General features: G+C 34.3%; 11 protein-coding genes and 1 non-coding gene across 15 annotated transcripts in view; 6 read left to right on the top strand and 6 right to left on the bottom strand.

Annotated features, from left to right (window-relative positions):
* The first annotated feature begins 634 nt into the window (after positions 1–634).
* LOC130802727 (uncharacterized) lies at positions 635–9900 on the top strand. Of its 2 annotated transcripts, none has more exons than XM_057666771.1 (11): positions 635–998; positions 1464–1717; positions 1807–1890; positions 2281–2414; positions 6331–6428; positions 7021–7109; positions 7191–7287; positions 7869–8014; positions 8093–8163; positions 9179–9293; positions 9388–9900. In XM_057666771.1, the coding sequence occupies exons 2-11, from the start codon at positions 1478–1480 to the stop codon at positions 9553–9555; spliced, it is 1242 nt and encodes a 413-aa protein (XP_057522754.1). In that variant the 5' UTR covers positions 635–998; positions 1464–1477; the 3' UTR covers positions 9556–9900. The 2 variants fall into 2 exon arrangements, with proteins under 2 accessions (XP_057522754.1, XP_057522753.1); XM_057666770.1 differs by having other exon boundaries at positions 7866–8014.
* Positions 9901–14279: 4379 nt separating this feature from the next.
* On the top strand, positions 14280–21174 carry LOC130802756 (uncharacterized). Its single transcript, XM_057666813.1, has 7 exons — positions 14280–14475; positions 14911–15404; positions 15734–15885; positions 16363–16449; positions 16830–17086; positions 19029–19249; positions 20371–21174. The coding sequence occupies exons 2-7, from the start codon at positions 15054–15056 to the stop codon at positions 20725–20727; spliced, it is 1425 nt and encodes a 474-aa protein (XP_057522796.1). The 5' UTR covers positions 14280–14475; positions 14911–15053; the 3' UTR covers positions 20728–21174.
* A 12829-nt stretch (positions 21175–34003) lies between these two features.
* On the top strand, positions 34004–37738 carry LOC130802933 (uncharacterized). The gene has a single exon (XM_057667057.1). It carries the CDS (start codon positions 36692–36694, stop codon positions 37469–37471), a length of 780 nt encoding a protein of 259 aa, XP_057523040.1. The 5' UTR covers positions 34004–36691; the 3' UTR covers positions 37472–37738.
* A 12003-nt stretch (positions 37739–49741) lies between these two features.
* LOC130803329 (uncharacterized) lies at positions 49742–54615 on the top strand. The gene is made up of 4 exons (XM_057667531.1): positions 49742–52266; positions 52335–53204; positions 53305–53392; positions 53470–54615. The coding sequence occupies exon 1, from the start codon at positions 49889–49891 to the stop codon at positions 50645–50647; it is 759 nt and encodes a 252-aa protein (XP_057523514.1). The 5' UTR covers positions 49742–49888; the 3' UTR covers positions 50648–52266; positions 52335–53204; positions 53305–53392; positions 53470–54615.
* LOC130802636 (uncharacterized) lies at positions 50654–51388 on the top strand. Its single transcript, XM_057666645.1, has 2 exons — positions 50654–50977; positions 51167–51388. The coding sequence occupies exons 1-2, from the start codon at positions 50654–50656 to the stop codon at positions 51386–51388; spliced, it is 546 nt and encodes a 181-aa protein (XP_057522628.1).
* A 939-nt stretch (positions 54616–55554) lies between the features above and the next one.
* LOC130803259 (dolichyl-diphosphooligosaccharide--protein glycosyltransferase subunit 4A-like) lies at positions 55555–59079 on the bottom strand. The gene is made up of 2 exons (XM_057667460.1): positions 58922–59079; positions 55555–56302 (listed from the first exon to the last, which is right to left on the bottom strand). Exon 2 carries the CDS (start codon positions 56300–56302, stop codon positions 56189–56191), a length of 114 nt encoding a protein of 37 aa, XP_057523443.1. The 5' UTR covers positions 58922–59079; the 3' UTR covers positions 55555–56188.
* TRNAR-CCG (transfer RNA arginine (anticodon CCG)) lies at positions 58501–58573 on the bottom strand. The gene has a single exon. It is a non-coding gene; the product is annotated as a tRNA-Arg (tRNA).
* A 4996-nt stretch (positions 59080–64075) lies between the features above and the next one.
* Positions 64076–72736, top strand: LOC130803323 (26S proteasome non-ATPase regulatory subunit 12 homolog A-like). Its single transcript, XM_057667524.1, has 12 exons — positions 64076–64337; positions 64424–64470; positions 65220–65414; positions 66803–66910; positions 66997–67101; positions 67189–67245; positions 67370–67563; positions 68887–68986; positions 69067–69179; positions 69278–69431; positions 69511–69588; positions 72149–72736. The coding sequence occupies exons 2-12, from the start codon at positions 64465–64467 to the stop codon at positions 72365–72367; spliced, it is 1329 nt and encodes a 442-aa protein (XP_057523507.1). The 5' UTR covers positions 64076–64337; positions 64424–64464; the 3' UTR covers positions 72368–72736.
* A 205-nt stretch (positions 72737–72941) lies between these two features.
* LOC130803322 (uncharacterized) lies at positions 72942–92410 on the bottom strand. 2 transcript variants are annotated; one of them, XM_057667523.1, is made up of 16 exons: positions 92114–92410; positions 91720–91980; positions 88792–88889; positions 83175–83337; positions 82976–83086; positions 81338–82267; positions 81107–81259; positions 80928–81027; positions 80736–80830; positions 77792–77980; positions 76344–76400; positions 76189–76260; positions 75937–76035; positions 74507–74638; positions 74235–74408; positions 72942–73483 (listed from the first exon to the last, which is right to left on the bottom strand). In XM_057667523.1, exons 1-16 carry the CDS (start codon positions 92222–92224, stop codon positions 73319–73321), a joined length of 2910 nt encoding a protein of 969 aa, XP_057523506.1. In that variant the 5' UTR covers positions 92225–92410; the 3' UTR covers positions 72942–73318. The 2 variants fall into 2 exon arrangements, 1 of the variants encoding a protein (XP_057523506.1); XR_009039865.1 differs by lacking the exon at positions 72942–73483 and having other exon boundaries at positions 74269–74408; positions 75998–76035.
* An 8149-nt stretch (positions 92411–100559) lies between these two features.
* LOC130802635 (uncharacterized) lies at positions 100560–101480 on the bottom strand. The gene has a single exon (XM_057666644.1). It carries the CDS (start codon positions 101478–101480, stop codon positions 100560–100562), a length of 921 nt encoding a protein of 306 aa, XP_057522627.1.
* Positions 101481–102801: 1321 nt separating this feature from the next.
* LOC130802682 (methionine--tRNA ligase, chloroplastic/mitochondrial) lies at positions 102802–115804 on the bottom strand. Its single transcript, XM_057666696.1, has 12 exons — positions 115425–115804; positions 114546–114689; positions 114292–114441; positions 112766–112933; positions 111466–111590; positions 110160–110253; positions 108295–108393; positions 107478–107658; positions 107273–107388; positions 105926–106081; positions 103208–103336; positions 102802–103113 (listed from the first exon to the last, which is right to left on the bottom strand). The coding sequence occupies exons 1-12, from the start codon at positions 115689–115691 to the stop codon at positions 102958–102960; spliced, it is 1785 nt and encodes a 594-aa protein (XP_057522679.1). The 5' UTR covers positions 115692–115804; the 3' UTR covers positions 102802–102957.
* A 9225-nt stretch (positions 115805–125029) lies between these two features.
* LOC130803330 (uncharacterized) overlaps positions 125030–144179 on the bottom strand; it is a 22073-nt gene continuing 2923 nt past the window's right edge. Inside the window, exons 2-18 of one of the 2 annotated variants that reach the window (XM_057667533.1) lie at positions 140792–140871; positions 139300–139350; positions 137640–138155; positions 136665–136923; positions 135495–135556; positions 133437–133616; positions 132630–132681; positions 132261–132542; positions 132028–132138; positions 131025–131216; positions 130240–130515; positions 129075–129632; positions 127966–128441; positions 127823–127883; positions 127659–127727; positions 127043–127522; positions 125030–125610 (exon numbers count right to left, since the gene is read on the bottom strand). In XM_057667533.1, the coding sequence (XP_057523516.1) occupies positions 127436–127522; positions 127659–127727; positions 127823–127883; positions 127966–128441; positions 129075–129632; positions 130240–130515; positions 131025–131216; positions 132028–132138; positions 132261–132542; positions 132630–132681; positions 133437–133616; positions 135495–135556; positions 136665–136923; positions 137640–138155; positions 139300–139350; positions 140792–140871 (3312 nt within the window). In that variant the 3' untranslated portion in view covers positions 125030–125610; positions 127043–127435. Of the gene's footprint in view, positions 125611–127042; positions 127523–127658; positions 127728–127822; positions 127884–127965; positions 128442–129074; positions 129693–130239; positions 130516–131024; positions 131217–132027; positions 132139–132260; positions 132543–132629; positions 132682–133436; positions 133617–135494; positions 135557–136664; positions 136924–137639; positions 138156–139299; positions 139351–140791; positions 140872–144179 lie in introns of both variants that reach the window. The other variant, XM_057667532.1, reaches the window with a different exon arrangement.

The following is a 144179-nucleotide window of genomic DNA, read 5'->3' as shown; positions in this document are numbered from 1 at the left end:
TTCATTAGTTTCATCCACAAATTCAAAGTTCACCCAAACACCTGATGTAAGTCTACGTTGTCGTTTAAAATTCTTGCCAGTTATATGAATCGTTTTGTTACCTTTGTTTTAAAGATCCTTCTTATTCATTGTGTCACTACTTTTAACCTCCACCAGATCTTCTTCTGAGTCAACTTGAACATGTTCAGATTCAATGATATCAATTACCTAAGAAATACAATAAATAGTTTAAACTTCTAAACAAAACAGTTCTGAATTTATTCTGAATTTACTAACATAACAGATTATGACAAAACAGATTCAATGGTATTTTTACTAATACAAATAATCAAATATACAATATGACAAAACAAATATACAATGGTATCCATCTTTTTGCCATAAACACGAACATAACAGATTATTTTTACTCTTCTGTTTCTTATCTTTTTTATTTCACTTTTTTTGTCAATCACTTTTTTATTCTCATTTCTCATTTGTAATTGAAATATAAGGACGTATAGAAAAATAAGACAATTTAGGATCATGAAATCAGTTGACCCATTTAATTAACCCATTTAATTAACTGGGTCAAAAATCTCAACCCAAATTCGCTAATTTCAAATCGGTTTCAGATCAGGTTAGCAGGTCGGATTAGCTTTTATCAGCCCGTGAGTCTCTCGCTCTATGTTTTTAGAATTACAAAACCAAAACCCAGATATCGGTAACCACACACGACCGGAGGACCCACACCACTTCACCACCCACTCCTCGCCGGCATCTCTTAACAGTCGCTACTCATTGCTGGAACGCCCCTGGACTTCGCTGTTCGCCAGTTCGCAAATCCCTAAATCGCTGAAACCTAGTTCGAAAATCCCTAAATCGCAAGGCCACTTCTGCCTGCTGCTACCGTGAAGTCAAGGCCACTAGTTATCGTTTGATTGGAATCTGGGTATCGAGTCGCCGGCCTTTCTCGCTGAGACGCTGACTTGTTGGACTGATAAACTAATTCTTTTTTGGTAAGCCTTATTTGCTGTTATTCTTTTTTTTTTTCGCTTAAGGCCTGAAATGTTTTAGCTAGTTAAGTAATAATTAAACTAATTCACATGTTTCAACCTTAAAGGACTTGTTTTTATCTGTCGTGAAATTACCAATTGATGTTGATTTGCTAACTAATAAATCAGTGTAACGATGTTGAGTTTTGCTATCAATTGTTGTAGTTGACTGATTGTACGTTTGATTCATTGGCTTTGATTTCGTGTTAGTATGCATTTAAGGGTTTGTCTTGGTTTGGGTGGTTTTATTGATGATTTGAAGGCTCAAGTTGTGTGAGTTGAGTATCGTGTTTTGGCTTCATTTTGTGGCCTGGTTTTGAGTAATTTTCTAGGGAAATGGAAATATAGTTCGTGTTTCTTCTAATAAACCCAATGCTTTAGAAGTGATTTTTTAGCTTATATTCATATTCTTGAATTTTTCCTTTGTAGACATTGAAGGCAAAATGCATATAAAAGAGTTGGAAATCGATACAGATGGTGTACCCATTCAAGATTTGAAAACCCCAAGAATACCAGCTCTTTATGGGGAAGTTGAAGGCCTATGTATTGATGATGAAATTAATGATTTAGATGAGGGTGATGATGAAGAACAAGTCCCTGTAACATTGGGTTTTGCTGAAAAGCCTAAACATAGCTGGTTGCTTAACCGTCAATTGTTCCCTAGCAAGGCTGGTGGAGTTCCGGTGTGCCTTGATCTTTCAAGAATGTTTATCAATTGATTTTTTTTTACTGTTGTGCTTATTCTGATGTTAATATATGTCCTTGTTCGCAGGCTTGGCTGGATCCTGTGAATTTACCAACAGGAAAGGCTAGTCTATGTGATATTTGCAGGGAACCTTTGCAGTTCTTACTTCAGGTTTCTGTCTTACATTATCTGTGTGAAATGTGGTGCTAGAAGTTGTGTTTTCTTTATAGGTTTGATAAATTGCGCCCGCATTCTGCTCAAATCGTCCTTTCTAATTAATAATAAATGTATATTTGCGTAGTCCTGCTTCAAACGTTGTAAGAGAAAATTTTGTGTCCTATTTCAAAGTGCAAGGGATTGTATGGCACAATTCCCCTCTGAGCTTGTTCGCACTGCTAGATGTTGATCTGAGCATGTTGTGCTACTTTTATTCTACTTTTATTTACAAGCACAATTGCATGTAGTTTTTCCCCGCTAAAATTTTTCCTAGATTTGTTTATTCCTATATTGTCAATTGATATATTTTTCTGAATCCTATTTTCTTATTATGGATGGACACAGGTTTATGCTCCTATCAATGAGAAGGAATCGACATTTCATCGAACTTTATTTGCATTTATCTGCCCTTCCATGACCTGTCTTCTCAGAGATCAACATGAGCAATGGAAACGTGGACCACAAAAGCCATCTCGGAGGTATGTCTTGATTTGTCATTAAATTGTTGACATCTCTTCTGCATAGCTGATTTTCCCCCTAGACCAAACATTTTGTTCATGCGCAATGGGGCAAGTGATCTTTTCTTTTTTTTTTTTTTGAAAAAAATTGAGGTTTAGCCTACAGATTCTATTACAAGGAAACATGATTCTCAAAAACTATGTTATCCACTGTTATGATGATGAATTTATTAAAAACTTAGTGATAGAATTGATGTTCTTCTTTACCGTTGAAGTCCCTGTCTAAAGTTCTATTGGACGTGATCTGTCATTTTAGCATCCTTTGGTCGTTATTACAGTCGTGGTCGAAATAGCATTAATATGTTTTATTATTTATTAGTTTCTTAATGATTCTAAGTTTATGAATGGTATATTGCTGCCGAACGATTCCATTCGGTCCATAATCTTCCATATTCTAAATCAGCTTTGTTACTAAATTTTCTCCTAGGCTCCAACTAATCACCTAAACACAAAAGCTACCAAATGCTCTCTGTTTATTGCATGAGATTGTATCTAAAGAGAGCCAAGAAGAATCTGAGCATTAAACCCGAAACCCCTTAATGACCCTGTCATCTTCAACCTATATTCAATCCGTTTTTTTCTTAGTCATCTATATATTTTATCGTGAAGGTGAAAATGTTGTCTTAGTTGATTTAGTCTATGAGTAGAAAGGATGTTGTTAATACTCATGGAGTTTGTAACAGATCAGCCGGATCCGTTACCGAAATTGGATAAAATGGACACTTCGAGTCTACCCACTAAGGACTAATTCTTATTATTCACTATTCAAAAGCAAATCATTTATTACAAGGGTGGCTCTTTATATAGCCTAAGCCCCAAGAGACAACTAAAAAATAACAACTAATCTAATTGGCACAATACAAAGACTAATAATATTGAAAAGACGATAATGCCCTTGGACCCTTTACCCAAGTCATTACATTATCGACTGCCTGAAGTTCCACCTTGTCCTCAAGGTCGATAAAAATTAGCTTTGTGTCCAGTAGGTTGTCCTTGAACGTGAGCCATTCACCATTATTGTATTCAGTTCCAACTCCAACATTTTGAGATCGAAAATTTTGAAGAGATGGGTTAAAGGAGTGAGTGGGCCGATAAAAAAAATGAAGTTGAGGTATGTTTAAATGGGCTGGAAGTCTTGCAATTTCTTGAGCTTAAGAGTTGGGTCATTCTCACCATAAATTGAAGGAGTGAAAAATAATCCCAACCCAAATCTGTCTTGATGATGTCGACAATGATGATGTCAGCAGTGATATCATCATCTTGGAACACTAAATGACCCTTCATATCTCTTGGCTGAATTCCCTATATTTTTTTAAATTCCATTACTCACCTTCCGTTTCAGGACTATCAAAACAATCTTCCTTCCTCCCCAATTTCTTCCACTCGCTGCTAGCCGGCCTCCACGATCTCCAGGTGAACCCTCCATTTCCGGCATCGTCTGCGTCCTCCCGTCGCCGGAAAATCTTCCTCGTTTCCCGGCTGCCTCCTCTGTACCCCACTTTCTCTCTCCTTTAATTAGCTCATTCTCTTCAAAACCTAGAAACGTAAGGAAGGCCATCGTACTCTCACGTCGCCCGCCGTCTTCTTTTTCTTCTACCCTCTTCATGCCGCCGGCGAATTCCCCATGATTTTCTGTGTAGTTAAGCCCCTTACACCCGCCTTTGCATTCGCCTCCCTTCCCTTCTCTCTTCTTTCTCTCCCCCAAATCCACAGTGTCTACCCTCGCCATTGATTTCATCGCCTTCCAGCGACTTCCGTCCAACTTCCCAGAACCACTACCTGATCTGACTATCTTCCCGTTTTCAGCCATCGAGTTCTCCACCTCATCAGCAAAGATCGACCCTCCATTCAAACTTGGGTTTTGTTGTCGACTCAGATCTAAGATCTTTCCCCTATTGAATTTTGTGGACTTACCTGGATTTAGTTTCAAGATTATTAGGATAGACAAACAATTCTCCTTTTTCTTGCGTTTCTTCCATGGTACCCATTTATTCACACCTTTCCCCGGACTTCCCCACACGGGCCTCCGCTCGCGACCATGAGTCTTTTCTTTGTTTCTTTTTTGAGCCTTCTTTCTGTTTACCCTTCCTTCCTTGGTATGATTCCCCATGATTTTTGTTTTTTTCTTTATTTTATTTTTTTCCAAATAGCTTATGTCTTCCTTTTTGTTTTTGACATTTTCTTTATGTTTCTTTCCTATTTTGCTTAACTTCACCTCTTCCTTTTCCACCACCTTTGGGTACTCTTCTTGGCATTTCTCTTTATGGACTGTTATGTGTTCCTCACATATATCCTTAATTTCTCCTTTAAATTTCAAATATGTTTTACCTTCAATCTCTTCATTAAACCCTGAACTTCACAAATGGTGTTTTCTTCAATACAGGAAACATGGTCTTTGTAGTCTTGAAACATCTCGACCAATTCTTTCATATCTTCAAAGTTTTCCCGCATTTGTTTGCGTAACGCTATAGTCAACTGGTTATATTGTTTCAACAACTTCAAGTAGTCTATCTCCCATACTATGCCGTCACCGGCGATTTTTCTGTCACTGGAATTGTACCGCTCTGATACCATTGTAACGGATCAGCCGGACTCGTTACCGATAAAATGGACACTTTGAGTCCGCCCACTAACTCCCAACGGACCAATTCTTATTATTCACTATTCAAAAGCCAATCATTTATTACAAGGGCGACTCTTTATATAGCCTAAGCCCCAAGAGACAACTAAAAAATAACTAATCTAATTGACACAAACAAAGACTAATAATAGTGAAAAGATGATAATGCCCTTGGACCCTTTACCCAAGTCATTACAGAGTTCTAGAAGAATATGCTTCTTTTTTCTTGGTAATATTACCAGTTAGTGACTTTAGGAGGTAATGAAACAACTTATGTGGGTATTTCTCTTTTTGTATGAGAGCATAATGATTATGACTTATGATTGAACTCACCTACCACTAGAAAATATGGTTGTTGATGCCTATGATCTTTCATGAGGTATATGATGGATCCCATGTAGATGAATTAATAAAGGAGATAAATACCGGTGTCATTGTAGATTTGATTTTGAATTAAGAATTCTCTCTCGTCTTTGATTGCTTATGTTGTCTAGTAGTAGAAGTTAGAAGGAACAATAGAAGTTTGATGCAATGAAACAATGAATCTCTTGCATGAACCTAATACTCAATTTGGCAAGTTGGGTGCTGCCTCCTCTAAGGATATCTTGTTGAAAGGAGAAAAATTTACACAACACCCGAAGTTGCGTGGGAGTTTACACGGCACTCAAAGCTGTGTGGTATATCTTGTGTACTATTTTTTCTGTGTTCTTGAATTGTTCTTAATGAGAGGCTGGAGGCATTACAGCTTCATAGTTCATACGCTTGACTAAAAACCGTTCTATGAAATCTTTTCATTTCGATACTAGTAACAGACAAATATTCTTAACTCTTCAACGACCACTGATTAAACACATTCCCTATTGCATCTCTTCAATAACACCGACGTTTCCTTCTTCTCGAGAGTTAAACTTAAAAGTAACATATGCTCGGTGAAAGCTACTTCTTTGAATGATTTTCAAAGTCAATAGCTTGCTTCTGATTTATGGAACTTCTGTCACTTTTATGTTAAAACTGTCTCTTGGCATCTACAATCACCTTCAGTAGTCACTGACTCGTTACCTCCCATCTTAGAACCACTGTGTACAACAAGCAGGGTTTCTTATTAATTTATTATTCACCTTTAGAATTTTCAAAACTATAACATTAACTTTTTAATTATATACTTTTATACTGTGTTATTTTGTTTCATTATAATTTTTTCATGAACGTTTCACCATTGACCTCTAATGCTTGGACAACTGTAATTTTTGTTTCTAGTGTGAAGGTCTTCCGCTATCAACTTCCACACACTAATACGTTTTACTCAAGTGAGCCGCCAAGATATGATGGTACTGCCAGACCTTTGAGCGTTGGAGGTATCTTGCTATATCAGTTTTTCTTAACAAAACTCTTTTTGTGGTTGTACAGTGTTGCTTATGGCTCCTGTAATGCTCCAAATACTAGATGCATTGATTTGAGGAGGTGACTAGAGTGAGCCTAAGTCTATATCACTGAATATCTATATAAATATTTTAAATTTTTAGTAAACCATGTTGAAGCAGTGAAGTACCTGATTTGAAGTAGTGTAGTAGTTTTTTTATGTACTTTTTTTGATTGATTGCTTGTGATTTACCTCTAAATGATTATAAGGTTAGGCTTTGATTTTTATGGTTTTCTATCTAATTAGGATGACATTTTTCATGAATAAAGGCTTGTTCTCCCAATACCAAATTATTTACGTGGTTGTTTTAGTTCTTCTCCAATAAGCTTATTTATGTTCAGGATTTCTCATCAGTCAACCTCAGTATTTTTCATTGCCTAGTAAGTTCAAATAAGTTAAGCTTAGTTCTAATAAAATTGCAGAGAACACTATCAAGAGTTTATCTCTAACATGTTAGTGGAATAATGTTTCATGTTACTCTATTTCAAGTTTGTTTAGTGGCCTGTCATTGTGAATTTTTTTTTCAGTTCCACTTTGTGCTTGGTGTGGCACATGGAAGGGAGATAAATTATGTAGTGGCTGCAAAAGTGCCCGTTACTGCTCAGAGAAACATCAGGCAATGGAAGCTTTATCTCTTGTGAAATTGCGTGACGTTTGAAGCTAACCATTTCTAACAATGTCCTTTAAAAAATTGTAGGTATTACATTGGCGTGCAAATCATAAACTGAAATGTCAACAGTCAAGTCTCCTCTTCAAGTCATCTAATGATGTCTCTCCAAGTGAGATCTTTGAAGGTTTGTCTTATATGTGATATCATATTGTTCATTAGCATAATAGGCTTTATCTAGTTTGATATGAGTCCATTTTGTTTTGTACAACCTCTTTGTAACAAATTCTGAAGTTGCCATTCCATATAGTGCTGTTCTAATATGTAATTTAAATTGATGCCGCGAAAGCCGTTATTCAACCATATTAGCTCCGCCATTATTAAGTTTATGATCTATTTTTTAAACTGAATAAGATTCTGAATATTTTGAGCTCATTGCTTAATAGATGTATGAAATCTCAATTTATGATGATAAAATGGATGTTTCCTATAATTTCGTGACCAATACTGAAGTCGCAATAGGGTTATAGGTTTTGGTCCTTGATAATGTGTAGTTTCTTCACAGTTTCTTGATCAATAAGATAGAATATTGGGGTGGATTGTTTGGGATTTGGGAGCTCCAACCTATTCCCTTCATCCCAATAGTCGAGTCTATTAAAAAATGGCTTCTGAATTAGGGTTAAAATCCCTGTAATTGTGAGTTTTATCTAAATATAATTATTTTGCTGAATGAGTCTGTTTACATTTATTCTGTTTACTGAACAGTAGCAAGCAAAACCCTCTGGCCTGAGTTTGAGATCATAAATGAGGATGAAAGTGAATATTCAATTACTGATACCGATGAACATTCCGAGTCATTAATTACAAGGCAACAAATCGATGAATCAGTCAACTCAATCATGGAAAATTTTGAGGTCTGAGTTCATGTGTATGCTTTCAACTCATTCATAGGTGCTTGTTTCCTGGAATCATTTTTTATGGTTTCTAAACAGGGTGATGATGATCGACAGAGCTGGGCAACATTTCAAGAGCACATTGCCAAAGCCCCTGAGCAAATTTTGAGGTAATCAAACATCCATGGTTATTTCCAGTGTTTCTACTTCTGAATACATTTGAGTGTTTTGCCATACTTGATTCTTTTGATTTTGAACAATAATTGTAGTCTCAAGTTAGAAATTAAGTTTGTCTGAAAATTCTGCTAGTTTTTTGTAGGTCATTGTAGATTGTGATAGTGTAACTTCTCTTGGAAGGGTATTTAGGAAAGTATGATGTAAAACTATCCTTTACAAGAACTTTTTTTTTTCTCAAAAACTCCTGTTTACTTTTTTCCCAAAGAACTATCTTTTAGTTTTTTTCTCGAAAAACTACCTTTTACAACAAGTTCCTTTTCAAATAGTACCAGACGCTCTTCATTATGTTTGACTGTTTATTTGGTGATTGAGAATAACTGTCGCACAGGATTGTAGGTGGGATAGAGCTGTCAGTTCAGGTGTGCAAATCAGGTCTGATCTTGGCGATTGGCTCGTTCCAGTTACCATATTCTTAAATTTTGTTTCGGTTGGGTTTTAGGTCAGGCTGGCTTGGTTTTTGTGAGCAATTTGAGGGGGGAAAGTGTTAGGGAGGCTTGTAGGTGGTGTTTGAACCTTTGGTTTCTGTGAACTGTTGGGAGTACAACTTTTGTGTAAAAACTTGTGAGGCTTATCTTAATCAAAATTAGATTAGTCTTAAAGTACGGCAATTGCAGGGATTCACTGAAAGTTTTATGCTCAAGGGTATTTTGGTATGCAATTAACGATTTTTTTTTTTTTTTCATAATAATTTTTAGCAAGTTTTGGGTTAATTCTTCAGTCATACGTAGTTTTTTCTTTTCAACTGATACGAAAAGGTTTGTCTGTTAAATCTCTTATGGTAGGTTGACTTTAATGTATGTTTTTTATGTCATCCTCTTGCAAGTTTCACTACATATACTTGTATAGCTGACTGATACTAGCATTTTCTATCATCATACTTTTGAGAGTTTTTCCTTTTGTTTCCGGTGACAATTCTTACAAATTTAAATTTTCATTTGGCCAAAATAGATATTCAAGAGACGAAAAGGCCAAACCATTGTGGCCTACATCAAGTGGCCGACCATCCAAAGCCGATATACCCAATTGCTCATCTTGTAATGGTCCAGTGAAATTTGAGTTTCAGGTGTGTCAGATTCAATCCTAACTAGCTAGTCTATTATGTTTTCTACTATTATGTAATTCTTTTGACAAAATGGAAAGTGTTTTCATGTTATTAGATCTTGCCTCAACTGCTTTACTACTTTGATGTGGAAAATGATGTGAACTCACTCGACTGGGCAACAATCGTGGTGTACACTTGTGTAGACTCGTGCGAAGGAAGCTTGCCGTGCAAAGAAGAGTTTGTTTGGGTTCAACTTAACTCGCAGTCTTCCGTAGGCACTTGATTATCGAAGTTCATCTGCATATGCTCATCGGTACCTGTTTTAAACAATTTTGTCTCGTCTACTATTGTTAAGTTATTTGGACTGATTCTTAGGTGTATTTGAATCGAGTCTAAAAAAGAATTTTGGAGTGGGTTTAATCAAAAAGTGTACCAGTTTGGAATGAGTCATAAATTTTGTTAGTTTGAGTTGTGTAATAGATTTTGTTAGGGATAGATGGGTGTCTTAGACGATGACTACCTAAGTAACTTATGTAGGTGTCATGATCTCATCTATTAATTAATATGTTTATCAATTTGTATTGCTTAATTTGTTGAATATATTATATTTCCACGTGTTTCAGTCAAATGTTATATTTGATTTTGTACATTTGCTCATAAAAAATTTAATCTTTAAAAATTCTAATTGTGTATAATTAAAAATTATAAAAAGTTAATGTTAATTAAATTTATATTGAGGTGAATCAAGCTGATATTAAAATATAAAGTAAAATTGATTGATGAATCGTCTTTAAAAAATAAGGCATTTGATTGGAAATATGTGCCAAGAACTAGATTTAAATTGGTGATCGGAGGGTTTCAATACTTTGCTCTATCAATTGAGCTAGGGATATTCTGGTGTGGTCAAAGATTTATAATTTTTTGGCTTTGCATTAAAATGGACTAAAGTGAAATACCTAATTATATCATTTGTAATTTTTATCTATGTGAAGTTGCACATGATATTTTGCTACTACAGTCATAACTTGGTTGACGTTCATGATAATCATTTTACCCTATGTGGATAAACTTGCATGAAAATAATTTAGTGAAAGGAATACCGTAAAAGTATATATTGAAGATAATTTGACAATTTACCTGCATATGAGTATATTTTTCTGATACGAAACAGAAAACATCAGGCAATATTAGTCTTAAGAAAATCACAATAAAGGAACAAATTAAGATTAGACATTAGCAATTGGTCTTCTGAGTGACAATCTCTTAGTGAGACTAATTCTCTAACGGCCCGTTTGGTTGATGGTAATGAAGTAATAGAAATGAAATGTTGTAATGGCAATAGTAATGAAGGAATGGATATGAGAATTGATAATGAAGATTCTTTTGTTTGGTGTGCATGATTAAAGAATGGTAATGGAAGATAATATTCCATTAATTGCATTTGGTTGTTAGTAATAAAAAATGGTAATGACTCTTAGTTTCATTATTGTATATTTGTATCTAAAAGCATTATTGTATCTAAATTATTTTATCTAATGATTCTTTTTTTAATAATAATAATTTTTTAGATAATTACATACATTACCCTTTTTTTCTTCATTATTTTTTTCTTCAGCTTGAAACAATATTACCTTATTTTATTACCACAGTAATACTTCATTACCATTACAGCCTAATACCAGGTTGTTTGATGGTAATAAAAATGGCCTTTTTTGCTAATTTCATTACCTTATTTTATTACCATCCATTACTATTGAAGGCATCCAAACAACCAAATTTTTTATTACTTAATTTTATTATCATTACCGCCCTCTAATACTATGTACCAAACAAGGGTAAGAGTTCAGCCCAATAATTTATTATAGTTTTATTTTAAGAAAAAAATAAAATATGGTTCTAAGGATTCAAAAAAGTAAACCAAAGCTAAAACATAACTTGACTTCCTTAAATAAATCAATTGAATTTCTCAATAAATCAGCTCTAATTTTAAAGTGTTCGCGCAAATATATCATCAAAAACATCATATTTTTAATTGAAAACTCAAAACATCAAAGAAAATAAATAACATAATATGGAAGAATTAGTTGATAAAATATCTACTTTGAATACAAAAACACCTATTTTGAGTCTTAAATAAACACTTTCATACTTGAAAAAGAACTGAAGTATTTGTATTAAAAAAAACATACTTTGGATCTTAAAGTACTAACTTTGAGTTTTTACATATGTTAGGATTTATAACACATACTAAAATTAATTCATTGATAAAAAAAATCATATGATATCTAGAGAAGAGTCAACAATAAGCAAATATAGAAAATTTGAAAAAAATAAGACTTTTTAATAACTTTATTCAAAAAAAGCTTCGTTTTAAATTTTTTCTCAAAATAAGCGTCTTTGGCTCCAAAGTTAGGTTTGGTGTATACTCACTGTTACTAACAACGGATTAAAAAAAATTGTCAAAAATTTAGTCAAGGGTATAGTGGTTGTTACTAACAGCGACTTAAAACCAAACCCATAACTTTCCATTTCTTTATTTCATATCCCAAATAGTTTTCTTCCTTAAGTCCTCAATAATAAGGCTACAAATTAATGCAGCAACAATTAACACTAAATTTAACCATTGCAAAATTGTAAAGAATTCAGTTTACCTTTCTTAAATTCCTCTAAATCTTCCTCAAATGGATCATCTTCTTCAATCTCCTCACTTCAATCTCCAACTGCAAATATGTGTTAGTAACTTCAAATGGATATCTTCTTCAATCTAAAATTATATTTGATTACAAAATCAGATAAATATTGATTTGTGAAATCTGTTTTGAATACCCTTTATATTTCAACAAGCATCATCCAGGATTATCATGTGGCATTACAAAAGACTAAAGCAAAGCAGCTCTTAAAACAACTTGCAGTTGGAGATTAAAGTGAGGAGATTGAAGAAGATGAACCATTTGAGGAAGATTTAGAGGAATTTAAGAAAGGTAAATTGAACTCTTTTACAATTTTGCAATGGTTAAGTTTAGTGTTAATTGTTGCTGCATTAATTTGTAGTCTTGTTATTGAGGATTTAAGAAAGAAAGCTATTTGGGATATGAAATTATGGAAATGGGAAGTAATGGGTTTGGTTTTAAGTCGCTGTTAGTAACAGTGACTTTACCCTTGACTAAATTTTTGACCATCTCTTTTAATTCGCTGATAGTAACAGCGACTTTACCCTTGACTAAATTTTTGACCATTTTTTTTAATTTGCTGTTAGTAACAGTGAGTATACACCAAGCCTAACTTTGGAGCCAAACACGGTTATTTTGGAAAAAAAGTTTAAATGAAGTTTATTTTTTTAATAAAGTTATAAAAAAGTCTTTTTTTTTTTCAATCCCTCAGCAAATATGTACTACCTTAAATTCTTTATAATTATCTCCTTTTCTTATTTAGTCAGTTCATCTTAATTGTCCTATTTTCATTTAAGTCATAGATTTTTTTTTTCAAATTGTCCTCATAAACTATTTATAATTACAAAAAATATCTTAATTCTTGTGCTCAATTCAAAGGAGACAATTATAGTGAATTGGAGGAAGTAAAATTTAAGATCAAATAATAATCCTAAATTAATAAAACCTCTATCATTGTAAATGATATCTGACACTTTTCCTTACTCTCATTTGCACACAATTTTCAATGAGACTACAAGAGAGTCTTTCATTCTAATGTAGTTCTCATACATTTGAATCAAATACAATTTTTGTGGATGGAAAATTGTTATATTCCTTAACACCACAAAGATCTTTTCTAATAATCAACTTTTACATAAAATTAAAATCATGATTTCAATCTCTCATATGCAAAGACATAAAAATCCAATAAATTAATAAAATAACTCATTAAATAGGTACAACTATTCTATAAAGAGATTATAAAATTTTTATTTTGAAAAAATAAAAATATTAGAATTAAGTAATTAAAGGACTAACCATCAGCCAAAAGGGTGATAGTACCTTAGTAGCTTCTATACAAGCAAAGAAAATTTAAGTTTGAGATTATAGAATAAAGGGGAGAAAGAAGAGGAAGAGGAGGTGGCGGCTATGATAGTACCTACTTTTAAGAACTTGTATGACACTTATTTTGAATCTTAAAGTCACCCACTTAGGATCTTAAAAGCACCTATTTTGGATTTTAAATTCCATAATTTGTTCGTACAACACCTACTTAGACTCTTAAAAAACCTACTTTCGATTTTAATACCCCAATATCTATTTATGTTATTAACTTTTAAGACACGTTATTTGAATCTCTAAATATTACAATGTCTATTTTATAACTTAATAAAAGTTAATACACCTATTTAGAATTTATAAAATATCTACTTTGAACATAAAACTTAAATTATTTTAAAAACATCTACGTTAAATCTTAAAATATATACTTTATCTCGAAATAGCAATTTGATTTTTGAATTTTTTAAAATACCATATACTTACAAGTTTACAACATCCGCTTTATTTATTGAAAATTACTTGAAACAAAAATTTTATTGAGTGATACCCCATTTAATGATAACAACAAACTAGATAATGGAAACTAATGGGTACTCTCCCTTATGCTCACCATCATTAAATTTGCCATACTTTTTATTTTTAGTTTGATTAATAAATATATTTTATTTTTATTTTTAGATATAATGATATTGCTTTTATCATTTATATTTTATCTTATATTTTTAAATACTCCTCCATCTAGAAACATTATAGAAAACTTTTTAATATGTGTGTCCAGAGGTGTTTATTCAGATCATTGGATTGATTTCAGGTTAGATGTTTCGGGTCGATTTAAATTTATATTTTGTGTCCAGATTATTTTCACATAATTATAAATTATTTTTAAAGTCGGGTCAAATCATATTCAATTATAAAATCTGATAAATTATAAATTATCGAGTTTATTTTGAAGACAATATGTTAACCTAAAGAGGACTACTCTAATTTATTACAGTTCTCGAGACAATGAACACAACAATTGGTTTGGTCGTTGGCGTTGGCGCGTTGGCACGCGAAACAAGCCTCAAGACGCACGTGCCGTATTCAACTCTTCTCGCTCCTTCTCCATTTCTCTCTTTCAACATTCAACACAGCATTCTCCATTTTCACAAATTTCTCTTTTTTAATTCTTCTAATAATTTCTAATCATTTCTTGTTGTCGTGTGATTCTGGTTAGTTTTTATTCCCATTCATTGCTTAATTACTACTATTATTCTCTTAATTCCTTTCTTTCTCATTAATTCTCTTTATTATACATACTTTTCTTTAATTTCCCCCAATTTTACTCTTTTTTCTTATATTTGTTGTATCAATTCATGTATGTTATCTTCGTGTATTTTCTTTTTATAAAAATGTTGAGAAATCAGTTGAAATATTTGATTTGTCATTATGATGAATCTTTTTATCCAATTTTGATGGATTTGTCCTTATATGACATTCTTTAAGTCAATACTTTTCTGATTTCCCTTTCCCACTATTTGGGAGCTGATTGTTAAATTATGTACTTATTAGGGATTGAATTGCTGCTTGGTTTCTATTAATAGAAAGAGTTATGTTCTCTTCTCAGTTCTCACATTTGTTGTTGTTCCTTGTCTTGTTTGTGGCAGTTTCTGCTCAATAATTTTACATTTCCATCAGGGTTTGAGTTTATGATTCGCACCTGCCTTGGTAATGAGTATTTCATTAAGGGCACTTATGCACTATCGCTATCTTTTTAGTAATTTTACCTCTTGAGGGGGCGAGTGTGTTAATGGCAGATTCTTTGCGTGTTCCTGATGATAGCAAGGAGCTCAAGGGTGTTATAGTTAGTGGAAAAAATCAGCCAAATAAATGTTTAGTTGCTTCTATGCCGAAACGATTTCCCATCAAAGCTTTGAAACGCATTGTTGATGTGGAACAAAGCATATGGGGTAGAGGTACTATCTCTGAAGTTGGTCTTTTTATGCTGAAAGTAGCTGTTTTAGAAGCCGTAAGGAGGTTCTCAAAGGCTTACTGTCCATTCTTCTGGAGCAGTCTCCAGGCTTTGCAGTTTATTTGTTTACCCCCATTTAAGTGGATTCAGAAATGGGGCTTTTTTAGAGGCTTGATTAATTTCATGCAGGTTGGTCCTCTACTTTTATAATGCCTGTGCATACATTCTTGATTCGTGTTTTTTTTGGGTATATAGCTTGGCATTAGTTTATGTTTTACAAAAAATGGCAATAGCCAATCTTAGAAGTATATGATCTTAATTTCTTTTTTCTTAGATAGAAGGGAATTTGTGAGGAATAATAGTAAACAAAACAAAGGAGTAGTAATAACTGAATGTCAGAGGGAGAAGACAGTGGAATGAGCTCTATTCAAAGAACATCTTTTCAGGCTATAGTTGCTTTTTGTTCTTAAATTTTGATTTTGGTTTTGTTTTTGTACAAACATGTTGCTTGGTTATAGGCGTTGTCTAGACCACTTTTACTTATATCGGTTGGGACGTCTCTTTCAAATCGATCTGATGATGTTGAAGAAAATTCAGAAACTTCTTCTGCTTCTCAGCTAAGGACTGATCCACAACCCGACACCTCAGCTAACATAACATCAGTATCAAGGTGATCACTATAGAAGTTATTCTCGAATCATTTCTGATGCATGTTTTTGATTTTTGTCAAATATGTGATTATGTACTTTATGTTCCTCTCTTTGCACAGCACCACACATCTCAATGGTCCTCAATGAGACTACTTTGTTGTATTTTGATAATATCTAGGGATCAGCTCTAGGTCATAAGTTTCTGTTGCTGCAAGAAGCAACGATCAAATGATCAAAACTAGAACATTTATATGGAATTGAGATTCATCATCCGAACCAAACTATCTACCTTTATATGCCATGTTGATGTGTCTGTCTCTTGACTATCCACAGGATATGCAATTTTAGTCTGTGATGTAATCTAAGTGTTGATTTGTAGGAGTAACGCTTTGTAGTTTTTGATTTTCCAAGGCCTTGCCTAAGGAAGGATGTACGCTGGTATTTTTGTTGAATGACAAACTCATTACATTCTTGATTTTCTTTTGTGGACCTGGCAGTGAAGGGACTGAAATTCGAACCCCAGAAACGTGGATGTTGCAACTGTTTGGTGAGCTAGAGAAGGAGGGAATTGTTCTACCAGAGAGGTATTCCATAATTATATTGGCTTTGTTCACGATTCTTTATGGCTTGGTAGCTATTCTTGGCTTAATTCAGATAACTGGTTATGCCTTGGAGCACACTATGAGCTGTTCGGGTTTGGTCACTATTCGCCATGAGTTTACTTTTTGAGTATATATTCTCTTGTTTTTTAGCTGTTTCTAATTTAAATTATCCTTGAAGAAGAATGTGAATTTCCAAAATCTATCTGTATTTGGTTTTTCCACAGGGGTATGATATTCTGTTCTAGTCATTCTGAAGTTCGTCTTGGTTTTAAGCTCTCATTTCCTTGTCTTTTTATAAAAGCTATTTAGACGTGGCATATTTTACATTAATGTTTAACGCATTCAATATCACCTTTCTGCAGGATTACTGATGATGATCTTCGTAGATTTTATCATGTTACAAATGGTGAATTTTCAAGTTTCTTATCTTCAGTCAAGAGAACAATTAAATGGAGACAAAGTTTTAGGTTTATGTCAGTGCAAGAGCTTGAGGACTGGTCAGAAATGGTGTTTTGGCATGGATTTGATGCAAAGCGGCGCCCATGCTTAATCATTCGGGTCCAATCTGCTTGCTTCAATACAGTTTCTGAGGAGAAATCTCGGTTACCTGAAGTAGTTGGTAAGTGTTCAAAATACTATGATGAATATTATTGTGTGAGGAAAAAATGTTTTCTTTCTATCATTGAAGTCACATTTGCTGAGTTCTGTTCATAATTGAGAATCTACTTTGACGTGAAGGAAACTTTTCTTAATTGAGATGGATTGTTATTAAAGCAAAATTTTCCTTCCTTATTTCCTTCTAAGTTATTATGACAGGTTTAAATTGTTTTTTCGTTGTGTGTGTGTGATTTATTCTTTGACTGGTTGATAAACATGAGAAGTGAGGCTTTTGGCTATTGTTTTTACGAAAACTTAATGACCTTTGCATTACTTTTTCTTCTAAGGGGCTTAATGACCTTAAACATCTTTCGTAACAAATTGTTTATGCCAAAGCCAACAAAATCAGGTTTATAGAAAGAGCGTAACGGTTGTTTATGAAAGCTTTCCGACCAATGGTCGATATTCAATAGAAATACTCCACTAAACTAACCTGAAACCATAGCTGTTGAAAAATGAGGAATCTTCAGGCTAGTTTATAATCTTGAAGAAGTCCAAAGGTTTGACGTCTTCTATACTCTCCTATAGACAACAGCGGCATAGTTGCTTAATTGATTCCTTCCAACGTATTTGATTAATAATCGAACTGATGGTGTGAGGGAGATGAGGATGTGTTTAATAGTGGATTTTGTTTGCTGTTAAATTTTTGAGGAAAGGGATGGGTTTACCGGTGGTCAGTGTTCAGGGGAGCTATTGAAATTTTGAGGGGGGAGGGGGTGGGGGTGAGGGAGATGGTGGTGTGGGTTCAGGGGAAGGGATACAACAAGTACTCAACAGGCTGATGAAGAAAAGAATCACAGTTGTGGTCCTTGTGGTGGCACAAAGGCTATATGAATGATATAGAATAGTAAGATTGTAGAACAGGGGACTCATTCATGTCTTGTATAGAATAAAAATGATGCTTACTGTTATTATTACTTCTTAGTTGCCACACCCACCACAACAATGACACTCATTACTTAGTAGGAGGAAGTTACTTTTATAATGCTCTTTGGCTTGAGATTTTTGTCAAGGGATTGTTTGAGGGCATATCATTCTTTCGTTTACTTCTATTTTATTTGTTTTGGTGGAGGACAGTATTGTTTCTGATCAGGGAAGTGTATAGATTTTACATTTTCTTTTTACATTTCTAATATTGCGTAATGGGGGTGGCGGGGGAGAAACTTTTTAGGTTTTTTTGAATAAAAAATAAAAATCAACTATATTGAGACATGTTCTTTTCTTTTTTTTTTTTGGAATCACCTTCTACAGTACGCCAATGAAACTAGCAAGTCCTATAGGATAAAAAGTGGTGCAAAGGTAGGATCTTCAAAGATAGTGAAAGGTGGAACCTTTGAAAGATGAACCAACCTTTAGAATTAAATTTTCCTCGTTTCTTAAGGAAAGTTTTCCTTCCTTTTTATCCTCCAGCCATTAGTGAAGTGAGACTTTTGGCAAAATATTGAGTCTCTAAGTGTAAAAGTCAAATATGCATAGTTGACATATAAAATAGGCTCAATTTATGTTATGGAAGTCCAAATTTAAAATCTATCTTTTTAAATATTGTTAAAATTGTAATTTAAGACAGTGCACTTGTTTCCCATGTTTTAAGAATTGTATTTTCGAGACTTAACTGCAGACCTGTATTGCAGTCATATCTAAGCCAAAATTTGTAGCCTATAGGTTGCAACTTCAAATGTATTCATGATGCCTATTTCTGCTGAGATTATCTCCTGTAACGCTGGCCTATTTTTAGTTTATATGGAAAAATTTATAGCCTATATACTACAAATGTTTTGATTTTTTTTTCTAGAACATCCAAAATTGTTCTGAATTGATACCTGCCATACACCAACATACTTTTTTTTCTTTTTTTATTTCTTGCTAATTTGTGAAATCAGATTACCAACTCTTTTTTTGAATAGTTTCTCAGATAGAGTATGGGATTCTCCATCTAGTCAAGGCAGAAGATCCATTAGTCACAGTGCTAATGGACTGTGAAGGATTGAGCCCATTTGGTTTTCCTTTGCACTCAATGAGATCCTGTGCGATCCTTTTGCAAGACCATTACCCAAATCGCCTTGCTGCTTTATATGTTGTACGATTGCCTTCCATTGCTCGTGTGATTGCGCGAACTCTATTTCAGGTGAGTTGTTCAGGTTGCATTCAATGGTTTATTTCCTCTCGCCTGGTTGATGTATATATGGTTGTGGTTTTATACCACACTTTGTAGTTTATTAAAATCTATATTTGTTCTAGGTAAGAAAACCTTTCTGCATTTAGGTGTAACTCACAAAATTCTAGGATATTGAGGGAATATGTATTCGTAAAATCTTCTTCCGGTGTATACTGATCTTCTTTGAGGATTCTGAGAGAGGGGAGAGAACAACTTTATATTTTTGTGCTATTATAAAATAAGCGTCTTCTATTTTGATGGGGCCAAAGATTCATAGTTCTCTGGTTTTGGATTTTAATGGAATATATTAAAATGACTCATTATATCATGTGACTTTTGTATATATGTAAAGTTGTGGTGGTGTTTGCTTCCAAAGGTCAATGAAAACAATCTATTTGTTATCACTAACAAGGGTAAGGTTGTGTATATCCGTCCCACAAACCCCCATAGATGGGAGCCATTTTAATGGCATCGGGGTCAAAAAATGTTGTTTAAAAATGAAAACATTTGCTATTTATGTGATTGGAAAATTAAGCAGTACGAGTCCTGAGATTTAAGTGAAAAACTTAATTCTCAACTCATTACTCCACATTGACATATAAAGAAAAGATCAAAAAACTACACTTATATTAAATACTTATCCAACATGCTAATGTATTTTCGATTTAATGACAAGTTAAAGTTGCAACCAAATGAGATATGGGGATCACCGATTACCTCATACCTTCCGCTTCTAGATCTTAGATCAGAAGGGCATTGACCTATGTACATTTTTAACGAAAGATTTTGCTGAAGCTCGCCCTTTGCCGTTGCAAGAGTGAGTTGTATTCGGCATATGCTTCTTTTTTATGCTGTCCTATGAGGGATCTTTGTTTACTGCATTGGGTACTTCGATTATTTGGACTGTCTGTCTTGAAAACTGATAATTATAGCATCTGTTTGTATAAGGTAGACCAAAAATTAATGCTCTTGTATTTGGGCTTAGTATCGAGCAGTAACTTCGCTCGGAATCATATGTCGATCTGTAGTTTAGTCCCAGCTTGCTACCATGTCCCCATGATAAGAAAACTTCTGTATTGTGCTCTTACCAGGTGTTGAGACCCGGAACCAGGCGAAAACTTCAGATTTTGGGGGAGGATTACAAAGAGGTTTTGACAGAGCTTCTTGAAACTCTTCCACCTTTCCTTGGTGGCGACTGCTCATGTCCAAAATGTTTAAAAATCATCGGTAAAGCAAACAATATGGTTGGTCCTAGTATAGAATATGAGGTCGAGAATGTTCGGTCTTCACATTCTGGTTACCCGAATGATGAATTTGAATTCATCAAGTGTGATAGGGTATTGAAAAGCATTGTCATCGGCCTTCTCGTGCTGCTATTGTGCATTGTTTACAATTTTCGGTTTAGGAGCCCAGAAGTTATTCAGTTGTACAGAAGAGATGGTTGGTAGTACACCTGTTTTTGAAGTTTTGTTGATGAACACAAGTAAAATAATAAAATCTTGTTATATGTACAAATTGCTGCCTAAATAAAATAGATGCAAGTTTCAGGCCATACGTTATTTTTGGCTTCTATTGAAATGGGCACTTGTTTTTTGATCTTGTGAATATGCTTAGCCGTTTCTATACTAAAGGGGTAGGTAGGATATGCCTCTGGTACCCTTGAATATTCTCCAATATGAATTTGATCTTTAATCAGAAAAATAAATACTCTCTAATAATTGAATCAAAGAGAAAGTGAGTTTTTTTAGTGAATAATGGTAATAAATAAAAAGAGAGAATAAATTGGGTGGATAAATAAATGAAGAGTTAAAATGTATAAGATTAAAAAAAAAAAAAAAAAGTGGTAGGCTGTTGTTCAAAAATAAATGATGCAAATTAAATACGACGAACTGAAATGATAAATGACGCATATTGAGCGGGAGAGAGGGAGTATATATCAAGAACAATATCATTGTCTTAATCATAAAATGTTGCTATCATCATCATCCTAATGAGTCTAGTATACATGGCATATGAGGTCACTACAAAGGAAAAACCTACAATATAAACAACATACACAAAACCTATGAATTGTAACACTTACGATTTTAACATCCTTGTTTATCGTTTTAAACTAAGATTATTAAAAATTTATCAACAAATTTGGCGTTTGACATTTCGTTAATACTTAAAAGATTTTACTTAAGATTTAAACTATTAGATTGAATAAATGCTTATTTGGTATGAATTATTTTCGGGGAAGCCATATAATGTATATTTATAAAGCTACGAAAGTGAACAAAAATAAAATAAAGCTAATGTAGTACAGTATAAAACTAAATTTAAGTTTTAATTGAAAAATAAATAAAGTAGTATTCTTTAAATATTAAGGTTAATTTTTAGTATATCTTTTTCCCTTGTATAATAGTAGTAGTAGTAATAGTAGTAGTAATTATCTTAATAATAGTAAGTATTACTAATGATGTTAATAATATATAAAAACGAAAAAAAAAAGAAAAAAAATTAAAAAAAATAATAAAAGTTGGATAAGGTTAAAAAATAAAAAAAGAAACAAAACAGAATGTGAATTGTCATTCACGTGAATAAGGGACACTAACCTTCTCATATCCTCTTCATTTTTAACCATTTCATTTTCATTATATCTCATCTTAGTATATAAGAAGATGAATGATTTCTGGTTTAAACGATTTTTGGTTTAACATCAAGTTTTGGGGTTTATTGTTTCAGTGTTGTTATTTCATCTGTAATGGTCATAATATATATACATGAGTTCTAAAGTAACTGTAAAAAGCTACTCCTAAACTGCTCCTCATTAACTGCCACATTGCCACACTAATTGCTATACTAGTAAACCGCCATACAAGTAACTGAAATACATAGTCTAACACTTCCCTCAAGTTGGGTCGTAGGATCACCAACACCCAACTTGCATAAAACTTCTTCAAAGAACTGAGTTCCAACTGCTTTCTTAAGGATGTCTACTAGCTAATCTTTTGACTTTACATGAGGAAGCTTGATTACTTGGGCTTCTAATTTCTCCTTTATGAAATGTCTGTCGACTTCTACATGTTTTGTGCGATTATGTTGAACTGGGTTTTCTGAAATGTTGATAGCCGCTTGATTATCACAGTATAGCTCACAACTCCTCGTAGGGGTGAACCCCAGTTCAGTTAGTAACTTTCTCAGCCATAGAACTTTTGTGATTCCCTTTGCTACACCTCTGAATTCAGCTTCTGCACTAGACATAGCAACCACCTTTTGTTTCTTGCTCCTCCACGTGACTAGATTTCCTCCTACTAGCGTAAAGTAGCCTGACGTTGACTTCCTATCATCTCTGTCTCCTGCCCAGTCTGCGTCTGTATATGCCACAAGACCAAGGTGACCATTTTTCTGATATAAGACTCCCTTTCCAGGGCATCCTTTGAGATACTTGAGAATCCTATAAACTGCGTCCATATGTTGAACTTGTGGTCTGTGCATGAATCGGTTGACTACTCCTACTGCATATGCAATATCAGGCCTTGTGTGGGCTAAGTAGATTAATTTCCCTACCATGCGTTGATACTGCATTCGATCAGCCAATTTCCTTCCTTCAATCATCTGTAGTCTATGGTTCATCATCATTGGTGTCTCGACAGGCTTGCAATCCAGCATCCCTGTTTCAGTTAACAGGTCTAAAACATACTTCTTCTGGGATATGAAAATTTCTTTGTTTGATCTGAGAACTTCAATCCCTAGAAAGTATTTTAGTCTACCAAGGTCTTTCATCTCAAATTCTTGGAATTGTTTTTCCTTTATATTGACTATTTCCTCTCTGTCATCCCCGGTAATGATCATGTCATCGACATATATTATCAGACATGTTATTCTCCTTCCTCTTCGTCTGAGAAACAAGGTGTGATCCGAGTTACTTTGACTGTAACCGAATCTCTTCATCGCAGAGATGAATCATCCAAACCATGCACTAGGAGACTGTTTCAACCCATACAAAGCTTTCCTCAATCTGCACCCCTCATTTTCTGAGAACCCTAATTTAAATCCTGGTGGAGCTTCCATGTAGACTTCCTCCTGTAATTCTCCATGAAGAAGGCATTTTTAACGTCAAATTGGTGAAGGGGCCAATCTAAGTTTGCTGCAATACTGAACAGCACTCGAATTGTGTCAAGTTTAGCAACTAAGGAGAAGGTTTCTGAGTAGTCAACTCCATACGTCTGAGTGTACTCTTTCGTCACCAGTCGAGCTTTGTACCTTCCAATCGTGCCATCTGACTTGTACTTGATCGTGAACACCCATCTACATCCGACGACCTTCTTTTCATTCGGTAAGACGCATTCTTCCCATGTGCCACTCTTATTAAGAGCGTTAATCTCTTCCTCCACAGCCTTTCTCCAATGTGCAGACATTAGGGCTTCTTCGACTGTGGTTGGGCTCTTGGTTGTATCTAAAGTTACCTTAAATGCTAAGGCACTCTGTGAAAAATTTCCTGATCCGGACGACTTCTCAATAGGATATCTCGAACGTTGTGCTTCATACTCAGGATCATATCTTCTTGGAGGAACCCCTCGAGTGGAGCGAGGAGGTAACATATATGACGTATCATGACCCCTTGTTTCAACTGTATCTGTGGCAATTTCCTCAGTCAAAGTATCAACTATCACATTATCACTGTTAGTGCTTGCTGAAATACTGTTATCAAGAGCTGTATGACTTACCTGATGGTCAGACAGGATCGGTAGTGGTAGAGGAGTGGACAAAATATCTTGGTGAGGTGACTCTGTAGCATTGTCAACTTGATTTTTTGGGTCAAGGTTGGGCAACCACGGACTAACGAGCCAACTGAGATCGTCGTCGTCATGATACTTCTCCCCCTGACGGCGAAGATGGTGATAGTAGTACTCATGCTCGATGAACTCGCAATCCATGGTGGTATAGACTTTTCTAGTCGAGGGATCATAGCACCGATAACCCTTTTGATTGCGACCATATCCAATAAGAACACATTTCACTGCTCTCGGTTCAAATTTGTTTCGTACCCTTGCTGGACAATGAACGAATACTGTGCACCCAAATATACGAGGAGGTAGAATATGCGTAGAGGGTATACTCTTAGTGGGAAGTCTATTGGTAAGGTAATTGGCAGTAGCGATGGCTTCCGGCCAAAGCTGAGTGGGAACACGAGAGTCAAGCATAATAGCACGGGTCATCTCAAGAAGTGTACGATTTTTCCGTTATGCCACTCCGTTTTGTTGGGGTGTGTTAGGGCAAGATGTTTGATGTATGAGGCCTTTTTGTTTAAAGAATAGGTCCATGTCAGAATTGATATATTCTCCACCATTGTCAGTTCGAAGCATGCATGGTTGGGTTTGAAATTGGGTACAAATCATATTATAGAACTCAACAAACACATGAAAGACTTCAGATTTCTGTCTAAGGAAATAAATCCAACTCATACGGGTACAATCATCAATAAATGTAACAAAGTACGAAAAACCATGTAGTCCTACGACTGGAGCAGGGCCCCATACATCAGAATGAACAAGCATAAAGGGCATATCAACTTTATTCAAGCTATTAGAATACGAATGTTTGTGACTCTTTGCAAGAATACATGTTTCATACTTAAACTCAGGTTTTAACCCTATTAAATTAGGAAAAAGTTTTTCTAGATACCCTACAGAAGGATGTCCCAGACGTCGATGCCATAGTTGTCTTTCCTCTGGCCCGCGAACAAGTGTCGCTTTGCCTTTTGGAGTCTCCTCTTCCAAGTAATACAGTCCATCTCTCTCAATACCACGCCCAATAATTTTTTCAGTCTAAGCATCCTGCACAATACAACAATCGGGTTTCATGAGAACCGTACAATCAAGATCTCTCGTAAGTTGACTCACCGACAATAATTTATGTGACAAGTCAGGTACAAATAGACAATTTTTTAAAGTGAGGTTTTTTGTGAAAGAAATAGTTCCGGCTCCGCTCACTTTAATCCCTTCCCCATTCGCGGTTTTAATGATGTCTTTCCTAGGTTTATCATGAGTCAAAAAATCATTCGGGTCAAATGACATTGTATCAGTAGCACCGCAATCAAAGATCCAACCCCCTTTAAAATAAGATGAAGTATTAGAAAAGGACAAAATGTTTAAGGGTGGGAGCAAGGAGTCAGAGTCACGTGACCCCCTTCCCCTATTTAAAGGCTCTTTGAGCCTTCCTTCCTCACCCCCCCCCCCCCCCTTTAACCCTACTGCGTCGTTTGAGGTTCCTTCTTTCTTGCTTCTGGTACCTTCCTCTACTGGTACGTTCATGGCTTCTCTGGTTTCGCCTTGTTTCTCCCCTTCATCTTCATCCATGGATGCATGTCTCTCTATACTCCATCCCATTGCTACATTTCCGGTCCGGTGCTAATCGGAAAAACGTGCCAGTTTCTTTTCCCCTTTTTTCTTGGTGTCTGACCACCACTCCGGGTACCCTACGAGTTTAAAACATTCGTTTTTTTTATGCCTTGTACCTCCACTGTGGGTACATTTTAGGTGAGTTTTGTCATGCTCCCGCCGGTAAGTCCTTCCTTTGGCCGTAAAAACTCCACCGGGGCCCGGTGATTCCAAATTCATTTTCATGATTCCACGCCTCAATACCTCTCTCCTTATACTTGCATATGCTTCCTCCACCGTTGGGAGTGGATCTAACAGTAAGAGGTCTCGCCTATCTTTGTCAAATGTTTGATGAATTCCTGCTAAAAACTGGTACAATCGATTTTTTTTTAATTAATTGATTATAAATGATGATATCGTCTGGATCTTTCATTGGGTTTGATTGCCTCCTGTCAATTTCTTTCCATATCATGAGTAACTTGATGTAATATGTCTCAATTGATTCTGTTCCTTGCTGGATTTTGTTGGCTTTGACTGTTAAATCGAATATTTGCAGGCCGTCTCTCCCACTATTGTAAAGTATCTCAATCCCTTGCCACAATGCTTTGGCTGTTGGGAAATCAAGATACTGGTTCACTAGATCAGAATCTATATTCTCCAAAATCCATGAGATAACAATCAAATCACGTTTGGTCCATTGGTTGTACGCTGGGTTGTTTGTGGATGGTGGGTCGTCAATGATGTGACTGAGACGATCTTGTCCACTAATGGCTAAGTGCATCAGCCTGGACCATTTTGTGCTGTTTTGGTTTGTTAATTTCTCTGATATTGTGAGAGTGTGGGTGCTAGTCGTGTTTTCTGTAGGTAGTGTGTTGGTGTTTAACTGTTTGAACAGTTGCAACAACTGCCCCATTGTGACTGGTTGATCTGGTGCAACAACAGTCCTTGATTCATCTGCCATTTCTGGGTTATTTTCGCGTTAAAGGTAGGTTAATTGGTATGTGATGAAGCTGCAAAAAGGACTTACAATCGTTGCTGCTCTGATACCATGATTTCTGGTTTAAACGATTTCTGGTTTAACATCAAGTTTTGGGGTTTATTGTTTCTGTGTTGTTATTTCATCTGTAATGGTCATAACATATATACATGAGCTCTACAGTAACTGTAAAAAACCGCTCCTAAACTGCTCCTCATTAACTGCCATATTGCCACACTAACTGCTATACTAGTAAACCGTCATACATATACAAGTAAGACGTAGTGTAACAATATGAAAACAAAAACAAAGAAATCAAAAAGAACCCAGAACAACTGATATACAACAAGACTCACAATTCACCGCCAAAATTCGAAGCACCCTCTAAGGTATCTCCTCCCTTTCACCATCAGAATCATCCACCAGTCGCAGAGCCACAATCACCATCAGCTTCCAGTCGGCCAACGGTGCACCTACGAGCAGCGTGCCTCGAGCGAACTAACCCACTCAGCCTCGTGGATCAATAAATATGAACATCATTTGTTCTTTCCATTTTCACCTCCATAGCTTCCTTCCATGTCCTCCAAATTGAAGGTACACTCCCACTCAAATAAATTTAATTGCTTAATTCAAATTCTTGATAAGTAAAATTTTATGTTTTATTTTTGAATCAAGTAGAAATTTTAGAATTAGGTTAAGTAGTAATTGTTGGATTTTAATTGATTAGATTGAAGATGAAGACATGAATTTAATTAGTAATTGGTGAATTGAATTTAAAGTAGTGAAATTGATAGTTGAGGTACACACTCATCAAAATGAAATCAATTGTTTAATTTGTTGGAAATACTTCACATGTGAGACAAGATCCCACATCGATAAAATAGTGGGTTGTTGACTTGCATATATAGTGGGTGAGCTAATCTTCCTACTACCATATGGTTTTGGGAAACAATGAATCTCACCGAGTGTATGTGCAAGCCAACGCTCTTGACTCGTGGATTTGTAGGCTCGAGTCCACGGGTCTCCCGTGTCCACACGAGTGGGCCGCAGTGAAAATCATGTGACGAATTGTCACAACCTAATTTAATATGGTATCAGAGCCGAAGGTGGTTCCTGGTATGATGTGGCTCACATGTGAGGGGGAGTGTTGGAAATACTTCACATGTGAAACAAGATCCCACATCGATAAAATAGTGGGTTGTTGACTTGCATATATAGTGGGTGAGCTAATTTTCCTACTACCATATGGTTTTGGGAAACAATGAATCTCACCGAGTGTATGTGCAAGTCAACAACCCACTATTTTATCGATGTGGGATCTTGTCTCACATGTGAAGTATTTCCAACATAATTAATTATATTTTAATTTATTTAATGTTGTGTCTTTAAAAAAAATTGTTAATTCAGAGAAGACTTGATGATTATTGTGGTGTTCAATCTATGAACTGAATTGTGATGAAATAGTTTTGAATGGAAATATTGGATGATGAATTCTTGATATGTTTGAAATGATAAAATTTTCCCTTAGCAATTACCATGTAATATCGAATGATACTATTTTCGGAATAATATTAAAAGGTTAGTTTTGAATTCAGGAGTTGAAAATGAAATTGGATGGTAAGATAGTGTTGATGAGATAATGAAAATGAGGATTAATATTGCATGTTGATGACCTTATGGCATGATTATGGTAGCTAGCCCGATGGAAAAGAAAGTTTGTTCCATTCTATAGATTTTTGATTTTAAAATTTTGAAAAGAAATGTTTTAGCAAAGAAGATGAAAAAGTATTTGATTTATAGAAACAGAAAAAGAAAAAAATTATTTTATATGGTATTGATAAAGTGTGTTTGCAAAAGAAAATGATTTGTCGGATATAATTAATGTGTTCTACCATCATGTGTAGTTAGGTTATTGTATGGAATCTAACGCAGACTGTTTGGCTGCATGTAAATGAAGTTTAGAATCAGGGCAGAGAGCAATTCTGTGTAAATACAGTTATAACGTTTCCTTTTCACCATAGTTTTATGTACTAAAATTAAGTATATAAATATGTACTCAACATAAGCTATGAGGTTTTGTTCTTTGAACTTGTCCTGGTGAGGGATAGATTTTGAGATCAACGAAGTAGCTGAAAGCATAAAGATTAGTAATCAACAAAGTAGTTTCATCCAGTCATATAAAAGAATGTAAGTAAAACAAATCTGTATTTAAAATTATTTTAGTTGGTTTTTATTATTGGAGAAAAGATTCCACCCTACGAGGTGATGTGATTTTGGAGTGTTTGGTGCCTGTGCCATTGGCTGATTGATATTTTAAATTGTTGGTTTTAAACTTGCAGGGTGACTTTAAGTCGAAGAAAATTTTTTAATTTATCCGATTTACAAATAGAATTCTGTCGGATTTTCTGTAAAATTCATATGTCCTAAATTGTTTCAAATGATTTTTATAATGTGATTTCTTTACATCTTTGAAAGTTTGTATACTCTGATATTTAAATTCTTTGATAGATGTCTAGTGGATAATATTATCAGTTGAGTGATTGATTATATTATCAACGTAAAAGCCCGATATAAGTGTTAAGCTTCCACGCTAGTTTAAATTGATCTTTATTAATCAGCAAATTAGTTTCGGGTTGTTACACAAACACATAAAAAACATATAGACAAAACTAACCAAATTACAGCAGACAAAAACGACTAAGTCAAAAAAAAAAAAGACTCAGGTACACATATCTTGTGTCTTCAACTACTTCTTCTCCAAGTCCAAGTTTAATTCTCAGATATAAAACTAAGTCAGGAATTTGATTAGCAAATTATGAAAGACTTGAAATATGTTTGAAATGGATAGGAATTCAAATAAGTTTGAATAGTCTTGAAATTTGTTTAAGTTATTAAGTCAGGTGATCATATTCTTAAGGGAAGAATTATTCAAACTATTTTGAATTTGCACTGAGTCGTTAAAAAATACTAACTGCTCTAATAAGAAGACATACAACTTTCACAATAACTCTTTCAATCTACAAGCTTGTGAAATTACTGAAAGAGAATACATTATCTTTTTTAATTAGTAGTTTAAATTTCTTGTTTTTAGATCGAATCGTAATTCTGTAAGTCTACATTTTATTATTCTTCACGTTTTAGAGTTACAAATCAAGTCACTATAAAGTTACCAATATTAGACCCACCTCTTAACATTGTTTTGAGGTTTAGCTTAGTGAAGGTTTAACTTAAATTGTCGGAGTTTAATGTCGCTAATTCTATTGGGTCAAATTGTATCAATGTGTAAGATAATTTTGTGTGTTTAGACCTATATTAGTCTGGATTCATGTGACTAATCTAGTTGGACTATATAGTAGTCATAATCCTTTATTTAAATATACACAAATTCTAGTGAGAGACCATCTCTAATTTGGCCGATCCAAAAAGGAAAATATAAAGTAAGTTTCTCGATAGGCATTAAGAATATTATAAGTAGTCATTTAGAATATTGTAAGTATCTAAGTACTTACTTGGTGGGCATTAAGTATATCGTAAGTAGGCATCACGAATATAATAAGTAGACTAGTAGGCTAAGTTTCTCGATAGGCACTAAGAATATTGTAAGTAGGCATTTTAAGTACTTTTTTAGTGGGCATTATGTATATTGTAATTAGGCATTAAAAATAAAGTAAGTAGGTATTAAATATACGGTAAGTGGACATTAAGGTTTAATGGGTTGAGCCTGAGAGACATCTCTTAAAGAGATGAACTCTCAGGAGACCGGCTGTTAAATATAATGGTTATATTAAATTGTGTAACCCCTAATTTTATGAATAATTGTAGAGTTTAATGAGATTCTTAAACAAGATAAAAAGCATGGCTTTATAGTTGTATTAAATAGCCTTGACCAAGTATCTTTATGAATAGTAACATCTAATTGGTGGAACGATTAACACTTCAAATAACTCATTCTATTTGTTATAATCCCTCCTATTTACCTTAAGAGCCTCATTTGACTTTTCACGGATTTTAAAGAGAGTTAAAAGTGGGACCCTAAGGATAGGAAAGAGAGTAGTATTATGGGTTTTTAATGTAAGGGAGGAAAATTAATATGGGTAATAGAGGGTATAATTGAAAATAAGATAAAGCTACTAAGGGCATAAAAGTCAAAAACCCATACCAAAAATAGAAATGGAATAATTAAGGTGACTTAACCATAAAAGAAAATGGGACACATAAACTGAATAGGAGAGAGTATAAAATTATAGTCGAGAAGTTGATTCGTGGCCTAATTCCATATAGAGAAAGGAAAATACATATTCACATTTCATTTTGGTCCTTTTTGTGAACGTTTCACATATAATGTATATGTGATATTTTCATTGCTTTTCAATTTTTAAGAGTAAGAAAAATTATATACGTGGTGTTAACAAATTATAAGTGAGGTCAAATACAATAGTTATATTTATACAAAATTAGTTTAAGAAGTGTTCTTTAACGACGTAGTATACGAAGTCTTATACTAGTGGATTCACGCTATAAAGTATATTATTATATTTTAACTAGTGGGTTCATGCTAAAAAGGTATATTATTTGTCTTATTATTTATTTGTTTCATTTCATGTCAATAATTGGATAGTAGAAAGGGTCTAGGTTTCCACATGTTAAAAGTTTACAGTACTAGAACTCTACGGCTAAGGCTCCCGCCTCCAGTAGCAGCTTAGTTCCCCGAGCCAAATTGCAACAGCGTCAATGCACCAAGAGCATAGCAGCCCCTGCCTAGCTCAACGAAACAAGGTAGCATCCGCGAAGGCAACACAACAAAACCTTGAAGCCAAAACACCATATAGCAACAATATCGAACAAGGAACGACCATAAATTATTTATTGGCATTGAAATAATAGAATTTTGTTGTGATAGTGTCTATCTATTTCACCCATTTCAATTACAATTCCACCTCGTTGACACCATTATGGTTATATCAAGATGCCTACAATGCATAGGGCTGTAAATGTGGTCAGAAACCTGTTTTACCGACTTGTTACCGACCGATACCGAACCCGTTTTTGACCGAATACAAGTGACCAGATACCGACCGCTAACGAACCCGAATGGTGACCGAAACCGTTTCCGACCTGTTTTACACATACCGAAACCGACCGGTACCGAACCTGTTTTAAACCGAAAACCGTTTTCGACCTGTTTTTATCATACCGTGACCGACCGATACCGAACCTGTTTTCAGACCGAAACCTGTTTTCGACCCGCTTAATACCCGTTTTTAACCGACCGTTTTTGACCGAATCTATATTGTACCGAACCTGTATTATACCGAACCTAGAACCTGTTTTGTACCGAACCTAGAACCTGTTTTGTACCGAACCTGTTTTGTACCGAACCTGTTTTGGACCGAACTTATCTACATAATTCTTCTAAGTTGTCAAAATATAATAAAATTTTATATAAAATAATTAAATTAAACTTAATTATATTATTTCTATATGATAAAAATTAAATTAAATATAAATTTTTATAAAATAAATATATAAATTATAAGTTAATATATATTAACTCAGTAATTTAGTAAAGCCTTTTTCTTTTCTAAAAAATTAAGTATAAATTTTACAAAACTCAGAAATTGCAAAATTGCATAAACATAGTTCATACTTTGCAACCAATATAAGTACCAAGTTCAGGTTAATTTGCTGACTAATTAATACTGTATTAAAATCAACATATAACAATATAAACCAATACAAAATATTAACCTATGAAATTGATAAACCACTTTCATTTCATTTAATAGTTTAAACGAAATTTAAAATAGATCCATTACATTTTTTCCCTACCAATAATATAAACATCAATAATCCTAACTACACAAAAAGTCTTTTCCAAATTTTAGTTATGCATAAGAAATTGCAAAAGTATAACTCATTTCATCACTTTTCTTTAATTTTCTCAGAAGTATAACTCATTTCATCACTTTCATCTTCTTCCTCCTCTTCCATCACCACCTTAGATCTCCTGCTCCTAGTCCTCAATGCGACACCGCCTTTCAATAATCTGTAAGGAACTGCTCCACCAAACTTAGTGTACCTTAAGATCATATAAAAGTAATAACTTTCAGATACTGAGTATTATGATTAAGAGCATGAGATGGAAAAACGACAGAAAGTTATAATAAATAAAATAAAAAAAATATAAATTAATTATAAAATATAAATTGGGCGCTCAGATATGATAATTTGGTAAAAAACCCAATTACAAGAAAAAAATCTTCATAGAGCACTACACTTACCTGAAGCATTATCATCATGATCAGTGTTATTTTCCTGAATAACACTTAATATCTCCTTAAAAACGACTTTAAAAACATCAAGAAGATAAACAGTACATTTGAACATGAACATTCATCATACAAAATACCTGATTTTATTTGCCAACATGAACATGAATCTAGCAACTGATTTAGCAAATTAACCCAAACATTCATCATACGAACAAAAAAATAGAAAACAACCCACCTATGACATGTCTCCAAAGCAAAGCACGCTTAAATCCCAACAATTATACAATTATACAGATATCTCCAAAGCAAACAAACTAATTACAACAATTATACAGATGACACACTTAAATCCCAAAATGATGATAAACCCAATCACAATTTCCACGTAAAGCACGCTATAACCACCTATGACATGTCCAACAGCTTAATGAATGAAATTCAAAACAACAAAAATAATAATAAAACTCAATCAAGATCAAAACTTGCAAACAATTAATTAAAAAAATAAAATTTCAATTCCAATTATAACCATATAATCAACACAAAATCAATCAACTCAGGATAGAAAATTATCCGAAAATGCAGCATTTAACAATGAAATTATCCGAAAATGACAAAAAATTGTAGGAAAAAAAAAACAGGATAGAAAATCAATACTTGAATGAAAACAATTATAAAATTTGAATCTTACAGTGAAATGAGGGGAAAACTGCAGCTCCGTCCGAAGAAACAAAACCCTAACAACAAAATCTGAATAAAATGAAATCTCCATCAAAATCAAAAACTGAAATCAATAACAAAAACAAGAACATGAAACCAAGTATGAAAACAAGAATAAGAAATCAAAAATCAAAATAAAAAGTAACCAAAATAAAACCGAATGATACTAAAAAAAAAAAGCACAAAAACGCTAATAAAAAGTAACAAGAACAAGAATGAAGAATGAAGAACTAAATTAAAACAAAAACGAAGAATGAAAGCCAGAAAGAAAGCACAAAAACAAGACAAGAATGAAGAACGAAGAACTAAATGAAAGTCAAAAAAATTCACAAGAACGCAAATAAAATCAAATGAAGATTAAGAACAAAGATTAAGCACCGCATTTTATATCTTTAGACCGAACCGAACAAAGATTAAGTATTGCAAAATTAAGAACAAAAAAACTCCCTTAAGAACCGAACAAAGATTGAGACCGAATAACTGATTTTTGGACCAAGATTAAGAACACGAAAACGAAACAAAGATTAAGAACAAAAAAACTGGAAGACTAAATCGAACAAAGATTAAACACGAAAACCAAAGATTAAACACAAAAAACAAAGATTAAATACAAAAAACCCTAAATCTAACCCTAAACGAACACATTAAACCCATAAAATTAAACACAAAAACAAATCGAACAAAAAAAAAGTGGAACAAGACTAAATCGAACACGAAAACGAAACAAAGATTAAGAACAAAAAAACTGGAAGACTAAATCGAACAAAGATTAAACACGAAAACCAAAGATTAAACACAAAAAACAAAGATTAAATACAAAAAACCCTAAATCTAACCCTAAACGAACACATTAAACCCATAAAATTAAACACAAAAACAAATCGAACAAAAAAAAAATGGAAGAAGACTTACTTGGACGGTTGGACCGGCTGGAGAGGAGTGGCGGTGGGCCGGTGGCGAACTGGCTGGAGAGGAGCGGCAGGGATTAGGCGCGGGATTTAGAGAGAGAATGAAAAAAAGGGAAGGGGTTAGGGGACGGCGCTGCTGAGTATCAGAGAATTAGGATTAAGGGTTTTTAGGTTTTTAGGGAGAGAATCAGAGAAGGCGCGGAGCAATTAGCGAAATACACTTGGGCTTATCAACGGTTTAGATTAGATCCCTTGATCTAACGGTTCATATTAGTTTTTTTTTTTTTTTTTAAATATATTAGAGTATGTTTAATCAATGGTTTAGATTAATTGATTTCAAAATGAAGGGTTATGATTTATCATGCCTTTTGCCAAGTTGACAATCCATGTATTGAGGTTGTGCACCAATGGGATAATCTTATGTGTTTTTTTTTTTTTTTTACAACTAAATTTTTTTTTAAAATATGAGTAATTCATTGATTTAATGGTTTCTAAATAAACTTCTTAATTTTAATAAATAAACCTCTTTCTTTCTTATTTCTAAAATATATATATATATACTTCTAATTATGCAACTATTATTTTATTTGCCAAAAAAAAAACAATGTTATAATGTTATTGGTATTTATATAATTCTATATTGAAATTGAAAAGTCTATAAATTACACCCAAAAAGATAATCGTTAGAATAATTCACGAGTTGATTTATCAAATAGAAATAATTAACATGATATGATCAAATATATTAATTAATTATAATCGATTTATCAAGTTGAAAAATTAGACTTATGATCAAATAAATTAATTAACTTAAATCGAGTTGATTAGTTTTCGAAAACCTCATTTAAAATCAAACATATCAACGTAGATGGATTTACATGTTAACTTGTCATGATTGACTTAGATAGGACGAAATAGAATGAAAAACCAATCAATTAACTTAGATCGCTGGCAGCTAGATTGATTAGATAGATTGATCACATTAGCTTAAAATAACACACCCATGGGCTAACAAGGGTCAAGTCGATCAATTAACATGTTATGATCTATTAATTAACTTAGACGGAGTTGAATAGTTGAATTTGATGTCATAAAACTCATAACCTAACGACATCTATAAAACTTGATGTGAGGTTCCACCTTCTATATATCATTCCCATCATGGATAAACGCATGATCAATGACATTATGAGGCAACACGATGCGATTTTTTACCAAATTGGAACAGAATAATTGGAACATAATTGAACTGAATTAAATCATGGTTTAAATGAATTGAACTGAACTGATATCAACCAAATTAACCGGAATATCGGTTTAACTGAATTGAACCGAACCGATACCAACCAAAACTGAACTGAACAGAACTGAATCCCGGTTCAACTAAATTGAACTGAACCGATACCGACCAAAACCGACCGATTGTGACCGACCGATTCAGACCCGCATATCGATTGTGACCGACCGATTACCGATTTTGACCGCCCGGTTATGATCTGTATACCGATTACGACCTGCAAAAAACCGTTTTTGACCGACCGAATGTGACCTGTTTCCGGTAATGACCGGACCGATAAATACCGGACCCATACCGACCGACACCCGCCAAGGAAAAAAACCGGATTCGACCGGATACCGAATAAACCGACCGATACCGACCAGTACCGAAAGACTTATACGACCTGCTTTTGACCGACCGTTTTTTACCGAACCTGTTTTTGACCGACCTGTTTCCGACCTTTTAACCCGTTTTTACAGCCCTAACAATGCAGCAAAATAACGATATTATATTTTTATGGAATATTTGATATTTTATAATTTAAATTTTTTCTATTGTCTTTAAATAAACTATGGCAATATTATTAAATATCAAATAAAATTTCAATTGATCATATTTTACATTATATATGAAAAAACATATACCAAATAGTTGCTACATGAACAGTAGCAACTATTAAAATAAGAGGAAGTATTAAGAATACTCATCCTTTACTTGCTCAAGAAAGATTGGTAACACAAACTTGCATTATCAAACGAGACAATCATTTTCCCTCCCCCATCATCCATTTTATTCCTTTCCCCCTTCCTTTGATCTTTCACAATTCCTATACATATCTTACTTGTCTCAACTTCTTTGATCCTCATTTTCTTTGCCAACAAAATCATCAACTATGCCTATAATGAACCGTCCTCGAGTCGTGATCGAAGAAATCCGAAGAACACGAACTTACAGATTCTTTTGGTGCCGAAATTGTGATCGGACTGTAAGGGTTGCATCTAATAACCCTTCGCACAATTCATTATGCCCAATTTGTTACCAATTTTTATGGCAAGAACTCCATGTTTCAAGACCTAATTCTTCTAATTCCTCGCCTTCAACCGCTCAATTGTTAGACACTATGGCTCAATTCATCAACCCACGCGAATCGATCATTCCAAGGCCTGTATCACCTCACGAAAATGCAGTAAATCAAGTGCGATCGTCTGATCGAATTACTGAAAATCAGACGGATGAGAATACAACAAACTCAATAATGCCAATAGTCCGCGTAACATCTGATACATTCGGCAGTGATTCAGACTCAACCTGTCCAGTATGTAAAGAAGATTTCGCGATAAATGAAGAAATTAGAAAGTTGAATTGCAGCCATTATTACCATTCAGATTGTATCATACCTTGGTTGCGAATCAATAATACTTGCCCTGTGTGTCGTTATCAGCTCCCAATAAATCGATCTTCAAATGATCATCATGATCATAATAATAATGATTTAGGAACTGATGTTTTTCGAGGTGTAAATTATGGTCGAAATCGTTATTATGATGATGTTGATTATGATTTTCGATTAGAAGATGTGTTTAATTTGAGTTGGCCGAGTTGGGCTGAGTTATTGTCGTTGTTATGGCCTTTTCGGTTGAGCTCTTTGCTTGATTGGAGCTTGCCAGATTAGTTGTAATGTAAATTAATGGTGATCAGGAATAAAACAATGTAATAATGGTTTTTTCATGATTGTTTTATTAATAAAATGTAGGTATCGTATAAATTTTATTTTTATGAAACTTAGGATTGATAAATTAGTAAATAACTTAAAGATAAATTAGTAAATAACTTAGGACTGATAAACTACCGGAAAAATTCGGACAAGCTCGTATTTGGTTTAGGGCAGGCGGGACGAAGGCCCAGGGCCCTATATTTTAAAATTTATATTGCTTGAAGTCTTTAAATTTAAACATTAAAAACAATTAAAAATAAATATAAATATAAGAAATATACGATAGTGCTATAGTGGGAATGAATATTGATAGCAGGACAATAAATATTTGATACATGCAATAAATCATGAATATTTAAATGACTCTTTCTTCCAAAACTAAATGGAAACTTTTACATTTTCTAATTTCTATAGTAATTTCAAGAAAAAATGCCAAAACATTTAAATTCTCTTTACAATTTCAAGAAAAAAAGGAGAAACTTCCATATTTGAGTGTTTTATTTTAGTGATTAAAAAATTGTTGCACCATTTCCCTAAATAATATGAATGGGATAATTATTTCTCATTTACATTGAAGGGAAACTTAATTCCTTGGGTACTTTCCACGTAGGACATCCAACCAAATTATTTTTTTTCCTTTTTTTAGATAACCGCTATCTTAAAAAACAGTTTATGGTAAAGTGTACAGGTAAAACGCTAAACGAAGTGGTGGTTTTCAATTGAAGCAAAAAAAATTAATTGAACCTAAAACCGCCATATAAAATGACGGTTTACTTATAATATGTAAAAAATATATTATAAATAAACCGCCACTTCATATGGCGGTTTTATTGTGGTATATTAGGCAGAAGGTCAGCGGCACACATTCACGCACGCACAACACTCCTCTCCTTCCTCCTCTTGTGTCGATTAACCCTAAAAAAACAAATTTTACCTGTTGGACCTCTTGAGTTTTGATGATGACTACACTTTAGCAAATATGTGTTTAGAGATTTTGTGCAGGTCGATATCCGATTAATTGTGATCGTTGATAGTACCTATGGCTTAGTTCATGGGAATATACATGTCAAAAGGTTTCAAGAGATGCTAGAAGAGTATATCACGTGGGATGTAAAATGGAGACAAGAAGTCTACTGTTCCCAGGTTTGATGTTCTAGCAAGTTGGAATTTGGAGACAGCGCAGTGTTCCCAAACTGAAGTCAATTTGCGTTAGCTAATAAATTCTATCTTTTATTTTTTTAGTTAATGTATTTAAATTAATTGGTTGCATTAGTTTATTAAAGTTAATTGGCAAAAAGAATTTCTAAAATTCCTTACGTGGTGGTTTCAAGATTAATTCCTTATTTTTAGGAGATAAACTTGGATCTACTAAAAAGTAGGAACAGCAGTTAGGTCTTAATTATTTTTGGATTTTCTGAAAAATAATAAAATTAATCTTTTCCTAAAAATAGTAAAAATAACCATTTTCTAAGAATTAGTCAAAAGATAACAGTTTTTAGAATTAGTCAAAAGATAACCGTTTTACTAAACCGTTTTCTAAATATAGCATGAAGTTCCAGCCATTAATTTGGGGAACAGGAATTACTACTGAAGAAACTGCTACTTTAGGGAACAGCGGTTATCAGGGAACAGCGGTTATCAGGAAATAGCGGTTACTGATTGCCTTAACCGTTTGTTTGATTTATTCAAAGGCTGAAGTATTAACCGTTTTGTGATTCATTCAGCATCATTCATTGATCCATGACTAAGGATAATGGGTTGGAATATTTTTCTATTTTTAGAAATTTATTTTATTATAAATAAGCTAACTAGCTCGGTTTTTTAGATGGTGAATTAACGCATGCTTTAAGAGAAAAATAATTTTTGTGCGTTTGATTTTGAAATTCTACAAGTAATATTTTGTGCTTTTAAATTGCCAATTAATTCATAATATTTACTTGTGCAACTCTTTGATTTATTTTAGAGAATTTCTATCCTTTTTGTAAGGGATTTTGAGAGTTTATGTAATTAGACTCGGGTGAGTCTAAGGGGGAAGTTAGATAGCTTTTAGTGAAGCTAGAGAGGATTAGCTTATTGTAAAGCTAAGTTTGTTGCTTTGAGTAAAGCAATTAGAGAGTGAAGAGTTGGCCTAGTTGTTTCGCTTCGAGTGAAGTAAGGTGTTTATTGTAATTGTAACTAATTGCCTTAAACATAGTGAAGTTGTTAGAAATCCCAAGTGGTCGTGGTTTTTCCTTTTGTTTAGGCCCAAAAGGTTTCCACGTAAAATCGTGCGTCTCTTTTATTATTTTGCTCTTAGTTTAAGCTTTATTTATTTTGAATAATTCCGCAAAAACAGGGCACAATCGCTTAAACTTGCAACAACAACAATTCACCCCCCCCTCTTGTTGCTGTTCCCGTTCCTAATTGAATCAACAATTGGTATCAGAGCCCTGTTCCCAGAAGATCAGGAAACCCTGAGGGCAGATTCTGGTGTTCCCGAAAAATGTCAATTATGAACGAGCGAATGGAAGAAGGGTATTCAACTCAAAGACCGCCAATGTTCGATGGAAAATTCTATACATACTGGAAGAATAGGATGGAGATCTTCATCAAAGCGGAGAACTGTCAAGTGTGGAGAGTCATTGAAATCGGAGATTTTGAGGTAACCATTACTAACTCCAACAATGAAGTAGTTCCCAAACCAATAACGGAATATGAAAAAGAAGATTTTCAGAAAATGGAATTAAATGCTCTTGCTATAAAATTACTTCATTGTGGTCTTGGACCAAACGAGCATAATAGAATAATGGGGTGCAAATCCGCTAAGCAAATTTGGGACCTGCTTGCTGTTACCCATGAGGGAACAAGTGAAGTCAAACGGTCCAAAATTGATTTGTTAATGTCTAAATACGAGAGATTTGTTATGGAGCCAAGAGAAAGTATCCAAGAGATGTTCACTAGGTTCACCAACATAACAAATGAGCTTGTTTCTCTTGGAAGAATAATTCCCACTGATGAAAAAGTAAGGAAGATTCTAAGGAGCCTTCCTCAAGATGAGCGCTGGAGGGCCAAGGTTACTGCTATACAAGAGTCCAAAGATTTTACTAAGTTCAATCTAGAGGAGCTGGCTGGTTCCCTAATGACGTATGAATTGCATTTGGGAACAGCAGACAGTTCCAGGAACAAGGGACTGGCTCTGGCAGCGGGGGAATAGGACGAATCAGAATGTGATGAAGAAGAGGCTGCTTTGTTGGTACGAAAATTCAAGAAGTTCTTCAGGAACAGCAGGTATGCAAATCAAAGAAACAACAAAGAAAGAAGAACAAAAAATCTTGAATGCCACAAATGTGGAAGTACCGAACACTTCATCAAGGATTGCCCAACATGGAAGAATGAAAAGGGCAAGGGAAAGGCAAGAGATTCAAGAAGACCGTTGAACAAAGAAAATTTTAACAAGACTGACTTTCGTAAGGCCGTGATTGCTGCATGGGGAGAAACTGAAAGTGAGAATGAAACTATTGTTCCCGAAGAAGAGGAGACAGCTAACCTATGTCTCATGGCTACACATAAAGGCAAGGAGAAGCAGGTAAATATTTCTAATTCATTTTCTGACCATTCATTCAATCCAAGTAAAAATGAATTAAAAGAGTTGTTAAAAGAGACACAAGTTAAACTTAAAAATTGCAATGATAAGTGTCTCAAGTTAGAAAAGGAACTTAAGGTAAGCAAAGACCATGTCTCATACATAAACACCTTTAGACATGATGTCCAAAACAGATTTTTCGGTTTGTTGGACCAAAATATAATCCTAAAGGAAAATATGGAGAGACTTAAGAAGGAAAATGTTATTCTTAACATTGAGCTATCGCAATACAAATTATTAGGCTTAAATGAGGAATTGATAGATGCATCTACCAAAGATTTATGCAATGATTTTCAATATTTAAAAATGAATTCGGAATCCAACCGTAACAACAATGACAATCTTGAATTAAATTCAAGAGAAAAAGGGAAAATCAAAATAACTCCCAAATGGATTCTAGATGCTAAAAGTAAGAAATCACAAGGCCTAAAATATTTTAAGAATAATAAAAGTAAGAAAGCTTACGTTGATCTTCCTAGAGACAGGTACTGTACCTTTTGTGGAAAAGCTGGCCATCTAAAGGAACAGTGCACCAAAAGGGAACAGTATACTGTCTCTAACAGAAACTATGTCGATAACATTCAAATTGATAAATATGATTCATGTAAGATCGACAAGGAACCCAAGAAAGTCTGGGTTCCTATAATTAACAATTAATTATCTTACAGGTCCAAGTGAGGGGGAACAGCTCATGGTATCTCGACAGTGGGTGTTCCAAGCATATGACGGGTGACAAATCTAAATTTCTCTCACTTGAAGCCTATGATGGGGGAACAGTAACCTTCGGTGACAATATGAAGGGTGAGATAATCGCCAAAGGAAAGGTTGGAAGGTCATGTTCCCACGCCATTGATAATGTATTTTTAGTCGAGAATTTGAAACACAACTTACTCAGCATTTCTCAATTTTGTGATAAGGGTAACTCTGTAAACTTTACTTCTGAAAAGTGCATTATTTCTAGGAATGACACTGGAGACATCATTCTTGAGGGAAACAGAAAAGGGAACACTTATGTAGTGGACCTGGACACTGTTCCCAAAGCTAGTCTAACGTGTCTAAGTGTTATAGAAGATGACCCACTTCTTTGGCATAAGCGTCTAGGTCATGCTAGTTATTCATTGATTAATACATTAAGATCTAAAGACCTAGTTAGAGGACTACCATCTATAAAATTCCTTAAGGATGAAATATGTGATCCTTGTGCCAAAGGAAAACAAGTAAGGTCATCTTTTAAACCAAAGAATGTTGTGACCACCTCAAAAACGCTTGAATTATTACACATGGATTTGTGTGGACCTATGAGAATACAAAGCCGTAGTGGCAAGAGATATGTGTTTGTTATTGTTGATGATTATAGTAGATTTACATGGACTTTATTTCTAGTTAGTAAAGATGAAGCCTTTAATGAGTTTGTTTCTTTCGCTAACAAAATACAAAAATCTACCAATAATCAAATTGTTCACATAAGGTCAGATCATGGTAAAGAATTTGAAAATTCAAGCTTTATGAGTTATTGCAATGAACATGGAATAAGTCACAATTTTTCCGCCCCTAGAACACCACAACAAAATGGTGTTGTAGAAAGGAAAAATAGAACTTTAGAAGAAATGGCTAGAACTATGTTAATTGCTAGTGGTTTACCTAGAAATTTTTGGGCCGAGGCTGTTAATACTGCATGTTATATTTTAAATAGAGTATTGATAAGACCAATCACTTTTAAGACACCCTATGAACTGTTTAAAGGTGTTAAACCAAATATTGCCTATTTTCGTGTGTTTGGATGCAAATGTTTTGTACATGTTAATGGAAAACGGAATATAGGTAAATTTGATGAAAGAAGTGATGAAGCAGTATTTCTTGGCTACTCATCTCAAAGTAAGGCATATAGAGTCTATAACAAAAGAACAATCGGTGTGGAAGAATCCGTTCACATAATTTTCGATGAAACTAACTTTTTGTCAAGTGAACAGGATACAAATAATTTTAAGATAGGTCTTGCAAATCTAGAGGAAGATGATGAAGAATTGAAAGTGCATGATCAAGAAACAGCTGGTGAACAGCCGGTTCCAGCAGAAGCAGAAAGTACTGATCAAGTTCAGGAACTGCCAGAACATCAGGAACAGCAGACTGTTCCCAATCCAGCTGTTCCCACAGATGAGCAGAACAATCCAGTAGCTGAACAGAATGTTAATCAAGCTGATGAACCAGAACATGCTACTGTTCCCACAAGAGATTTTGTGCCAAAACCTTGGAGATATCAAAAATACCATCCTCTTGATTTGATTATAAGTGATTTGAATAAAGGAACACAAACTCGATCTCAAATGAGAAATTTTTGTGCACATTTTGCGTTCCTATCATCACTTGAACCCAAAAATCACGAAGAAGCTCTAAAGGATTCGGAATGGGTCATAGCCATGCAAGATGAATTGAACGAATTTGAAAGGAACAAAGTATGGCATTTAGAACCCAAACCAAAACACAAGAAAGTAATTGGTTTGAAGTGGGTATTTCGGAACAAACTAGATGAGCATGGAATAATTGTAAGAAACAAAGCAAGGCTCGTGGTCAAAGGGTACAATCAATAAGAAGGTATTGATTATACTGAGACATTTGCTCCAGTAGCAAGGTTAGAAGCTATTAGAATTTTAATTTCTTTTGCTGCATTTATGAACTTTAAATTATATCAAATGGATGTGAAATGTGCTTTCTTGAATGGTTTTCTTGATGAAGAAGTTTTTGTTGAACAACCGCCTGGCTTTGAGAATACCTCGTGTCTTGATCATGTCTATAAGCTTGATAAAGCTCTTTATGGGTTGAAACAAGCTCCAAGGCAATGGTATGAAAGACTATCAAAGTTTTTGATCCAAAATGACTTTATTAGAGGTAAAATTGATAAAACCTTATTCTTTAAGAATAAAGGTTCCAATATATTAGTTGTTCAAATATATGTTGATGATATTATTTTTGGTGCCACAAATGAATTGCTATGTAAAGAATTTGCTAACCTTATGAGCACTGAATTTGAAATGAGCATGATGGGAGAATTAAATTTCTTTCTTGGTTTGCAAATTAAACAAACTGCTAATGGTATCTTTATTCATCAACAAAAATATATAAAAGAACTTCTTAAGAAATATGGCTTGAATAACGCTAAAACCAACCATACACCCATGGCTACTAATGTAAGATTAGATGAAGATACAAATGGAACAAATATTGACCAAACTATGTATAGAGGCATGATTGGATCTTTATTATATCTAACTGCTAGTAGACCTGATATTTCATTTAGTGTTGGTTTATGTGCGAGATTTCAATCTAACCCTAAAGAATCACATCTCACTGCAGTAAAACGTATTTTGAGATATCTAAAGGGAACAGATGATTTATCATTATTTTATCCTAAAAGTGATGTCTTTGATTTGAAAGGCTTTAGTGATGCAGATTATGCAGGAGATCTTGTTAATAGAAAAAGCACGTCAGGTATGGTACAATTTCTTGGCTCATGTTTAGTTTCGTGGAGTTCCAAGAAACAAAACACTGTTGCATTATCAACTGCTGAAGCTGAGTACGTAGCAGCAGCAGCTTGCTGTTCCCAAATGATATGGATAAAGCAGCAGCTAAGAGACTTTGGTATTAAGTATGCATGTGTTCCTATTTATTGCGATAATACCAGTGCCATATGCATATCCAAAGATCCAGTGCATCACTCACGAGTAAAGCACATCCATATTAGGCATCATTTTCTTAAGGATAATGTTGAAAATAAAAATATTATTGTTAAGCATGTAAACACTAACGAGCAAATAGCAGATATCATGACCAAACCGCTTCCAAGGGAACAGCATGAGAAAATGAGATTGGAACTTTGCATGATCAAGCTGCATTAAAGGAAGTGTCATATATGATTCTTAGAGGCAAAATAAAAATTGAAAATGATCAATCAACCACAATAAACTTGATTGAAAGATCAATTATCGAAAGGATCAGGTACGCATTTTTTAAAGGTATATACTTTGAATGTTCTTATGATTGCATGATTATTTTGATCAAACGGTAGTAGCATAATATTATCATTTTCTTATTATAAATATATAATAAAAATAAATAAAATAAAAATAAAAAAAATTTTTTCCAGCAATTTTTTTTAGGAAGTAGGAGTTGAATCATCGAATTCATCTGTCTCCATTTCGTGTCTCTGTGTCAAAATGCATAAATAAGGAAAATGGAACATTTAAAACCTATAAAAGTAACCGTCACCTCTCACATAAATAAACCCACTCCCTCACGTTACATCTTTCACTTCATAATCATTACCCTTTTCCTTTCACTCAACCCTAAACCGTCATTCTCTCCATTACTCTTTCTTTTCTCTCTCAAAACATCCATGAAGACCAAGAATCGAATCCTAAAATGAAGCAACCTGTACCTCTTCAAGTCATCTACCCACCTTCTCACACTCCTAAGCCTGAGTCTTCATCAAAAGAACAGGAGGGAACCCCCATCTCCCCGGAAACTCATGCAGGCCGTAAGAGAACAAGAGGATCCAAGACACCTCTAACACGTTCTGTCAAGAAAATCAAGGTAACCCACTACTTGAACGCTGAGGAACTATCTAAAGAAATGTCAGTTGGCTTTGGCCTTGACAAAGAGTGGTATGAGACTACAAACTTTCCTCAATTTCACAAAATTCTACAAACTCAACATTGGGAATCACTCATGGGCGATTACTGCTGCAATCCCATTTACCCAGAAATTATGCGTGAGTTCATCTCTAATTTTTCTATTCATGATGGAGTTTGTTCTAGTTCAATTAAAGAAATTGAAATTGAATTTGATAGTTTGATGTTAGGAGAGTGGCTAGGAGTACCAGCCACTGGCTTTGATGTTTACTATGTTGGGTCAAAAATTGCGTTTTCTGGAATTGATGAGCAAGATGTTTGGAGATGTTTAGGCGTTAGGCAAAAGAGAGGTAAAGTGAGTCACAATGTTTTGTCTCCCTTACACAAGTTACTCTACAACATTGCTCGAAGGTTTATTTTACCACGAAATTCAAAATGTAGTAAGGTAAGTCTTCGAGATGCCACTTTGATTTACTGTATGGTGAACAATATAAAGATTAATTTTCCTTCCTTGATGATTTCGCATTTAAATGATTGTATAGCCAAAAGATGTATGGTAGGCTATGGTGGTTTGTTGTCCTGGATTTTCTCCAAATTTGATGTTCCACTTGGTGATTATAATTTTCCAATGGGTCCCAGTAACATGATAGGTGCAAAATGTTTGAGCAATTTGCGCCTTCAATTAAATGAGGAAGGGATCCTTGAAAATGCTGTGGAACAGGTTGAGATTGATTCTGATGATGAGGAACAGGAGGAAGAGGAGAAGGAGAAGGAAAAACAGGAGGAAGAAGGGAAGGAAAAGGAGGAACAGGAAGAACAGGAGAAAGAAGTTGAAAAGGAGGAACAGGAGAAAGAAGGAGCTGGAGTTAAGGAACAGGAGGTTGTTCCTTCTGATAAGGAGGAAGAAGACAAGGGGATGGGACCTGAAGTTACTCTTGATGATGACTCTAGGGCTGAACCCAGTCATTTTCCCTCACCAAAGCCAACCACTCCACCATCCCATCATTTCCCATCACCACCACCATCACCAACACCAAGATCACCACCACCTGTTCACCCTTTTCAAAAACAAAGCTTTGATCAGACAACCATTCCTACTGCTCCTTTATACTCTATTCTCCTTAAGCTTGATGATTTGCAGGATCGCTTCTTCAAATTTCAAGATGAAATTCGTGTTTCCTTAGCCTCATTAGCTGACCAGATGAATCAAATGGAGGCTCGTCTTGGTGCTAAATTGGACACCGTGGAGGTGGAAACAGAATATATTGATGAAGATGCTCCTGCTTCCTAGTTCTCCTTTAATATCTTTTATGTTTCATTGCTACTATCTCTGTCACCAAACAATTTCTTTGTCTTTAGTACCAGCTGGGGTACATATCTTAAACATTGTTAACTTTGTTGAACCTTTTTACATATGCTACTAACTGTTAGGTTTGATTAGTCATTGCTTATCATGCTTGCATTCATTGTTATTGCTTTTTAATTTGTGCATCCTTATTCTCTCTTTGACTATAACTATATGTTTAGTGCTGTGGTTTGATTGCTTATCTTCTTTTTGAATGATGTCAAAAGGGGGAATATTTGGCACAAACTTAAATAATGCTTGAGCATGTTTGAGATCTAGTTAAATCTATTTTGTTTTTCTTATGGATTAAGGTGCTGGTTTGTTTTTCTGATGTTTGTGTTGCTAGTTGTTAGTTGTTACTCATTGACACTGAAACTAGGTTTCTCATTGCATTAAGGTTTAAGATACTGATTTCTGGTTTTGTTTAGTTGTTTCTAATTTTTTTTGGTTTGGTTTATGCTGAGTTCTTTTAGCTCTGATTATGGATGATTATGGATTAAATCTACATTTTTCTCATTGTTTGATTTTATGCTGAAATAATATAAAGTTGTTGTTTTGATTATTTCTAGAGTAACTGGTATCATGATATTTAGTTAAGAAGAGTTGTTTTGATCTCTAACATACTCTTCAACATTGGTTTACTCTATTTTGTTTTTAAGTTTGTTTGAAAAGTTTGTCATCATCAAAAAGGGGGAATTTGTTGGACCTCTTGAGTTTTGATGATGACTACACTTTAGCAAATATGTGTTTAGAGATTTTGTGCAGATCGATATCCGATTAATTGTGATCGTTGATAGTACCTATGGCTTAGTTCATGGGAATATACATGTCAAAAGGTTTCAAGAGATGCTAGAAGAGTATATCACGTGGGATGTAAAATGGAGACAAGAAGTCTACTGTTCCCAGGTTTGATGTTCTAGCAAGTTGGAATTTGGAGACAGCGCAGTGTTCCCAAACTGAAGTCAATTTGCGTTAGCTAATAAATTCTATCATTTATTTTTTTAGTTAATGTATTTAAATTAATTGGTTGCATTAGTTTATTAAAGTTAATTGGCAAAAAGAATTTCTAAAATTCCTTACGTGGTGGTTTCAAGATTAATTCCTTATTTTTAGGAGATAAACTTGGATCTACTAAAAAGTAGGAACAGCAGTTAGGTCTTAATTATTTTTGGATTTTCTGAAAAATAATAAAATTAATCTTTTCCTAAAAATAGTAAAAATAACCATTTTCTAAGAATTAGTCAAAAGATAACAGTTTTTAGAATTAGTCAAAAGATAACCGTTTTACTAAACCGTTTTCTAAATATAGCATGAAGTTCCAGCCATTAATTTGGGGAACAGGAATTACTACTGAAGAAACTGCTACTTTAGGGAACAGCGGTTATCAGGGAACAGCGGTTATCAGGAAATAGCGGTTACTGATTGCCTTAACCGTTTGTTTGATTTATTCAAAGGCTGAAGTATTAACCGTTTTGTGATTCATTCAGCATCATTCATTGATCCATGACTAAGGATAATGGGTTGGAATATTTTTCTATTTTTAGAAATTTATTTTATTATAAATAAGCTAACTAGCTCGGTTTTTTAGATGGTGAATTAACGCATGCTTTAAGAGAAAAATAATTTTTGTGCGTTTGATTTTGAAATTCTACAAGTAATATTTTGTGCTTTTAAATTGCCAATTAATTCATAATATTTACTTGTGCAACTCTTTGATTTATTTTAGAGAATTTCTATCCTTTTTGTAAGGGATTTTGAGAGTTTATGTAATTAGACTCGGGTGAGTCTAAGGGGGAAGTTAGATAGCTTTTAGTGAAGCTAGAGAGGATTAGCTTATTGTAAAGCTAAGTTTGTTGCTTTGAGTAAAGCAATTAGAGAGTGAAGAGTTGGCCTAGTTGTTTCGCTTCGAGTGAAGTAAGGTGTTTATTGTAATTGTAACTAATTGCCTTAAACATAGTGAAGTTGTTAGAAATCCCAAGTGGTCGTGGTTTTTCCTTTTGTTTAGGCCCAAAAGGTTTCCACGTAAAATCGTGCGTCTCTTTTATTATTTTGCTCTTAGTTTAAGCTTTATTTATTTTGAATAATTCCGCAAAAACAGGGCACAATCGCTTAAACTTGCAACAACAACAATTCACCCCCCCCCCCTCTTGTTGCTGTTCCCGTTCCTAATTGAATCAACATTACCGTTAATTACTCATATACTCATTCAATTATTTCAAATCATCTACATTCAATTCTTTCTTCTTGAATCTTGATTACTTCTTTATTTCATCTACAATTAGGTAAATAATGAACCTTAATTCATCCTTCTTTTTTTCAATTTTGTAATTTGATGATTATTATTATGATTGTTGTTGTATTGGCTTGTGATGAATTAATTAGTTGTAGCATTATCTAATTTCATATGTTAAGCTTAGATTTTACACCAATAAAGTTGAATTTGATTATTTATTTTGTATGCATATAAGGTGTTTGGTGAAATGCATGAACGAAGAATTCATCAATTTGTTAACTTAATATAATGTGATACATGTTTATGTTATTACTTTTTTTATACTTGAATTGAATAATATTATTAGTCTTGTTGTAATTCATGTAAGTTAATTAATGTTATTCATTGATAATTCATTTATTCATGCTTGTATACGAAAAAGTGTGTGTGGCATCATATTAGTAACATGCTTGTGTATGCAGAAATGGATTATCCTGTTATAGTGTATTAGGGTGGGGAAATTACTCATAAGGAGCTTGATGTGGTGTATAATGGTGGATTGAATTCAGTTATGTTTATCCATCGTCAACATACGACTTTTGAGGTGTTTCTTACCATAGTGTATGATGTTATTGGTTGTGATCGTAACTCTTATGAATTAAAAATGGAGATGAAATATTCTGTGACGGAAAAAAATGTGTTATTTCCAGTTATGAATGATGAAAGCATAAGTGCTCTTGCTTATGCGGCCTCCCAAGCCCTTCGAACGGCAATAAAGGTGTGTATTGAATTGGTTCTAAAGTTAGGTAATGCGAGAGAAGTCATGTGTAGCATGAAACTTCCAGAATCGGGTCCTAGTGTACGCCATGACACATTTACAGAAATGTTAACTAACCCAAGTTACGTGAATGAGCATATAGATGAATTTACTTCTCCAACTCATTTGCATAGCCAGAATGCCAATGAGGTTGACTCCTTAAATCAGGAGGATGAGCACATTGATTCTGATCCAGAAGAAGATGATGAAAAACGAGAAGCTTTAGATGCAACGATTAGGGATAGTGCTCCATTTCAAGACTGGCTTCGATTCGATGAGGTTGATCAAAGATTAATTGATGCACGGATGACCTACAATAATGACAACTCAATGACAGAAAATGGTGACTTTAGGGTAGGGCAAGAGTTTAATTCCTTAGATCACCTTAAGAAGATTGTTAAACCATGCGCAATATCTAACAGTAGAAACTTCCGAGTAAATGAGTCAGAGCCTACTAAGTATGTTATACAATGTATTAATGCAGAGGAAAAAAGCTGTGAATGGAGGATGTGAGCAATCATGACCGCCACTGGTGCATTTAAGATTGTGCGTTATAAGGAACATAAACAAGATTGTTCAGGGCATTATAGTGATGATCATCCACTCTTGACTTCTGATTTTGTTGCTGATCTCATCGTAGATATGATAAGAGTAGATCCAGCTTTCAAAGTGAAGTTAGTTGTTAATTTTGTTAATACAAAATACGGCTTTGTTATAACATATAAGAGAGCTTGGTTAGCCAAAAATAAGGCAATAAATAAAGTCTTTGGGGATTGGGATAAGTCGTTTGAGGAGCTTCCAAGGTACTTGCAGGCGTTAATGCAATTGAATAGAGATACAGTGGTACATTGAGAAGTCAAACCAACAATGGATCCTACCAAAGTTATTTTTCATAGAGTTTTTTGGGCTTTTGGACCATCAATAAAAGGTTTTCTCCATTGTCGACCCCTTATCTCTATAAATGGAACACATTTATACGGAAAGTATAAAGGCGCACTTATGATAGCTATGGTGATAGATGCAAACTGTTAGTTGTTCCCACACGCCTTCGCCATTGTGGAGGGAGAAAGTAATGAGACATGGAATTTCTTTTTGGATTGTATACGGCAATATGTTACTAAACGAGATGGGTTATGTGTCATATCTGATCGTCACAAGGGAATCTTGCATGCTATGAACAGGGTTGGAAAAGGTTGGGAAGAGCCATATGCATTCCATCGGTTTTGTAAACGACATCTTGCCTCAAACGTGTAGAAGAAGTTCAAGAACATTGCAGTCCAAAACCTTTTTTGAAAAGCTTCCGAACAAACAAAAATTCAGAAATATAATTTCTATATGGAACGCCTTAAAGAGTATAATGAGGATGCATATAAGTACCTAGTCGATGGTTCTATTCTTGAGCGCCAATGGACATTACTTCATGATGGTGGCCGTTGATATGGAGTGAAAACTACAAACATTTTTGAAGCGTTCAATGCTGTAATGAAGGGGGCCAGGTGTCTCCTAATCACTTCATTAGTTAGGATGACATTTTATCGGGTTAACAAATACTTTGCAAAAATGAGGGATTTGGGGGAGAAATAGGTTAGAAAATGGGCATGTCTATGCTAAAAAACCCATTGATATTATTGATAAGAACATTGAGAAAGCACACTTCTATGATGTTAGGATATATGACACAGTACGTGGGATATTTGAAGTTACCACTGGTCGTGGCAATAGGGTAGCAGGGAAAGGTGGGAAATGTTACATGGTTGACTTCACAGCTACCTCATGCTCTTGCCAAAAACCCACTATATTCAAGTTACCATACTCACATGTTCTTGCAGTATGTTGAGCTCGTAACCTTTCATATGATGCGTTTGTGGACTCGTTTCGTACTACAGAGTACGTAGCCACATATAAGATGACCTTTATGTTGTTCCAGACATGTTTACATGCGCTCCTTGGACTGGTCCCACAGTAATTCCGGATCCTTCAACTAAAAGTGAGAAGGGATGTCCGCAATCAACACGCTTGAGGAACGAAATGGATGCATCGTTGACGTGCCATCGGAACACATGTGGCATTTGTGGAGGTAGCGGTCATAATAGGAAAACATGCCATCATAGGGATAGTCAGACCTCAACTAGGTACATTTTTACCTTGTATGCAACTTTGACATTTTGTTGAATCTTATGGTTATTTGTATATGTAATAGGTGTAATGAAGATGCTGAGCCCATTTGATCCATCAGTACTTACGCTCCAGGCGACTCATCGGAGCATAAGTGCATGGGAGGGGTCAACTTCCCAGTTGGTGACTCGTCAGCACTACCAGGCGAGCATAAGGGATTGGCAGGTTGATGAGAGAGTGTTAGAGTTAGTTGATCTAGCTGGTTTTATTTATATACATCGTTTGTTGGGTGGAGGTTTGGAGCTCGATTGAGCTCTAATCACTGCATTAGTTGAGAGATGGCAACAAGAGACTCACACCTTCCATCTTAGTGTTGGGGAGGTGAGTATTACTTTACAGGACACTGCAGTTGTACTTGGACTGCCCATTGATGGACATGCAGTTATTGGTCATGGAGAGGGAAAGCGGGAAGCCTTGGTTTTGGAGTTGTTGGGGGTACTTCCAGAAAACCCTCAAGACCCTGCAGAGACGAAGATCATCATTGGATCTTTATTGAAGCTCACTAGGCTTCAAGATCGCTTCCGTGTGCTGGGGCCAGATACAGATGATGCTACTATTGAGAGGCATGCCCGCGCATACATTTTGTATTTGTTTGGTTGAATCTTGTTCCCAGACAAAAGCAAGGACTCCGTACAGTTGATCTACCTCCCTTTACTGCGAGACTTATGACCCGTAGCAGAGTACAGTTGGGAGAGTGCGACCCTCACATACTTGTATCGTAATCTTTGTAGGGCATCCTGCAAGGGTGCTAAGGACATAGCGGGGTACCTGTTACTCTTATAGATATGGTCGTGGGAGCATATACATATAGAGAGGCCACTAATTCGGATGGTTCGACCCCAATTTGATGAGGTAGATGATTTAGAGTCGGTCTTGGGTTCACAGCATCAGCGTGGTAGGGATCCTTTAGTAGTGAGTTAATAATCTTCATGTCTTTGTTTGATTCAAATTGGATAATTTCAAGCAACGTTCTCATAGAATCCATTTGTTCACAGCTAGCTTCGAGTACATCTTTCCTGGTCACACTCTCCACATACTCTAGTCTACTACCGAGACTCCCTCGATTGACAAAGGGACGATCAGGTGATGTAGTGTTTAATAATTTTGTTACTTTTGAATCAATTGTGTAATATTACTAAGCTTATTGATTTCTTTGACAGATAACATGGCAGCCATACACGGTGGCTAAGATGGAGGTTTTGCCTGACATATGTAGAGATAGCCATATAATATGGCGTTCTCGCTGTCCCCTAATTTGCTTTCACATTGTGGAGTTCCATCTTTCGGATCGTGTCATGCGCCAGTTTGGTTTGGAGCAGCCTATTCTAGATGCTTGTGACACCCAGGCTACACTACATGCCATTGATCGGAGGACTGTCGACAAGAACTTCCTGGTTCGACATCGATCGCACGTAGATGCATGGAATGATCGAGAAAGCATGATCGTGCAAGGAGAGAACTACACAGATCGGAGCTTTGGTATGTACGTAGTGTGGTATAGGCAGATCACGATATTGCGCATCACGAACCCAATATTTGCACAGCCAGCATCGGACTATCTACCCACTGCTAGAATATTGGTAAGCTTTCTTTCAACGTTCAAAAATATTAATTAGTACATGTAATTCTTATAAAAAATTATTATTCATATGCAGGTTGAGCGTATAAGATCGGTTCTTGTACAGTGTAGTGATGCAACACAAGGGGCCTCTGTGTTGCCTGTTGATGTAGGGGTATCACCTATGTACTTAGACCTTGGGCTCCATTAACATGTGGTTGACGAAGGTCTTAAGTCAGAAGGGGTATGATTACCTAATTCCCACCCGTCCCACTGCTATTGATAATGACATGTTGCACACTTCTTCTACTAGAGGTTCTGGTCATAGAGGTAGTTCTTCACGAGGTTCCAGTTGAGGTTCATCTAGAGGATCTGGTCATTCATCTAGTCGAGGTCGACCTTTGGAATCTCCGTCATCATCTATTGGTGCTATGTCGCCATTTGTTTCCCCAGGGCCTGTGTCCACTCCTTCACATCCATCGCCTCTTAACCGGATCTTGACATATCAGCGTGCTAGTCAGCGACGAGCACCTGCTCTTGATTTCATCACAGAGGCTGATGAGTCCACACCAACCTCTACGGCCGATGCACGCAGCAAACGAGGTCGGGGAGTCTACATTACTTGACTTGGGATGTCTATTGAACTTATGTATCATTTTGGATGGTTGTTTAGATTATGTATATATAAGCATTCTTTTTGTAATTAATGTGGAATCTTCTTAAACAATGATGAATGTGGTGTTTTAAGTATTGGAGTTGGTTGTTAGTTGCTTTGTTATTGAATATGGAGGTTCGGTTATTTTAATGTAGGTTATGAGGATTCGATGAACAAAAGCTTGTATAAATAAAAAAAAAATACTCCCGACAAAACCGCCAAATGAAGTGGCGGTTCACTTAAGTCAAAACCGCCATCTTAAGGGGTGGTTCAGTACAAAGCACAAGCAAGTTCCCCTTAAACCAAACCGCCATGTAAAGTGGCGGTTTTATTTTCACACAAAATTTTAAAAAAAGCTGCTTAGTAAACCGCTGCTTCATATAGCGTTTTAGTTTTCACATATAAACCGCTGCCTTATATGGCGATTTTACTTCATTGTAGTTTTTTTGTTTTTTTTTAAAAGAAAAAAAAAACCGTCCTACGTGGACGGTATCATGGGAATAAACTTTAGCTGCTTTATTACCACCTAGCAAACGACCAATTATAGTTAAAAGTATATGTCAAAGAAAAGAATATTATTTGAGTTTTAGATTGTATTGTATTGAGTAATAATTCATTTGAACTTTGAAATTTGGTTTAGTTTGGACATTATGAATTTTGAAGTACTTAGTATATCAAACTTTTAGCATTTATTTGAGTCTTGAGATTTAATTGTTATATCTTTAATACTTGGTTGAATCAATTTGACTTTATGGTTTGATATATGGTTTCTTTTAGTGTAATATAATTTGGTTTTATTTGATTTAGTAAAATGTTTATTTGGATTTGAAATGAATAATAAACAAAATTAAGATCATCATAAACTCAATCACTTAAAAATATGGTTTGGGTGATGAAAATTAACAGATATTTCATATCGGTATTCCCTTTAAAGAGAAGACCAGAAGAATATGATTAACTTTACCAAAATAAGTAAAAGCCTCACCAAAATTAAGATTAATTTGATTTATTCAGTTTAAAACAAAACCAAAAACAGAAATCTGCACACTCTTAGCAGTTAACATCTTTATACGTGCCTAAAATTAGCTCTAGTCAAATGAATGGTATATTATGTTTTTGAAAATTTGAAAAACTAAACGTTTTTTAATAAAAAAAAATAAAAAAAATGTGGGAATTATATTCCAAAGTGCACGTTTTCACATCCGAACATGTGGTAAGGAGTAACAAAGGACCATTTAAAATTCAGCTACTCTTGTAAGAGACCGTTTTTTAAAGAGACAATCACAAAACATGAAACTCACATTCTTATTTCCTCTTTAAGTTGTATTAATTGGACATTTAGACTATTTAACCCATATATGTAAACTTTTTCTCGGAGAAATTGTCTCTCAAATATGTGTTTAAAATTAGCTCAACCATTGAAGGAAAAGACTATTTAGTTCTACATGAAAAAAGTATCAGAAATAGCATCACTATCTATTAGTATCTCTGTAAAAATAAAAAAAAATAAAAAAATAAAAAAAATAAAAAAAAAAACTCCTATGAGAGGTTACTGCGTCAAAATACGATCACGCAGTAGCAGTACATTATCATTAGAATCTATAATAACAGATCATACTTGCATTTGGTAAAGAAAAAGAAACGCCTCTAAAAATTACATATTTCTTCAGTTGCCTTCATATCTAGGGTCACCAACTACGTAATGGTAAGCAATGACAAGCAGGAACATGCCTATTCCAACAGCATTCGCGAAAAATCCCAGAGTTTGATCGTCAATCATCTGCAGTTCAGTGAAGGCAATACCAATCGAAGCTTAGACCCTATATTCGAACAAAGTCCCACTAACGGCCCGTTTGGTTAGTGGTAGTAAATGATGGTAAAAGGAATGAATAGTGTAAAATTTCATCAAAAGTTCCATTTCATTCCCATAGCGATGAAACTTTGATCATAATATTTTTTTTTACAAATTTCCATTACCACCTAATATAACCTCTCCCATTAGTAATGCATTAACATGAATCTTATGAAGAAAATGAAATGATTAAACATGGTCATCAAGATAGCCAACAGATTTTTCAACCAAAATTACACTAGTTTTCATTGTCATTACCGCCATTTAATACACATACCAAATGGACCGTAAGTGTATGTAGCTGAATTTATCAGAATCTCGGTACTTATACCATGCAATTTCACTACTCCCATAATAAAAGAATTATAAAATGGCATGCTATTTTACATATAAAGACGCCCCGAAGACTAGAAACTGCTTAACAAGCAAGGCACAATCATAATGCTGGTCTCTTTCAAGTTCCAACCATGAAGTTAGGTTTCCATTTAAATCTTTGGTTTCTAATAGGTAACTTTCTCAGCTTCTCCGCGGTTCACCCCTAGCCTTTGGGGATGTATAATGACGCCCCGAAGACTAGATACTGCTCAGTAAACAACGCACAATTATAATGCTGGTCTCTTTCAAGTTCCGACCCTTGAGGTTAGGTTTCCATTTAACTCTTTAGTTTCTAATGGATTATCTTCTCAACTTCTCCGCTGTTCAACCCTAGGTTTGGGGAAATGTAGATCAATAGTCTTCGTAGCTAGTGTAATGCAACTAACTAAACCCCCAATGTAATCTGAAACATGTGAATTGGAAAGGACATGTGGTGAACTTTTGGACTAATATAACAAACTAAGGCAGCTAATTGAACCCTCATAGGCTCATAGACATTTCTAACAGGAAATACGGTATCACTGCTCTCAACTCTTCGAAAAATAAAGACATCAGATTTTAAGAATGAATATGAAAATATTGGTAGACTAGAGGTATCACTACTGCTAGTGGTTAGTGAAAGCCTAGAAGAAACACTGAACTTTTACCCAATTATCTCCAAGTATAACACTTTGAAATTTGGACAGAAATGATCAGAGAGAAAAGAGAGGAAAAGAAAGAAATTCATCATCCTTCCTATGGTAATAATTGATTTGAGCTAAGAGGAAAATGATTAGAAAGAACTCATAAAAAATGCGTGTACATAAAACACATTGCAAGGTTCAGTGCTTGCCGATGTAAAATATGCCCTTTCTAAATTGCACATCATCCAATTTGAGTGTGAATGAGAAAATCAAACAGAAATTGGTCAGATCTTGATTGGAGTTCAGCGAACCTTGTTAGCATAGCTTTTCTTGCTTTATGGACTCTGTCTTCTGTCCGAATCTTCTCACCACATTTGTTCATTGTAAAAGATCCCTCGTAAGCTTTCATTGGTTTACTTAACATGTTGTTTGGATTGTAAAATATGAAGGGAAGGGAGCAAATGCAATCAATATATTGTTAAACAACAATGGAAAATGTAATGCAACCTCTTGTTTACCCTCTCTTCCCTCCAAGTCCTTCTATACTACCAATGATAAACATCATATGAGCTCCTCTCCTTCCCTTCTCTCCAAACATTTACCAAATAATCTTAATGGGGCACTCCACCCAATGAATCTCCATCTACAATTGAACACTAAAACTAAAAGGTATTCTACAAAAATACAATATGCAACATCCTAATCAATCCTCACCCTCACCTTAAAAGTTTGAACGGCGTCTTAATGGAGTACAAATAGAGTAACTGTATTCGTATTATTCTGTTAATGCATCAGCCATCAAGCATGAGCTTTACTCACAGTTTACCACATGAAAATCATAAAAGTTACATTTCTATTCCACCCATATCTACATCAAAGAACAAAAGCTTATAATTACTTCAAATTCACCCAAAAGTAATCAGCATTCTAAACAAAAAGCCCCCTTAACTGTCAAAAGCCACCCATAACAAACGCTTCTCCTGTGTACAAGGAATATACTCATCTACTACTCTATAGTCTATACCATTATCACAAAAATACAATGCTTAATAAACAGTGATTAATTAACAAACCCATACAAACTAACTATCTCTCTTTCAAAACTGAATAAAAAAGAGAAAAAGAAGACGATCACAGTGGGATTCGAACCCACGACCTTTAGATTCGGAATCTAACGCGATATCCACTCCGCTATGCGATCCCTTTATTAGAATTGTCATTATATTCACATTCAATTTTCTTATACCTGTCTCACTATATCGCAATCACCGATTCCTATGCATCGCGACAATCGCAAAAAACTACAAAACCGACCTTGAAAGTGACAATCTGACTAGCTTCCAAAACCCTAAATCAATGAAACCCATCTCCAATACATTCTGACAAAAGAAATTAATTCATGGACAATCAAATTTTAAAAGCAGTTAACAAATAAACTGGAAAATTATAGATCTATAAACTTCAAAAAGTTATTAATTACTTACATTGTAAAAAAAAAAAAAAAAAAAAAAAAAAAAAAAGATGGCGGATCGATAGATCGAATTCGTACCTTGGAGTGTTCAATCAGAGAGAAATCAGCAAAAAAAAAAAAAAATCTAAATTCGAAAGTACCAATGACAGAGAAAAAGAGTGGAGACAGAATGTGGAAAATAAAAATGGTGAAAGACTTAAAAAGACCAAAGGTACATATACATCCTCGTTTAGTGGGTTGGTAATTTTTTGTGAAATAAAAATGGTTAAGACTAGACCTCGGGTTTTGTCGGGTCGGGTCCCGGGTTCATTTTCGGGTCGGATCGAATTTTCTCAGGTCTAGTTAAGACTTAAAAAGGATTTTAATCATTGACGTTTTCCAACAAAACAATATACATATTGAGCATCACTCCTTGTTTATTTATTGTATGCCTAATTACGATTCTCTACTTTTCATATTTCTCCCAACTTTGGCTAAATTGGTGTGAGTTTCAATACTCTTTTTGTGAGAGTAGATGCTTTCTTAACCTTGGGCCCACCAAGTTTTATATTTTGTCGCCACCTTTTTTTTTATCGAGTTTGCCTCCTATTTTTCATGAATTTCTAATTTTACTTTATACATTTTAAAAATTCTCTAAACTCATTTATCTTTCTAAATCTCAAAAAGTATACAATTGCTTAAGGTGGACGCAACATATGAATTTCCATTTTAATTTATTTCATTTGATGTAAACGCAACAAAGACACAAATCTAAAATGTCCATACATTATTTTCATATATATTTAATGTAAGTGCATTGTGAACAAATTTAAAATCTCGATCGAGTACTTTCAATTTGATTAAAAGAATTTTTTCGTTTTTAGGGTAGACACAAATCTATAATGGCATTCGATTTAATTTTAGTTTTTTTATGGTAAATGACCAAATTGTGCAAAATGTCAGACTCAACGTCAAATTAGGTTCGGTCACACAAAATGTTTGACTTGACTATTTTTTTACTTTTTCATTATATTCAAAAGAGAAATGACCAAGTTGCGCAGAATGTGTGAGTGGACCTAGGTCAAGTCTCACAAATTGTGCGACTTGACCTATGGTGAGTTGCTCATTTTGTGCGACTTGGCTGTTTTTCTTTTTTAATTAATTTTTTATAATTAATTTGAAATTAAATCGATCGATATTGAAATTTGGGTGAATATTGCACTTATGTTGATTAAAACTAAATTAAGTTCATTTTTTATTTAAAATAAATCAAAATCAAACGATCGATTTTGGAGTTGTCAACAAAGTGCTTACATTGATTTAAGTAAAACTAATCTATTATTATTCTTTTTATAAATGAATCGAAATTAAATCGATTGACATTTAAGATTTGTGTCTACGTTGTGCTCTCGTTAATTAAAACGAAATTAATATATTTTAATTCAATTAAATAATTAAATAAATCTATTGACATGTTAATTTTGCGTTTTTTTTGCATTTTTTTAATCAAAATTAATCAAAACGGAAATCTGTTTTCATACCATACGCTTTTTTTGAATGGAACCTAATAATTCATTGATAAAAATGTCATCCCACATCTACAATAGAGTAACAATCAAATAAATACATAACAATTTTAATCAAACAAATTTCTATATAGAAAAAGTCACGATCATTATAAATAAGATTTATCATTGAAGCATTTTCTTTATCACTTCGTTGTTTGATGCAACCTCCACCGAGGGGGTCTTTAGATCTGATGTTGCTTTAAAATAGTGACAAATTTGATACGATTCACTGTTTTAGTAGAATTAACACCCGTAGTGACGTTATATATCTTTTTACCATTAAATCGATAACAAGACTCCAAACTCTCACCAAAGACTTTAAAAGTTAAAATCAATATACGGGTAGATCGAATTCAATAAATGGATAGAAAAACTTCATATTATAGAGAGAATGAATTTTATTTGTAAATAAAAATAAAAATAAAAAAACAAAAAATAAAGAGATTAGGGGCTTACCATCAACCATAAAGTTGATAGTAGCCGAAGATTAACAATGGAGGCTAGGGTTTTTTTTGAGAAAAAAGAATGAGAGAGAAGAGAGGCTAGGGTTTTCAAAATGGCTCTATACAATTTCTCATACCATAAGCATTGATTTTGTGAGATATTGTCAATGAACTAACTCAACCAAAAGCTTAAGCTTTTGGTAACAACCCGACTTACCGTTGACTGGGTAAACAGGGTCATCACTGGGTTCGTTTCCCAAGAAACTGAAATCACACTTCCAAAACTCAAGCAAAGAGGTCACAAGCTCTTCAACGTGACTAACTCAGCTAAATCCCAAAACCAACATCTAACTAATACCCAAGATAATCATACAATTCTCTACAAGTCCAATATAACCAGCACAGCCAAAACAAATATACATTTATCCAAAAAAAAAAACTAATACAAAACTACAAATTCCTAAGTGCTCAGCTCAATATACATCCTAGGAACGCTATTCAAGCACCACTAACCCATCGTTCCCGACCGGTTCCGATCTGTGATCAAACTAGAAGATGGAAACAACATGGAATCAGATTAAACTGAATGAGAAGTAACAATCAAAACAACAAAACACAGTAATTCAAATCATAGGATTAAAAGCAACATCAGTTTCCTAGATCTATGTGAGCACAGGGAGTCTAGTTGAGAGGAACATCCATAGCTCTAAGGCTATGTCACTCTCGGGTGAAGCTAGTCAATATCTTAATGACAATTCGCTTCAAACGGGGAGCAGGGAACAATGTTCCTCAACTCCGTCAATGACCAGCTCGCAAGCCCGATCCATTGACCATATCATAATATCAGCATAAACATTCACAACAACATTTGTCTCAACAATTTCCAATTCAAAGAGCTTTAGTAAAAAGTTTATTTTCAAGAAAGTAGTCTGATCAGACCCTCTAAGGGACTGCTACTACTCACCAAAGACGACGCTTCAAAGAGCCGTGATCGATTCGCAGCTATCAACTAGAAAGAGCGTGCAGAGAAATCGTTTCCTGAAGAATAACAAGATCATAACGTCACTCAAGAGCGTTCGATATAACTTTACTAACACATAACTTATTACATCTCCTCCTATGACTATAGATAAAACTAAGGTCATATTTTAGAATTCCTATTTATCTTAACAGTACATGTTCTAATCCTCAATACATTATAATAAAGTTAAGTTCATAACCATATCTAGATTTTTCAACATTCTAGATTTACCACATCCATAATCCTCCATTAATTCATCTAATTAACACCAATCTAAACATTTAACTCCTCAATCAACAAGATTCAAAAGAAACATCCAAGAATACTAAACTAATGAAAATTAAATCATTAGAGTAGTCTTCTACTAAAATTATAATCCACAATAAGTTCTCATCTTCACATTGATCTATATTTATCAATAACAAATATTTCTTAACCAATCTTAAATATCCATATCCAATCTTAAATCTCCATATCCATTAATCTGATCTCAACCCACAAGTCCATCTAATTCAATACTAAACATCAAACATTCCAGCAATACTCCAAGAATCTAGCAATACTCAACACATTTTCCATGAATTTCCAATTTAATGACTCATCTACTAATTCATACACATTCTAAGATTCAACAACATTTGGGTTTAACACATGAATGAAAGATTATGCAAGGGAAAGTATATGAATAAGAGTATAATTATTAAGGAAAAACAAGGAAGAAATCAAGAAGAACTACCTTTTGTTTGCAGCAGCAAGAAACGAAAAATATTCAGGTTCAAAGCTTTATTTTCGGCTTGAATTTGATGTTTAATCAACAGGACCAAAACTCACTGATTCCTTCCCCAAATCGGCAGAATTCAAGTCAATGAAGGAAGATTTCGAATGATTCTATACTCTTTATGGTTCGAATTCAGAGGAAAATGAACAAGAAAAATCAATTAGCCATAATTTACACAAAACAATCAAGAATGTAGAAGTATAGATAATCTATCTTGAAAATCACGAAGGGAAGAACAAGGACTTACTGATTTTGCATGCAGGTCCTTCGAAGATCAGAGGGAAGAAGAACGAGTCGTGCCCTCGCAGCCATTGACGTTTTCTTCAAAGAAATTTCGAGAAATAAGGGTTTAAAGATTCAAAGAGGAATGTCGTGAAGGGAAGGAGATCAACTATTAGTTGAAGAATTTCAGTGTAAATCCGCCATTTTCCAAAGGGTATGGCGGCGAGAGAGAAGGAGGAAGGTGTTCTTGCTGGTTCATACGAAAGGGAAAAGAGGAGAAAAATGGTTGCCTGGTTTTCTTGAGTTCCTCGCGTGAGAAAGAAGAAGGAAGGGTTTGGTTTTTTTTTTTTTTTTTTTTTTTTTTTTTTTTTTTTAATTTAATTTAATTTTTTTTAAGAAAAGGAAAAGAAAAGAAGAAGTTAAATTTAGAATATTGTATGTCACGTTTATGTAAGGTCATTCTCGCACAGATAATTTTATTAAAATTACTCGTCTTAAAATATTAATTTTCCCGAATGTTACACTTATGGTTGAGTTAGTTCCTTAACATGGTATTAGAGCCGATGGTACGATCAAAATTAAAAAATGGTAGGTCCGAAAAAAATGACGTTCCTACCCTAATTGATTACTCCTACATGCGAACTTGACGGGGGTTCGCATGTGAGGGGGGTATTGGGATGAGTTATCCCATATCGACAAATTGAAAACGGTGTGCATGCTTTATAAGCTATTGGAGACCTTCTTCCCATTGCCATATGGTTTTGTGATGTTATATATCTCATTGGCTTATGAAGTGTGTGCACCTCGCGTCTACTCGTTAATATGTTGTCATTCAAAATAAGTCCAGCATATTAACGGGGAGACACGAGGTGCACACACTTCATAAGCCAATGAGATATATAACATCCCAAAACCATATGACAATGGGAGGAAGGTATCTAATAGCTTATAAAACGTACACAATTTGTTGATGTGGGATAACTCATCCCAACAGATATAGAGAGAAAAAATGAATTAAGAGAGTTTTCAAAGAAAGAAGAGTAGAAATAAAAGTTTTTGAATAAAAAGATGGCAACACAATAAAAACAAATTTTTTTATGGTATTATTCGCCTTTGACGTGTTCATTTAGTACATCAAATCGATTTTGAGTATCCATATTGATTTGTACATAATTATTACTCCATTTTAATTTTAGGTGAAATCAAATTCGATTACAGATTCAGATAAAGATCAAATCATCGAGTGTCATTCGCCTGCAATTTCAACTTAGATTTCAATTGGTCAAACTCACAAACCATTGAAGGTCGAATGAATATTGATCTCCTTGATTTTGCTTTCCTTTTAAAGAAATAAGTAAACCTGTTTCGCAAGGCACCCAACATTCTACTAAATTTCTTGACTGAAATCTTTTTCTCACCATTTCAGCCGTCGCTTTGTCTCTCATCTTTGCTTCTCTCTTCCTTATTGTATTCTTCAGTAACTGTATGTATTTTTCCCCTTGTCGATTTTCTGTTTCTATTTCATTTTCTTCTGTTCTTATCACTTCAATTACTGTTTTGCTTTTCCAGTTTTCCGGTAAACCCTTATTCTCGCAACTATCCAATCGACAATGGCGGTGAGCTTTGCTAGACCTTTTATCTCTTTTTTATTGTTTGTAATTTCGATTTTGTTCGTTGCAACAATAATTTCAACTATATTTTTGTTTGGATCTAGATGTAATAGTATTCCACGAAGAAAACTTATATTTCCAATAGACTTTGAATTTGTCAATTATTGTTTATTTGTTTAGCGAGTTTTTAAACTGAGGAAGGGGCAGTTGATTCAGAATTTTTCCAATACCAAGTTCTTCCCACTTTCGATTTTTAAAATTATTTAGAATTCAGTTAGGGTTTCAGATTTGAGGTATTGATTATAATGCTGCACCTTACCAGAGTAGGATTTATGTTTGTTTTGGTATTTTTAAATTTAGGGTGCTGTTTGTTTTTTCTTTGTTAATATTACAAGCGAAGCTCATTTCAAATTGGGTAGGATCCGTTGGAACCCTTTTAAGATAAGGAATGATTTTCCGGAAATAATCACAAAACATTTTCTATTGTATGCTAATATTATGAAAAGCACTTGGGGCTGATGCCATTTTTGTAATTATTACCACAGTATTAAGATGACAAAAATGAGTTTTTGGATCTGTAAAACACCCCATCTCTGCATATATTGTCTTGGTAGCATTTTAAGTGGCTGGCTTGTAATTATTGTTGTCAAAAGACAGATAATGTTAAAGTCATCATGGTGCTAGAAACAAGTTATTTTTTTACTTATTACACTTTACTCCTCCCTCATTGTGCTGTTTGCGTCTTTGTTATACAGGAGAATCATGGTACCCTGGAATCACAGATAGACACATTATTGAATGTAGAAAAGCAGATGAGACTTGCTGGAGATGTTGCTGGAACTAGAAAGGCTGCTTGTGATATTCTCCGGTTATGTTTTGAGGCTTCTGCCTGGAAGACCTTGAATGACCAGATCATTCTTCTATCAAAGCGTCGAGGTCAACTCAAACAGGTTTACAGTGATAGCTGTTTTTTTTAAATAGTTTTGAAAGTACCTAGTGTGCACTCAAAAGACATAATTGATATCTATTTGAATGCAAAAGCTCTATATTCTGATATAATGTATCTAATCTTCTTGTGTATGCTGATACTAGATTCATAAAGATGAATATCTTATGGGCATAGTATTGTTCTTTAGTTTGCTTAACCATGCTTTTACTAGTACAAATATGATGGCTCATGGAATTCATCTCCAAATATTATGAGCTTCACAATGTGTGTTTTACTATCTTATTACTTATATTCCTGTGTCATTCATGGGGTAGAGTGGTGCCATTCTATCTCGTGGGCCACCATTGCTAGTGTTCGTTTTGTGAAATATAACCTTTCGTTATATCTTTGAGAACTAGCACCTATTACTTAATTTTTTGGGCCAATTAATTTATCTTCAAAAATCATATTTAAGAAAAGAAACATGTTAAAACTTTCTTGTAGGCTTCTGTCCTTCATAACCCCCTTTTCCCTCATTTAAGGCAGCTACAGGCTACAACCCTCATACACCCTAATTCTTTTACATATCTCACATTTCCTTTTTCCTTCTCAATTTCACTTCTCTATATTCCTCTCATCTATTTAACTGCCTGTGCATCATAATAAATTTCTGTCGCTGTGGTTCTTTCTTTTTGCTTTTCTTCTCTCTTTTGTCATCACAGTGTTAGGAAATCAAAGTGTAAGTATCAGCACACAACAGACCATTGATCTTATTGCTATTGAGAAATGTCTGAAAGTGGCAATATTGATGACAAAAGGTGATTAATTTATGCTTTATAATGGACATCCAATGTTCGCCAAAAACTTCCTATTGCTTTTATAATGCTTCAGGAAAAGTTGTTTTTGGACACATTAATGTGTTGTCTTGAAAAAAGTAAAATTAAAGTTGCGTCAACAAAAATATATGATGTGATTTGACAAAATATGCGGTTAGATATTTTGTTCTACCACAATTTCTTGAATTTTGTTTTGATTTTTGATTATGTCTTGAGTTGCTGTTGATATTTTACGTCTCGTGTCTTATAATTGGTCATTGAAAAATTAGTGGCATGACTTTTTGTCACTTTTCTCGGATCAAATTGTGTGTTTAAATCCCTACTATGCAAAATATTAGTTTTGTTATTTGTTTAAATGGGTGTGGCTTCTTGTTATCGAGGTTATTTTATCATTTGTGCCAAGTAGTTTACTTGAATATACATAACCTGTCATGTAAAGGGCTCACCAGATGCAGGAATATAGAGCTGAACAATATAGTTTTTTGCATTTCCATCTTCTTAGTTGTCTACCACATAATGTATCAATCATCATCTCTTCATTTGACTTCTAACAGAAATTCCCTTTTGTTCACAGGCTGTGACAGCGATGGTGCAGCAAGCCATGCAGTACATTGATCAAACACCTGATCTTGACACTCGTATAGAGCTCATTAAAACACTGAATAGTGTATCAGCTGGGAAGGTAATCTGATACTCTGGAACTGAGCTGGTCCATGGTCAGACTTCTTTTATGGTATATGTTTTTATATAATTGCCTATTCGCTGCAGATATATGTTGAAATAGAAAGGGCACGCTTGATCAAGAAACTAGCTAAGATTAAGGAAGACCAAGGGCTTATTGATGAAGCTGCGGAGCTGATGCAAGAAATAGCTGTAAGTATGGTTACTAACATCATGTCATTCCTTTCATGTTGAAATTTTCATTTTCATGACTACTCACTCTGTTCGGTAACTCTGCAGGTTGAAACCTTTGGTGCAATGGCAAAAACTGAAAAGATAGCATTTATTCTCGAGCAAGTATGTTCTGCTTTTTCCTAGTGTAGTTGGTTTCTTGATCTATTTCCATGGCTGTATTTGTAAGTTTTTCCGTTGGAAAATTTGCAGTTAGGGGCTGATTTGATGAATTTACTTGATTTTGTAGGTTCGCCTTTGTTTAGACCGTCAAGACTATGTTCGGGCTCAAATTCTCTCAAGAAAAATCAGTCCCAGGGTTTTTGTTATTGATCCATCAAAAGAAAAGAAACCTAAAGAGGGTGATGCTGTAGTAGAAGAGGCTCCTGCTGATATTCCATCATTGCCAGAATTGACGCGCATCTATTATGAATTGATGATTCGGTGAGTCAGAAACTATCATCTTACATTTTCTCTGTTTTGTTCTTGGTATAGTATCTATGCACAAAATTTAACAGAGTCAATTTTAGTACTCCACAAAGATATTTTATTTTCCTTTCAGAAGTAAGATAAAAATTATTTTATTTGCTCAAGTTTTAGTATCTATCTGTTTAATTTGCTTTATTTTAAGAAATATTCTTACTTTTAACTCTTGAGTCTTGACTTCTTGCTTGGTAAATTCATGCATGCTTAGTTACTACTGCCCAAATTACCTATATATTTTCGTGGCTGATAGAACATGGACTACGGAGAGTGAAAAAAGCAGGAAAACAATAGTGTTGTTGAAACCAAAGTTAAAGGTTAAGGGGTTAAAAGCAAGGAGTGTTTATTGATTACACTTTTCCCTTTGCTCTTCCCTTATTCTCTTTCCATTATTATCTTATCAGCATATGACTCCTTCATGATCTCATCCCCGCATATGTTGCTGCTCTTTCTTTTTGACCGTAGAAACTAGCTCAACAGCTCTGCAACAATCCACCTATATGCAAGCCACGACCATCATCACCTTCCATTTGAAGAATCAAGTATTTAAGATTCATTGTCAACTAAAATGTTTTTCTACAATTTTACTCTGCAATCTTCATAGTGTTAGTCGACTGCATAGAATATCATCGACTTGTTGTCCACTAGGTAATTAATGGCACAGGTAGCAATGTAGGCCTTAGGTGGTATAAAAAATGTTGAACTGAGTATGGGGGATGTGCTGAGGTGGTAGTTAGTTGTGGAGTTATGAGTGATTAACTGAGATTTGGACGATTTGTGGAAAAGGAGATGAAGATAGTTAGTTAGAAGGATTTAGGGTTTCTATTCCTCGCTTCCAAGGGAAATTGATTGCCATTCTCAAATGTTTTTCATTTGATCTGTCTTAAATTGGCAATATCATTCCCCTCTAGTTATCTCCTCTCTTTTTTCATTCTAGGTTCCCTTTGCAGGGTTTGATGAGTAGAATTCAAGATTCTTATCGTATATTAACCATCACCAATCCATTACTGATGAGGGGTAGAAAACCTCATCATTTTATTCTAGCCTCTTGCTGAAAGTAGAAGAGCCATTGATGTTTAAATAGATTTTGTGTAAAAAAAATAGTTTCATACTTGTACTAAATAAGTTTTTTCATTGCTCTAAGATCTATCTCTTTTCTATACCATTGAGGCTACTCTGATCTTCCAAATGACACTGGAACTTTTTTTCTTTTGTCTTTTTGTTGTATGAAATTATCAATTGGAAGTTAGTTTTCTGGGCTTAAAGTGATTCTCTTCTGTTCAGATACTACAAGCATCACAATGACTACCTTGAGATATGTCGATGCTATAAGGCTATATATGAGATACCATCCATTAGAGAAGATCCCGGGCAGTGGATACCGGTAAACAATGTGCCATTATTAATATGTAAAATTTTTTGTATGGATTGTTGAATACTTCTAATGTTCCATTCTGTTTGTAGATCTTGAGGAAAATATGTTGGTACCTGGCTCTTGCCCCTCATGATCCAATGCAGTCAAGCCTTTTGAACTCTACTTTGGAGGATAAGAACCTTTCTGAAATCCCTAAGTTCAAGTATCTCATTACTACTTTAGAAGTTATTTTTTTTTATTATTATTTTTTTTTGAGTCAAAAGGTCTGAATATGTATGTTGCTTTGATGTACTACCTTAGGTCACTATTGAAACAGCTGGTGACGATGGAGGTCATCCTCTGGACAATGCTTTGGAATGAATTTGAGGCTGAATTTGATAGTGAGAAATATTTGCTTGGAGGCTCTTTAGGCGAGAAAGCAGCAGAAGATTTAAGGCAGCGGGTCATTGAACATGTAAGCTTTCTTATAATAGATCTATAAGTTATTCTATCAGCCATCAACGTTACTAAATACATACTTCGATTATTAACAGAACATACTTGTTATTTCAAAATACTACTCGAGGATCACCTTGAAGAGACTTTCAGAGTTGTTGTGCCTTAGCATTCAGGTTTGCTACCTTCATAAACTAGAATGCTTGCTCTTTTTCTGTCTTTCCTATCCTTAAAAGTGTTGTATCACCTTTGTATTATTTTTTGGATGTGTCTGAGAATCCTGGTGAATTGTTATCTTAATAAATAATCAGTAAATTGATGGCAAATATGCTTGTTGGTTTTATGTGCATACTGTATCCTGTATGCAATTTTTTCGCTGATACAACAGTATATATATGCTCTACACGTATCAAAGTTCAAATTTGGCATTTACAATCAGTAGGGGAAAGCGTTGTGCAGTTTTCAATGCTGATGCCTTTGATGTATTAGTGATATAGAAAGACATGGGCTGGATGATAGCCTGAGACATCAGGTTTTTGACAGTTTGAGCTTTTGATGTGGCCAAGCTAGCTCTTGAAACGAGTGAGGAGAGCAGGCATAGTGAGATAGAGAAATTATAGTAATTCATTTATGATTTCATGGTTTTTGGAATTCTCTAAAAACAAATCATGAGTCATCAGTTTTTGGAAATGCCACAGTTACCTCTTAGTTTTTGTTTGCAATGTGAATTGATCTTTTTTCTGCTGATAAAGGATTACACAGGCACACAGCAAAGTGTAAGCTGCAGGTTTGTTTTGCTTTTTTATCCTTGTATGGTGAGACTTGCTTGCTTTAATTTTCTGCATTTGAACAATACTTATAACTTTATTACTAACATCGATTTCAGTTTGTCGGTAAGTACAAGCCATTCAAGTAATCGTATATTTTTAAACCCAAGTAATTAGATAGAGGGTTTTGCTATGTAGTGACAACTGACAACCAACGTAAAAAAATCGTCACATCTTTTATTTTATCATCAACTAAAGTGAAAATCTTTATTTTTGGGATTGAGCTTTGGCATTGTTTTTTATTTGAAGGTTGTGTTGAATTTGTATCCTTGCAAGAAATTATCAAGGTTCTCCTTTTGGGGGTAAATCCATTCCTACAAGGAACAGATATGGTCACTTTTTACAAAAGGAAAAGGAAGAGAAAATACTAGTAAGAGAGGTGGAGGTGGGAGAAAATAAGTTAGAGAACTTTGAATGTTCATGGTTTTATGTCACAATTGTTTAAAGGTTATACTGAATTGTTTTCAAACACTAGGGCAATGTTGAGAAAACACTGTATCAAGGTATGATTACTAGTTTCTCTGGAAGCTTCAGGTGTTCAGTTACCAAACTTTTTAACCCGCATTTCCCGCCTACTATCTTGAAAAAAAAAATACTTGGGTGGTTTTGAGGAAACGCGATTTGGTATGAAAGATAATTTCCCTAAAAGGTCGAGTACTCTAGTTTATTTAAGTTGTGCTCTTCGAATCAGCATGTATAAAATAAGTATGGGCTTTCTGTTTATCGTGGTTAATTGATGATTTTTTGCTGGCTGTACTGCTTATTGTTTTCTCTTATTTGACTGATGAGGAACTGCTTTATGAAGAGATGAGGGCATGTCTGCCCTATAAGAATCGAGGTAGATTATGAAAGGACTATTGTGTCACTTTTTAGGTGAATGTTCTAGTTACCCTTTAGTATGATAGTGATGTGGAAAAATTGGCATCACAATGTTTTCTGTTTCAGAATTTAAAGGGCGTTTGGATAACGGCTTTTACGTTGGTTTTTTTTTGTTGGCTTTTGGCTTGTTGGTTGGTCAAACTGCAAAAAAGTTGATAAATGGCTTTTAAGCCAAAATAAAAAAGCTACTCCAGTTAGCTTTTTTTGTTGGCTTTTGGCTTGTTGACCCACTTTCTCTAATAAACAACCAACAATCAACAATCAATACCTAAATTTACTGAACATTTCCAAACAGTTGACTTTTTTAGCTAGCTTAAAAGCGAGCAAAAAAGCCAACATTTCCAACTGGTCAAACAAGCCAACTAAAAAAGCCGAAAGCCAACCACTAACGACCAATTGCTAAACATCCCCTTGATGTTGCATGTCCGAAATTGTCTCCTTAAATTTTGGGAAAGAAGATTTCTCATTAGACATAGGGCTGGCAAAATACGAGATATTTCTTTTAACATTATGATAAATAATAATTATTTTGTTTTCTTTTGTTATTCTCATTTACTTTTTCCAATTTTTAAAGCAATTTTTGAGCCTTAATATATCTCTAAATACACATCATAAAAACTATACATTTAGACAAATCTAACATCTAAAATATCTTTACTCTCTGAAACCTTATTTAAATTTCTCTTGTTTAAGTGGAATATGTTAAATCAAATGTGAACATTAGAGTACATAAGGAGTATCGATTGTCAGACATTTTTATGCTCCTTGATAATTTTTTAAATTACCAAAATTTTTTTGTGCCATTTATATTATAATTGGGGTCAACGTTTGGGTTGTGCCATCATTAGCGAGCATCATGTTATTTCATCTTTTCTCCATTTTCTTTTGTGGTGACTCGTGTAAAATGCTTAATTTTTTTGTTGCTTACTGTCTTATTCTTGGATCTAGAGCATGCTTTGAACTTTACTTGACATAAAGGAGGCTTTAATGTGAGACTTTGAATTTGATTTCTTATCTTTTGTGGCCGCAGGAAGCCGAGAAACATTTATCTGATATGGTCGTCTCCAAATCGTTGGTGGCCAAGATAGACAGGCCAATGGGGATTGTATGCTTTCAGGTCGTGAAGGACAGCAATGACATCTTGAATTCATGGTCGATGAACTTGGAGAAGCTGCTTGACCTGGTTGAGAAGAGTTGCCATCAAATACACAAGGAGACTATGGTTCACAAAGCAGCTCTCAAGGTCTAAATTAGGGGATGAACGATGGATTTATGGTATTCTGTTTCTCATCTGGATTGTGAAGGAAGCTCAATCTGCGATCTATTCCTTTTGGATTGATCTTTGTGTTCCTAGTAAAAGACATTTTGCACACTAGAAAAGAGTACACCTATGTTGCTTGTATTATGTGGTTTCCGATTCCTCTGTTGATTCATTTTATAGATACATCCAGCGTAAGAGCAGATACAATTTATTTTATTAGAGTATAAGCAGCTCTATCTTAGTACACTCCGTTTCATTCGAGTTAAAGTAGTTCCATCTTAGTACTCTGTTTTACAATGTCTATTGACACAATCTATAAGTTATGTCAATTTTCGAATATCTACCACACAAGTTGCACGATATTGGAGTACTTGGTTTTTTAGTCTAATGTCTCCCTACCCATAGGTTAACTTTGTGAGCTTGCCCTTTGGGATCATATTGTTTAGAACTAGTTGAATACGGAGAAAAAATTCCGTTGAACCGCCTCTTCCGAGGCATTCAAGCTCAGCTGTAATTGTTAAGTTTGGCCACTTACGATATCTGAAATCTGCTCGATGAGATAGAAGTATAGAACACAGGCATCATATATACAAGCAAAAACTAGCCAAAACCTTTCTGTGAAATCTGTCTGCTTAATAAAATTACACAACCACTTCAGTTCACTAAGACAATGAAAAGATTACATAAAGTTACACCAATATAGGTTAAAAAAAACAACCTGCAACAGTACAAAACTTTCAAGCGCCGAAGGCTGTCTGCTTCATTTAACGAGCTCATAAAAAGAATTCAGCATCAGGAAAAGAATTTATGGCAATCGTGTGACCTAAGGTAGGGACATTGCACAGCGTCGATCTCTTTGACTTGCAGAAGATCCTTTAAATGCGATAATACTACGGAATATATCTGTTTTTCTGATACATAGAAAATGAAGCTATCGAATTATCCAGGTCTGCCAGGAATGGTTTTTCCAGATTTAACTGATTCAGATCCAGGAGCTGTCATCATGTTACCATTATCAGACATGTAGTAGTAGTTATAATTGATTCTTGTCACTAAATTTGCCAAATGAGGAAAGTGTCCCACATTCAGCTTAAAGGATAGTACCTGCAAACACAAAACCAGCAAAAATCATTATTCACTCCCAAATAGACTTGTCAAATAAGTCGGTCGTTCGTTCGGGATTTACCCAACAAGTCATAGATTTATTATTAGTAAATAGCTAAATGTTAAGATTTTACTCATCATCATCTTATCTAATGTATCCCGCTCATAGGAAACTATGATCAGGGTCTGGAGAGGAAAGGAAGGCGACAACTCATACCCATAAAGAAGAGTACGGCCAAAGAATCCTTCTGCTCGAGAAAGATCCACTGATGAATGTAGTCAAAAACATAAAAATAAATAAAATAAAATAAATTGGGCCAAAACAACTTTTAAGCCATAGTTGTAGAATTTGATTCAAATAAAAAAATGGCGAAATAATAGCTGGTTACAACTCGACAATATCAATGTAGAACTCAAAAATTTACAAAAATTTAGAAAAACCGGCCAGGTTGGTCAGTTGATTCGGGTTTGGTCGAGTTTTAAAGTCTGGTCAAAATTTGATAGGTCTATTCCCAATGAACACGTTGTCATAGTTGATTATAGCAAAGTAGGGAAAGTTGCCTAAAACAAACACTTGTCTATGACAGTTTGTGAAAAACTAACCCTAATTTCTAAGTTTCACAAAGTCCCACACACGAACACTTTGTTAATGGAAAGATTTGGTTTTTTCACGAACAGGCTGCAATTGTCTAAAGAAAGGGTAATTTGAATAAACGTCACAAAAACAGAAAGATATCAAGAGAAAAAATACTCTCAGGAGAAACGCAATGCAATCATCGAACTGCTTCTCAACACGATCAACTTCCATCTGATATTTAGCCTTAATGGCAGAAACTGCCCCACCACTATTAAGCATCTGCTGTATTGAGTAGAAGTCCAAAGCCAATCCAAGGATAGTGTTTATCCTGCTGGCTATCAGCGCCCCCTGAAGTATATACAAAAGCACCATAAATCGAACCAAGAAGAGGCAACATGTGGGTTCTGAATCTAGCTATACAAGCAAACAATAGAGAAGATACCAACCAGCTTATCAGGAACAACAAAGCATTGCCTTTGAATTGATAGCAAGTAGGCCTCATGGACTTCAATTACTTCATCTAAAGAACGTGCTGCAGCAATACCTTGGCACATCTCACGCCATGCACTATGATAGACCTGCATAACCAAATGCATAAAAGAAGTTCTTAAAACTTATAGAAACAGTCTCATTTTGCTACTACTAGACGTCAACGTCCAGTCTTTTATGACAAATTAGATCAAGGATTAAGCATGCAATCAGCAGTTAGCACAATTAGTATAAGTGAAATTTTGCTAGCTTAGTCTAGAAATAACATCATACAAGTATACTACCCCATCCAAGCAAGAAGACAAGAATACAGACCTAGGTAACTAAGCCCATCCATAGTTCTCACTAATAACCACGAGTTTATCACCAGACACATTGTTGATCAAACTCATGAATACGGGGCTTTTTGACATGGGGGAAACAAAAAGGGAAAAGTAATCAAAATTTGTATTTCCCGTGCTGCTTGTTAAATATTCTGTCGTTTCCCATCCCCCTACTTGCTGTTTAAGTTTACCCCAATTACCTCTACATTAAGTCCCAAACATAGTGTAAAACCATAGCCGCATTGTATCACATTAGCTGCATTGTTAAGGTTATAAAAAAAACGAACCAATATTAACGCGTTTGGGCTGTATCAAGGAATGTCTTATGGTTTTGACCGATATTTACGTGTTAAGATAACCGCATAACTCCCATTAATGCATCACCGTCGCATTATTGCTACAGCGACCGCGACCGTTACTGCATTATTACATAATACACCCAGGGCCCCCTCTATGTGAAAGCCCCATTTTTCTCTATGCCATACCATTGACTTTCATTGACCTACGTCATAACATGCGGCCACACCCACATGACCTGCTAGTCACCAGCCACTACAACCAACACCAAGGCCCCGATGGACCACTATAATTATCACCGGAGATCATCTTTAAGAAGTTCTATACAACATGGTGGCTGTTGATGAAAGAGAAAGAAAGGAGAGAAATTAGAATTAAGGTTTCCCTATTATTTAACTATAATAAATATTAAATTTTCTCACTAATGTTAAAGATCTGGAACTTTAAGGTCAAATATTCATGGTTATTGTTTGAATATAATTTTTTGCACTTTTCTCTTTGCCTTCCCCTTTTTATTAGGATATAATTTTTTAGCAATGTCAGGAGCTTACTTGCTTTTAGAGACTCGCGTTCTTCAACAGAAATCAAATATCATCTGTCATATTAAACTAACTTCGAATTCTTTGGTCAAGAAGTTCAAGGCACAATATAAATTTGTACATGCAATAACTCCCCTAAAGGAGGACAAAAAAATAGTGACAGACATCAAACCAAGTACAGGAAGCTTAACAAGTTTAGTCAATGCAAGTTTTAACAAGAAATCTTACTCTATCCATCACATATTGGTGAAAAGCATCTACAAAATGTAAAAGCTTCTGCTCTACTAACCAATGGCGCTTGCAGTTGACTGTTACCACCCCCTTTTTCTGTAAAATGCCAGCATCAAGAAAGCAGTGTCAAAGTAAAATGGTGGGGATCGTATCAGTTTAATCCAAAGTTATAGTGATACTTTACATTTGCACAGAATCCAAAAGTCAGATCACAACACAGGTAATAAAAGATGAAAGAAAAAAGAGTACCTTCCAGATCCATCTGCGAACTTTGTCCAGTACAAACTTTGCACGCTTGACTTTCAACAAAAAATGCATAACCTACATCATATGTTTCTGAATTAGCAAAAACTGATGCCTATTTAGATAAAAAAAAAAATGTATGGCGCATTTACAAATTTTACCTGGTTATATTTTCTAATTGCCTCTGTGTTGGCAATAAGTTCAAGCGGCCAAGAAACCTACGAGATTGATACAAACACAATTCATCAATGTGTAGGAAAAAAGGATAGAAGATCCTGCTAAGTTATGAACTTTAGATTTAATGAGGTAATTGTTAACAAAACCCACTTAGCAAAGACAGGTGTAGGGCTGCATATGTACAGTACACCATACCCTGGCCATAAAAGAAGTGGACAGTCATTCATGTAATTCTTATTATAATGGAATGTGACTTGTATTCATCAAACAACTTATAAGACTGATAGTTGGATGGTTATTACCCAATCCCAGAGTACAAATCTTTCAAACATAAACACCAGATGCTTCGACACAATTATCCCATATTTTCCAGGATGAAACAAGATTGCCCAATCTAAGAACTCATGATTATTAACTTTAATCACTTGAGTACTACTGCTTATCTCTCCTATTATCACACTAGTCTCTTCAAACCTATAGTTAATTGGCGTGCAATGAGGAAGAGGATGAAGTATGAGGAAAGTGCACTGAGTTTGAACCTTAAGAGTAGATCATATCCCAGCCAACTTGAAAAATAATATAAGCGGAAGACAATAAAAGCCAATGTACCATGTGCACAAGTTGATAATGCTTTCCAAGCAACAATAATGTCAAATCCTTAATCACAAAAAACGTTTTCCAAGATAATTAACAATAAGCATGCTAACGTAATAAGCATGAATTATCAATGTGGCTACTTTTACACGGAGAAAATGAAGCATCTTACAGGATTTTGAGCTTTAATCACTGAAATTAAGTATACATAACCAATAAGGCCTTTACTAGGATCTTCAACATAATCCTAAATATTTTGAGAGGGACAGGGAATAGATTGATTTTTTCTTTTGACATTTTATGAACTGAAACGTAAACTGTCAAATTCAAATGAAAGAATATCAAAATGTACATTGCTGTCATTGGTACAATTGTTACCAACCAATTCTCTGTAATTTTGATAGTCCTTTCTAGTAATACCATAAAAATGTCTATTACGATTTCCAATTCACAAGATTGGAATAACTGCTCCACACCTCATTCAACGCAACAAGTTTAGCTTTATAAGTATGCTACTAGTTTTGCCACTAATTGGGCCTTTAATACAATATACGTGAAACATCTTTGTGGTCACCTAATATCTCTAAAGTGCCTCCTGCAACCATAAGAAGCTCTTCAAGCCTACTCTTAAATTATGATTGGGTTGCTTCCAATATCACCCCAAAGTTGAAGGCAATTGACTCAGGTATTAGCAGAAAATAAAAACTAAAGGTAATCAGATTTGATTTAAGTCCACTATATACCAAGTTCCAAATACATCACTGGAGACTTTCAAACTTAAAAAGGAACACTTAATTAAGATCAATGCATTGTGCAATACAAAAATCATGAAACAGACCTTGTAGGTGAAGTTAAGTACATCAAGACCATTAACACCCATGCTATACTCATGTACTTTACGAGAAGTAGGAGCAACAGAAGTATTCTGCTGATCACTGCCATCAAGACCATGGGGTTTAGTGATGGAGACAACCAACGAATCTGGAGCAGCCAATAGCATGGCATCTGAAGAATTTCTGATTGACTCCTGAAATAGACAACAGAAAAGATGGTAAGTGTCTCAGAGAAACTAAAATACACAAACATCTTTAGTTATATCGAGAAGTAAGGACAAATATTAGTACATGTGGAGGGGCAACAAAGGATTTTCCAATCACAAATTGGCCTTCATCAAGGATCGGCTTAGATGAGATAACTCAATCGATACAAAGAGATGTGCCTTTGTGCATGTTATTTGTTGATGACAATGTTTGGGTAGATGAGACCAAGGAAGGGGGTAAATGCTAAGTTCAAACAATGGATTCACGAGGTTTCGAATTAAGTCGGAGCAAAAGAGTATATGGAGTATAATTTTAGCACAAATGCGATAACGAGAGGCACTATAAAGATAGAAGAAAAGAAATCGCTTCAAGTGGATATTTCAAATACCATGAGACTATATTTAAGAGAAGTAGGGACATCCTAATGTTGCATGAAACAAAGTTCGATGCGATATAAGAAACGGAAACGAGAAACAATAATTTTAAGTTTTGGAAACGTAAGAAACGTAATGCAATCTAATATAATTTAAAAATTGTATATATAAGTTAAAAGAAGGTAGATGACTAAAAATCAAAAAATGAAAATAACAAAAAGAAGTGATGAATGAATGAAAATAAAAGCGAAAAGGAAAAAAAATCAAATATTGAAAAGCAATACCAAAATGGACTTACCTCACTAATAAGCCCATGTATAAACCCCAATAATATACATAACAGTCAAATAAAAAGCAAGCAAGAAAGAAGATAAGGGAAAAGAACTAAAAAACTATCAAAGAAAGGAGGATGAGACAAGGGAATAGAATAATCGGTTGCCACAATAAAAATTAGACAATGGAAACCAAAACCCTAAAAGTTCAAGTAAGTTTTCAACTTTTCCAATTTTTCTAGTTCTTTTTCGCGTTTCATCTCTTAGTATTCTTCTCCACTTTTCTTTGTTCTTTTTGTCTCTCTCTCTCTTATCCTCTCCAAGTTCTTCACTTTTGTTCTCTTTTCTATTCTCTTTGTGTTTAAATTTCAAAGGTTGAGAAAGCCTCAACCACAGCAAACCAGATCGTTGCCGTAGGCGATCTGAGTTGTGATTTGGTACCGTTCTGGTACGAACGATTTGGGACGAAGTATGTGCTATGATCCGCGTTTCACGTTTCTATGGGACATCCAACAAAATGTGACCCACTAAATTAAGTGTGGGTGGACAAAAAAGAATGCGCCTACTGGAATATTATGTGATCCAAGAGTGTCGATGAAGTTAAAAGACAAGGTTTATTATGCGACCATTAGACCATCATTACTATATGTATCAAAATAAAGGATCATAGTAAAAAGATGGGAGTAGCAGAAATGCAAATGCTTCAATGGATGAGTGGACATACCTTGAGGGATTTAATTCAAAACGAAGATATAAAAAAGGGTTTAGGAGTTGAAAATATTGAAGAAAAGATGAAAGAAAATGTTTTAAGACGGTTTGGGCATGTGCAAAGACGTGGTATTAGCAAATTGGTGTGTAAGATAAAAGTTAGAGCAAAAGACTTAAAAAGAGGGCGAGGAAGACCGAAGATGACTTGGAGGACAAGAGTAGAAAAAGACATGAAAGATCTAGAAGACTAGAATTAAAAATGGAGATGGTAGATAATTGAAATGAATGGAGAAGAAGAATCCATGTGACAACCATTGGAACTGATATATTGGTTCATGTAGCCGACCCCAATCTTAAAAAGATTGAGGCTCTAGCATTGTTGTTGTTGTTGTTGTTGTTGTAGGATGAATCAAAACACGACTCTACAATCCAATTCAACAAATTTTATCTTAGTTATAATTACATAAGCTTGTACAACATCTTTCACTGATTCCTAAACTCATTATGAATAACCAAATTGACTTCTCCAAAACAACAAGGAGTGTATGTGTATGTGTATCTGATGAGTAAAGCTAATAATATACGAATGTAAAAGTTGAGTGGATTGAATATGCATTTACCAACAAACAAAATAGTATGAGAACTGTTTTAAGACAAACAAAAATAGAAAGGACAAATGCAGAGGAAATGTGGGAGGACTTGACTGAGTTCCTAATAATTAGAATGAGTAGTGCAGATGAATTAGGAAGAAAAGGGACTTCTTTCATTAGATATCTACAATGTAAAACTCATTGTGAAGCTCCCAAATCTCGTTTATTGCCAAATTCCAAGCCCAGAGCATTCAAAAAACTTAAAACCCTTTCAACAATCCTTCATCTTACAGCCACAACAAAAATCAGGGGTTGGCTATCAGAAACTATCTTTTCAGCGTTTCCGTTGCAGGCCCCTAGAACCAGGTCTTTAGAGAAAAAATGGCTCATTATTATCCACATACAAACATTACAAGCTCAGATTTTATGCACTCATCATACCACCAAGGCATCAATGAATCCATTGAGGGTTCATATCAAGATTCTCCAATTATTAGAATTCTACATGTCCTTAAATAGAACAGTTGATGTTAAGTCAAATGATCATCCACTAAACATCTTAGTTTATTTGTAACAAATTTGTTCATGTATTTAGGAACCCGAATTATGTATAGAAATGTCCATTTCTGAAAAGTGAACTGAATTTTAAATGTCAACATAAAGTAGGAGTTCTTTACAACTCTTTACTTCGTTCCTGATCTCTTGGAGTCATACTCAAGGCTGGATAACTAATGTATAACATCACAATCAAAATGGTCTTAGAAACTATTTTGTTAATAAAATTCTGGGAACCCTCACCTGCAGTATCATGTTCAACTCAAATTCATCATCCCACGACTCTCCTTTATCCAGCTTATTAAAAATTACTATCAAGAAGTGCTGAAGTAGATCCCCTGAGAAAAGAATTCACAGCCATTTGAAAAATAAGATCACTGTATACTATGGCAACAATACTCCACATAAATGGCGGGTTATGTAGCAGAAATTTACCTGAACCAAGCAAGTAGATAGCACGCAGAACTTCCAGCTCATCCATCAGTCTCCAATCCTGGAGTAATTTGGACAGCATGTGACTTCCAATGATATCCACCTGAAGTATGCAAAAAGATTTACAGAGTAAAACTCTGCACTAACTGCAGATGAATACAATTTTATATAACTGTAAGAACCTGCTTCTTAATGTAGACTGTGAGACATTCTTGCAGGATAACCAAAGGCAGTGGACAGCCCTTTGGCTCAGCATATTGAATCCAGTGGAGAATTTTGGAGGACAAAGTACTATTTTTCTGAAGAGGAAATAGTTCTGACATCTGAATGTTGTCCTAATAACAAAAAAGAAATCAACTATAGAAAGGTGATTAGCATAATTTTATTTTAAAACGAGAATTTGAATAACTCACCTGATATGATGGGAGAACTGTTGGAAAGGGGAACATGCTTTCCATGAGTCTTGTTTCTTCTATCGAACGAAGATATTGTGATTCACTAAATTGAAAACCAAAAGCAAAATTGGTTTGTGTGGTTGACGAAGCTCCTCTACTCCCAATATTATAAATTGCCTCCCGTAAATCCTCATCATTTAGTGGGGGAAGGTTGGCACCGCTCGACAAAGACAAGATTCTCAGTGCATCTTTGTTGTTGTTCAGTAAGTTTTGACAAATTGTAATAACAGGATTTTCAGGACAGAAAGATTTCACAAGTAGCTGTTCATTTATAAGACTGGTGTTTACATCTCCTTTACCATGAGACAATGAGGTTTCCACTTGACGAGATGCTTCTCGTTCCTGTAATGCATTGTCCAAACACTCCACCCAAATTTTCCTCGCACATGTCGTAGCAGAACTTGTATCATCTCTTGCTCTAAGTTTTTGCCTCTCCACTTCACATCGCAATACACAAGGAATCATAGAGGGTAACTTATCTTGCAAAAAATAATTATACACATGATCCCCATGGCCTATAATACCTGCCACAGACACAAAAAAAACCTCTACCAATGTCAATCCTGGTGCACTGTACCTTCGACGTACTTCAGAAAGCTCTGTAGAACCACTAAAGGTTTTAAGACTATCCAGGTTTCCATATCTCCCTCCTGAAGGTGATGTCACATTCGAAGTCATAGGAACATGCCTGATTAGCTGCAGAGACTTTCCAGCTGAAATAATTTCTTTAGCTATGTCCTTGATAAACAATGGGCATGCCGGATGCTTCACAGCCATGCCAGAGATCTCAGTTGCAACCTTTTGATGCGTCAGGGTTCTCGATAGATAGCTCTTTTCCCAGAATTCAGTGTCATTAATTGACATGGATTTATTTTCATAGAAGAACAACTATAAGAAACAAAGAAATGCATATCAAGAAAAAAGGTAAAAAGCAAAATTGAGAGAAGACATAAAAATAGTAGAATACTCATCAGTCATCACTAGATTAATACCTTGTTTAAGGAATTCATGAACCAAAGTTTAATTAAGGTTAAAAGAATAGAAAGTATCTCTTATGTAAAGGCTGCTAAATTTATCCTTAAGAAGGCAAAAAGAACACCAATCTATAAAGAGAGCACCAAAAAAAGCTTATTTCATTATCCCATGGCATATATAAACCACATTAATCTTCACCAAACTAAAACATGGTCAAAATGATTGACATCCAAATCTATGTTCCTCCCTCAGGTAATTACCAGGCAATTCCAGTCTACAATACATCCCAAATTACCATAGTGCAAAAATGTGATAACGGTTGCAATTGCGGTAATGGAAGTGATACAATTATTGTAACGCTTAAATATCGGTCAAAAGAATGAGATCCCTTTACACGATCCATAATGTGGTTTTTCACACCTTTACAACACGAAAAATATCAGTTCTTGTTTTAAACCTTTGCAATGCAACCGATGCGATGTGGCCTTGTTTTCGCGGTACGCAAACTACATTGTGGCAAAACTTCCTAGAAAATTATACTAGGCCTTGTGAGGAAAATATTCCCAAGAATATGACATTAATAAAATAACACTATCGGCAGTATTTCTCTGTGGATATTACCTCATTATATGGATCATCAAGAATTCCTTCAAAAATCCAGGAATCTAGAATCTCAATATATGGCACCAGACTTCCAACAAATAAATGAAGGAGCATCCGGTATGCTTCCTCCTGAAAAAGCTTAATTAGTCACTAAGAATAGTCAAAACTATTGAAATAAAAGAAATAAAACAAATGGGCTGGGTTACTTTCTAACAACCTCACCACCCTGCACAAGACAACTTTCATTTAGCTTCTTGTAAAGATTATCAAGAATATGAACAGCCACTTCAGCCACAGGGATAGAATTCAGGGAATCAAACCAGAACTTTGGGACTGCTTCACGGACTATTTGTAACAAAAACTCAGCTCCTGAACAAAGGCTAATAAACTATGCATAGTCAGATGCTACATATCCAATATCAAAGCGACAATGGAACTCAACTCAAACCTATTTTTATGCATGTGAGCTTATACAAGGAAAAGCAAGATATCTAAAGTCAATAATGGATAAGAAATTTCCATGTATCTAAGAAGAAACAAAGCCAATGAGCTCTAAGGTCTAGGAGTACAATACAATGTCTTTTCGTTGCCAATTAAGGATTTCACTTTACAATTGTGCATGAATAATAAATTTTTCATATTGGCATTTCAAACATAATAAAAAGACATTTAACATGCAATATTAAAAGCATCAGAAGCATATTGAAGATTTCTGAAATTTATGAAAGATAGGGAAACAAATATACCAAATTAATTGACATTTCAAACGTAAATAGTAAAAAACTGACAATTATTCAAGCCCAACCATAGAAAAAATAGTGGTCATTGATGTGTTTGCGGAAATCGTCGTGGTGTCGCGGAAAATGGCTATAACGGAGTAATAATGTGAATCGTGGCCGATGCAGTGTGAATTTGAAAGAAAATAAAAAATCACATAAGGGTGTTTTGAACTTATAATTGCATTTTTGTTGTTGAACTACTATTATTATGCAATAATAAGCCCATACAGGGGCAAAGCCAGGAGGGACAACCAAATTATCGATATACTAGCAAATTATTTACTAATTAAAAAGTAGTTAAACTATGCAAATTTTTAAATCATATAAACTGAAATGAACTTGAATCATAGCAAAAATTATATTTAACAAATAGAGTTGATGCTTCCCTATATAGTTAAATGGAACATGTAACGTAACCACGTTTTGCGATTCAAGAACGTTAGTTCCCAATCACCACGAAACGTGACCCAAATCGTTCAAGGTGACGTCCCAGTGTAGAAAACTTTTTTAAAAGGTATTTTAACCTTTATTTACAAATTAAAGAATAATGAAAGGAGGAAAAACAAGATGAAACCTAGAAAACCAAAAAAATTCCACTTAAAAACATATACTCATACAAAAAATTCCAGTATCCGTACCCCGTTCCTAATCGAATGTCGTTCCAAGTAACAATGCTTCCTTATAATTATCCCTTTTAAAAAAAATAAGTGTTTATGACTCCATATATTTGATTCGCAATGCTCCAAAAAATACACTATTAAAATTAAAATAGCAAAAACATAAACACACACTAAAAAGGATGAATGAAAAATTATGAAAGGTTAAGAGTAAGACATTATAAAAATGTAAATTTACTAGTCTATAAAAATTAATAGTTTAAAGGCAAAATTATAAGAAACTACCTAATCTAAATGCTCTTATTTAAAAAACTACCTTATCTAAATTATTTTGCAAAAAACTACCTAATATAATACAAATGTTCGCAAATGACTACATGTTAACGATTATCGTTTGTTGACTGTTACCTTAACCCTTTGACCAGCACGTGGAGTGTCACGTGAGTTATCAAAACAGGCCAGTAAACTCAGAACTCGGGATTTTCACTTTCTCACTTGTTGATGGATTCCATAGGAACAAATCACAATCGACATCAATCCCACTAAAAAAACCCATACACACAAGATTACAAAGGACTGCATTAATGGAGTTGGAAGTAACAAGTTCAACTCTTGTGGGTCGAATAGTGTCACATTCTTGGTCCGTGCATAATTCTTGAGGAACTTTAGTGGTTGAAAGTTCGGTTAAAGAGTCATTAAATAGAGAAAAGTGGATTGAAGTGACATAAGAAGGGAGTAAAGGAACTCGGTGAGAATGTTTAAGAAGGAGAATTTAGAGTTTGAAAAAGAGTGATCAATGTAAGAAGAAATGAAAGAAGATGATGTGATTAAGGAATACCATGATTTGCGGACTGATGAAAAGCGTTGAATGGATTTGGCAGGAAGAAGGAGGATTTTTGTCTCAATCGCTAATGGAAGGACGGTCGCCATTGATGAAAAATTGTATGTGATCAAGGATCGAGGGTTTCTTATTTGTCGATTTGATTTGCATGTTTACGAATGAGAGAGTTGATCAGAGTTGATCAGGATCATAAAAAACGCAAGTCTTAAACCTTCTTCCAGGATTTTCCTTGGTCCATGAAACACTCCTTGCAAAGGGAACTCAACAACCACATTTTTCAGGCTTCGAATTTGTTTTTGAAAAAGGAGAATACATTACTAATTAATGGCGGAATGATTGTCGGAGAAATTAGGGTTCTTTGAAGGATTTAATTTGGAAAATCAAGGAGAAAGGGGAAAAACGTGGGTTTGATGAGAGAAATTAGGGTTCTTTGACATTTTACCATTATTTCCTTCTGTTAAACCAAACATTAAAAAGTAGAGGTGTTCATTCGGGTCATTGGGTCAGTTTGTTTGAATATTAAAACTCGATTTGTTTGAATGAATAACAATAATCTAAACTATCTTATTGGCTATTACATACTTAGACGTATTAGTGTTATTGAGTACTCTAAACTAATAGTCCCTCTAATTCAAAGTAATTCTCTCGATTTCTTTTTAGGCTTGTTACTAACTTATTAGAAATTTCGAATATATTACTAGAGAGAGAATTTATGCAAATTTCAAATGAGACATTTGTTTTTAATTAGAGGGAGTATAAGCTATTAGAATATACATTACTCTATTACACTAATAATCGATCGTATTTCTAAGTTTGATAATTGAAACTTATTATAATAAAGTGAATTAGATTAATCAAGTAATCATAACCATTTTATATGATATTATGTATTTTTATATGATATTATGTATTTATACTTATTAGTGACCTTGAATACTTTACTAATAAATCTATTACACTAATAATTGATCGTATTTAATCTATAGCTTAATAATGTTCGGAACTAGACCTATTGGAGTGAATGAAACTAATACAAACTATCTTATAGTTATAGACTATCATTGACAATTAACTTAACGTTATTACTTATTACTAATCTTGAATACTCTAAACTAAAGTAATTTATAGGCTATTAATAATCGATCGTAATTCAAAGTTCACTTATCGTGATTCGATCTATTATAGTAAATAAAACTAATACTCCACCTTTTTTGTTACTTTGAATTAAATAGCCTAAATTATGCAATTTGACCAAATTCAATAATAAAAATATTTAATATTTGATATAAAATATTTATATTACTCAAATAAATTACTTTAGATAACTAAATGTCCAATTTGATGAATATATTACTCAATTGATACATCACTTATTCTAAGTCGTTGATCTTTGTATATAGAGGTGTGAGATATGGATGGCAATTCAGTCCGAATCCGCCCATGATTCGACTCGATTCGAGGATTTTAATCCGATTCGACGTGTTTATATATAAGTTATTTAATAACCTCATAATTCTAAATAATTCTTATTCAATTTTATTGCTAATTAGCTTTTTTAAGAAAATATTCATTAAAATAGTATTTACCATTAATTAAATTTAAGCCATTGATGATGTGTAATGTGGATGAATGAATGGTTTAGATAATGTCCACCTCATCAATCCTTAAAAACTTTCAATAACCAATTACATACAACTACGAATGCCACATGAATTTTGGATTTTAACCATTAATTTCAAAATGGTTTCAATCTTAGCCCTTCATTATTTTTCTCATCAGAGTAAATAGAAAGCAATAGAAAGCAAGATAAGTCCAGATTGAAGTGTTGAAGAAACATCTGAGTTTTTGTATTGTTCCACTTCAGTATGTTTCTAAGGTTTTTGTAATGTACTTATTGGTTTATAATTGATATCAATATCATGGGGAATCTTATTTATTTATAGATAATCTTGTTTACAATGTTTCAATATTAGAAATTAGTTTTCAAATATTCAAAAAAAATCCTAATTCGAAAACTGAAATTAGATGAAAAGTTGATTCGGATTTATAACAGTTCGATTAATAATCGGTTCGGGTTTGTATCAGTTCGGGTTAAAAACAGTTCGATCTTAATCGGTTTTAGTCAGGTTGCATTCGGCTACGTGCATAATTCAGGTCGTATTTGACTCGGGTCGATCACTGTTGAGTTCGGGTAACATCGGTTAACGTTTATATGTCGGTTATAAAATTCGGTTGCAGTTCGAGTTCGATTTTGCCCTTTTCAGTTATCAAACGGTTCTACTGCAGTATCGGTTCGGATAATGCCGGTTCGGTAAACCTAAAAAATTAACATTTTTTCAGGTCGGATAATTTTCGATTCCGAGTCGGATTTTCGGGTCGGGTTAGATTTGAACAGCTCTACTAAAAAGCATAATTTCTCCCTTTTCCTTTCTCTTCCATCATTTTCTTTTCTTTTTAGTTCTTTCCCAACCTGTACCATAATAAAACTAAACACATTGTTACTCCCCTCCTTCAAAGCCTTTTTATCGGATCACTAGCCACTAATGCAACATCTAAGGTTTGACCATTGCTTATTTGACATACCTTAAAAAATGAATTAAATCAATGTGAAACATTTTTCATTTTAAACATTAACAACAAAATCAATCCACTATCGAAAAATTCCATTGAGCCAGATCATTAGAGATCTCTAATAAAGCCAGACTTTTACCTACTTACTCAAGACATAAATCAATCAAGCAAAGTTAATCATTCCACTAAAGGCCGCGAATATTAAGACTACTTCCATACAAGTTAATATTCGTTAAAGTATCTGTCATTCTCGCTAAAGGTCTACAAATTTTTAACCATATCATTAAAAAGGAGTTAAGAGCTTTTACAATTCAAAAGTTTCTAACTTCCACACAAGAAAGCAAACCATCATGTTAAGATTAAGATGTATGATGTCACTAGTGGAAGTTAAATATAACGGCAAGTTCATAAAATAGTGACTCCTTGAAGGAAGTTTCACTTTTGAAAGCTGGCTAAATAACTCCATGATGAGAATAGGGTAGATGTTACTGAAACGTTCTCTCTAACTAGCACTTTCTTGTTGGTATAAAAAAGACTTAGTCAGATCACAAGAATTAATAACTCCAGTTGTATTTAACCCCAACCCCTAACCTACGTAGGAAAAAACCACTTAATGGTATTGGAATGCTATTGTGTAGTCATCTTTCTTCCCAAAAGAGACCAAGCAGTCCAGTCACATGCAACACCAATACATATAGTTAAGCATTATAGTCCTGAATGCATTGTTGTTTCTTAAAACCAGAATCTGAGCACATTTGACCCCAATCCCTACCTCCAAGCCACTTAGTATGGAATGTTGTTTGTTTTAGTATTGATTCCAAAAAGAAACAAACACAAGTCTAATTACGCCTACACTCAAACAAACACATGGCATTTCTCGTAGTCCTCACAATCCATCTCAAATGAACAACTAAATCATAAAACAAAAACATGAACCTCTCTTGTTAAATAACATGAACTAAGGCACAACAAAAAATTGGAAGTATAATGGAAATTTCTTTCTACAAGTGTTATATGAAAGCACACCTGGAAAAAGTGTTTGCCATCCCTAATAGTGTAGGAACAACCCTTGGATTAGAGTCATTAATCTTTATTTCTTCCTTCAAAGCAATATCTCGTGACCTCTACATGTAACACAAGTTAACATAGTAAGCATCAAAAGATAAACAATATATCCTTTAAACTATTGCAGATCTGACTATCTCACAAGACTACTTTACAAATCTATATATATAAGCAATAACATATACATTATTAGCTATTAAAAGGTTGTTAGATTGTCGTCCAGAAGCAACACGCAATTGTCTAAGTGTATCGTCAAATAAGCAAGAGAAGGTTACTTATACTCTTAGTTTTAAAAGCATGCCTAACTTTGTGCCTTGTATACACTTCACGCCTTGTGTGCTTGATGCACCTCCTTGTTGGGCTGGGTAATTGTCTTATGCTTGTTTGTTCGAAGAAGAAATAAAACTTGAAACTCAAATTTTCTTGAATATGAAGTTCAAAAAACAATTGCTTCTTTAAGAAAATCAAAAAGCATGCCAAGATAAAATAACTTTGGAAATTTATGTTCTCATTATAATAGTTTTATGCTAAAGTGGTGTCTACCGCAATGATAATGATGTTTTCAAGCTTGTTGATACTAAAATATGAATATCATGTTGTTTGAAGTATTATATATGGTTTAAATTTGATTTTTAAGCTTTAGCGAAAAAGTGTGCCAAACCTACAAAAAGCTCACGCCTTTGCTTTGCATTTAGCACCTAGGCTCTAAGGACCTTTTGTGCCTCGGTGTATCTCACGCTTTTTGACACTAAAATTAGACTAGGACGTCGTTCGAAAATAACGTGCTACATAAGGTTTAAGCATAGAAGGTTAAGGAAAAACAAGGCTTGGGATCTGGGAACATTGATAGCTTGACTAATTGGTTGTTATAGCTGGTAGATATCATGGAAATGAGAAAAAAATAACATTTTATATCTACAAGAGACAAAATGGGCTATAGCTGGTATAATTATGCAGAAAGAATGATAGAACTATAAAACCAAAAATTATATATGGTAAAAAGATTTTGAACTTCATAAGTGCCTATGTACCACAAATGGGGATAAAGGAATCAATTAAAAGGAAATTTTAGACGGATCTAAATGAGATAGTGTAAAACATACCAATACATGAGAAGCTCTATATCGGAGGTGATTTAAATGGGCATGTAGGGGTATGTCACAATGGCTACGAAAGTGTTCATGGAGGCTTTGGCTATGGAAATGCAGAAGGAAAATCCATTTTTGGATTTTGCACTCTCATATGATTTGGTTGTTACTAACACATCATTTAAGAAGAAAGATACCCACTTGATCACTTTTAAAACTAGATCAAAAGCAATCCAAAGTGACTCCTTTTTGATAAGGATAATAGATGGAAGTAGTTGCCTAAATTATAAGATTATCCCTAGAGAGTGTGTAGCCACCCAACACAAACTCTTTGTCTAAATTCACCTTCAAGCAAGACCCAAATGAAAAAAAAAATGCAAAGAACGTAGGATAAATAGTGGAAATTAAAAGATCATAATACTAAAATTTTCGCCAAGAACGTTGTTAAAGAAGCTGATTGGGAGATGAATTCAGATGCAAAGGATACCTAGACAAAGATGAAAACTTGCGTCACTCGAATTACTAAGAAGATTTTAGGAGAATCAGAAAGAAGGATACAGCGTAGTGGAATTAGGACTTTTCAAGGTAGCTATCAAGGTAAGCAAAAATCTTATCTAGCATTAGGAAAATGTAGAAATGAGGAATACTCAACCAAATATAAAAAATTAATTCGTGAGGTAAAATTAAAAACTTTTGAAGAGGTGTTACTAGATTCTAAAGGAGAAAATATATAGGACGACAAAGAGAAGACAAGCGAAACCTGTTGACATAGGTGAAGTAAACAGTTAAAGATAAGGATAAAAATATTCTAGTTTAGGACGAGAACATCAAGAATCGATGGAGGGAGTATTTTGATGAGCTATTTAATAGACATCAAGAAATTGTTGTAGGGGCCCAACAATTACTCCCTTTGATGAAAATGAAGAGTTTATGCGAATATAAAAATCGAAGGTAAGGAGGACTTTGAAGAGAATGAAGTTAACGAAAACGACTAGGGTAGTTGGTATACCTATTGAGGTATGGAGATGCCTAAGAAGATTGGAGTAACTTGTCTAACTGATCTATTTAACAAGATTTGTAAGACAAACAAGATGACCAAAGAGTGGAGAAGAAATACTCTAGTGCCCATTTACAAGAACAAGGGATATGTCCAAGATTGCTACAACTATCGGGAAATAATACTTAAGAACCATACGATGAAGTTATGAAAAAGAGAGATACATATGAGGATATGTACAAGCATATCAAAGAACCAATTTGGATTCATGCCAAGAAAATCTACAATGGAAGTAATACATCTTATGAGAGAAACAATAGAGTACTATAGGACTAGAAATACAGACTTTATATGATTTTTATTGACTTGGAAAAAGCATACGACCAAGCACCTAAAGAAGTACTTTGGTGAACGATAACAAAGAAGGGCATTCCCAAGAGAGATACATTAATACAGAGCAAGATATGTATCACGAAGTCAAAACAAATATTAGGACATGTGTGTGGGGGGGGGGGGGGACACAAGATTTTTCAATCACAATTCACCTTGATCAAGGCTCAACCCTAAGCCCTTTTTTTTTTGCAAGCGATCCTAGATGTGATCACTCAATCAATACAAGGAGATATGCCTTGGTGCACATTGTTTGTTGATGACATTGGACCCAATATATTGGTCACTTTAGCCGACTTCAAGATTTTGGTATTGAGGTTTTGGCATTGTTGTTGTTAATGACATTATTAGCAATTAAGTTGTACAACAATACGGAATTAGGGGAAACAATGCATTTGAAAAAGAAGAACAGACCTTAAGCCAAGCAGAAACTGAACTCCCGAATGCTCTTAACGTAGGAAAGCATTTGCCCTCTTTCTCAATTTTTTCAACAACAAACTCAACTAGCCTTAAACAAGTAGCAGCATATAAAAAGTGATTGAGTACATCATGTAAGCTCTTTTGAGAAAGATGTGTCACATAAATCCCAATTTTGGCATAAAATCGACAACCAATTTCATCCCAAGTGAAGAACGGGCTAGAATTACCCTGTAATATATGCAGTATACCTTGAACCTAAAAAACAATAGAAAACAACAACCAAACATCAAAGCGTTTTCAAATGGGCACAATTTAATGATCAAACAAATGGTAAAAACTAAAAACCCAGGTGAGATTCACGAAAAAACGGACAAGTAAAAAAGAATACCAGTTCAAATTCAGTGGATTTGAGGGAAGACATTGATGCCGCAAAATAAATTCCATCAGTGAAGGAAGTATGAATCCTACTAATTAAACTAGTGGGAGTTTCACCTTCCATGGATGCTTGTGGTTAATCAATTAGCATTGCAAAATGAACTACACTCAATGGTGGGAATTGGGAAACATCAAATGTCAAAATTTGAACGAGTTATGAAGCGATTTGAGTCAAATAATTCAAAAAATTTGAGTTTCGTGCGTTACTTTTACCTACCGGAGAGGAGACGGGGGGCAACAGATGTATAGTATGTTGGTCTTCATTTAAGTCATCAGTATTAATTTTGAGTCTCAGTGTTAAAATTTGAAAAAAATAACAGCATTGAACAATTTTATTTCAAAAATAAGCTCCGTGAAAATTTTATTCTCAAAATAAGTGTCCGTACATTCAAACTTAGACTTGGTGTAAGTCGCTGTTACTAACAGGCAACAGCGAAAATCAAAAAAAAAAAAAGAAAAAATAAAAGCCTAAGTCGTTGTTACTAACAGCGACTTAAGGAGTTGACCAGCGAATTAACGAAGCAGACTTAATCTCATAGGTTGGAATGAGGAAGTAACTGAAATAACGAAGCAGACTTAAGTCGCTGTTACTAACAGCGAATTAAAACAAAAAAAAAAATTTTTTTTTTTAAGTCGCTGTTAGTAACAACGACTTAATAAGTTTAAAGTTTTCAGTTCTCAGTTACTTCTTCATTCCAACCTACGAGATAAAGGGGTTGACCAATTAACCTTAAAGTCGATGTTACTAACAGCAACTTAAGGAGTTGACTGGTCAACTCCTTAAGTCGCTGTTAGTAACATCGACTTTAAGGTTAATTGGTCAACCCCTTTATCTCGTAGGTTGGAATGAAGAAGTAACTGAGAACCCAGTCAACTCCTTAAGTCGCTGTTAGTAACAGCAACTTATGGGTTTTATTTTATTTTTTTTGTCTTTTGCTGTTAGTAACAACGACTTTTACCAAACCTAGGTTTGAATGTACGGACGCTTATTTTGGGAATTAAGTTTCACGGAGCTTATTTTGGGAAAAAAGCTGTTCAATTGTCTTATTTTTTTCAAATAAAAATAAAAATTTTTGCAAAAAACTACCTTACATAATCCATTTTTTTGCAAAAGACTACCTTGTAACGGAATTTGGCATTTGACCGGCAGATTTAACCTTTGACTAGCACGTGCCAGGCACGTGGTCTCTTTATTAACCTAAAATCGTCTTCTTTTCAATTCAGAGCATTCGAAATCGCTTTCATTCCTTCTTCTTCCAGCCAATCTTCCATTGCTGTAGCTTCCTATTTCGCTCCCATCCACCTCGTAACTTCATCTCATTGAAATCTCTAAGCAAATCCGGTATGTACTACTAATTAATTATGGTTTTGTACATCTTTGTTGTATTTTAGCTATAATTTAAATTTTTTTTCGTTTTTCAGATTTGCTTCCTGTGCTGTGCGATTTTTGTATTGAATTTGTTGTTTCATATCTATTAATTTGTAAATTGACTCTTGTTGTATCTGAATACTGTATTAGGGTTCTTAAAATTAGCTAAGTCAATATATAAAAATTAGCTAAGATGAAGAAATTGACAATCCGTAAAAAAGCCAGTGATTCGAAAAAAAGCAGTCTGAGTTGTCAACTGAGGTGGGTAATGTAACGGTAGATGAGGTGTTGATTGATAGTTCTAAGTTGGTTTTAGCAAATGTAGATGGTAATGCTGATGAGGTTGAGGATAGTAGTGATGATGATTATACATGTGTTAATGAAGATGAATATGAGGATGATTCTGATTTGTTTGCTGAAAATGTAGTTTATGGTCTTGATGATGTGTTTATAGATGATGAGGAACTTAGGTTGATAGTAGATAAGGAGGTTGATGAACAAAACAACAAAGACATATACTTTAATGATGACGAACCGCAGTCTGATGATTATGATTTGAGTGCATTGAATGATGATGAGGAAGGTATATGCAGTTATCCTACATTCAACCCTGAGGTTGATTTCAAGGGTAAGATTAATTTGTCTTTAGGCCTTAAGTTTCCTTCGACATATGTGTTTAGAAAAGCACTAAGGTACCATGCTATTGAATGTGGTTACAATTATTATTACCTGCATAATGGTACAAATAGGATAAGTGTGTATTGCTACAACAGATGCGATTGCATGAAATCGAAAGCTAGAATTGTGAACTGTGTTTGTGGGAAGGAGAAGAAGTGTTATTTTAAGGTTCATGCCGTGAAACTGAAAGATGAGGAGACAATTCAAATAAGGAGTTATTTTCCAAACCACACATGTGGTCACCAACACCAAAATAAGAAAGTCACTGCTTTGTATTTAGTTGAGAAATACATAGATGATTGGAGGGACAATCCAACTTGGGAATTAAAGGCATTTAACAAACAGGTTAATAGAGAGTTAGGTTGTGAAGTGAAGTATTCTAAGTGTTACATGGCTAAAAGAATTGCAATGGAAAAAATAAAAAGTTCATTCATTCATTCAGCATCATCATGTTACAATATCCAAATCAATCTTACAATTATGCTTAACTAGGTCCTAAACTTCAATTAGTACCCTTGATTAATACAATAAACACCAACAGAAAACAAAACAAAAACCCTAATACAAAGCTTTTAATATGATTTCCATGCTCCCTCTCATTCATCCATTTCTTCTTAATCATTTTAATTTCTGAAAAAGCTTGTTCCTTTTCATGTTCCAAGCAAGATATCCTTGATGTCAAAATCTTGATTTCGGTTGCCAATTGTCGCTTTTCCTCCACAAGCTTGTTAGTGAGTTTTCTTTGCCAAACAGCCATTTCAGGTTCATCAACCCATTTAAACTTTTTGCAACCCCTCGATTTTGTATCAGGATCATAAAAAACGCAAGTATTAAACCTTCTTCTAGGATTTTCCTTGGTCCATGAGACCCTCCTTGCAAAGGGAACTCTACACCCACATTTTTCAATTGAAGAACAAGAAGACATAACTGATTAATTGGAAGAAAACGATGATCTTTGAATGAATTAGAGATTCGAATGCAAGGTGAATGAAAGAAAGCTGTGAATTGAAATGAAGAAGATTTAGGGTTTATCGCTGCAAAGAAGAAGGAATGAAAGCGATTTCGAATGCTCTGAATTGAAAAGAAGACGATTTTTGGTTAATAAAGGGACCACGTGCCTGGCACGTGCTAGTCAAAGGTTAAATCTGCCGGTCAAACGCCAAATTCCGTTACAAGGTAGTCTTTTGCAAAAAAATGGATTATGTAAGGTAGTTTTTTGCAAAAATTTTTATTTAAGGTAGTTATTTGCAAAATGGGGTTTATGTTAGGTAGTTTTTTAACATTTTGCCTATTTGTTAATGCTTTAGTAAAGTAATTATCATTCATATCAAGAAATAGAAGAACTTGAACAACTTGATTATTACTTGAAATAGTGTAATTGAAATTCATTTTTTTATGTTGCAAGGTTTAAGAGATGTGGTAATTGATGTAAAATGAATGATATTGAGTAATCTTAATAAGTTTTATATTATAGATGCTTTGACATAAGGTTTTAAGATAAATTTTGAGAAGATAAAATAAGATTGTAAGATAAAATTTCAGAAGATAAGATAAAATTATAACATAAAATTTCAGAAGATCAGATAAAATTGTAAAGGCATAATGCATCCTTCTCCATGTTGTTGATACCCACACCACTAGCTTTCCTTCGCTCCGCTTCTGCTAATTGTGAAATACTCTTGTGGGAGACGGTTTCTTTGAGAGACCATCTCTAATTGGGCTTACTCAAAAAGGAAAATATTGAGTAAGTTTTTTGGTAGGCATTAAGAATATTGTAAGTAGACATTTAATATATTGTAAGTAGGCTAGTAAGCTAAGTTTCTCGTCAGGCATTAAGAACATTGTAAATAGGTATTTTAAATACTTTTTCGGTGGGCATTAAATATATTGTAAGTAGGCATTAAGGATAATGTAAGTAAGCATTAAGAATACAGTAAATGGGCATTATAAATTTACATAAGCAAAAAAATGAATAAGCAAAAAAATATAAAAAATTTACATAATAGCCAAAGTTTCAAACTATTTTCCAAGATAAACAGTTTTTTCCAAAAGCAGAGGTTCATCTTGTTCGCTGTTAGTAACAGCGAACACAAGAACTTGGTCAAAAAAAGTCAAGGTCTTTGTTCGCTGTTACTAACAGTGAACAAAGATTTTGACACCTTTTTTGACCAAACTTCTGTGTTCGCTGTTAGTAACAGTAAAAAGATATTTGAAGCTATTTTATTTCTTTTTTTAATGTTTAAAATTACAAATCAATATAATATATACTTATATACATATATACTTATAATATACATTACTAATGTATGACAAATAAATATAATATACATATATACTTATATACATATATAACTAATGTATACAAATGTAAATAAATAAAACACTAGGTATATCATCATCATCATCATCCTACCCATTGTATCCCGCTCATAGTAAAACTATGGACAAGGTCTGGGGAGGGAAGGACGGCAGCAACTCATACCCATAAAGTAGAGCGAGGCCAAAAGAGTCCCCCGGCTCGAGAAAGATAAAGAGACGTAACTATACAGGAAAGATAAATTAAAAGCCTATAATAAACATAATAAATATCATATAAATATACACATACATATATAACAAAATATGTACAAATGTCAATATTGTTCAAATGTTCAAAATACAATCGTATGTACACCTATACACAAAACTAGTGCTCATCACCCTCCTCAACCCTTTCTAACTTTGAAGATGTCCTACGCCTCTTATAATAGTAAGAGGCGGTCCTATGACGATCAGGGAGAGGAGGTGATTGATATTGAGATGACCCCACTCCCTGTGATGACCCCACTCCCTCGTGGGGGTACGTCACATCAATCTCCTCCAGAGGAACGTTAGGAAGAGGAGGTGATCTTTGGACGTATGTTGATGATTGTGCCATCTCAGTGACTTCGAGAATGAAGTGCTGGAACTGCGTCCCTAGGAGTGTGTCCTGGGCTATTTCGTGCATATGCTCCTCGTGGGTAGAGCTAATCACAGCTACCACGCCTTGTGCCTGCAATCATATAAAAGTTAGAATATTTTTATATTATGAGTGGTAGGTAAAATTAAACAATATAGAAAATACTTACAAACTGTGTCATCGTCGGTGCAACCGGTGCGTACTGACAGCGGCGATGATACCTCGTGGTGTCATCCATCGACGAGTGATGGAGAGGAACTATGACATGTAATCTGGAATGGTAGCTGCGTCAGCTGCATCGATCGGCGCACCTTGGGAGTGTTACCGCCACATCTATTTCTAATAAAATAAATGTAAGGCTTAACAACTAAGAAATAACTTAATAATTTTAAATCCAACAAAGGGTCTTACAACATAAGAAAAGACTGAAACGTAATCTGTGTCCATATAAAATTTAAACAACAAAAGAAAAATTTAAACTGAAATATGACTCTAATAAAAGCTATATTTCTAAGTGATCCTCACTCCACGATTCCCACACAATCAATAACCTGCAACATAAGAATGCAAGAAAAACAAGGGAAGAACTCCCAAAATCAGGAAATTGAGTAATTCCAACTCCATCCCGTAAAACGATTCAGTTTGAAAATGATTTAAAAAAATATATATAATCAAATTGTAAGTAATTTTAGAAAATAATATATAGCTGAGTTTAAAAGAAAAACAATTTCATAAAACAATATATCTAATACCACATAAACCAATTTATTAATTTGATAATTAATAATGACAAACACATAATCAATTTTTAATTTGAGGGAACGAGAACGCCAGTAGGCCGAGGCTTTACCCCTATACCTACTTCAACAAGAGGTCGTCACCCCAAATAATTCAAGGTCAGCAGAGTAGTCTCAGGGAACCCTAGTGTGCACACCCCTTCTACTTGGATCACAAGAAATAGAAGGAAGACCAAACATCGTATCAAGTATCAGAAATAATAATACATGTCGGCAGCTATACTAACCAAACAGGGCAACCTGTTCATCACCCTTATACTTGGGTCACAACAAATATAAGAGCTTCATTTCCCTCATGTTACGCTTTACGTGATTTAATATATTTTAATAATTAGTCGCGAGCACACAAACATACATTATACATTTTATTTTATGATAGTAATTTTTCCCAATAAATATATATCTCAGGAATATCCAACTGAAATCTCATTTTTCAAATCATCATTCTAACATCAATTGGTGGCAGTAGGAATTATTGTCATAAATATTTCTCTTTCAAATAAATCCTATCAAATTTCGATATTAAAATAATAATATAAATTTTATCAAAATAATAATTATAAATTCAAGTTTGACAAAAATAATAGTAATTATAATTTGAGAATATATAAAACATAACATCATATAAAATAATGTCATATAAAATCATGCATTCTATTTAAACACATTAATTATCACTTAGCACATAATACTAACGGGATAGTCCTAATTAGATGGACATTGAGAATTACCTTGTCATGCGATCCTAGACAACGTACGCTCCTAATAATCTCTGCCTACGAATTCGCTGTCTTTAATATCAATATCTTGCGTTTTTTGACTGAATTTTAAGCAATTGGAAGATGGAGGAAGTAGTTTGTAGGAGAAAACGGAAGTGTGGGTAATTATGTGAATGAAATTAAGGTTAATTGGTTTAATTTATAATAGGTAAGTGAGGTTAGTTATAAGATTTAGATGGAGAAGTGGGAAGCTATTTGTTAATGGGGAGTTAAATTTTTATTTATTTTTTTTTAATTTCTGAAATTTATTCATTTATTTATTTATTTATTTATTTATTTATTATTATTATTATTATTATTATTATTATTATTATTATTATTATTATTATTATTATTATTATTATTATTATTATTATTATTTTTAGAAAAAACGGATGTTACACTTTGTTTTGCCTTGCTCCATCTTCATGGAAAACCCTAAATCCGCCATTAACTCACCTCTGAAGAGTCTTAACTCCCCTGATTTTTCCCCTCTCAAAATCCCCAAATCGCCTCTATCAAACCCTAAGTATTATGATGATGAGTCTTTTGACTCATATGACGATGAATGCTCTTCAGTTGAGTCAGATCCAAAGTGGGGTAGAGAACTAGACTCTGAAAGTGAACCTATTTACACCCCTGAGCTTGAACTTTATCCTGATTGTGACTACTTCTATTGATGCTGTTTTCTCTAACACTGATTGTGAGGAAGAAGATTGGCTTGACAAACTTGGGCCATTTTTGAGTATGAATCTGTTCCTGTGGTTGCGTTCTGGCTGATGATAATTTTTGTGTTTTAGGGTTTTTCGATGCATTTATTTTAGTTGCTCAATGATCTTCAAGTGAGAGCAACTTTTTTTTTGCCACTAAAAAAAACGAACAAAAATTAGGGGTTTGGATTGTTTTCCTTAACTTCAAGCGCAAACATGTTCGTTTTTTGCTCAATGATTTCACACTAAGATTGACAACAAATCTAAGAGTTTTGTAAAAACAACCACCTTTTTCATTAATGTAAGCATGAGTACAAATGTTTCATTTTAAACAACATCAAAATTTTTATACTTGTTGTTTACATCTGAAACATCCCAATTTCAAGATCTCAAAAATTCGTCCAAAAAATGCATGATTGTTAAGCTTCACATGGTAAGTGATTGGTGTTCGTTCTTTTTCTTCAGGCTGCTGTGTTAGGTTTGTGCTTCCTGTTCTGTTCTTGATTGTATTGGTTGACTGAAGTTGTTGTTCATGGTTGTGCTTCCTGTTTTGTTCTTCCCAAAAACATTTGTGTTCTCCTATTCTGTTGGATGCTTTGTTCATTGCTTTTTCTCCCAAAATCATTGTTAACTCTGGTTCTGTTGTTCAATGTTTTGGGTTGTTGTGATGGTGATGTTGTCTTGCTGGTTTTTGTCTTGCTGTTATTTTGGGTTGTTGTGATTGTGATGTTGTGTTGCTGGTGGTTCTGTTGTTCATTGTTTTGGCTTCATGTGATGGTGATGTTGTCTTGCTGGTACCCTATCATGTCCACCGATTGAGACATTGTCTCTGAACTGATCCTTATGAATAAATGTTGAAGAGATACAACCACTAATTATTTGTCCACACTTGGATAGTTAGGCAATGTCCCCTCCCTAGCAGCTTTGGTTTTGTTCATATGTGGGATATGATAGTCAATAGCCCCTTGCCTTTTCATGGTCTCAATCATGCATGCTTGTAGTGTTATGAAAACAAATCTTAAACATTGTGAACTCAAATTGTCAAATGCATTATTCACAACACTTAGTAATTTTGGTACATTGTAGGCTGCTTTATGATATTGCAAAGCCAGAATTGAACTAAAGAAACCTAGATCTAGTACATTCATGTCAGGAGAATTTGGTGGTTGTTGTACAAGTTGTATGAAAAAAATCATCATTCAATGCCTCCTCCATAAATTCATTGTCATTGTGTGCTATGTGCGGCTTTGCATTATCCAGTTGAATAAAAATGTGCTTTGACATTCCGTGTGGCCACTTAGCTCTTATGGTTTGGTCTATTCCCCCCTCTTTTCTGTTCTTTGAGCTCCTTTTCGCAGGCTCTTGAGTAATAAAAGGCCATATTCCTATCTTACCATCAAAAAACACATCACCATTAGTTAAAAAAATTGGATTTGCAATAGCACACATGAACATTATTTTTGGGATGAATCTTTCGGACTGACATTCCCTATGTGGTTCTACTTCACCCGGTGCTAGGTAGTAAGTCTGTGATTCTCGAGTTAGATAAAAGTGTTTTTCATCAATATGAACAATGTTATTATGTGACTTAAACTTGAAAGAATCAGTGTGTTCATCATATTGCAACTTAGATAATGCAAAACTTAACCTGTGTAGTTTGTTGTTATCATTCAGTGTGGGTTTGATAGCGTTTGTATGCTTTCTAATAACTCTGTCCTTCTTCAACCTAGATACTGTTGACTGTGATACTTTCATTTGTTTTGCCACTGCATGTTGAGTGCCTTTTAGTTCAAATTTGATGGACTTGAACTTCTCATCATCAAATTGGATTTTGTTGGGTGCTTGTCTCCCAACCCTCTTGTTGTTGAGGTTGATGGTTGTGTTGTTGTTTTCCTTTTGCTTTTGAACTTCTTTCCATAATCTCGTGATTGTTTTTCTATAGACTTTGTACTCTGTTGTGAGTTCATTAATTATACTTAGCATCGGTTTTCCCTTCTTGTTTAATTTGCACAATAAATTTTGCATTATTTGAGTTTTTTGTTGGTGGGATAGGTTCTTGGTTGGAGCCATTTTTGTTTTACTTGTAGTTGTAATTAATGTGAGACTCTGTCTTTGGTATTTATGACACTTGTTTCTGTTTTCATTTATGGTGCCATTGATCAATTCTACTTGGCGCCTGTTTAGCTACCATTTCTGTTTGCTGTTTGCTGTTTGGTTTTGGTTTCTGTATTTTTTTTGGACATTTAATTTGAATTTTTGAATAAAAATGAGATGGTATAATGATGATTTTTTTTTTTACAAAAATGAAATTTTGGTTGTTTACAATACCGTGGCAATTTATGAGAATTTTAATGCATCATTTTTGTTGTTGATGTGAAAAATCTGAAGTCGGCGATCGAAAAAAAATTCACAACCACATGATCAAGAACGATTTAAACTACACCAAATTTGTTGAAGATTTGAGAAGGCTGTCCGAGATTAAGTAATTGAACTATGTATTTTTTTTATTTTCCGGACTAAGTATGTAGGACGTATGTATTTTACATTATTAACCCGAACTATGTAATTTCGGTTATTAAAAAAAAAAAAACCACTTTTGAAGGTGAAAATTATTCACCATTTTTAAATGAATTCAACTATGTTCAAATTTGGAGGGAATCATTAGTTCCTTAATCAATTCATTAACAAACCCATAACATTACTCTCTCTCAAACTAAACTTATTATTGAACACAACTTATTATTATACAATTTAAGTCATGAACTAAATGATGAATGTATTTAGTGTTAAAGATAAATACTAGAATAATTTAAAACTTAGGCTTATATATTATTTATTTTTAAATAAATCCATATATTTTGAGTATAATGCACCTATTATTTATAAGCTTCTCTAGACCTTTATAAGTTAGCAATTACAAATAAACATTACACCGATCTATTTTCACCAATAATAATAATAATAATAATAATAATAATAGGTGGAGTTATTAAAAAACAAATAATAAGTAAATTTATTTTCAGCAGATCGAACAAGTGTTAGTTATTATTGATAATTTCACCTTAACTTATAAGTACCAAGTTGTACTAAATTTATAAGAAATAAGTGCTAATTTAAACCAAAATCATTAGTATTGAACTAAACTCAAACCGATCGAAAGCATAGTGTAAAAACAAGGCCACATCGCTTCGTAGTCCGTATTGTAAAGCTTTCCAAAAATATAAACCAATATTTTCCGCTTTGTAATAAAAAAACCGCATTTTGGGTCATATCAAGGGGTATCTTACGGTTTCAATCAATATTTAGGCACTATGATAACCACATCAATTCCGATACTGTATCACCATTCCGTTACTGCGACCACAACCATTACCGCATATTTTGACTATGATTGAAATTTGAAAGTTGAAAGGAAAGGCTTCATATTAAAAGATCTAGAACCTTAGGGCAATGAACCATTTTGTGGAAAAACAACAGACAAAATTTCCTCTCAATCCAAGGTTATAATTGAGAAAAAATACTAGTAACATATAAATGTACAAGTCATCTAAGCACTTTGAGCTTTAGCAGTTTTCTTGGCTTTCTTCTTGGAAGTCGGAACCTCGAGCTTATCTGCATCACTTACAAGTTCAATCCTAGCAAAGATGGGTTTCGCTTCTGGCATGATGCGTCCAGCCTTCAGACCGCCCCATTTTGTATCATCCTGCAAATGCACATCCAAACCATGTCGGTAAAAGTTCGGTAGCCATATACAAGTACTAGAATGAGAAAGAGGAAGCACTAGAATTAGACCCAACCCAAGTAAGTGCATTGAATTCTTCTTCTGAGAAACCAAGCTGAGAGTATATTCTCCAACATAAGCTCGGCGTGACTGGCATTAATGCAATGGCAATGATTCGCATGGCTTCCAATATGACGACAAGATCCTGCACCCATATAGAAGAATTCACATATACAACTGATTAAGAACAGTATAAGTCTTACAGTCATCGGACAATAATTATCGTTTCTTATTCTTAGAAGAAAATTTTCGGAAACTGTCTCTGTAGACATTATAAGGTCTTTGACAAATAGAGTCGAAAACATTTCAACAATGTTCCATTGCCCCAATGCTATTAGATGGTTCCTACATAGGCAATTAGAAAGGATTCGGGGGGTTGTGTACTTATATGTATGAAAACCTTATCCTTGTATTAACAAATAAGTTGTTTTTGACTTGACACTTAATAGCAAAAATATGCAACTTCATATTTGTACAAACTACAAAGTGCACATAATTGAATGAGCCAAAAATATTTTAAATGAATAGAAAATGTTCAGTAAGGTTTACAGTTAATAATTCCAGAACATTTAATGATAATAATTGAAGATATATAAATTTTCCCCATTATAATGATTTCAATATTTTCAACTGATTCCATTTTCTTGGGTCATATCCCTATTGTTGAATTGTCTGATAAAGCCGAATAAGGTATAGTCTACAACTAAGAAATTCGGTTCAAATTATCATTCACATATAGTAACTGCCATTCATTCCTATTGTTGAATTGTGACTCAATAATCCACCAAAAAAATTACTGCCTACTGGAGCACCATCCTCTTGCGCGAGCAGCAACGGGAGCAAGCTTCTGATAGCACCTGGTCCAAGCTTGTGTTTTGTGATCGATAAACCGAGTTTATTTCTTGAGGTAAATTACCCGAAACTTCATTCAATACAGTAGCGAGAGCATTTTTAAAAATAAGACTAAGAGCCACCTAAGATTTAAGTGGAGAGTTCTTACTAGAAATCTTTGTGCATTGCAAGTAAAATAAGTGAGAAATTCTTATGTGTAATCTTCAATACAATTAGCTTCCCTTTGTTTGGGTAGGTTTTGTGGTCTTCAAGTTAAATTTCTTGAACACCTCCTGAATTATTTCGTGTCTTCACTTGTTCTTCATCTTCAATTTGTTGTTTCTTGTTTATTTACTTTGCCTCTTTCTCTAACACAGTATAAAAATTGATTTTTTGCGTACAAAACCCAAAGCAATTAGCCTCTTTCTCAAACAAATTGTTATCAAGAGCTTGGTTGAATCCTTATGCGGGTTTCCGGTTTCTTGAGGTAATTGTATATAGGGAAAAAAATTAAGTTCAGGTAATCTGATTTTAAAAACTGGGTGTTAATGTAGAAAGCGCAACCGGAGATGTAATCAACCCATCTATAGTACGAGTATCTTCTATCATTTTTGAAAGTGGAAATATTTAGAAAGTTAAAGTAAAAGTGGGAACAAAAAACAAAACAACACAATTCTAGCCTGTAAAGAACTTGCACCTTTTCATAGATTAATTTATGGACGTTTTATATAAATTCCCAAAAAAAAAGATAATGAACATTACCACTGTCAATCGACGCCGACAACGTCTCTTCTGCCCTTACTCCACTAAATTTTCATAACCAACGTTCTCACCAACAGAACCACATACCATAACAACTTACAATCCTCTCAGCCACAGAGTTTCCACCACCACAAATACTAAAAAAATTGCAATTCTCATCCCTCACCACCTACTACACCGCCACAGCAACTACCACATAGCACACTTCCTGCCACTACATGAACTCGAGATTAAGAGCCGCCCTCCTTGAACAAAAAAATAGCAAATTCAACCCACAATCCCATAATCTATTCTTCTATGTAAAACCTTAAAAGTCAAAAGAGATAAGGTCGAGTTAGATTGATGATCTGAGCCACAACCTTTAGGTAGCAGTGGTATTGGGTTGTAGGAAACATTATGGGTTGAGATGATGCGAGCAACAGTGATAGCAGTGGTGATTGTTTGTATATTGTTTGTATTGTAAAATCATCCTTTCTGAACAAGGAAATCATGAAGCAGCAGCCAATTTTCCTCGATAACCAAACTACACATATACTTGTCAGATTTTAATTAAGAATTCAGTTTTTATCTTGATAAACAAATTAATGATGGGGAAATAAAAATTATGACTAAATCATGATTTTGCAGTTTTATGATTTATTTAGAAAAATTTGCAGGCTACGTAAAAGCCTTGAATTTACTTTTAAGTTTGCCTTACAATGTTTCACCCGTTTTTCCTCTTAAACCTCTTAGTACACAACATTTGGCCAATTTCTGTGGAAGTTTTATTCGCAAACATTTTGGGATAAAAATTGGAGAGTATAATCTAGGCCGAGTAAATCCACAAGACATGGGCAAATAAACTGAATGAAGGTCATTTCATTGGGTAGGACATGGAGAATCCCGATTCCCAAAGTGCAACTTGTGGGACTTGACCTTGCGAAACCAAAAGTCACAAAGCCAATCACAAATGCTAGATCAAAGGCACCTTGATGAGTGAAGGTAATTAGACTAACAAGTTCTCTCCATTTCACCCATATCACACCGCTGTTCCCATTAGATTTTCCCAATCAATTGTAGTTTCTAAATTAAACCACAATTATGGCTAATTAATGCATTAAACTGTTAAAATTTTGCAACAATAGAAGTAATAGGAACAAACCTTGGCAGCAGCTTCTGCAGCTGTGTCCCCTTGCTTGAAAAGAGACCATGGTGCACGCTTGTCCATATAAACATTGCCAGCATTCCCAATTTCAAGAACAGCCTCACAGGCAGATGACAATGAAAGATTTTGATATTGTGCACTAGCCTTCTGTACCTGACAAAGCAACAAAAATGAAAGACTTCATAAATGTTTGCAAAGAAAAAAAATTATACAAATGATTACAAGAGTTCTGACATGCAAAAACTGAAACCAACACATGAAAGTCGATTTGTCTTTAGCTTTTTTTTTTTATTTATGAGATAATTGATAATACACAATACACATGATCAATAATACAATTAAAACCTTCCAAATAGGCACTTGCAATAAGTAGCCACTGTTATCACCATTCCTGGTCAGATATTGACCCAATTGTCAAAATTTCAACATGAAAATGATGGCTGCCAGAAACAAACAGAAGTGCAAAACTCTATTGATCCAGTTATGAAAACCCCCAAATGCTCTTTATGTACTACAGTCGTTATTCAATAAGGACAATCATATATAAGGTTCACCTCGATGAGCCAAAAACAAAAGGTTGTAGAACAATAAAAGCTCTTTTGAGAGGAAATGGTTAATAGCAGCTTTGTAAGTACTCCTCCATCTCCATCCCACATTTTTCCATGTTTGTAGCAAAAAGCTCTCACATTGGCTTCACAATGCAGCAAATCGAAAGGGATAGATGAGGATTTGGGAAGCATATCAATCATTTCACCAAGCACGGCATGCTCAATTCGACTCCGATTATGAAGACCTCGAATCGAAGTGGAGAAGATGATGGTTAAATTTGAATGATGAAATGAGATTGTAGGGTAAAAGAACAACATATGAAATTAAATTGCAAATTCATTTTCGTGGATTAGTAATATATAATTACTTGTGGATAATATCAATGCCACCCCTTTTATTTTCATGGAGAACAACTAATTATTGCTATACTATATATTTCAGACAATTCAAATAAAAATCAATTACATCATTTTGGAAATTTTGCCTATTCTCGAATAGTTATTTGGTTGTAAATTATAAGGGACTATTGAGAAATGACTCATTAATCATGTGCACTTTATTTAAGTAAATTGGTAGATCATATTTGCTATCAAGGGTCAATTGGAAACAACCTCCTTAGTCAATACAAGGGTAAGGTACCGTACGTCCATCCCTCAACCCCTGCCGAGATGGGAAGGGAATTAAGTTAATCAATGGTAATGGAATGTTGTACATCGGTTTGGCATAGGTGACGCCAATGAATAATTCAAATGAAAGCCAATCAGTTAAACTCACTTAAATTCAATTAGGCCTCACCAGATTTTCCACATTGATCTTGAATGTGTTCCCTTCACCAGCAACAACAGAATCAACAACTAATGTTGACTGGCAGTTCTTTTTGAGAAGCCCAAGTGTGCGGTTGAGAAGGTTTCCTGTGAATAACATAATCAACAAAACGAATAATCTGTAATTACCTTTAATTACACGTTCAAGAGGAAAACTACAAGCAGTAGATTTTTACCAATTGTGTTGGCAAGATGTGCATTAACAATATTGATGAACCGATCCTCCGAGTAATCCCCATCAATTCCGAATTCAACTTCCCTTAGAAAGAAATATCGTACTGCATCAGCTCCAAACTTCTGCACCAACTCATTTGGCTCGATAGTATTGCCTAAAGACTTCCCCATTTTCATGCCATCCTATATTTTTAAAATAAAAAGCATCGCTGCATAATATGAAAATTTATACATAAGACAAACTACAAACACGTGCAATTACAGAACTTTTTCTGTAATGCAACCATCACAGATTCACAGACGCAATGCTATTAGATTTCAACTTCCTCTTTGTCATCTTCATGCTGGTTATTACAACAAAAAGTATAACAGCCAAATACAAAACTTAACAGTAGCCCACATCAACGGGCATCACATAAGGTACTTAGTTTTTTATTTTACATCTTTGACTGTGCTTGATCACATGGTATTTACTTGGTCACATGGTCTGGCACAATATGGGGCAAAATATTTTTTTTTATCATAAACACTATGCATCTACAGATCATTTACTTCTAAAGAAAAGATCAAGAGGCAATAACGCAATAAGTAACATTACGTATCTTAGAAAATTATCAAAGCCCTTTGCATAATCGGATAACGCATAGATAGTCTAGGCAGAGACTTATTAAATACACCAAAAATTCCAAATTACTACAAGCTAAAAGATTATATGCTCTTGGAGCGGCCTTATTCTCACAAGCTTTTTTAACAGCATCACATTTCCCATGTATTTGACAGAACACAGTTTGACATTGATAATAAAGCAAGCAATAGTACCTTGGTCAAAAAACCATGGCCAAAAACCATTTTTGGGAGTTTTATCCCGCCTGACATCAGCATAGCTGGCCAATAAACTGCGTGAAAGCGTAAAATATCCTGCAAAAATGTATAATAAGTAAAGAGGGTTTCGAGGTATTTAGGCCACTATTAGAGAACTTTAAACATTAGTCAGCATTGTTTCCATGAAACACTTGAGACAACAAAGGGGAGAGCTAGACTTGACTTGAAGATTAGGAGTACGAATGACTCAGCATAGTTGTCTCCTCTCGTATATGAACATTTCAAACAAAAAAGGATTTCAAGTTTTCTCAATCAGTGAAGTTCCAAAGTAACACTAATAGTTTGACACTTGAACAAACAGATGCACATAACATAAATACTCCTAAAAACATATTTGAAGTATGCGCCTTGAGGAAAATAAGCAGCGTAGTTTAGATACAATTGAATTTTTTCCTAAAAAAGGAACCTAACAATGTTTAGATTTTTGACTAATCTCCCCATTCCAAATTCATTTCTGCATATATACACTGATTTTACTATTTCTATTTGTCAAAAAAAAAAAGATTTTCCAATTTCTGTTAGGTATTTTAAAGAATAATTTATTAAACCCTTATTTTTCTCTACTGTTGCATCATGCCAGTAAAATTATTTTCTTGCTTTCTTCTTTCTTCGAAAATCATTGCTATCCGAACCTTATTTTAAAAGTGTTTTGTATGCATTAAAGAAAAAATTGTTCTGCAAAGCGGAGGGTAGGACTTTTAATTGATATAACATCAATAATCTACATTAAGGATGTTAAGCAAGCCACATGCCCCTGATCGCAAAGAACGAATTCACCCATTGTTTTCCACATGCCCCCCTCTCTTTTCCAAGGAGAATAGGATAGAGGAAGGCATCAATCTGATATCAGTTAGCAAGAAAGTTCTCTTGGTCTTTCACTAAGCATTAAAACAAGATAATATTACTAGAATAATCATCTTGCAAAGTTCAATACCAAAATTGTCGAACCAAAAATAGCTTATTTCTGCCGAAACTCTTTATTAAACAAAACAAGTTTTTTGGTCCTCACTCTTCATTGATATGGGTTGTTATTACGAAATACAATTTACTGCAGTAACTTTGAGATGCTCTTTGGAAGCTGAAGTAGTATCATAGAGCTAAAAGACAGATGTATACTAGAGATTAATGGTTAAATTCATTAGACTTTGGAGTAGAAAACTGATGTTCAGACGTACAAATTGAAATTTACTTTTTTCCAATTATCAGCTTCCCGATCATATTGGACATTGAAGCATGGCAAACCAAAAAAAAAGTCTTATTTTCAAGGTCAAGTAGCTCCTCTTCCATTGTTTTTTTTATTAAATGTCAAAATGTACATGATTGCCAAGTGGAGCGTTTCACAAGGAATTTATGTAGATGACAATAAAAATGTTTCACTAACGCTTAATATTTGTTCCAAGAGGCTAAAGAAGCTAGGCAAAGGATGTCTCCTCCCCTCTCCTTTCCCCAAATATATAAAGGTATTATACAACCAAAAATTTATCATCAAAAGTACAAGTTATAGGATTTGCAAATGATAATGTCAACTGGAATTGGCTGCCCTATTCTATGCCTTGATCAGTTCAATCTCAACAGGAAGAGAAGAAACAGAAATCAGCTTTAGCATGAACCACAAATCAGCAATTACTTGTCTTGACAGTTTCAATTTCAGGATAAAGAATAAACCAAAGCCACAGAAAGGCTAAACAAAATGTAACAGAACTATTGAGCAAGACCTACAGAATACAGTTAAGAAATCCTTTTCCAAGGATCATAAGAGAACAGCAGCCTTGAACCATGATTAAAAACTCAGAAAGTTGTACCTTGCCGATTAAGTGGAGTGAAGCAGGCCAGCCAGAAGCAACTGCACTTTGTAAACTAGGTCGCTCATTGTTCTCCAATAATGCTGAAATGTACCTGGTGGATGATAATAAGAGCAGTGTTTAGAGATTGCTGAACTGTTCAAACTAGATAAAAGGGAAAGAAGGTAGGCAGGAAATTCAGCAGAAACAATGATATATAGTGTAACTTAAAGGAAAATAGACAAGACAAGAAGAGAGAATGATATGTGCTTGATCCTCAATAGATTTTTAAACCATTTTCCCATTTCAGTTTTTCCAGATGTCATATTGACAGGCCCCAAAGTTCTTACATCCACCAGTGAGCAAACCTTCTGAGTAGCCGAGGAAAAAAAAAAAGATGACCTAGGTGGCTATTCCTTCTAGACCAAATGCTTAATATCAACATCACCCAATTCTACGGAGTTTCCTCACGGATTAAAGTGAGGAGGTTGTTTATAGATACCCTACTTCTGAGTTTAGGGGCTTTATACAATTCTGATAAATAACAACCTTCTGCTTCTTCCTAATACACAATAAGAGAATATCATCGAATGATTTTGACTAAGAAGTTAGCCCATTTAATCTAAAACTCAAGAAATAGCTAATCTTTAACTCCATATGAATTGGACAGGCCAAATTAAAGTGTATTAAGCAATGCAATTACCACTTCTAATTAATCCTCCAAAAGCACTATTCTTGAAGCCTTTTTAATATCTGTTGGAGACAACTAAAGCGTTGGATCAGACATGTCTAGAGAAGGTCGATGCAAGAAGAGATGCTCTTAACAAGCAGGAGTACTAATGAACATCAGCGTGTTAAGAGTAAGAGCAAATGAGCAGTTGAAAAAATGTAATAGCATCCCTCTTCTGAGTATATGCCTACAATAGAACTACATCAGTCAAACATGTCTAACAATGTAGCAAGAGATTGATCCACTCCATGGAAATTTAACAAAAAATTAGTATGATAATTAGACCTCAAAAGTGAGAAAAGGCAGCCTCAATTCCTATGTAGATAACAAATAACACAAATAACACAAGAGATTGTCTACAACATTGTTGTATGGTTGCTGTTGAAAATTGTAGCTCTAGAAAGATTTACTGAAGCTTAACTGAATCCATATATTTCAAACAGCAACATGATAAGCAAAAAGATCAAAGAATATTGGAAGACGATTACTATAGGAATGAGCTTGTATATGATACAAGCTATACTAAATCGTACCAGAAAATATAGCTGGATATTGGCCAAATATCATCTAATTCAGAGAAATCAGAGAGAATTTTACCCTAGTAATGCATCAAACCAAACATAAATTGTTTGCTTATCATCACCAGGAACACGTATACCCCAGTCAACAGCTGCTCTGGAAATTGAGAAATCTTTCAACCCGGTTTTTACCCAGCCTTGGACCTAAAAATTGTATAAGATCATATACTCAAGTTAGTCACTCTTAGAGAAAATCATCAAAGAGACTAAAAGTTCTACATAATCACTGCAAGATACAAGTTTTTTGACCAAGAAAGTTAATTCACAAGTCAAGCATGCCATATTTTACAGATTTGAGAGTTCAAGTCCACAAGAATCATTAGCTCCGTCATGATTCTGGAATGATAATTTCAACATGGAGCTTGATCTACTTCTAATTGTTGTTCGTTTACAGACTTCCTACAGATGCACTACATTTAAGCATAAAAAATTAGCTATCTCAGTTAGGCGATATGTAATATATTTTATACATAATGTATCTCGTACCCAGTCGTTCCCGAGTAAATCTAGGTTGCGTTTCGTCTTCCCATTCCAAACCGAATGTTGTTCCAGTTAACAATGAATGCAAGTATAAATAATACATGTATATATAGCAATCTAATTAAAGAACATAGAGATCATTGAGTCAATCTATGAAACATGTTTCAGCGATGACATTAACTAAAACATCTCACACTACTTGAAGAAGCAATGAGCACAATTTTTGTGTTCAATTGAACAGAATTATGTGACCAAATAATGAAAACATATTTTCATTTGCATAATTTTTTATAAATGACTTAACCAACATTTAATCTATTACTCATAACAGATTGCCAAAAGAGTTAGCAGTCCACAACAGAAGACACTTCTTGAAGGTACACCACCCATAGGTGCAAAGAAGGTCACATTCAAAAATAATAAGCATACAACACCGATACAAGAACAAATTATACCACCAAAAAATGAACTATGACATTAATAAAAAAAAAAAAGCTAAAATACATCAAAATTTTATAAGCATGAAAAAAATTTCTTTAAAGGAGACCTCAAAATTTGCTACTCAAGGAATAAATATGCAACAACATTCAGAAAACACATCTCATATACAAATTCTTGAACTTCATTCATGATAAAAATAGGATCATAGATCATGTAATTTATCCCTTATAATGGTCGTCAAAACAGGCCGTCTCCACAGTCCAATCTATATATACAAAACCTTTGCCTTTATCTAGAGTTTATACAAATATGATCAACCACAATGATTTTACATCCTTCAGCAAGACAGCCAACAACCAAAAGGCAATATGCAGAAGCAGGAAGAGATATTGTTTTACCTCATTTAATCGACTAGAAGGCTGCACGAAATCAGGATTCTTCTCCAGGAGATCTTCCAATTCTTTTTGGTATTTTGATAAAGCAAAGAAGTAATTCTCTTCTTTCCTAGATATACATGGCTTAAGATGAACTGGGCAACAGTTATTCTCATTCAATTCTTTGACATCCTATATTTTCAATGAGGTGGGACTAGTCAGTAATTTTATAGTACTTGGCACCCAAAAGCACAAATAGACACAACTATACACATCTACCAAATCGTGAACTGAAACATGTGAACTGATGAGTACAAGTATTAAATAATTTCATACATCACCTTGCAAATCGCAAAATGTAACATGTGAATTAAGCAACAAATTGCAAACATACATAAATCAAGCAGAGAATCAGGTAACAGTACACTGCCCAACAATTTTCATTCAAAGCTACCCTCGTTACAGTTTTAAGTATACAAGTCATAGTGCAAAAAAAAATCGTAATCGCAACACGTCGCCCAAGTTGTAAAGCTTTGCAAAAAAAAAAGAACTATGTTTCTCATGTTATAAAAGTGTTAAAGTTAATGATCAATCATAATTTACAATGAACTTGTGGAGTTGGCTGAAGAATGGATAAAAGTGGGCTTCTTAGTTCATCACTACGTCCTCTTTCCCAATACAATTGTACGTCTATGTTAGCATTCATCATTGTACTCCAATATTTATACTCCCCCCATTTCTCAATAAATGTCTCTTTTGGTTCTGCACACTATCCAATGCCCTAACTCAATCCTTAATATTTATAATTGTGTATAATTAAAAATTATAAAATTATATCAATAAAGTGTTATTGAAATGAATCAAACAGGATCCAACTTGACTATGTTTAACCTATAAATAAAGAACAAAATACAAAATTAAGGTTAAGGGATGAATAGTAACAACACTCAAATAAAACACGTATAAATAAATGGAGGGAGTATTTAATTCAAGTCATACGATAAAAAAGGTCTAATATGACATTGAAACTTGCATATATCTATGAAAAAAAGTTTCAAAGAAGTCACTAATGACCTAAAGGTGTATGAATAGATTACATCAAAATATTCATTGTTAGTTAGCCATCAATAATGAGGCTAACGATCAAGATCATAACCAATGTTATTTATAATTAAGGGATCATAGCAATATAATGGTGTGAGATGTAGATTATTATATATTCTACAACAATTCATCATAAACAAAGATAATGTTAAAATCACATTAATCATAAGGTATTGTAAAAGAAAGCAAGCGTATTGAGTGTGCATAGGCCAACAAAAACAGCAAGCAAAAAGCTGATATAACAACTAGTACGAGTCAACACAATTAGGAAAAAGGTCCTATATTTTGTGAAGAACAATGTTTTCACCAGAAGAAAACTAGAACCTAAACCCATATATCAGTTGCTTACTCGAACTTTTCTTTGTGATACTCAAAGAAGAGTTGTTTTTAAAATTTAATAGCCCACCATCACTGACGTAAAAATAGCACATCTCACAAAAACATACCTTATATTCTTCGCAATTGACACAATAAAGACCCTCGTAGTCAGCCCGGTAAATATCACCATTGGCTTGAACTCTAGAGTAAAACTCGTTAACCACTGCTTCATGTTTAGGATCAGTCGTACGGATGAACTTGTCATAAGCAATATCAAGCTGCAAGGTCATGGATGGAGTCACTTCATAAGAGGAAATTTTTATTTATCAGAATTTTATTTATTTATCATAAACCAACAAAGTAAAAAGATTACGTCTTAAACCTCTTCCCACAAAGTTCTATATGCTTGCGAGATGGTATCACAATGCTCACTGGGGCTGGAACCAACTGCAGCTGCTGCAGTAGCAATTTTCTCCCCATGCTCATCCGTGCCAGTCACAAATATGACTTTCTTTTCCATTAACCTCTTCCATAAGAGACAAACAAGAACAAAAAAAAAAATCAATTTCTACACCATTATTAAATTATGGCATGACAATTTCAAATTTCGTTTGGTAAGAACATTACCAGCAATTTTCACAATAACATCGGATACTTAAACATGGTCAACAATGTTACTTCACAATTGGACTTGGGACTTGTGCCAATCTTGAATACATGTCCGATAGTTCCTTAAATTTAAGCCCAACATTAAATGTCTCAATGTTCATAGCATATGGCACAGGACAATTTAGGTGACAAAAGTTCAAGTCAGTATGCAAATTGTAATAGCAATGCAATCCCCTATACACCACTTATGATTCCGAAAACAATATGCCAAAATCTTCTTCGTATTCTTTGTATCACATTCCAACTCTCATCACACCCAGACATGCCTTCAACAAGCTAAATACACCTTTATATATATACATATACATATTGTTGACACAACATATAAGTTTAACCATATTATTGACTCAAAAAAGAGTTAACATAACATTCCCAATAATTATTCTCCATAATAGATTTGAAGACAAAAATCAAACATAAACTAAACTACACTTTCACCCCCAGAAATCCAAATATCCAATAAAAAATTTGAAGTAAATTAGGAACTTAAACAATAAATCACTCTCCACCCAGTACAAAGTAACACTAAATTGAAAACCAATTTTGTAAAATTGTATTTCAGTAATATCAAATCAAGAGAAAAAGAGGAAACCTGAAAGCGAGCAATGGCATCGGCAGCAATGGTGGTATAAGCACTACCCATATGAGGAGGGGCATTGACATAATAAAGTGGTGTAGTGAGGACAAAAGTTTCATTCTGAGAATTAGCGGAAGAACAGCTACAGAATAAGGATGTCTTGGAAGATCCAAAAAGTGGGTTTGATCGGATAAACGAAGTCTTGTTGAGGAAATTGAGCTTGGGATTGATGGAAGAGAGATTTAGGAGGCTGTATTGTAAGGTGTGGACTCTCCCTGCCATTTTTGTGCTCTTCTCAAGGATGATGGAGAGGCAGGAATCCAGGATAACAATGGTTCTTGGATTGGATTCCCTAATATTAGGGTATTTAGGTAACTTGCACGTATTTTGGGGGGTAAATTAGACCCTGGTGAGAGAAATTTAAATATTGTTTTTGGTCATACCTAAAATAAAATATTAAACTTATTTTGATGTATAAAAAATTACTTTAAAATTTTTTTAAAATATTTTTATGATATTAATATCTGAAATAGCTATGAAAATTGCCCAAATAAAAAAGCGAAAAACTTTCAGAGACGGAAGAAGTATAAGAAAATGTGAAAGTTTTTGCCCTATGCAATCCAATTAAGATAAGTTGTGATAGTTTTGCGCCCTAAATATTGTTCATGTGATTTGTTGTATTGAATTTATTGGTATAGTTTTTGCGACAATTACCATTATAATTATTCACACAAATTAGATTATTATTAATAAAAATTATCAAAAATTACCCAAAAGGACCTTTTGTCGATATAAAATACCTACAATAGAAAATTTTGTCGATGACAATCTGAAAATTATTTTTATTTGTCAAAAAATACAAATTAACGATAATTACTCATTTGATTGTTAAATGTTTTGTTGATGTATAGTACATAGTTTATACTCCTTTCTTGATGTTTAGTGGTGAATTACAAGCAAATATATCTTAGTTGTTTCAATTTATATATTTATAATAATAATTCATCAAACCATCTAGTTCCTAATAATTCTTTGAGTGATTCCCCTACTACTACTTAAGGCACATATGCACTAATAACATTTTGGAGTTCTCCACCATACAAAAGTTTTATCATATAATTCTATCATTTATTCTAGAGACATCTTCTACGTCTTTAGCTTGCACTCATGCATTATTAATTATACTAACTTCATATCTCCTCTTATATTGCCTTAAATACCACAATTTATAATTTTTCGCTCCTAATAATCCTTGTATACCACTCAAGTTTAGAAGGTGAAATGTAATCAGTGCTGTTAGAGTTATTGTGACTTGAGTGCACCATTAAATTATACATTAAGTTGTGTATTAAAAATGTGCATTAAGAGTATGAGTTGAATGTGTGTTTAAGTGTAAATGCATGCAGTTATAAGTGTATTGACTGACTCAATTAAAGATGGGTGTAATGATGTAAATAATTAGACATGATGAATGATAAGAATGAGCAAGTGCAAAATTAATCTGATCTTGTCAATGATGCTCAAAAAAGGCACTCAGTAGAAGGTATGACTTGAACGAGGCACGTAATCAGAAACAGACAAAATGTGTAGGAATACAGTGCTCATACGAGCAAGATTAGTGATCGAACGAGCACCTAGTCTGGAGCAATTAGTGAGCTCTGAAATCACTGCTCGAACGAGCAGTGTTGTGCAGAGTAGCGTTGGATTCTATTTCGAACAGTTTTGGTTTTTTAGAGCATAAATGGCTTATTATTTCGTAGCTTTTGATATGCAAACTCATTATTGTAATAAGACTCTATAAATAGAGAGCTCATATGCTCATTGTAATCATCCACAAAATAACTCCTAACCTAATTAATAAGCCTTAATTTTCTCTTATTCTCTATTATAATTCTCTTTAATAAAAATTCTTGGAACTACATTGTTATAGTATAATCAAAAGATACTACACACCTCCAAGGACATAACCTACATTAGGTGAACCCTGTAAATCTTTGTGTTCTTTATTTGAATTGTTTATTTCCTACAAACATTGTTTTTCATTGAAAGAGTAATTTGTTTATCAAGGTACTTCATACCTATTTTTGTAACTGAACACTTTAAAATTATAAATAACCATTTAATAATTAATTTAGGACTATAAAAGTGATCACTATAAAATTGTAAGTGACCGATTTAAGATTACAATTGATAGATGTAAAACTATAAATAGTTACTTTAAGGTGAATCACTTTCAGATAATAAAAAATAATCAGATATAAATATATAGTGGATCACTTTAAGATTATAAATAGATACTTTAAAATTTTTAGTGATTATTTAAAGTCTATAAATGTACATTAAATCAACTCAATAGAAATGATCTCAACATAGGACCATACAGTATAATCAACAATTTATGGTAGGTCTTAGGGCACTTCCCGGCCCCATATGGTTTTAAAAGGGTAAAGAGCTAAAACAAAGTAAAAAGGGGAATTAACATACTTCTTCTCATAGGATAATAATACTTCCTGTAAAAAACTTAAGGGCACTATTATTTATCGCCACCCTTTTTATTTTAATGCCACCCGCTTAATGAAATAACGATGTTGCCCCTGGACTTAAAATTTGTTAAACAAACGTAAATCTCACTTAATAACACTATTATCACATTAAAAAGCATTAAATTTAAAGTTTAAACGTAATCCCGAACATTTCTATCGCAACCCTATATATATTGAATTTTCAGTAGTGCCCTTGCATGATATACGAATTCAAACACGGTACTATCTCTCTAAAATCTCTCTAAAACGTTCTTTGATTTTAAACAAGTTGATAGCTGAAATCGATTTACTATGGCTAACGAATGCGACTATGAATCGAATCGGGTACGTACTTTAATCGATTTGAATGAATGTTTTAAAAAAAAAAAATTATTGCAGTCGCACAAAACGTGTGAGTGGACCACGGAGGAGTCGCACAAAACGTGCGATTGAATCGCGATTTAGTTGCACAAAACGTGCGACTGAGACGCGGTCCAGTCGCACGTTTTGTGCGACTCCTCCGTGGTCCACTCGCACGATTTTTGCGACCTAATTTTTTTTATTTTTTTATTTATATTTATATATTTTTTATTATTTACATTATTATTATGTAAATTATATAAATAATTTTTTATTTATTTAGCAATTTATGTTATTATTATTATTATTATTATTATTTAATATATGTTGTAGTAAATTATTTTATTTTCTAATTTATTATTATTTTGTAATTTATTATTATTTTCTCATTATTATTATTATTATTATTATTATTATTATTATTATTATTATTATTATTATTGTTATTGTTATTATTGTTATTGTTATTATTATTATTGTTATTATTATTATTATTATTATTATTATTATTATTATTATTATTATTATTATTATTATTATTATTATTATTATTATTATTAGTATTTTATTAATTTAAATAATTTATAATTATGTATTAATATTATTATTTTCTTATTATTTAATATTAATTTTTTATTATTATTTTAATATTAATTATTAAAGTAAATTATAATTTTTGTTTATTATTGAATATTTTTATTATTAATGTTTGTAAGTATAGTTTTTTAATAACCTAATGTATGGTTTATTTCATATTTTAAATTTGCAGGACTTTGAAAACTTAGGAGACAATGTAGATTACTCTGGTAGATTTGTTACGGATAGGGAATTTGATTCCGTAGATGAATTACATAGTTGGGCCGATGAGATAGCAATGACTATTGGTTTTCAATTTACACGTGTTTCTTATAAACAAAAAGAAGGACGTTCTAGAGTTAGTTTGTATTTAAGATGTCACCGCTATGGTAATATTAGGGTTGATTTGCAAACCTAGATAATGCTACCCGACCTGGTTCTAAAAGTAGAACATGTCGGTGTAAATATATGATTGTAGCAAGTAGTCGTAAACCAGGAGAAAGACCTTGGACAGTGTGGGTGTGTCCTGGAAAAAGGGTAGACATAACCACCGATTTTTAGTGTACAGAGATGGTCATGTAAGGGCAAATAGGTTGAATGTAGATATTTGGCAGCATATACGACAGCTTAGTGCAACCGGCATGCAATCTGCCTTTATCATGACTTCAATTAGAGAAAATTTTTCTGGTTTTTTACTAGTATGAATCAAATATACAATGTTAGAAGTCAATTAGAAGAGAAGAGATGTAGGGTAGGACTTTCCTTCAACACTGTTTTTATATGGCCACAGAGCATAATTACGTGGTTTGGACAGACTTGGATAGTGAAGGGGATTTGAGCAGATTATTAGTTGCAAATCCTACCTCAATCCAAATGATACGTACATGGTCGTATGTTGTGTTGATAGATACATCGTACAAAACAAACAAACAAAAGTGGCCACTGTGTGAAGTAATCGGAATGACGCCAATCAATCACAACTTCTTGGTTGGGTTTTGTTTGATGCGAGATGAGGCGGTTGTGTCATATTCGTGGGTGTTACAGGGATTGAGAGATATTTTTGGCACAACTCAGACTCCTAGCATCATTGTCACTGATCGAGATGAGGGTTTATCTGCAGGTATTCGTGATTTCTTCCCATGTAAAAAGGTTTTGTTGATTAATTATTGTCGTTCTCTTTATTGAATATGTCTTAATTACGTTCAATGTTGTGTTTAATGTAGATGTGCGGCATTTGTTATGCATATGGCATATTACCAACGACGTTGAGAACATGGTGGACAAGTTGTGTGGCGGGAAAAGAAATCAATAAGGACATGTATTCAAAAAAAGTATATTGAACCCCTTGATTGAAAGTTCTACACTCGATGAATTTGAAGAGATATGGCAATCGATTGCGACTACCTGGTCGGTTAGGAACAAAAAAGTCGTTCGATATTTGGCTGGAACTTGGATTCCACATAAAGAGAAATTTGTGCGTACATGGAGGAATGACTGTTTACACATGGGTAACCAGACTACCAACAGAGTTGAAAGTCAACACTCGTCTTTCAAGTATTATCTTGGTAGCAGTAATAGCTCATTTGATACCCTGTTTAAAATGGCATACGACAAATAACAAACCAGCAAGCCAGGATCCGACAAGCGCTACAGGAATCCATAAATTTTATTTCAAGGTCTTTGCGACATCATTTCTTTAGACCTTTATATCGCCATGTATCTATTTTTGCCGTGGAGCAGTTGCGGCTTGAGCATAAGCGTATGTTAGATTTGGGTGATTATGTACTTAACAAATGCGGTTGTGTACTTCAACGCACCTATGGATTGTCGCGTGCTTATTATTTATATCTGTCGATCGATTCACAAGGTGCTTTGTGTTTGGATGACATTCATCCATTCTGGAGTACTTTGACGTACACAGAGGTAGGAGATGACACCAAGGAAGGAGTATGGCACGCAAACGCCGACGACAAAGATTACTTTCAATCGTTGGTCGATGAAATCTTAAAAGCTGATTCGGCTGTTGTACGACGCTTGTCTCTGGTACTTGAACATGAATTACACTCTGATGGAGCCGATATACCCGAGCCTTGCGCAAGTCCACCTAGAAAGGGAAGACCAACCACTAGCAAAACCCTTAGAAGAAATAAAAGCGCATTTGAATATAATAGATCATCTTCTCGTGGTCGAGGGTCTAGTGGTAGGGAAACACAATCCTCAGTTGGAATTAAGTTTAGTTTCAACTTATCCGGTACATGACTTTCCTTGCCGTTATTTAAATTAGTTTGTTACAGCTTAATCTTACTAACCTTATTTTCAATAATTGCAGATGATCCAGTAGGTCGTGATTTTTCACTGTTTCCATGGCCCAATCAGTTTGTTCAACTATTAATGAACGACAATTCATCTCCACTGCCGCCAGTTCAGCAATCATGGAGAGAAGCAATTGACAATTCTTCAGACATATAGAAACACATTTTAGATGTAGGATTTTACTTTGGAATAAACTATACGGGCCACGACCACCACAACCTAATAACACCGCTGAAGATGCTGTAAATTTAGATAGTCCATAGTGTAACACATTGTGTGCATCATTATTTAGTTTAACTATACATGTAGATGGGATTCAATTTGTAGATAGTCCATAATGATACTATTGTGTACATTATTATTTAGTTTTACTACACATGTAGGATGGGATTCAATACGTGGATGAAATTCAATATGTATAGAATTGATGTAAATTAATATAAGCTGTGATGTCAATTAATTTAACTATAATGTAAAAAGCATTGAGGTAAGCAAATATTAGCATTGATGTAAATTAGTTTTCAATTACAAAAATCAACAGTCTATGAAGGGCCATGCCCCTTAAAAGCTTGTCATTCGGCAAGTAAATCTCTAACATCAGAAACGTATACATCTAAAGCATGTCTTTCCCGGGATGTCATTTCCGCAACATGAGGATCCATTCATTTAGAAACTGTAAAAAAAAAAAAAAAAGAAAAAGGGTGTGAATAAGATATTAAACAACATCTAAATAAAACAAACACATAATAGAAAACAAATAAATTAAAAAAACTAACGTATTCCGCTCTACTTTCAGCTAGACCAAAACCGGCACTCGGTCCTTCGCCAGGGAGGACGTATAGGTGGGAGGACACTCTGAACCAGTCAACGTAACTAGGATCAGCCTCTGATGGAACAAATGCCCGACGAAGTGCCTGATCACCAAGGCGACCACAATAGGGGAACCTACTCCATACCTCCGTGTAAATAGGCGGAGAAGCAAAGGTCACGAAATAGATACCGTGTGCCGGTCGTATAGCCTGGGTTGATCTGATAGGGGGGGGGGGGGGAATAGCCTGCACAAAGCCGACTTTTCGTACTGTCCTCTCCGGCAAATACACCTCGACGATATCAAAACAAGTGATTCCCCCAATGTAGGTGGTGCGTGGGTGCTCATTTAGCAAAGCCCTTGGAGAAGTCATGTACAAAGTCCATTTCACCTGCATACAAGCAAAATTAACATATACAAATAATCTAAAATTAAAATAACATGAATAACAAAGTGTGATGTGATGTACAATACCTGAGTTTCCGTCATGGAGTCCAATATACTCCTGCAGTCCCTCAGCCTGTTGATCTCACGACCTGGCTTGGGCGTGGACCACATCTCCGCCCTAGTCTTATTAGGCACATTTGCTTGACGAGGATAAGGGCGGAAGGCCGGAAAGTACTCGTAAATCCATGTTTGAAGAAAAGTCAGGCAACCAGCAATGGTCATGCAACCAACCCTAGACGTCATTCCCAGTTGCCGATACATGTAGGCTAGCGTCACCGCACCCCAGGCGATCTCGTCTTAGTCGACGTTGACGGTTAGTATTGGGTGAGGTCGCATGCCGGTTCTGGTCTTATCCGCCAGTGGTGTAGAGCCGACAATAGCCATGTAATAGGCTGTCGACTGGGTCTTCATAGCCTAGGACCGATGGCACAACTGCATAACTTCAACAACGTTGATGCCACCGCTGGTGAATATCCCTTTCCGTTGTAGCTAGGACATGGGCTCCCCAAACTGACCAACAATAGCGACCTTCCACTCCCTTTCAGCAGGTTCAGCCAGTAGTGAACCTTTAATACCTATGCCCAATATGTATTGCACGTCGTGCAACATAATCGTCATCTCCCCCATGGCATGTGGAAGGTGTTCGTATCCGGCTGCCACCTCTCCAAGAAGGCCAATATCAAAGCACAATCAATGTATTGGTGCATAATGTAGGGTAGCCGGCCGAGGGGAGTGGCAGGTAGAACATCATAAAGCGCAGCAGACACATCCTGCAGTCCGATGGTCGCCTCCAACGACTTCTTTCTACTACAACACTCCAGAACCATAGGCGTACGCTCAGAGCCGTCAAAAATAACTCTAGCTATGTGCCCGCCATAGCTGAGTATCAGTCGCGTATCTGTGGGCCCCCCGGGCTGGGATGATGTGACCAACTAGTCCGTTCCAGCGAACTGTGAGCGCTTGCTCCCCCGTGGCGGCTCATCATCAACGTTACTATGTCCGGCATGCTCAGATGCGTTTGCAGAACTACGGGCGGCACGTGCGTATTCACTGTCGACCCCGGGGACAACAGTCCAATCCACTGAGCGACCAACAGCACCTTGGTACTCAACATCATCATCATCATCAACATCATCACTAGAAACCCTCCAACTACTCTGGACGCTAGCCTGGTCATCAAACCGAGTGTGCACTTGGTGCAGCGTACTCGATCGTTGGACCTCATTGTGTCTGGTAGCCTTTTCCTGTCTAGCACTCCTAGCAGAACCTGTAACCCCCCTCTCATGAGGGTCCCCTCTGAGTAGGGTAGGCCTAAAACTATTTCCGCTCAACAAGTGTCTAAAAAAACTCTTTCCTTTCCCCTGACTACCAGCCATTTACTACAATTTTGATAATTTAATTAACTATTAATAATAAATAAACATAATCAAACGTTACGTTAAATTAACCACATGAACAAAAGACAATAATTAATTTACATATTAAACTACTCATTATCAACAAATATAATTTAACAACAACAATATTTAACTAATCATTATCAACAAATATAATTTAACAAAATATTAATTATTATTATTATTATTATTATTATTATTATTATTATTATTATTATTATTATTATTATTATTATTATTATTATTATTATTATTGTAATTAATTTTCTAAAATTAACAATAATCATAATAATAATGATAATAATAATAATAATAATAATAATAATAATAATAATAATAATAATAATAATAATAATAAAATTATTGAAAGAACAATAATAATAATCATAACAATAATAACAAAAACAATAATGATAATCATAACACTAATAACAAAAACAATATTTAAAAATAATATTAAAGAAAAATTTACTAACAATAACAATAATAACAACATCACCAACAAAATTAATAAAAATAATATTTAAAGGAAAAATAAAAAGTTAATAATAATAATAATAATAATAATAACAATAATAATAATAATAACAATAATAACAATAATAATAATAATAATAATAATAATAATAATAATAATAATAATAATAACAATAATAATAATAATAATAATAATAATAATAATAATAATAATAATAATAAATTAAAAAAAAAAATAATAATAATAACATCATCATCATCAACAACAACAACAACAACAACAACAACAACAACAATAATAATAATAATAATAATAATATTAAGTATATTATTTCAAAAAATAAAATTTTTAATAAAAAAAAATTGGGTGAGTCGAACGCGCGATGAGCCGCGGGTTTCGTGCGGCCCGCGGCCGAGTCGCGTGCGACTCACTTTTTCTTTTCTTTTTTTTATTTAAAATAATACGATTCGAATAAAATTTACCTTGATTATTTGTTTGCAGATTGAATTCCTTAGCTTTTGCTCCAAAAATTTAATGTTGTAATTTTGTTTTTAAGTGTGATAAAGGTGTTATTTAGTGAAGTTAGAGTATATTTAAGAAATTTTAAATTCAGGGGCAAAATCGTAATTTCATTAGGAAGGTGATGATAAAATGAAAAAGATGGCGATGTTTAAGGATCGTGAAAACTTAATTCTCATCAACATAACTCATCTAGGTTGCTTGTTTCCAAAACCTGACTCCAAACATTCCTTGATACATTTTACTGAACAATTGAATGCAAAATAAATAAATAAATAAATTTACAGCATACTGGCAAAAAGACTTCCAAATGATGTCAAAATTTGGATATTATACAGATCAGGAGCAAAAATACTATATCTAAGTGAACTATTACAGAAACTACATTTAAAGAAAAATTGTTATAAACCCAAAAATAGAGATTTACAGAAGCAGATGAATAAATACTTCCAAGGGTATCAAAGAAAATAGGCATCGGGCATATCCGAAGGACGCCCCTTTCTGGCAGCAGCAACCCCTTAAAAGTGGAGATGTGCACCTTTGCATCATCTTTAAGCTTAATGACTGATCATTATGCTACAAGTCATCATTGTTACAAAGTTTCCACAAAATCCCGGTAAGCTTTTATTAGTATTGTCAAATCAGGAAGGCTTCATCAGGCTTATAAAAATCGCCGCTTGAAAAGAATAAACAAAGGTGGAAAGTTCTTCCAACATCCAAGATCATATTTGTTCATATGTACGGTATGGACACAAGGTACACTCGGGGCATCAAAATCCATCTGGAAGACCATACTAAAAAAATGTTACGAATTCGTAAACAAATTTGTATAGGTTAGAAGATTAAATTCAAAACAAGTTAATGCATCAGCAAAAAATAAAAACTCAACCACAAGACAAGGACCTTTAAAGTTGCAAGAACAGCTATAACAACATTAGAGAGAATATGCACAAAAGAAATATTTATTATATGATTATAACTTGGAAAAACATTTAATTAGTTATTTACCGAATGAGAAACTCTCCATGTTTTACCTATAAGCTTAAAGCTAAATAAAAAAGCGAGTATTTCTACTTCAAAATCTACAAGAAACATGTAAGTTTTGGTTTCCTAATGGAGCAGCAATGTATTTGACAATTATTAAAGTCAGGGAAATAGATCTCATTAACAAAAAGAACATATATATAAATAACAGAATCATGTCCCTGCAACCGAGTAAAGATAATCGAGAAACTAAAACAGAGATATTCATTCAAACATTTTTTTTGAGAGACATTCAAACATATTAACTGTATGGCAGTACCCTAAAGTTTTGTTGAATATCTGGACATATGTACTTCTAGATTCTAAGACAAGAATCCTATATAGTTATTTGAAAACAAAGGTAGAAAAATTATGACAGGTGCTTGTAGTCACCAAGACTAGTCAAATTTTGACCCGACTAACCTGACCCATTTCCTTGAAATTTAGTGAATCTTTGAGTTGTACATCAATATTTTTGAGTTATAAGTTATAACCTACTATTTTTTCATCAATATTTATTATGAGTCGATATTCCACAACTATGACTAGGAAAGTTGTTTTGGCCCAAAATAATAACTAATTCAAAAAATTTTAATGAAAAAAAAATTACATAATATTTTTTTAGCTATTGGATAGCAATTTTTTTTTTGGATAAGAAAAAAGCAATATGAAATTAAATAATAATACATCTATGACCTGTTCCAGCTCGGCCAATTTGACAGGTTTAGTAACTATCCATCCAATAAGCACCTTTTTGGATGTATAGTGTGCAATGTCATTAAATGAGTAGCTCGGTTATCCCCAACTGAATCCTGAACTTATCGAGTAGTGTGTGAAAGTAATGGGTAAAAACAATCAGCATAAAACTGAAGTGAATTGACAACTAACATGCCCTAAGTCACCTATTTCTAACAACATTTGTGAATATCAAAGGCTTTCGTCAATTTATCAAGCTAACTAACAATATTATCAGTTTCAGCCCTAATCGAATGGCGCATTCCATAATAAAACCCCAAAAGATACTGAGATTATTGGTGGCATGGTAAGTCTAACATTCAAATAAAACCTCCTTACATCATTAAACATTGCAACCTTCGGGAACAGAAGTTGCCAAACAAAAATACTTAAAAAAAGAACAGAGCATTTATCAAATGAATCAACAGAAATGCATTCTGGAGAAGCAAAAATACCTGTGTGGATGAAGTCTCCAGTGGATGAAGCAATCCAGAGTCCCAGAGCAATGAACGTATACTGATGTGAACTACTCAGATGATATTCATAGCAATTGAGCTAGCAATTGCAAGCAATAGTCATCGCCATCATCCTAAACCTTTTACCCAATGTTCAAATGTTGTTTCATTAATTGCTGAAGCATGTATAAAGGCCATGTGACCGTCAATAACTCACCTGTGGGAGCCAAATGGCCTATCATATCCTAAACTAATGTTAAAATCAAGAAAAAATATGGCTCCTAAAGAATAAAACAATTGTGGACACTGCCAGCGGAACCCCACAACTCAAACAATTAACACTCTCTGCTTCAACCAGGAGCATTTGCTGAGATCTCAAAATATCTAGATTTGCTACAAACCATTTCCAAAATCATTTGACAACTGCAGTATCCCACGCATCTGAAGATATGGGTTCTCCAGGAGTTTTTCATTGTTGCTCTGCGTCATAAAGCATTTTACAAAAGGGAAAGAAAAGAAAAGGGAGTCAAAGCTATGCGGTGAAAACAAATAACATCAAAACAGAAGAAAGTCCAGAGTTGCAGTCGCATACAGATGAAACAGATACAAAGACTACCTGCTGAGCCCTGAAAACAAGTTGCTGAAGTCTGCGTTGGTAATTTTCGAAATCAGCCGTCATCATTCTCTGCCATTACAATGCAGTTTGTAAATACAACCAACTATAGTGGGGTTTGTAACACAGATATACAAGATAACAAAATAAGTTTTTATATATCTTGCCTTCAAAAGAAATGCAGAAGAGTAATAAGCCACCCTCGAATCTGTATCATCCAACAGTTGTCTGCCATACAAAAAACACCAGTTCTTTGACCCATTGATGGACAAATTAACAAACAACAGAGACAAATCAGATAATATATTACCTGAAAAAATCTTCCCCGTCAACTTCTTGGAAAGCAGCAGAATCTGCAGTGCATTTTGCAATTAAAAGTAAAAGAAGGGCAGCACGGATATCTGATGTTGCACCTGGAAGGTTTCCTCTTCCCTTGCTGCCAACAGAAACTCCCAGTGCAATGTTATCTGTGGCTGCACCAGCAAGTTGAATCAGTGGCCAGTAAAATAGAACAGCTGGAACATGTGCAACCAACTGCAATGGAACTACAACACTTCCTTGAAGGAGCAAAGCTGCCATTGACGATGTTTCACTAACTAATGAACTATAGATGTTATCAACATCCTCAAGTGCTCTTCGTTGAATAGTCTCATGCATAGGAGAACATTCACCAAGATTGGCCTTATTGTTCATATCCATGATACTAGAATCTCTACCAAGATTGCCCGCATCTGCAGATGCTGGAGGGACTTTAAGGCAAAGCTGAGAGAATAGAATGTCACACATCTGCACAGAGATTGAAAACATACTGAATCAGAAAAAATACTATCATACGTATACACAAAATAGCATTCCCAACATTGTCAATGCAATTGTGTCGTATCAACCATAGCTTAGCTTAGACTCTATAACGTACAAACAACTCCCACGTCTTCTGGCATTCCCATAACCATTCTCAGCCAAAAACATGGCAGATAGGTTATCCAAATGCTTTTATCAATCTTGATACACAGAAACTCTACTGGTTAAAACATAAATTTTCATTACTAACATCTGGTCATGAGCCAGTCTTGTTTGACCCTCAAACAGGAAAGAAAAATGGTGGATATTAACAAAGGATATATAGGACCCCAGAAATGAAAGCTAATATATAACATTAAAGCATGACGGAAACGCAATTTTAACCACCTTATAGACATGGCGATGAACTCTTGATAACTCAATGGGATACTGTATGATACTGTATAATACTGTAGTTTAAATACCTAGCAAATCTTTGTTACAATCCAATGAGCATCAAGATGAGAAAACAAGATCAACAGACACTTGTCACTATTTTATTGTTCACAATTTCATAAGTCAGTGCAACCATGATTGAAGAGTATATATAACAGTAGGAAAACATTTTGAAGCAAATACCTTCAGAATGTTGAAGTGATCTGTCTCATTTATCTGAGCTACCAAAAATAAGCATGCACTCATAATACCTATTACTGAATTTGCCTTTTCCAGACAGCTATCCTGGTGACCATCTCTACCACTTTTGGCTGAATCCTCAAGCCCATTCTCATCCAATAGACACTTGCATCGCATGAGAAGAACTTCCAAAACAAACAAAAAACCTGCTCTGATTGTGCTGTCTTTTGACTTCAGCAAGCCACACATAAGCCATATAGATAATGGAATATCTGAAAGAGTAGAAGAATCTTTCAGATCAACTAAGGTGATTTGCTGCCGCAAGCTGCTAATGTTCGACAACAAATGTCCATCTCTCTCACTGATTTCAGAAATAAGCAGATCACCCAACCAAATGTATCCATTTTGACGGCATGCTGTCCTATCAGAGTGAAGAAGAGAATGTAAGGTGGCCCATGATAATTTAGCTTTCTTGGCGATATTCCTCCCTATTACCCCGTCCTCAATGTTCTTCAGAAGTTTGCATGATTTGGTCAACTGTCTCATACTGGAGAATTCTTTCTGTAAGTGAGTAAATGAACTTATAATTGCATCAAACTCACTCGTAATCTTCTCAAGGATCTGGATTTCAAAGAAAATGGCAACATTTGTAGCAACATCACAAACTCTAATTTAACAAGCATATGATAAAAAAACAAACATACAACACCAGCAATACCAGGCGATAAATAAAATTACTATATCTATTTCTTGTATAACTTAAGACTTGACAACAAGAGTATTAAAACCTTTCGCCTCTAACATAGTCATAAAGTGCTGCAGCATAGTGCAAAAATACGGTTTAATAGGAATAATTTCGCGGTCAATGCGACATGGTAAACTCAAAAACCTTAAAACACGATCTCGATACGGTGATGCGGCTTTACTTTTAAACTATGTACTGCAGGTAAACCTCAAAAGGACTATCCCACCCTACTGCCTCCCAAAAAAGAACTCACAAAAACAGAAGCAAACACTACACAACGATGACTTGAAAAGGGAGTATCTAGGATAACTCGCCAAATTGACTTGTATAAATATGAAAAAACATGGAAAACATCAAAGAATCTATATTTTCTTTGTACTTCTAATTGCATATACGAAACTGAGTTAAAAGAGTAAAAATTACAGTGCTCAATTGTTCACTGTCTGAATATCTGGACAATGCAGAAGACACTGATCTTCCCAAGAGTTCACCAATTCTATCCACCCCAAGCTTCACCGAAATATGGAAGGCTTCAGGAGCATTGGCAAGAGACAGCAGCGTTGCAAGGGTTTGAATTTCAATATTTACATACTCAAACACTCCAGAAGCAATATTTGCCACATTAATTTTATGCAAAACATAGTCAAAAAGCAAAGAATAAAGATTTCTCTTCTCCTCCCTTGTTCGAGCTTGAGAAAACTGCAGAAAGAGAGTCATAAGACAAAATTAGATGTGCAAAGTGCAGTTTAAAACACCAAAAAGTAATACAGGCTACAGGAACAACCTTAAATCCAACATAAAAATATTACTCTCTCCGCTGACTGCACTCTTCGCAAATTCAAGTTTATATGCATTTTCTCCTTTCATTTTTAGTGAGAACAGTTTAATCTATAGTCACTAATTCTACTTTAACTGTTATCAGTGATTTCATTTGTCAAAAACTATATTTCATAAGTCAACAGTTACCAGAAACTACATTATTTAGACTTTTTGATTGCACAACACTGCCTCAAAGCAATTTTAGGCCTGCTGACCAGTTTTTCCGGCATCAATTTCCACATTACATGCACCAAGGGTCAGTTTTGAGTTTTAACCTTTATATCAAGCTTTTATGATGTTGACCAACATACAAATGTTGGAAATGTGGTTTTTGAAGGCTTAGATAAGCACACATAAGGAATTACTGTTCTGTATAAATGGCAATATACCTCCATGAAGATAAAATCAATCCCACCAATCATATCAACTTGTTCTACCAGAAACTTAGGTGTACATGGACTAGATGTGCCCTGTTCATCAGGAAGATCATAGAACATCCTTGCTAAAATTGAAATGAGTTTTGAATGAACAACTTCAGCCCATGAACTCATTCTACTGACTTCTATCAAAGCCTTCACAACCTGAATATGCATACAAAATAAAAAGACAATATAAGGTCATTAACAATAATGGTTTTATATTTGGTTTTGTAAGGTGATATGTCATTTCATGTTGGAACCCTACTATCGTTGGCAACTGTTCTATAAAGATGAGTACAATTTCTTGTAAGTTGTAACTGTTACATGTGCAATAGATTTTTTTTAAATGGAATGGCCGTGTAAGAAGATTTGGGTTCTGTTTCACAGAGGTTTTCACTATTGATGTAACGAGTGTATTTGGATGACATGGAACTTGAACAAAATACACCCACTGTGAATTCCCTAAAGATTTGCAGGGACTGGTTACGGTGAAATAATATTATAGAATAGAATAGAATAGAATGATTGTGATGTGAATAACATGAAGTTTCTGTAAGTTTCAAATGACAACAAATAATTGATCCAAAAGTAATTCTGTGCAAAATCGAGATATGACTACTTTCATTTTCATAAAATATTTGTTAGCTCAGAGCCTCATAGTACTCCAATTGAGATGTAAACTTAGGAAATTACTGACAGATATGAAAAATAACTTTATTCCAATGATATAAAGAAAAGCAATGTATCAAAACATTAATGTTGCCCATAAATCGGGTGAATCAATTATCAAACTAATACAAGCAATCATTTTCTCAACAGAATACATAAACATATATAACAAAACCCAACAAACAAATATTTTGAATACATTTACAGACTAGTGAAACAAAAGGAAATGGGAAAGCTACCATCAGATTCAGATCATTACTTTCTAGTGGCAAAAATATAGTTTTCCCAAAAACAAAGCACTCACCCTTATGTCAAGGCCTTTCAGTCGAGTCCTTCGAATTCGGCCTCCATCGCAGACAAAATAAAGCAAACAACTTAGAGCAGAAGCCCAGACAAATTCTTGTTTCTCTTCTGTCTGTGAATTTCAAGCACATAAGAACCACATAATCTCCGAATGTTTAAGAGAAGTTGGCCAAGCAATGCATTTATCAGTAATGAAATTCAAGCCTAAGAGAAAACAATAGCAACAGCATATACCTGAACAAGAAGCAAAAGAATCTCATAGAGAATATTCAAGATCCAGGTTTCAAAATTTTCAATTGCTGAGGAGTCTCCTACATTCTTGTGAGAATCTGTTTTCTTGCTAGGATTCCCCACCTGTGCTTCACTGTCCAAAGATAATTCTTGAGAAAACTCTTCATCAATGGTTGAAACATCATCGGCCACAACAGGCTCCAATAAGTGAGCATGAACAGCAAGATTTAATATTAAGTCAAAGGCACGAGTCCTAGAAGACAATCTGGGTGAACAAACCATATCCTGAAAACCGTTTCCTTCAGGATAAGAGGACAGAGACAACAAATAACAAAAACTATTTAAGAAAAGTTTATCTAATCAACAGGGTACCTCAAGCATATTAAGAGTTAGAGGAGCAGCAGAGTCAGAATCCAAAATATACCTGCAGAAGAAGCAAATAAAAACATTACTTTTCCAACAAATAGCTGTCAAATTTTAGGAGCTAGAAAATCTCAGAAGTACACCTTCACAAATAATAGGTTGTCAACAGGAACCAGAATTACCTAGCATACATGTCTACAATTCGCTAACTAATTCTGCTAAAGTAGGCTTGCACTTACCAATCTGCATATGTGGGTAGCAGATCACGAAGGGAATGGCGAAACTCGATAATCCTCACAAGAATATTATATTACCACAAGCCAGATATTTATGAACACAATTCAAGCCTATATATTCCATAGAACAATTCATAAATCGATTAGCAGCGGACATGCTTCCTATTTCAACAGGATCAACCAAAGTTACCACCTTAATAACACAATAAAGTTTACATATTAACAAAAGAGAAAATAAAGTAACTTACGTAAAAAATGTTCAAACATAAAGAGAATTCCATTGATTTCTTTTACTGGTTTTCATGCTAGAAGAATGAAACTGAAAGATAATTTTAGATAAGCAAACAGCAGAAATCAATCTTATAAGCAATCTAACAGATAATAATCATCACCAATCAACATGTTATTGACAAGGAGAGAATGGCATAACTGATGCACTACTCTACTATATTTAGAGAACACTACATAGACATGCCGGGATAAAATATACATAGAATATATCACCTAAATGCACTTAAGATAAACTAAACAATAAAATGTGTGCGAGAGAGAGAGAGAGATTGTATAAGAGCAAACGTACATGTCAATAACAAGTTTGATAAGGACACTGACAGCCACATCAATGGATGGCTTTGTGCGATGGCTACTCAGTCCAGTTGACATTGTCATCAGATTTGTGCTTGGCATGGACGTCTCTGAGCAAACGGCTGATATGACCTCACCCACCTCAGTAGGATTCAATTTCAGAGGCTGCTGTTCACTATATCCGGAAAAAATTTAAGAACAATAAATGAATTAAAAAAAAAAAATAAATGGTGCTGGCTGATTCACAAAATTTACCAAACAGTTTTTATAAATACTTGAATCATAGCCTCTATGTCATACATGGCATACTCATAGGGTCTTAAATAATGTAAAAGAATAAAAGTTAGTTAGAGTTGTATTTTAGGATATGTTAGTTAGTCTTTTAATAGCCGTTATTCTTGTTTGTATTTCCCATCCCATCTCTTATAAATAGAGGGGAGTATGGGATGTTTGACGGAGAGGAAATATCTAGAGAAAGAAGTGGAAACACTTAGGAGTGTTTGGGAGACTCGAATGTCCCATACTTAGGAGTGTTTGGGAGACTTGAACGTCCCATATTATTGTTCTTGTATTCATTAATAAAGGTTGTTTTGATTACCATCTTGGCTGATCTGTTACACTCTACTTAACCAAATATCGCAAGTCCAATAAATATCATGACCATCTATTGCTAAAAAAGACAAAAGAACCTCACACTCCCTTTTACAATGTGACACCAGAAAAAAAAATATACTTGCTTCAATCACTATATGTTTCATTTCAAAAAAAAAAATTTATTTTGTGATTGCTCCGTAGAATAAATGAAGGGAAAAAAAGTTTTTGATTGCTACATATACCATGGTTATGGTGAGAAGCTTAAGAACGGGAAAGAGAAAAGGAGTCATAGGGTTATCATGGAAAATCAGGTGAGTGCGTAATTTATCTTTAAGGAGTGATTAATTTCTCATGAAGTTTAGGTTAGGTAGCAGAAAATAAACTTATTAATGATATTAGGTACTTAGGTTCACTAACTGATGGTTGGTCTTGAAATAGTAAGTGGGAAAGTTGGGGGCATAAATGTACAATACATGCTTTTTACCCAAAAAAAGCGTAGCTAAAAAATTGTCAAATGTTGAAAGCCTAGCAGCTGAAAAACCAGAGTAAGTATTCCGAAGAGAGGTGTAAACTCTTCAAACACTTGAGTAATGATCTCAACTTCCAGTTTCTACAACCCTGTACCAACTCTTCCACCAGCCAACCACCTTTAGTAGATTTGGTTAAAACATCTTCCGGGAACAGTTCAGGTTTCATAAATCAGAAAACATGGCGGAGGTATTTGTTGATGGCATAATAGAGTCACACAGAAAAACAAATATAGAGCATCTGGAAAGCCATTCTCAACTTAAAAGTACAAACAACACAACCACATGCATCCATTCATATGATCGAGAAAAAATAAAATTACATAACCATGACGTAGAAAGAAGCAACACAAAATTGAATACAAGCTCCACACAGGTCCTTATTCCTCATTAGAATACAGGCAAAAAAACAAAGGAATAATAACAGACTCTAATAAAAGTTTGACACATCTATGGATGATGTTACAGATAACGCTAAACTATTACTCCCTCCTATTCGCCCTAATAATCCCATTTAACTAGATACATTTGCCAATGCAATAATTCTATCATTAATACCTCTAATTGTGCATAATTAAAAATTGTAAAAAGATGATATTAATGATCTTAGCATTGAAACAAATCAAACAAGATCCCACTTGACTATACGATAACTTATAGATTAAAAATAAAGTACAAGTTAAGAACGATTGATGAACAGTGCCAAAATCAAATGAGACTAATAGCTTGAATAGGAGGGCGCATTTTCTACACCGGAGTCACCAACATATACAGAAGCAATTAAAGGAGCCCAGGTTTCAAAATTTTTTTTCCAAGTAAACCAAGCGAGAAGACAACATAAGACTTTTGATACGCCCAATAAGCCAGATGACGATATAAATCATAGCAGCAGAGCTGCAGCAGGATGAAACATTCAAGAACTTATGCCTTACCTGTAATGACGATACTGAAACAATGGTCGTGCACGCGGCCGAAATGTGCTCACTGAACAATCCTCCCTAATCAATAAGGAAGAAAGACAACTATCAGATATTCAGAAGTAGTTACAGGAATACAATTCCCGAAACAGATTAACTTATAAAAAGTTGCACAACTGCATGACTGAAATTTTGTTGAAGGGTAATCTTATCATCGGAAATCACCAGTATCACTTTAAGAGGTCCTATTGCTATATTATGTTGAATATTCACTGTATAGACAAGATCAAACAACAAAAACGTTATTTAGGATTTAGAAATCAGAAGTTCCCACTTTCCATTATACCAATCATAAATGAACATACCAATCACCAAAACAACTAACAAGGAAAACAGTTTTGTTTGAAAGAATAAAAACAAATACTCGCTGAAAATGACAATTGATACTACACTAGTACACCCTCAAGTCAAAACAATGCAAAAGCACTTTAATCTCAGCTTCTTCTCCCTTCCTGTCTCTTCCTCCAAAAGAACTCCAGCAACTCTATGACACAAACTATATCAACCTTGCTAAGAACAACAAATACAGTCAACATATTCCAGAAAAGGAAGTTAATAAACTTAAAAACGTAGCTCGATGTTCTCATTTTTGAAACTAATCTCGGCTGGTATTTGAGCTTTTCTATTAAAAAGGGCTTTATAAGAAAACTCAACTTTCATTAAAACAATTTTCATTATCAAAACAATTCGCACCAGATCATTTGCCTATCAAGAATGTAAAGGAAGTAGAACTAAGCTGATTAAGGTGTTTCAGACTCACGAGTCAAGTCATGTTTTTAACATCTAAACTGGCTCGTCAGATTAGGTGATTCTCATTTAGTTCCTTTTGGATCTAATATGATTCGTAATATGGACAACAATAAAATTCATAGCATCTACACTTACCAAGCTACATCACATTCCCTCTGACCATTAGGCAAAGAGGGCACGTTCATCTATATGGCCTCTACACTAAATCTAGATAATTATGTCAGCAAGAAGCAGATACAGATAATAAATATGTCATTCGAGTAGAATTACAGACTACAGCAATCAAAATCATTGTCAAATCCGTGATCCCAAATCAACTAGACACAAGAAAGTATAATAAATAAGTTCAAAAGAACATAGTCACATTCAAGAAACTTGCCATATCTGTTGAGACCCAGATTTAGTCCTTTTAGAAGCTGTTATGATCCTTAAGTGATGATGAGCAGAAGCACTATTGGTGATTGATGACATGGAGGAGGGTTGCAAAAGTTGATCAAGATATGGCATGTCAGCAGTACCAAAGTGCCTCCATGGTTGGCCCTTCTTGGCATCCAAATCAGAAACAAGTAGAGCAGCAGCACCCACGTCAAGCAAATTAGATCTCAACAAGTCTTGCATATTCAAATTGTGATCTCTGCTAGAAACAAATAGAAGAAATAAAAGATTAGGTCTAAACCAGAAAGCCTTAGGAAATCCTGAACTCTCATCAATACATGTATATATGCTATAATTATGGCTGTGAATGGATCAAACAACAGATTCAACATCAGTTTCCATATCAGATATCCTAAGTCCAAGAACTTCAGTATTTAATATCCGTATAGATATTCAAATTTTCAAATATTACAGATCTGAAAACTTTTCAGAACACATGTAAGATACTTGGTATCCAAAAGCTTCCCAAACTTTTGAAACATCCACGAAATTTATCTCACTTTCCTTTTTAGTCTTTCCCATCAAATATGCGCAATTTCTATTTTCGGCCATGAGCAACAATCCTTTAATTCTCATCCATACATTTAATTTAGTTTTTCATCTCAACCACACATTTCTCCCACTTTCCCATAAAATACCACTTTGACTTTACCCATTTTTCTTAATTTTCCCACCAATTGCCAATGAGGCAATTTTCATGGGATAGAGGAAGTATGTGGAATCTAATATCCAAAATTCAAATTGTAAGAACTAAAAAGTTGTCCGTTGCCCCAGTCCAAAACTAATTTCGGATTGAATATCCAAAATCAAATAGGATTTACTGATTTTAGTAAAGAATTCAAACACCTGGATAGTTTTGCTTTGCCTAGGCAAAAATCCTAGGTAAAAGGAAGAAATAAGTAAAAGAATTATTACCCATCAATTAAAGCAGTAGTAGAATCTTGATCATTTCTCCAACGCCATTGTAGAACATCCGCCGTAAGATATTCTTGATCGTCCATTTCATCAGAAATTTCAGTCCTTCTTTGGCTAGGCACTGATAAGGTAGTGTCTATCCTTCCTGATGACTCTCCATTATTTGCAGGACTTAATTGAGAATTGAAAGATCTACTCAATAAAGATGACAATGAGGGAAGGATCTGCCTTGGAGCTGAAGGGGCTCCAGCAAAAGCTGCTGGTTGAAACGACCGTCTTGGAATATGTTGAGCCACCAAGGAACGAACATAATTTAGTGACTTAATAAGGGAGGCGGAAGCAAAGCTAGAAACAGGCAAAGGTGCACCATTGACAGAAGGCTTTGCAGAACTAGATTGCTGGCTCAATGAGTGTGACCATGGCAAAAATTTCCGGCTCAAGCCAATATCACATTCGGCAATTATATTTACACAAAACCTATCAATCTGTAGCAATGTTTCTTCACTAGGCTTATATCTGGCCAGGGAAAAAAAGAGCAAAAAGGTTGAAACAAAGTGATTATAAAATACATATATTACTTGAGACAGACGATAGAAGACAAAACAAGCGGATGATATCAGTTACAAACATTTGGGATGGTCAATCTAGTAAATCAATACAAATCATGCAAGAGAAATAAAATGAATGACAATAGTTTCTGCCGTGATACATATCAGGAAATGGAGTGTTCACCCATATTCAAAAGAAACCGACAAAAGGTTCACCCACCTGAGAAGCAAGAAGCAAAAATCATCATACTCAACAAAAACAATATTACATTGCCCCGGTGCCATTAAGTGGCTCCCACATAAGATGGGTATTGGGAGGGTTGGTTGCAAGTAACCTTACCCTTGTAAGTGATAAGACTAACAAAAAGGTTTTTTTTCGATTGACCCTTGGTAACAAACGTCATGTGCAACTTCACAAAAATATCATACTCAAAGGCTAACAATAAAGTATTGAATGTATTCTTCATATCTACAATAACATTCACTAAAAAACAACACAAAGACTTAAATGCTTGTGACAAGCGAGAAGCTACCAGAGTAACATATTCAAGATAAAGCCATAAAATACCTTTTTTTGTAAAAATCAGAAACTAACACTGATCATGATTAGTGCTCAGCTCTGCTATGGGTTAAAACATGTAAAATAAGATTGACACAAACTTAGAAACTGAAAAAATTAAGTTCTAAGACGTCAATTTTTCGGAACAAAAGAGGACAATTCACCTCTATCGCTTCAACCCCAAAATATCCAAACAACCACTCAATTCTTTTCACCAGAAACTCCTTATTAAAAAATTCGTACTTTTGGCTTTATAAAAATCTACCCAAGTTAATCTGAGCTTATTAGTCTGATCTGAGTTTATTTAAACACACAAACCTTAATTTTCATGCAATTTTAACATAGTGGCACTCATTGAAGTTATAAGATGTTACACGAATTTGTGCTAACAAGAACTTAAGTTCATAAAATAAAAGCACAAGAGCTAAATTAATTTGGAAGCTATAACAAGTGAGATACAATTCCAATGTGTACAGCAATTGCATCAATAAGAAACATAGTAGTATTGCTATAATCCGTGTGAACTGAACAAACAAAGAGAAAACGACTATACCTTAAGAGATGACGTTTTAGGAGTGCCACACATCTAGCTACAACTGCAGGGCTGCACAAATAAAATAGAATAACTGGCTGAAATCTTTAACTGTGAGGGAAGTTTGCCAATGTCTATAACGAAGAAACTACATATTAGAGGGTGTCACAACAATCATAGTCACATAAAAGTCAATGTAGTTGACCGCTCGCAATGAGAAAATATACTAACACACCATCCACAACAACAACAATGCATGAGTCTTAATCCCCAAAGACTGGGGCTGAAAAAAAATTAAATATCATTGAAGAGTAAAGAGGAACCAAGTTCCAAGGGACCAAGAGTATAATTGCAGTTTTAGCACATTTTTTAGAAACAAATGAAATGACACTACTAACAGTGACTTATTTAATACAAATACTGACGTGTAAATGATCAGCTGAACCTAATTACACAAATGCCAAATATCCCCATGACCAAGCATGATCCCAGAAAGCACTCCAACTTATTGACCAACATTTATGTCAGATGCCTTACGTGCAACAGAAAAATTTAAGAATATAGAAGGGAAGGTGCTACAGGAAGGGAGAAACAGAGGGACAAAAATATTCCTGGCCAAAGGAAAATGACGGAAGGTAGTGGTTAAGGCAGTTAGAAAAGAGCTGGATGAAAAGTAGGTGGTAACTCGGGGACATTAAATTCCATGGTCATGGAAGGAACAGAGTAGTAAATTTAATACAACTGAAATCTGTGTCACAGGTTTTGAACCAAACAAGGCCTACTAGAATCACTATCAGGATACAACACCTAATTCCATACCCCAAGGCCCAAGATTTCATGAAATGATTCCTCACATTCAATGAGAGAAGACCTTAAGACCCATCTTAAATCGTTCTCATCAAAACTCCAATTTTAAAAGGTAAGACGCAAAACAAAAATGAAGAAAATGTTCCCCAGCTAATTTATTTCTCACTATTTTCACTCTCATTGATTGATTTTCTTTAATATATACATAGCTAATTACTTTCTCAATATTATTCCAGATTGAAGCATTTGCAAGTTAATCAAAATCAAGCATAATTCATATTTGTAGGTGCAACTGAATATGCAAGTCATCCTACTAGGGATCGTATATTGTTGGTCATCAGATACTAAGTATAATATCCAGCAGTACAGCCGTACAAGCTACAAAACACAAAGATACGTTTTTTTACTAAATAAGTACTATTTTTTGTCCCTTTCTGGGAAAAAGAATTTCCAATAAGGAAGGCTTTTATTGAGTTAAAAGGACATTCACATGTAACCATGATGCTACTAGAGTACAAGTTCCAAAACGCGCTGATGTCAGTCCCTAGAGCTATTAGATGCATGGAATAAGAGAAATACAGCCGGATAAGGCAACATTATAGGAATTCACACTAAACAGAAAGAGACACCACAAGATCACAAGACCAGATATTACCATATTATCAGCATGTCAAAATAGAAATAAAGAGACAGAAAAAGTAGCTACCTGCGATCTCGCTCTGCAAGTGTATGTTCTAAAATGACAGAATAAGCAAGGTCGGTCGTTGATGGAGATGATAAATAATCCTGACATTGACCATGAAAATCAGTCATTTAATCATCCAACTTGTTGGTTAATTATCATGTATACAAGCCACGAGAAAAAAATGGGGGAAGAACCTTTAAAAGAAACCTTAATACATCACTAGTAATTCAACATTCTTTAACCACAATGGCATTAAGTGACTCCTACCTAGGTGTCTTTAGCTGGTCAAATGTAAATAACCTTACCCTTATGAAATGAGATTGTTTCCAATTTTCCTTGGTAACATGCGTCACTTCAACAATATTTTTATAAAAGCATTTTAAAGCATCGAAGAACAGCACGACAAATATAAAAAAACGATAATATAAGTTATTTTGTGTTATTAGAATTAGAAATAGAAAAATTGCCGATTCCTAAAAAATTAAGATAATTGTAATAGCTAAGTTGCAACTATACCCATAAGGAAGCTAGATAAGCTTACCTTTCCCACACCAACAACAAAGCAATTTTGCAAAGATGAGTGGAATTTTGTTACATGATTCAACCACAAAACTGATATATGCAATCAACTTACCACAGAAACTTTTTCTCCCTAGTCCCTCCAAACCCCACATGTAAGTCTGCAATCTAAAAATGAAAATAAGACAAGATACCACATATAACAGAATATAGCTTCCTCCAAAAACCATGTGCCAAATGACAATACAGAAAGACATGTACATCTGATACAAAGCTAGCTAAGAAAAGCAGCATATGCCCTGAAATATCCAAAGTAGGTTTTCACTTTTCAATTATATATATCATAAGTTGTATTCTACTAATGGGTCTCCAAAATCAAAGAGTGCATAAAAAGCTTCGCTCTCATGTAAAACCTTGGGCTTCTAAATGAAGTTTGCCCCTTAAAACAACAGTAGCAAACAAAAAAGTACTGCATTAAAGATCCCTGACGAAATTACTAACTCACACCAAGGAATGTTGCATCTTAGATAACAAAGAACCACTCCAAGTTGGATCCTCGTTGGTTACATGTTGGTTACGGGCTACAACTGACTTAACCCAAGCCAACGCTTTATAGGTCACCACGCCAAGTTGGCTCTGATACCATTGTTATTGAACAAACAAGAACAACTCACCCAAAAGACTAGCCTAGTAGGTGAGAGAGCTCATTTATGATTTACTCTATAAACCCCACATTAGTTGGCCATACAACCAATGTAAGACAAAGTTTCATAATCTTGCAATGGCCTCAAATCCATTCCATTAGATAGATCTTCCTACAGCCTAATACATTGTTCCCATTAATCAACTTCATAAAAACATAAGATATTTTGACACTGAAATACGCCAAGCTTCCAGCCTATTTTGACACAAATTATCACGATAAGAGTCCTCCCAAATGGCAATTGCAAGTTTACAACATTTTATGGTCTTGTTACACAAGAATATTCTAGCTGAAACCTAAAGCAAAAGACAATAAGTTACTAGGTTCTTTTGGAACTTCATTCTGACATAAACTATCAAAAAAAGAGCCTAGTTTTACCTACTACGGAATGATGAAAATGGATCAAATATATTTATTTCATCTTTCCAGAAGGAATATGATTTTAAAAAACCATACAAAGGCTACAAACTACTAACAAAATTTTATTTGTGAGAATCATAGCATTTGTTTTTTCTTATGAGCTAGATTCTTGGCATAAATTCTGACATTCTGGGAAACCACATCAAATCATTTGGTCCTCATAGATTAGAAACTTATAAACACTCATCCATCAAAATGGTCCTTGGTATCTTTCCGATAAAGTATATTTTCTACAACAAATTTAAAAGTATATGCATCCTTTTGATGTAGTGTTAGACAGATAAGAGAGGGAGGTGGCACAACTTGCTAATTTTCTAAGCATGTTGAACTCCATAGGGATCATATTATGGTCAAGGTTGCAAAATACTCCCAAAATAAATCATATAGCGTACAAAATTTTTCTCCAATAAAAGCTTTATTTTCACTTCTTTTTGTTATCGTGAAAAGTATCTAGAATCAATTTTAAAAAAGAAAAGCAACTAGGATTGAACTATTACTTACCTTCACTACAATGAACCAAAAAATGATGGGAGAAATCCGTCAAACATTAAGGAAGCCTATTATAATAGCCATCAAATCTTATACCGGTAAAGCCATCAAAATAGTTGTTCAATTTAGTTGTTCCACACAACAATTTATTATAGTAGAAAGTATATACGTGATTACATATCCTAAAGCTAACTTTGGTTGTGATTTTATGTTATAAAATGCTTTAAATGATTTTCAATAAGAGACTTGCAATGAAAGCTTAATAGGGAAAAGCAAAGGAGAAGTAGGTCACAGGGTTCAACCCCAAGGCTTCCTCGTTTGATTTTTGGACAATGGATGATTGCAAGGCGCGAATACACTTTCCCGTCGAGTTTTTGCACGTTTTTGACCTTGATCCAATGACTTAATTATCTTCATAATTAGGGGTTTGATTATGAATTTCAACCCTCTTGATTCTTCTGTTGTAAGTATGTTTTAAGAGGGAGCTTACATAGAAATGCTATCCCTTTAGGCTTTAATGGTAAGCAAATCCAAGTTTTGATGGTTGCTTCTAGATGTGATTAAATGTGCATTTTCTAAGTGTTAGGAATGGCCTATAGAAGGATCACTCTACACTCACGATTCACAAAATAAACATCTACAAACATTTGAGCATAAAGAACATTTTACCATGTCCAATCCAAAGGGACGACTAGTGAAACTGATATATTAGTTCATGCATCCAACCCCAATCTTTTGGGTTTAATGCTCTGGCATTGTTGTTGTTGCATGTCCAATCCAAGTCTAGAGTGACGACTTACTTACACCCTTAATAATGAATAGACACTACGTATTAGGGAAAGTGTGTTAACATTGGAAAAGTTTTCACGCACTGTGGCACCTTTGATGATCTGGAATTGTTTTTAAGGCAACCATGTACCTTTGTGGCACACTAACAACATCTACAAATACAAGCACCTTTTCAATTAAAAAAATAAAGAGTTCTCCAAAGAAACATAACCAAATTTCCAACAATTAAGAAGGTGATCATCATGTCTTCCATAATGCAAAAAAAAGGCGTGTCGTATTGTATCAGTCGCATTGTAAGGTTTCTTAAATTTATCAAATCTCTATCACCCATGTTGTATAAGTATAAAAAAAATTGTGTACTAGACCAGTTTTAGGAATATCTCATAATTTCAACCAATATGGGGCGATACAAAAATTGCGTCACTCATGTTACCGCATCATTGTGTTGCTACAACTATCATCTGTTATCGCATTTTTTCATTATGGCCT

Source organism: Amaranthus tricolor, chromosome 16, assembly GCF_026212465.1.
Source record: "Amaranthus tricolor cultivar Red isolate AtriRed21 chromosome 16, ASM2621246v1, whole genome shotgun sequence".
NCBI classification, from domain to species: Eukaryota; Viridiplantae; Streptophyta; class Magnoliopsida; order Caryophyllales; family Amaranthaceae; genus Amaranthus; species Amaranthus tricolor.
The sequence above is the reverse complement of the archived record's forward strand: the minus strand, read 5'-3'. Positions and strand labels throughout refer to the sequence as shown.

Excerpts from the sequence above, each read along its gene's own strand:
- LOC130802727 (XM_057666770.1), top strand. The coding sequence starts at position 1,478 with ATGCATATAAAAGAGTTGGAAATCGATACAGATGGTGTACCCATTCAA. Across the intron at positions 8,015-8,092 it reads CAATCATGGAAAATTTTGAG|GGTGATGATGATCGACAGAG; the intron begins GTCTGAGTTCAT and ends GTTTCTAAACAG. Across the intron at positions 8,164-9,178 it reads GCCCCTGAGCAAATTTTGAG|ATATTCAAGAGACGAAAAGG; the intron begins GTAATCAAACAT and ends TGGCCAAAATAG.
- LOC130802756 (XM_057666813.1), top strand. The coding sequence starts at position 15,054 with ATGGCAGATTCTTTGCGTGTTCCTGATGATAGCAAGGAGCTCAAGGGT. Across the intron at positions 15,405-15,733 it reads GCTTGATTAATTTCATGCAG|GCGTTGTCTAGACCACTTTT; the intron begins GTTGGTCCTCTA and ends GCTTGGTTATAG. Across the intron at positions 19,250-20,370 it reads TTGCGCGAACTCTATTTCAG|GTGTTGAGACCCGGAACCAG; the intron begins GTGAGTTGTTCA and ends TGCTCTTACCAG.
- LOC130802933 (XM_057667057.1), top strand. The coding sequence starts at position 36,692 with ATGCCTATAATGAACCGTCCTCGAGTCGTGATCGAAGAAATCCGAAGA.
- LOC130803329 (XM_057667531.1), top strand. The coding sequence starts at position 49,889 with ATGTTTATCCATCGTCAACATACGACTTTTGAGGTGTTTCTTACCATA.
- LOC130802636 (XM_057666645.1), top strand. The coding sequence starts at position 50,654 with ATGACCGCCACTGGTGCATTTAAGATTGTGCGTTATAAGGAACATAAA. Across the intron at positions 50,978-51,166 it reads AATTGAATAGAGATACAGTG|TTGTTCCCACACGCCTTCGC; the intron begins GTACATTGAGAA and ends GCAAACTGTTAG.
- LOC130803259 (XM_057667460.1), bottom strand. The coding sequence starts at position 56,302 with ATGATTGACGATCAAACTCTGGGATTTTTCGCGAATGCTGTTGGAATA.
- LOC130803323 (XM_057667524.1), top strand. Across the intron at positions 66,911-66,996 it reads ATAGTGTATCAGCTGGGAAG|ATATATGTTGAAATAGAAAG; the intron begins GTAATCTGATAC and ends TATTCGCTGCAG. Across the intron at positions 69,589-72,148 it reads TGTTGTGCCTTAGCATTCAG|GAAGCCGAGAAACATTTATC; the intron begins GTTTGCTACCTT and ends TTGTGGCCGCAG.
- LOC130803322 (XM_057667523.1), bottom strand. The coding sequence starts at position 92,224 with ATGGAAGGTGAAACTCCCACTAGTTTAATTAGTAGGATTCATACTTCC. Across the intron at positions 83,338-88,791 it reads ATGGCAAACACTTTTTCCAG|CCTTTGTTCAGGAGCTGAGT; the intron begins GTGTGCTTTCAT and ends ATAGTTTATTAG. Across the intron at positions 81,260-81,337 it reads CAGTTCTCCCATCATATCAG|GACAACATTCAGATGTCAGA; the intron begins GTGAGTTATTCA and ends TTTTGTTATTAG.
- LOC130802635 (XM_057666644.1), bottom strand. The coding sequence starts at position 101,480 with ATGGCTCCAACCAAGAACCTATCCCACCAACAAAAAACTCAAATAATG.
- LOC130802682 (XM_057666696.1), bottom strand. The coding sequence starts at position 115,691 with ATGGCAGGGAGAGTCCACACCTTACAATACAGCCTCCTAAATCTCTCT. Across the intron at positions 114,442-114,545 it reads ATAGAACTTTGTGGGAAGAG|CTTGATATTGCTTATGACAA; the intron begins GTTTAAGACGTA and ends ATGACCTTGCAG. Across the intron at positions 110,254-111,465 it reads TGGTTTGATGCATTACTAGG|GTACATTTCAGCATTATTGG; the intron begins GTAAAATTCTCT and ends ATCATCCACCAG.